Source organism: Topomyia yanbarensis, chromosome 2 (genome assembly GCF_030247195.1).
Source record: "Topomyia yanbarensis strain Yona2022 chromosome 2, ASM3024719v1, whole genome shotgun sequence".
Lineage (NCBI taxonomy): Eukaryota > Metazoa > Arthropoda > Insecta > Diptera > Culicidae > Topomyia > Topomyia yanbarensis.
In genome coordinates, this window is record NC_080671.1 from 398199076 (window position 1) to 398343254 (window position 144179).

A 144179-nucleotide genomic window follows, 5' to 3' on the forward strand; every position below is an offset into this window, starting at 1 on the left:
TCTATTTTGGGTTGGTTTGCCGTAGATGAGTTGCATGTTCTTCTGCGCAAGGTAGTCCATGATGTGATGTCTGATTACAATTATTGCACGTAGGAGTTTGCACCTCATAGGTGCATAGCGTAGTTTGTTTAATTGTAGTTTCGTGCGCCGTTAGGAGTACCAGGAAAGAAGTTTCTCCAAGTATCAGGTATGACGAAATCTACTTCTCCGTATTGCGATATGCATTTTGCATTTTGCTCAGGAGAGGTACGTGGTGATAGGTCATGTAACCTCACATCTATGCAATTCCAAGGTTGTCACTTTCAACCACGTGTTTTAAGTTGTTCTGCAATACGAAACGCTCGGCTTGAGCAACAGTGGAAATTCCACGAAGATCCGTCCGAATATAATTAAAATCCTGATCGACCATCTTGGAATTCTATGAAACTTTACACATTTCATCGGCATGGAAGACAAAACATTTTCCACAATCAATAATATTATTTTGACTCAAGAGCAATTTTTAAAAGTGCGTAAACATTTTTTAAAAGTGCGTAAACTTTTTCAGTGTATTTGGATCATGGAGAAGCATTCAATAAAAAAATTTCCTAACAACAACTTTTGGCATATTTTTATAATTCTTACTATTCGCAGTTAAAAATACAATTTTCTTTTTAAATATGTTTCTAAACGCAATTTTAAATCAAAATGCTAATAACAAAATTTTTCTGAAATGTAGTAGTTCTCCAGATATTTCAAATTTTGTTTTAACAACATAATTCTTTTGTTTTACTACGACCTTTTCAGAAGTTATTCGCGTTTCTCCATCAACAATCATAACATTTTCAAAAGGCCCAGAACATTTCCTCTAACTTTCTCTTTGACATCAAGGTGATATAGTAAACCATTTGAAAGCTATACGAAAACAATCAAAATACTATTCACCTATAGGGGCTTATGATTAAACTAAATAGTTCGATCATATTATCATATTAACTTATGACAAATTTCGCGCCAAATCGTATTCAGAGTTGGCAGCACCCTATCAGATTCTAATGAAACTTTCTGTACATGAAGACTTTGTCACAAAAAGCCACTTTGCATATTTTGTTTTTCCAAAAATAATCTAGACTGTCTTTTGAAAAGGGCCAAACTTTTTTACCATTTTTTCAAATGGCTATAGTCTAAAAATGACAAATCCTACAAAAAATGTTGTAGGAGTGGTTTTCACAAAATTAGTCAAATTTTCGAATAAAAATATTGAAAAAATTCTTCATTGACTCCTACACTGAAAAAAAATCGATTTTAAAAATTTAAAGTCGATTTACAAAAAAAAAAACATTTTTGATTTGGATGAAATTTTGTTCCAAGATAGATAATTATGTTCCCTACCTACCGTCAAAAATTCATGTTGGGCACTTTTGAGGAAAAAAAGTTATTTGTAAAAAACTTTTCCTTGTCCAAACTGATTTTTTTTCTTCGGTGTATTTTTATCGAAAACTAAATCAATGAAAGTCATAATCATCTCAGAATCCAATTAGACTCAGTTTCTAAGAAGCGCGCTTTATCTACCAAGAGCAGTGGTAATTTGAAATTTTAAACTCGATTATCTCGAAATGTCGTTTTACTAAAAATGCTTTTTCCGTGATCACGATTGCTGAAAAACTACTCAATCAATTTTCTTAATTTTTTCAATTGATCATAATTAATTCCTTTTTTATTCATAAACTTTTGTTTCATGGATAAGAATTTTTAATACAATTTGTAGAGCTTAAAACAGTGATTTATTACTAAAAACGTTCACGAATGCAGGCAAAAATATTATTTATTCAACTAATCGTTAAGGTACGAGGAATACTCATATACTAATGGAATTTTTTGAGTTTTAGGATTTTAGATGATCTATTGGTCTCCAATCGTGATCACCGAAAACCTCTTAAATAATAAAACGTTTCGGAGAAAAAGCCATAACTCCGCCAATTATCAATTTATTTTTATACACTTGTTTATTTTACTGAAAAATTTACTACCAAAATATTATAAGCTTTGATATAATGAAATCATTGCCTTATTCCTTTACGTAAATTCAAACTTTCTTAACATTATTATCACTATAAGGTATGTAACCCCTTAATCAAGAATCCCATTTAAAAGAGTTTATGTCGTTAAACAAATATTCCATTATTACTTTTTCATTTTCTTGTTTAGTGCGGAGGAAGAATCAAAGAAAGAAATAACCACCACAACATTATGTATTGAATTTTACATAATTATTTATTTATTTTTATATATTACATTGTCAGCAGTACTGTAACAACATTTTACATAAGCTGATTGATTTTTATGAAGATCTAACACTCGGTGTGGAAAAAAACTGCTTTTTTTTCGTTTTCAATTTTGGCCCAACCTTAACTCATACTTTGACTGGAATCTACACAATCTTGTAAAGTTTTTCTTATTTTTGTATTGTGCTGCTGCTCCATCAGACATAAAATAAATTTTAGAGAAGTTTGTCAATTGTTTCATAAAATTTATCAGTTTTGAGAGGAATAAACTGCAGTCTTCAAGTCTTTCAGTCTTCCAGTATTCATTCAAGTTTGTTATGAATATATACCAAATTCGTTACTGATACTTTTTGCATGTGTCAGGCAACTAGCAGCTGGGAAAATGGATTCTGAGATGATTATGACTATCATTGGTTTAGTTTTCGATAAAAATACACTGAAGAAAAAAAAATTCAGTTTGGACAAGGAAAAGTTTTATTCAAATAACTTTTTTTCCTCAAAAGTGCCCAACATGAATTTTTGACGGTAGGTAGGGAACATAGTTATCTATCTTGGAACAAAATTTCATCCAAATCAAAAATGTTTTTTTGTAAATCGACTTTAAATTTTTAAAATCGATTTTTTTCAGTGTAGGAGTCAATGAAATTTTTTTTCAATATTTTTATTCGAAAATTTGACTAATTTTGTGAAAAACACTCCTACAACATTTTTTGTAGGATTTGTCATTTTTAGACTATAGCCATTTGAAAAAATGGTAAAAAAGTTTGGCCCTTTTCAAGACAGTCTAGATCATTTTTGGAAAAACAAAATATGCAAAGTGGCTTTTTGTGAAAAAGTCTTCATGTACAGAAAGTTTCATTAGAATCTGAGAGGGTGCTGCCAACATTTGTTCGAGTTGGCGCGAAATTCGTCATCTTCTTTTCCAATGGAGTGCATGAACCAGCTCAACCGTTACCCAAACTATCCACCTGACCCGTACCAGGACTGACTTAAAGAATCCATTGCTATCTCGTGAACCGATTTCTGATTCATATTATACTAGTTATGGCTCACTATTCGCTCTCGTGAAGCGTTTGTTCCTGTATCAGCAACACAACACTCTGTTCCTGTATCAATAACGCAACACGGAACTACGATATATACCTGCCTGGGGTAACCAACCACCAACCAGAATGACATACAAAAAGTTGCAACAGTATCCGTATGCCAATAAATATCTGAAATATTGACCTTTTCACCGCCCCTGTGATTTTACATGCTAGAAACCACTACACAAAAACTGGCATGAATAATATCTCTCGCAAAGACCAAGCAATCAACGACAATGCCAATCAGTCAATATGTACCCCATTTCCTACTTATCCCTTTACTAACTAATGAGAGCAGAAGTAAGCCGCCCCATAAATTTACACTGAAGTTTTTTTTTATGCGGGGGATACGTACCGCATAAAAAAAATCCGCATAAAAAAAACCGCATAACTTTGAAAATCCGCATAAAAAAAACCGCATAACTTTGAAAATCCGCTTAAAAAAAACCGCGTAACTTTGAAAATCCGCATAAAATAAAACCGCATAACTTTGAAAATCCGCATAAAAAACTGCATAATTTTGAAAATCCGCATAAAAAAAACATAAGGTGTGAAATATTTTTCAATATTAAGAGCCATAGTACTCAAGGAAAAGCAAGGATTTGAAGTAAGAAAGTTTAGAAAAAAGCGTGGAGTAGGGTCATATGAGCAAGCTTAGAGTTTCCCGGCTACTTAGCTCTTTTTCTTCTGCAACGCAGGAGTCAGGATCTTTTGGCATTAAATGCGAATCATCTGAGTCTGCGGCATGTCCAGACAAGCGTAAAGTCACTTAATGACTTATGCTGTCGGAACCGTGACTCCTTGGAATCGCAAGACTGACCTCGGCACCTAACCGACCAGCATCGAGATAACGATTTCGAGAGAAATTTCAACGTCGGGAAATTTCTCCGTCGGAGTAGACTAGGCCCCCGCCGGGGACTAATTCGAATAGATCGGGAAGTAGCGCCGGCAGATGCTCGTCGGGGCGCCTGACAACTGGAAGTCACTCCACCCCGAATCGCAGGACCGACCTCTGCATCTGCCCGAGTAGTATCGGTTTCGGAAGATTTTCCACTGCCGGGGAACTTTTCGTCGAAGTAGGAAAGATCCACCGTCGGGGACTATTCCGAGTAGTCCGTAGCGAATCGCCGGCTTGAATCATCGGGGCGCCAGTGAACCGGACGCAATCCTCCACCGGGAATCACTGGACTAACCTCGGCATTCTGCCGGACTGCATCTAAGGAAGAATAACGTGTCCGTCAACGGTTGCAGGAGACATTCTTTCGTCGGGGAACTCTCCGCCGAGGTAGGCTAGCTCCACCGTCGGGAGCTACGCCGAGTAGCACCGAACGCGACAGACCCTGGTCGTTGGGGCACCAGTGAACCGGAAGCCACTCTCCAACCGGAATCGCCAGATCGACCACGGCATCCAACTGGTCAACGTAGAGAGGAAGGCATGTAGAATATCATGCCGTGCAGGACTGATATGGCGGTTACGAGACAAGCGAAATCTAGCACGACCAGCTAGACCTGGAATCAAATGAAGTGCATTAACACGCCTCCCCCCTAAGTAGTCATTTCAAATGGAATCCGGGGGATCAGGCAAATGTCGGACTTCTTGGTGGAGTTTAGAGGAATAGAGAGTTATCTTCTCTGTTCAGAGTCCCTCACTCTGGCACATGATGGACGAAATCGGTAGTATGGTCTAACTACTGAACGTGTGCCGGGTCGGCGTAAAAGCTTTATCACCAAGTAAAAAAAAATACACGCTCAGAGACTTTTTTTCCGATCTCGCCGAACTGAGTCGAATGGTATAAGAGATTCGGCTCTGCGGGCCTCGGTTAAAAAGTTGACATTCCGACCGATTGCATAAGTTTTATTATGAGAATGGTAAAAAGGTATTCAGTCATTTTCTGTTTTTATTTTCACTGCATCAAGAATACTTCTCATATCCTTAACCCAAAGACTAGTAATTTATAACCTAAAATAAAAATATGAACATTTTATGTCTTTTGTTTAAGCATGTGCATTCACGAGGATCTATCTTTCGATAAAAGTCGCTTCAGGTGATGCCCTAGAAATTAAAAGGAAGCTGCATAAAAAGAATCGCATAACTTTGAAAATCCGCATTAAAAAAACCGCATAACTTTGAAAATCCGCATAAAAAAAACCGCATAACTTTGAAAATCCGCATAAAAAAACCGCATAACTTTGAAAATCCGCATAAAAAAGTCGCATAAAAAAATCCGCATAAAAAAGACTTCAGTGTATTTAAAAAAGAGCAATCGGTCTCGTTAAGCTAATTAGAATTCAAAGCAGTTAACAAAATATATTTCTAGCCCTTTTATTCCAAACAACATATCTACAATGAGTGACTCTCTTTGTTTACTTTCTCTTCTGTTAATAATTCGGTCGCTTTAACATTTATCCCTCAACTCTTTGCACAATATGCTAGTCAAAACCACCGTCTTTCGATCTGTACTGTAAAATATGTGAAAAGTGCTATAGTGACGCCGTAAAAATCGAATGAGAAAGTAAACAAAGAGAGTCATTCATTGTGGATATGTCTTTTTGAAAAAACGCTCAAGATTTGATAAAAATTGACTAACCTTGTTTTACAGTCGTGCATGTTTTCGTATCAAAATCTTCGATTGATCATTGACAGTGTTTGCGATCGGCTTAAGGCACCAACCGGACACAACGCGCACATTCCCCGTGTAAACATAAGGACAGGGCATGTCACCATAAATAATAATTACATCAATAAATCCTCTATAATGTATTTGATGGACTATCATATTAAAGTGTTCACCGAAACTAACTGATTGTAGGTTGTATAATGTAGTTGGCTTATTGAGGACTGCACTGTGAGTGATGATTGATTAAACTTAAACCATCTATGTATGTAAGTAGGTATATAATGTTTAACCAGGTTTCGGATTATGTATATAATTTTCTTGTTTCATTCATTCACATATGGTCATATTTACTCAAGAACTCATTCCATAACATTTGTTTGCCTTTCGGTTATGAATCCTATCTAAAAGATGTCTCTTTTTTATAGTTTTTTTTGCAATTCTGTGAAAACTTTGATCAACTTCTCTAAAATGTTTTGGACCTACCAGTTTAATCTAGTATGTTCGCGAGTGCTGTTGACGATATCTGAGCACTTATTTTTCAGATTGGAAAAACCTGAAGACTCGTTTCTTTCTATATTATAGACTAGCATTGTATTTTTTAGATTCGCTACTTATATGAGTTTTGCAGAAAGATTGTGATGCATAACCAAATTGAGTTCCGCTAACGAGGTTTGTTGTTATTTTGATAACCAAAAACCATTTTAGTTGTTCTTACTATATACAAAAATAGGAATAGGGAAATTTTCAACGCATTTGGTACATCCAACCGCTGAACAGAACCAAAACGGACAACGTCCTACTCATAAGATTGTTGCGTACTCTCACAGGAAACTAATTTGATATATTTAATAAACATACTGGTTTGATTAATTTGAACAATTAAAACAAACATTGTGATGTATGGCTCTTACAAAACCACGACTGTATTTCTTTTCCGGATGTCTCATTTTACATTATTTAACACTATAATTATTCTTTATTGATAAATACATACACTGTGAATTTCATAACAATTCTTTCCTCGATTACATACAAACAGGTCGAGTCACTAGAATATGTTAGCATCAACTTAAACGCTCCCTACATCCACAGTACACAATTCCGTTTACGGTCAACAACTTTACTGTCGGTGCATTTGGTACTTACGCATACATCAGTCCATTCCTATGTTTCCAGAGTCGTTGCTGCGCGAATGATGCCAACTTTTAACACCAGGAAAAGAAAGGACTTTTGTTTTGGAAGCGCTGTTGGAATGAGAAAAACCTAGCCGAGCCAGGATTTACTTTTGATCTGCGATAAAATGGAAAGAGAAGAAATTAGGTTAAACTTATGAATAGGTAAATTGTTCCCTGTTCGGGTGATACTGAGGGGTGCCGTGTCATAACGCCCGAAAGGTGGTTCGACACAAAGTCCGGGAACTAAGGCATTTCATAACATAGCGTCGGGCAGCATATGAACTACGTCAAAATATCCCTGATCCCAAGGGAATGTGTCATAAGATCCCTAACATTATGATGCAGTACTATTTTTGGACATAATGACAAAAAAATTATATCGGACTTTAGACTAATTTTTTGTCTTAGAATCTTTTGACGCACACGGCATCATAATTTGGCGCCGACTTTTTTTTTGATAATGGGCGTTATGACGCCGTACCTGTGCTTTATAATATCTAACACAGTGAGTGCGTCATGTAGTTCAGGATATCTACTGCGACATGAGATCCGAAAACGAATAAGACACATATTTATTTTCGTATCTTCTGGTGTGTCACAATATCCCGGAGTTCTTTTACGTTACAATATTCGAAACTATAAGCGCATTACACTGTCCAGGATATCGACGATGACATATGATCTGAAAACCAAAGTGCGTCATAACGTCCGGGACATGTTGGACTCCTTCAAGGAGTCCAACATGCTTTCTGATATCGAAGTACGGCTTCGTAAGTTGGAAGAATTGTGGGAAAGCTTCAGTGATACCTTTGTTGAAACCCTATCGCACTATGACTACAATGCCGAAAGGTTTGCGTACGAGAAAGAGCGAATGGAATGCAGTGGCAACTATTACGAAGTCAAGACCTTCTTGATGGCCTAAGTCAGGGAGCTTCAGGAACCCCAGCAGTGGAGCAGTCTCTTCGAGTAGGAGATAGTTCGACGCATGGTACCCCAGATTACCTCCATCTTACACAAATGAAGCTTCAAACGTTTAAGAGAATTGTGACAAAATGGTTGAGCTTCTGGGAATTGTTAATTTCGCTTATACATTGGAAGTTAGACCTACCAGAGATGGAGAAGTTCCACTATTTGAAGAGTAGCCCAAAAAGCTGATCGACCCGCTTCAAATCACCAAAGTCAATTATCAGGTGGCATGAGAAATGCTGTTGAAGCGATACAACAAAAGCAAGCAGTTGAAGAAGCGGTAGGTGCAGTCGCTTTTCAATCAACTTACACTTTTCACGAAATGAGTCATTAATCACCACGTACTCGTCGAATACTTCGAAAAATATTCTCACTGCTAAACTGGATCCAGTTACTCGACGTGGATGGGAATAGGGTCCGCTTCAACGGAAAATGATACGCTAGCAGATTTGTCGGATTTTCTGCGGCGTGGAATCCAGGTTTTGGATTGCTTACCGTCGAGAGCGGTTGACACTATGGGTGTTCAACAGGCAGGGCAATCACTGAAGCCGAAACAGCAACTAGTGAAGACCGCAAGCGTCTGGGGGGCGCTGTGTATCGTGGTCAGCGGATGACCTACTGTACCAGTGTAGCGATTTTCAAGGGATGGCAGTGACAGACAGAGACGCACTGTTGAAGGTCCCTGCGCTCAGTCGGAATTGCTGACGTGAAGCACAGCAGGCAAGGGATTGTCAATCGAAATTCAAAGTCGAAATTGTAAAGGTCGTCACCACCCACATGTCTGCCTTAAGCCGGAGAGAAATACGGATGCGAAGTTTGCGGCAGCTGCTGTGAGCGGCAAACCATTAATTTCCAAGAAACCAACTACTTCTACTCCAACCCAAGTGGCTAACGTTGCTGCTACTGATGTCCTGGTGTCTAGTGCTACTTGAGGGCGACAAAGATAATTGGTTGAATCAGCGGGTAAAGATTTCTTGTGATTTTTAGCGTAGTGAACTTCGTGGTCGGCATCGAATCGTTCAACTTTTCCGATGTCGGTCGAAGAATTACCATTGGGGAAGGCCTAGCGATTCTTCATGAGTCTGTGTTCAGATAGGTTTAGGCGGCGGCGTTTCTGTTTCAACCCAAGTCTTGTCTCGCTTTTGCTCTCGTCAGAAGGTAGAGTCTGGTACAGCTCACTCACTGGAGGAGAAGCGTTGCGTGGATTTGTTTCTTCGTACGGTTCAAAGCAATCCAGGCGGTCGGTACATCGCGGCTTTACCCAAGAATGAAGACGTACTTTTACGGTTGAGTGAGTCAAGGAACTTCGCAAACCGACGACTTCAGGGAACGGAACGTAGGCTGGCAAGAGACGGGAAAGTAGTGAGGGTCACTACGGGATCAGTACGCTGCTTTCATGAAGCTAGCACATGAGCAAGATCGACGATGTTTCTGGGGAATCAGTCAAGCGGTGTTACCTACCGCACCACCCGGTGGTCCAAGAATTAAGCACTTACTGCCAAGGTTCGGGTGGTATTTGAGGCTTCTTGTAAGAAATCATCGGGAGTATCGCTCAACGATGTGTTGCTGGTTGGGCCAGTGATATAGGCGGATCTCCGATCAAGAATCGTACGGAGTCGGGCGTGATCATGCTCGTGTCCGACTTGGAGAAAATGTTTCGGCAGATCAATTTCAGCCTACAAGATCAACCACTCCGTTGTATTCTTAGGCGTGCCACGCCAACAGACAACCTTGACACTTTCGACCTGAACAGTTACGAAGTTACATGTGGTGCCAAACCAGCACCAATTTTGGCTACCAGGACGATTCAACAACTGGCTTTGAATAAGGAAGAACACTTTCCACTTGCTGCAAGGGCGGTCATCCACGACACGTATATTGGCTGATGTGATCATTGGCGCAGACGAAGTCGATACAGCACTAAAGCTACGACTTCAGCTGGACACCTCTGCGAACATCAACTCAAAGCAACTAATAGACAATACCTGCCGCGCCAGAAGATCGACCCGGCGACCATCAAACCCGATAGCTGAACAGTCTCAACACCAAATGCCCCCGTATATGTTACAACAAGAAGCGTCGGACAAATGAACGTTCGCGAACCCCGTGCCATACCTCCAGTGGTCACTGGAAGGGCAGTCCGCCGGTCCACACCAAACCCTACCAAGAGAAGAACCCTCAAATCACCCATCCGAAACTGTAAGAGGCCTGGCGTCGTCAGATGTCAACGACCCTCCGGCGGCAGCTTGTGCGAGGGATCCAGCATCCCCCTGGTAAATCATGATTCCTTCACACCTAACCATGAGTAGATGTACGCTCCCGAACCGTTTTCAGGTATCGATCCTCCAGCCAGCCCACAGGGCAAGGAACGCAGGAAAACCGACCCGTCCTTTTAAACATCGGCATAAAGCAAACAACGAATGACCGGCATGACACTAAAAGTCCGATTCCAAGTTCACCAAGTCAGATCACCGATTGCTTCTGGCATCCGATGGGACTCCGCCAATCCCACCTTCGCGGACCCTTTGCCACACCAACTACAATCACTGGAAGGGCAGTCCGTCAACCCCCTTTATCTCTACCAGCAAAAACATAGCGGCCCTAAACGTAACCTTCTTAGACCCGACGGCATATCGTACGGGCATATAGCGCCCACATCATCCGAAACTGCTAGCGGTAGTGTCTGGAAGAAATCCTTCTCCCCTACACTGGCACTATCCGGGGTAGTATCAACCGTAGACGACGAGCCTCCGGCGACTGATGGTCCAGGGGTCTCGGTTGGCTCCCGGCTAAGTCGAACCATATTACCTCCGAACCAAGACCAGATACTCGTCCCCCAGCTGCTTTCAGACAGCACACCACATGGTCCTGCCAGCGCTCACTTCGCACCATCATCAGATAGCGTTCACCCCAGTCACCCAGACGACCCTGGCTATACAGTATAATATAAATGCACTGGCAGTCAACCTCGGAGACCTGGAACATATGATCTCAGACTCCGACCCTAGCAGCCTGGCACGCTCTGGCTCAGCAACCGCTGTTTGGAAAACGACCAGAGGTACAAACCTATACTAAACAATTAGTATCGCAGCCAGTGCCGACATCGTCTCAACACCCGTACAGTTGATAACTGAATTAATTGTCTCGGCAAGAGAAACAACTATCCCCTAACATGCAGCGTCGTCTCGTTGTACATTCCTCAGGCTGTAACCGGTGTTAGAAATAAGATCGGAGGTCTGATATCCTAGATTAAGACCCTTTTAACAATAATAGGGGACCTGAATGCCAACCAAACCGCCTGGGGTGTCGCTCAAATGCGGTCGCAGGGTGAATGAGATCCTACTCGGCCATCGACCTCACGATTGTATCAAGGTCCATCGTCGGAAACTGCGGCTGGACCATAGCCAGGGATACTGCTAGAAGCGACCATTTCCCAATAGTAATATCCTTCCATCGGGCCCGCCTAACATCTCTACTACTCTCCAGCAGAACTCTCAAATCTCATCATCGGATCCGCCGAACCTAGCATCTCCTAAGTGAGTGACGCCCCACCCCACCGTGCGGTACACTGGTGGAGCCAAGACGTAGCGTTGGCAACCAGGGCACCCCGTGGAGCCCCACGCCTTCTAAAAAGAATCTCTTCTGATCACTCTCTGCTAGACGAACGCGCTGACAACTTTTAAAAAACCCGAAACCAAGCGAGACGAAACACCCAGGAATCAAAAGAGGTTAGCTAGGCCAAGTTCCTCGATACGATCGGGCCGGACTCCCCAACATCCGAGCTGTGGAGACGGCTAAACGCGCGAAGGCAGTACGGGTATACTCGAATTAGCCGCTCTCAACTCTCGCATTCTTTTTTGATCCATCGGAAGGGGGAAAACATCGACATCTTACGATCGGTTATCATTCCGAGAATCTTCGGTTCCTTCTTGAAGGGGGTCTGGGTGCCAGCGTAGCAGACCAGCTTGGTGTTGGCTTGGGGGTGTGTGCTGCAGAAGTGGTTTATGGCACACTTTGGTACCGCGATGTTAAATCCAGAGACAGTTCATTCGGATGAGGCAGAGTGTCAGCGAGGACAGACACTTGAGGGACTCTGTTGACCTTACGGAATACATCGAATGTCTCACCCGTAATATATACCCTGATTCCAGGGTCATTCAGGAATTTGCTGATAAAGTGCCCTAAGTTGCCCCTAAATCCTCTGACATCTCATCCGTGCAGTTGCCTGAAGCATCCCTCGCGCCAGACGCCTTGTAGGCCCTGATCGCGTACAAAATGGTAATATCGGCGTGGAGGTTTCTCTATAATTTCTCCAAGGGGACCAAGTGTGCGCCTGTTCCGAGCCCTTTGATGAAAGCAAACTGGCGGCGTACGAGGCGCTTACCCTCTTCGAGCAGCAGCATCTCCTGTTTACCATCCTCTCCGTTGTTTAGGATATGCACGAGAGTAGATCGGTCGGAAGTTACTTGGTGGTTGTGGTTTGTTTTCGGGATGGGAACGATGTTGGCTTTTCTCCACTCTTGGGAGAATATTCCACCTGCCCAAACCGCAATAAAGCTGTCGAGAAACGCTCCTTTGCCCTCGGGTGGTAGATAGTAGGGCAGCCGACCCGATTCGGTCCTACTGAACCACCGCGCCCGACACTGAGGGTAGCCGTGAGTTTTGCCGGCGAGATCGGTTTGTTGTATTTCTGATTGGAGTTGTGGGAAATGAGGGTTGATGATGCCTCCAGGGCGGCTCTGCGCTTCGCAAAGTCCAGGCGGAGCGCCTTGTCGGCCAAAAAGGACTCGAAGTGTGCTCCGATCAGTTGGACGATTTCTATGGGAGTAGCGATGGTCGCTTCGTAATTGCTCACATTACCCTAAATGCAATCGAACGATGGCTCCTAGAATGAACCAGGTACTGATACACAGTCACATTTTCCAGCTGTCAAGCCGTAACTGGACTGAACCGGTAAACATTCTAGCCCCCACTCTATCACAGAACCGTTCGTCTGGCGGCAGGACTTCTACCCAGCACTCCAGCAGAAGCGGCATGCGTGGAAACCGGGATTCTCCTCTGTCGCTGGTCTCAGTTATCCTGAGAAGGGCACTTGGAATCTCCGGATCCGAATGCCGATTGCTCGCTAAAGGCCGAATCCCTATTTTCGACTTTCGACGATGGACCTCTTCCTACCATTGCACGTCTCCACCGCCTGACCACTCGTGCCTGGAACGACTCCGGCCAAACTCGCGAAGGTTGGAGACCCCACAAGCTTGCAAACGAGCTATCCTAATCACACAAAAATATTCATCGACGGCTCGACTCTGAATGAGGTATAAGGAGCGGGGGTTAGCGGCATAGGAGGGGATCTCTCCCTCCGTCTACCCTCTCACTACTTACTGTTCTTGGCTGAGGCAGCTGCTATCGCAGTTGCCATGTACAAAGACCCAACGGACACAACGAGGGCCATCTTCTCCGACTCGTTAAGCGTTGTCCTTGTTCGGCAAGTCAAGACACCCTTGCGTGCAGGCTATAGAAAATCTTCGATAACTGTTAATCGCCATCTGCTGGGTTCCTGGGCATAACGATATCAGTGGCTATACGAACTAGGACCGCCTGCCCAACCGCAATTTAACGCTGCGTTGAGTTGCGGTTGGGTAACTCTGGGTAGGGTTTAGCGTTTACTGAATGGCGTCGAAGAAGTCAGCGTCCTTTGCGAACAAGATGAGTGCCTCCGCCACATCCAACCAGTGTGTTGGGAAGATTATCTGCTGCTCAAAGGGAATCCTCCTTCGGGGGAAGCCCATTTGGCATAAAGTCATTTAGCATAATCGATTAAAACAAAATTGAAGATAGATTGCCATTTGGCATAAGGACCATTTCGCATAATGCCCATTTGGCATAATAGACATTAAACCTTATTTCTCAGGTCTATTTGATTAACATGTAACCGAAATAATAGGATACAAAATTGGTAATTTTCTGGCATGCAGTTTCCCGAATTACCATTGCACGATATGGACTACAGTCGTGATTCACTGGTTAGTCAATTTTTGACTGGATCACTTTTTATTTGGAGCTCCGATAGTTGGATCTGAATTTCAAAATCTCATGTCAAATTCATTTTGCCAATCAAACTGACAATAATTAGAGATTTGACCAGATGCATTTTCGGTCCAACTACCGAATCAAATTCGTTGGTTGGACGACTGTCCACAAATTGCCTGAATTTTCCGGAAATACAATAAAACTACAGTCAACACTGAATTTGTCCTAAAAGACCTGCTAGGCAGTCAACTGCACTTTAGCTTTCTACTTTCTAACATGAAATTTGCTTGAATTTTATTCATTTTAAATGAAACTATGAATTTCTAAGAGTTTACATTATTCTGAATATTGTCAATTCTTCGAATGTTTTTGATTTCGATAATAACTTAAAGCGTCTGAGATTTTGTCTTCTTTTACATATATGTAGTAAATTGCTTTTAACTTTTAATTTTATTGCTTTGAGCTTTTTTCTTCTTGTGAATATGAACTAGTCGAGATTTTTTCCTCTTTTCAATTTAGACAGCAAACAAAAGTAAACGTCAGAAGAAAAACATTCGGAAAGCAAGATACTATATATCTCGAATTAGATTTCATATTGTATAAAAAATAGTTAGGTTAAAAAATTGTGGCAATCCAAATATTCGTAAATTGAATGGTTAATACAATGGTTCTTCTTCGCTCGTTCCCTCTAATTGATTTGACATGAGATCTGTAGTTTTAAAATAGCCTATCATTAGCAGATTACAATTACAGATTTTTTGTTGCATGACATTTCACAATTGACCAACATAGTTCTAAATGCAAATATTCTCAATGCACAAATTCCATACTTACTTTAGTTTTCTATGTAATCAATCTGACACAAAAATATTTTCCGTCTCACTGAAGTTTATTCCTTCTTTCAAACATGAGCAGTTCTTGGAATCGTACTTATTTCAGTGAATCAAAACGCCATAAACATTTGAACGGGTATTTTCATACTTTATGCCACATGGCTCTTATGCCAAACGGCCGTTATGCCAAACGACTTTTATGCCAAAAGACCATTATGCCAAACGACCGCAATAGCATTCAATATCCTGTACATTTTATGCCAAACAACCATTATGCCAAATGGCTATTATGCCAAATGATCTACTATCATTTTTTTCTTATGCCAAACGGGCATTATGCCAAACGACTTTATGCCAAACGACGTTATGCCAAATAGGTTAGCCCCTGGGCTACATATGTCGCCAATCGAGCGGATAAAGATCAAACTATTACGGAGGGCTGCTATTGGGGACACGTCCCAGGGGTTCAAAATTCGGTAGATCTCATCTCTAGAAGAATCAGTCTGGAAGATATTCTTCAAAACACCTACTGATGATAAGGTCCATGAGGGTAGGAGAAGGAGCTACACAAACGGCTTGTCCTGGACCAACCGGTAGACGATGAAAAGAGAAGGTGCACGGTAGTTGCTGGAACTATTTCCGTTGACGAGAAGTTAGACCAACAATATATAGGAAAATTTTCATCATTTGCCGCACTGCATACAGGTTGCAATGATGAATCTTCTAATGATGGTACAGCAAGGGATCGAAATTGAGCAGAGTTTCTTACCACGGAAGAATTGAGGCAGGCGAAGAACATCCGTCTGATCCGACGAGTGCAGAAGAAGTTCTTTTCCGATGAGTGGAAGGCGCTGTCCAAGGACTCTGCAGTTTCATCCTCATTACGTTGCTACAATCCATTTACTTCGAACGATCAGCTAAACAGACTAGGAGGACGATAGCAACATTTTCTTGAATCGGAGGACGCCAAGCAACCAATCGCTTTGCTCGCTCCTCATTAGTTTATTCGGCTGATTTTACGATACTTCCATGAGCGATTACTCTACGCTAGCCCGCAGTTATTATTAGGAGTAGTCAGGCTCAAGTTTTAACCATTAGAAGATTGAAGTGTAACAAGACCCATCGTGCATGAATGCCAACGATGCTTTCATTTAAAACCAATTTCCCTGAAGACCTGACTTTTAAAACTTTTGAAAAATAAATTAACAATTCTGCAAAAAATCATGAATACGCACAACACTTTTACATGTCATGTCAACGAGTTTTGGAGGATTCAAAACTTTTTTAGAGATTTACGTAGGTTTAACTGAAAGCTTGGCCAAGTCTACCCATGTTCCCTTAGGCGACCACTGACCAGTGAAGATTTGTGCGCAGCTAATGTTGATACTGCAAATCAGATAACACACATGAAGCTATTTCTGACACTGCAAGTCAGATAATCGACACATTCCCAACTGATTGACTACGGCCCAGCAATAAACTAGAACTTACCTTTCAACAATAACAGCGGGCATCTGTACCAGCTGCACCGGACTCTTGCCATCCTTCAAAGCTTGCGTCAGATTCAGAATCTGACCGCGCATCACAGACATTTGCCGCTCGAAAAGACCCCGGTCGAAGCCCTTGTCCTGCTTGAACAGCTCGAACAGCTCGTTGCACAGTTCCTCGACAAAGTTCAGATCGGATAGTGAAGGCAGTATAAGATCCTTGATGTCCTGACTGAAGGGAACCTTGGCCTGAGGAAGCCATGCCCAATGATATGGATAAGCACGCCACGAATCGGGATGCTTGAAGGGGAACGCCAGCCCGTTATCAATCGCTGCGATCCTTATCTCCGGCAGTTGTACCAGATTCCAATCAGTGTTTTCGTGCATTTCCAACCGACTGTTACTGCGTGGTATTCCATTCGGCGTACTACCATTACTGGGTGACACTATCGTGGGTTGTTCGTATTTGATAAGCCAATTATCATTGCCTCGGTCCGTGTTCCGAATGATGTAATCCAATACCACCAGTCGTTCGAACTGGAGTTGGAATTTCTGTGCCAACCGCGTCGGGAGTGGTTCTTGCTCAAACCTTCGCAACCAGTAATCGGCGTCTTTGTAACCGTCCACGAATAGTTGGAAGGAGCCGGTTTTTGGAGGCAGGCTCATCCGATTGAAACGGGCCGCCGGTATTCGTTCTTTGATCGTTTTCTTTATTCGTGCCTTTTGGCGGTCGAGGCGAGGGTAGTTGAACGTTTCCGACACTAACCGAACAACGCGAGTTTTCGGCACAATGTTTAGATTCAGCTTTTGATCTACTAAGCTCGCTCCTGCTTCAGACAAATAGCTGCAAATGGAAAAAGAAAGTTTATGAAATTGCTTGTGCTTGAGTTGGTTGATTCCAGTACATACCCTTGATTAGGTATAAGACACGCCCGCCCGAAGCAGCACGGACAGCACAGCTTGTGCATCCATTTCGTCCATTTTGGGTTCAGCCTTCCGTACGGTTCTTCATCCTTCGGTTTGAAAACAGCCACTACTTTCTGTAATCCGGTTGAAAGAATTATTTAAAACAATTATTTTTATTCCATTTCCAAACTATGTCAGCCTTTGGCAGTTGGAGAGTGTACGATTGATACCAAGGTCAGCTCTCTAATCACTTCAACAGAGCCGACTCCCCGTTTGTTCAACTTGCTATGCAAAGCGATATCCTGAAACCACATTCACACATCGGAACATCTGTAGCAAAACCGGTCCATCTATCAGGAACACCGAAATCGGTAAATTCACAATAGGTGGGTACGAAATTGTCTACTCGGTGATGCTTAGGGTGGAATTCAGTTTGTAGGCATTCGTTTAACATAGCAAATTGAATCGCAATCACGCATTGCTTGGTTTGTTATTCGCTCACTGTAGCAGGAAACAAACAAGACCAAAACAACAGGTCTTTTCCCGTTGAATAGAGCGTTTGAATGAGTTGTAAAATGATCGTGAATAAAACTTACGTTTGCGGGATTTTTGACAAAGTAGGAACCACTGCTTCCCTGGTAGATTCGCTCCGGATAGATACCGGCATCGATGGCGATCTCTGCTGAGTACACCAGGTCACTGAAATGGGGGTCATCTGGAAGAAAAACAAAACATATAACGTTGACTTGTTGAGCATTTTTGTATTAGAGGAATTACACAATTAGTATAAAAAGTTATTTTTTACAAATGTGTCACTGCACGTATTGATATGCTCCAGTTTTGATGAAACTTTAAGTTGAATATAAACTTTTTTTCGGAAGTTGTCCTACTGGAGCTGTAGAGCTAGGTTATCGAAATCTCTCAGTACAATTGCAAACGAGACGGTAAATCGTCGCTGTTGTGCTATCTTATGACAAGCGCCATTTTGCACATTTCGGGAAAAACGATTTTTAAAGTTTGAGATTGAATATCTTGAAACTTATAAATGGCATAAACAATTCAAAGAAGAAATTGATGCTTCTATCTATTCTGTATTAATCTCTCAAATATTACGAAGATCAGTTGACTATGTTGCGAGTTTTTACTATAAATGTAAACAAAAGTCGCACTCACACGTGTCATAGGTATTGATGACAAAATTTGTATGGCTTGTCATAATCGTGCATGGAAAATTCCATTTAAGGCAAAAAATTAAAAATTTCTCAGCACGTTTCTCACTATATCTCAGTAACCAAGCAGAATGTCAAAATTCTGTAAACGCCATTTTGTAGCGATTTCTTAGAAAGTGATGTGGCATATCTAACTCAGTTTACCCCAAAATGGCGTTTGTCATAAGATAGCACAACAGCGATGAAATGTCACTCACGAAAACACCACTTAAGGCCAAATGCAGCAGATTCTGAATGTGATATTCATGGTACAGTGCAGATATGTGAGGGCGTATTGACTTCACGATCGCGTGTATTATCGCAAAGGGTTCGAGCGTTTGTACGTTAACGTGTTCGATCGCGTGGGCATTCGTATGTCGCATGTGCTAGCGTGTATGTAACTTCAAATGTATAAATTCGATTTTATAACCACATTCGCATATTCGCATGTGTTCTTGGATGATCGCGCGTGGATATGAAAATAAAAATGGCAAGGACAGAACTACCTATAATCGCAAGTCTGTCTCATGTAGATAGGGAATCTCATAGAACATGGGATAGATTTGCTTCGTGAAACTTGTTTTAAATATCGACAATCGTGTGTAATATCAAGCAAAAAATCGCACAGGAGCTTTTCGATGTAAGAGTTGTTTGTGAAACCGTAAAAAATATGAAGGACTTTTTTTAATTCGACTTCCATCATATAATGTAACGTTAAATGGATCGTCCACCGAGCGAATTATTTATACTGGAGGTCCGTCCTTGTCCATTTTCTCGGGTGAGAAGTTTCTGAGCCATTCTTATGCTGAAGGATGTTTGTCCGATTTTTATGCCTGGTGTTTATATCGGATTATATAAAGCGATTTTTCCAAAGCATGTTTTATCCTTGCGACTTTTAATCATCAGTAGCTCAAAAATAAACGTGATTTTCAAATGAAATGAATTCATAGAAACGTTATTGGTTCATGATTTCTAGTATAATAGTTAAGCCTAACCATGCATGCCAGTAAAATAGTTCGCAAAATCATAAAATATTGTTCATATATTCGTGAACTAGTTCCGGAATCAGAATATTCACGACTGTCCCATTGTGCTCATGAAATAGTTCACAAAATCATAAAACATTATTCATGAACTCAATAAATTCTATAGAATGAAAGCATCAATTTTTCGGGAGAAAACTCGGTTAACCTTCCGGCAGTCGCGCTAGGGCACTGAGTGCACGCTGCTCTGAAAATCTAGCGAAATCGTCTAAAGGGGAACAAGCGGCTGCTCGTGCAATGGGCCATAAGCGCGACTTCCGGAAAGTTAAAACACGCACGGAAAAAATATTCCCAAAATCGTGAATAAAGTGCCCTGAAGTTTGGAACAATCACATTTTAACATTACGAAAGAAGGACCATGCACAAAAATTATGCGTTTTATCATTATGTTTTCAATTTCCCTTCACTTGCGCTTATATAACGCTTTTATTATTTGTTTTTGTTTTTTAAGCTTCAGTCATGGTTTCCGTAATGATATTACCAAATGGGTTTTCTGTACGAGAACTAGTTTACAACTTTATGAGCATTATTCATAAAACCAAAGGTTTAGGAACATTATTTAGAGTCCGTCCATGCAACGTGACCCGATGCATGATTTATTACATCTTGAACATGACCAAGTTTTTGGGGTTGTGAATTAGTTCATAAAATCAAAACATTTTCTCGTGAACCATTTCTAGAAACTAGTAAAATATAATGAATACTTCTATTCAGTTTTTGTGCTTATGAAATAGTTCATAAAATCTTGAGAACTTATTTATAGAAACGTGTACTGGCACATAATTCCTAGTATATTAATTACGCCTAACCATGCATGGCCGTGAAATAGTTTACAAAATCATAAAATATTGCTCATTCATGTATTCGTGAACTGGTTCAGGAATCACAATATTCCCGACAGACCAATCGTGCTCGTAAAATAGTTCATAAAGTATTATTCCTGGATTCGTGAGCTGGTTCATGATTCCTAGTAGGATCTTTCTTTGGTGCTTATGATATTTAGAAGATATCCCTCTAATCATTTTCATTCAACTCCGCACATGGTCATGAAATTTTCATTAGAACTTTTTCACAAAATTTAGGTATTTTCATGAAATATCATATGGTTTTTTTTCCCAATGATTGATGATGGTCCCACCTCTTAGCTCCACAAGTCCGATACGAAACTTGTGACTATAAATTACTAAAATGACTAATGCCCTGAAGTCATGAACAAACATGGCGTTACTCTGCCAGAAATCCGATAGTAAACTCATGAATGAAACATCACCGTACCGTGTTGGGAAATCACGAAAATCGTGACAAAACTCCAGAAATCATGAACATCGTTTAAATGTCGGTTCTTTTCGTCGATATACTTTATACAAATCAGTGCATCCCCTAGGAACAAGAGTTTTTTCGAGAGTTGTCCTACTGGAGCTGTAGAGCTAGGTTTTCGGAAGGGCTCCTTGTCAGAATCACACACTTTAATTGAATACGAAATACGCGATGGCGCCATTAAAACACTGCTTTAGGCCAATTGTAGCGGGCAGTGATTCTGAATGGGATATTTATTGCGGGCCTAGGGACTTCGCGATCACGTGTATCATCGCGAAGGGCTCGAGCATTTGTGCGTTAACGTGTTCGATCGTGTGTGCGTTTGTATGTCTCGTGTGCTAACGTGTATGTAACTTCGTGTGTACAAAATCCTATATTAAAACCGTTTGAGATTGTGAGTGTATATCAGAGAATAAGTAATTTGTGTTAGCATGGATCTAATTTAAAATATAGCAATAAAAGCACAAACTAAACCCACATTGTATATTATTTGATCATGACAGTGTCGCCAAGTTAAGTACTAAAATTGATCACAATGTAGATTAACTAAAAAGAAAATAATCGTATCCCAAGTTTCTGTGATATAATCACTGTTATACTGCTTTGGTGGAAAAGCCCCCGGACCACATCAAGGTACAGTATCATACCGAGGGACGTCCCCATATTAGGAACAAGAGTCATAACAAAAGCTAAACAGTTTCAGGGAATAACCGCTGTGACCTAACCAAACATGTAACGCCATTCATATTTTTTGCGCGAACTAGTTTTTTGGAAAACACATACGGTAGATGATCCCTTATTAATCTCATTAGTCAGGATATCACACTATTTCGATTGTAACTCAGCTTACAGTTATTAAATTGCGCCTAAATAGGTATCTGCATCCTTGCTTCGTTCCTAAGAAGCAGTAGCCTAAAAAATCTGGTTTGATAAATATAAAATACTCGCGTTTAAGCGAAATAAAAATTCGAGCACAACGCACCCTTATTCATCCTACCGTTTGACCTAATGCGTTGAATAGAGTTAGCAGACACTGCTCTAACTAGTGTATTCAAATGGGTGGAATGAACACAGGAGCTAAAATGAATTAGGGTACAGTTACCCCAGAGTTTCATGAATACGAGGTTTATTAGTCATAGTATCAGGATTTTGGTAATGGTTTTCGTATATTCTTCAGTTTATGAAAGTGATTTTTTGTTCATGAATATATGAAAATGTACCAACTGTAATAAAAAAAATACTTATATTTATCAGCACTCAACGCAAACATATACATAGTACACAGTGTCAAAAAGTATGTTCTTTTCTAAGCAGTTTAGATATTTGAAATCGGTTATAAAATGATAATAAAAGATTTGGATTGCTTCCACTTCCTTCTTATAACAGCCTCTGACGAAACGCATTAATTGTGAGTGGGTAGGGTAATGGGCCGATTTCGGCGCCCTAAGGAAGAGGACCATTATTTTTTCTCAAAATAACGTATCAGTTTCTGAAACACCTATATGATGGTTATTTAGCAGAAATGTCTCTATTAAATGTATCAGTATAAATGAAAATAAATTTTCTTTTCTGTACATCTATTCTTACCAAAAAGATCCAATTATAATAATTCTTAATGAATTAGTTGGAACCCTAAGCCCCGGCCATCATTTAGATCTGTTCTGTTCATAAGCCCAGTGCCTAAAGAAAATTTGATGGTCAAAAGTTCCAACTCCAAAGAAAGACTTTTTTACAACTAGAATATCCCAAAAAAATCTTTTTTACGCTTTTTTACCACTTCTTTTCTTTTTTCCTTTTCAGATCTTACTTTTTTGCTTTGACATCAGATCTCGACGGTTCATGCATTTTAAAATTATTTGGCATCTCAATAAAATTTTTGATCTCCGAATCTTTTTTCAAAAATATCTAAATCCTTGGCACTAAAAATTTTTCAAATTTGTTTTTAGCGGTTTTCATGTGTTTTGAAACTAGATGTTGATGTTTCATGCTATTTTTAGATATATTATGACGAAAAGAATTTTTTTCCCTTTGGATTTTTTCGAACATTAAAAAACCAATATTCGAATACTGCACCCCTTAATGATGTGCGATTGAGCTATAAAATGGCATAGATTCCTTTTTCCATTTAATAAGTATTTTATATAAGATAATATGTAATGTAATAAGTATTTTATATGCGAAAATTTAGGATGATTGTTTGTATTGATACGTTCCCTCCATACAAACTTTGGCTTTAAACTGTGAAGCCACGCTCAATTTTTTTTCCAAAAATTTCCTCACCAGAAGTTTTCTGGTACCTCAAAGTTTCGCCATTTTGTTTTTGTTTTGCTCCCCAATCCTGTGTGATATAGTGTTATCACCTCCTGGGTGTGCCAAATTTCGCCCTATCGAAAAACTATCTGGTAGCAACGCAATGGCTTTTATTACATTTGCGTCGATTCTTACTACGTATCCAGATCATGGATGACAACGCGTGATTTGTGAAACGAAACATTCTGCTTTTTTTAGCCGATCAAAGCAAACGTAAATATTACGCACATGAAAACACCTCATCAGCTGTTAGAAGAAGAGCGCCCAGTGTTGCACTCACGGTAAATAGTCGTGCAAAGGCTAATAATTGATAATGACTAGTTTCACATCAAACATTGCATTGTCTGGAGCCGCAATTTATGTCTATAAGAAAATAAAATCCCTGCAATATGCAATCAGTTAAGTAACTTGAAAAAATTGATAACTTATGCCTGAAAAAGCATTACAATATATTTTCAAGTTTATATTTTAGTTTGCACGCATTGGTGATTCTTTCCTGTGTACAGGATGCAAAAATTTTGTTTTGATTGTCATAATGTATCGCAAAAAAACATGGCGATAATGTGTAGCCAAATAGATATTGTCATTATGCCATATGCTTGGTTCGAAGCCAGAAGAACGAAACGAAATAGGGTCACAATAGGGTCTACTGCTACAATAAGCACATTATCCATTATCTTATGTTTAACAAAAGTGTCTAATCTTGCAGGTCAAAGGTTAGATGTGAAATAAGCACTCCTTCATGCTGGATGTCTTGTGAACGTTCGTTTGAAATAAGTATCATATATTATTTTACCAGTATGTGTATATCTGAATAATAACGAAAAGCATTAAGTCAATATTTTGGCCAGTTTGGTGTTAGCATTCGTGCGAGATACAAGCATCTCTAATCGTCCGCTCTTACTGAGTTAACAAATCATACACGTTCTTAAATAGTAGTAGTTTTCTTTTCTTTAGTAGTAGTGCGATTTCGTAAATCACCGAATTGAGAGTGCGGGATGGTATGGACGACTCGGGTGGCTGAGGGCCACCTAGGGCTTTCGGGTCAAGATTTGACGGCCTAACAGAGCAATCAGATTGTGATAGATACTTCATTAAAGGCTACAAAACGTCGACTAAGAAACAACAACAACGCTCAGCGACAAGGGACACTAACCGAGAAACGGAATATCTAAAACAAATTCGTTTGGATACAAAAGAAAATGGTGGACGATATACCTCATTTTATCTCGAACTGACGGACAAACAATGCCAAATCCCCCTTTTTTATTAAAAAGGCGATGGACGCGACAACACCACAAGTACAAATCAACAGAATCAGAGACGGAACATTACTGTTAAAAACTGTAGATCGCCAGCAAGCAGAGAAGCTCAAAAAGCAAGCCACGGAGCGGAGGCTCTATTGGAATCCGCGTCATTGAACACCCTACACTCAACACATCACGCGGAACAATTTATTGCCCAGATTTGAAAATGCTAACAGATCAGGAAATAGTGGAAGGCAGAAGCAAGAGTTACAGAAGCAAAACGAATCCAGCGCAAAACGAAAAATGGCGATTTCGAGGACATTCATCCTAACCTTTAATTTGAGCCATCTACCAACATCAATCGACGTAGGTTTTTACCCATGCCGCGTGCGACAGTGCCCGATCTATATCGACGAAACGGAGATCCAGCGCATTCGGGCCTTTGAGGAAGATCACAATGAGAGAGGCAAAACGAAATAGAAGAGCGCAAATACCATCTCCGGTCTTCAACAGAACACTTCCGAGCACAAGCTTTGCGGCTGTAACGCAAGAGGTAGCACGTACAAGGAACAGCACAGCGGATAGAGAAGCCCCCAGAGAAGCAATAAGCACGCAGCAACCTACCACCCCAAATACACACCAAATAACTAAGCAACAGCAGACATTAATACAACAAAGAGAGGCAGACCCAACAGGAGCACATCAAAGCACTAACTTACACGAGAGACCAAACTGAATGAAGAATTAGCTGAATGAATCCGGAGACCAGAACGAACGCTGTAGAGAGCATAATGGACGCGAAAAGTAGAACGACTGTATGAAGCTGCTGGAACATGAAAATCAGCATCGCTTCAACGAGCTCAATGGACCAAACTCAACAACGACAGGGGACGTCTTGCAAAAGAAAAACCAGCAAACAGATTACACAGGTATGAAGAAGACAATAACAACAAATACAATGAAGCAAGTAAGCAAGGATAATTTAGAAGGAAAACAAACACAAGAAAACGAAGATTTTAGTTTTATGCCTGAAACCATAAAACATCAATATTTGTAGAGGAAAAAGATGAAATATGAGTGAGATAGATTAGATAGGATGCTCTTGGATCCCTTTTTGTAAACTTATTTTATTTAAATGGATACTTGCATTATACAATGGAACTGCAATGGATTTTACCACCATTTCAATGAGTTGAAGATATTAATAAGTGATTTTAATCCATTTTTGATATGCATCCTAGGGACACATTTTGTGCATTCAAAAATGCCAACTTTGGAGAATTTTAGAATATTTCATAAATTAGATAACTTTCACCTACGTGCTTCTGGGAGAGTAGCGATATGTGTTCATGAGAATTTCCACGCTAAAGAGCTTGAATTACGCACAAATTTACAATCAGTAGCGGTAGAAATAAACTATCCTTTGAAATTCGCCATGTGCAACCTGTATCTCCCTCCTGGTGAAACAGTTGCCAAAACAGACCGACAATAACTTCTCTGTCAGTTGCCACCTCCTTTCATAATAACTACAGACAGTAATGCTCACAACTCGAGTTGGGGTTGCAGTAGTGATAATGCACGGGAGAATGATCGATGGATTATTATTCGAACAAGGTCTGAATACATACAATGACGGCTCAATGACTCACTACAGTCAGACATTTAACTCCTATTCTGCGATTGATTTGACTTTCGGTTCTCCATCACTACAAGCACAGTTCGACTGGAAAGTACACGACGATCTTTGCTCCAGTGACCACTTCCCTATCATTTTGAAACCATTTCATCAATCCTTAAACGTAGAGAGGCGCCCACGATGGATAACTACCTCGGCAGACTGGCTAAGCTTCCAAAATCTATTGACAAATAAAATCAATGATAACAGACCTACAGACATCTTGGAACAAGTCGAAGCCTTTTCTTATTCATTGGTCACTGCTGCATCCGAGACAATTCCTAAAACATCTATCAAACTGAAAAAGTTTAAACATCCTTGGTGGAACTCTGAGATCGAAGAGTGCAATAAAGAGAGGAAAAAAGCATTGCGCAGGTATATTCGACAAATGTCGAAAGAAACAGAAATGGTGTACAAAATGGCTAAGGCAAAAGCTAGGAGAACGATCCGTAAGCAGCAACACGAATCGTGGGAAAAGTCGCATTGAATACCTCAACGTAGGAAGTTTGGACTAAAGTAAAGAAACTATCTGGTAGAACCAAATCACAATTTATCACTTCACTTAAAATAGACGGATTGTTAACTTCATCATCAAAGCGGATAGCCGAACATCTAGGAAGATGTTTTGCATCAGTGTCCAGCACAGCTAATTACACACAACAGTTCACTACTTTCAAAAAAATTGCGGAAACTGAACCTATTCAGTTTAAAAAAGACCTGTGACCTGAATGCGCCGTTTCGTCTGATAGAACTTCAGACAGCTCTCGCTATCTGCAAAGGATCATCAACAGGCCCAGATGACGTACACCATATGCTCAAAAACCTTCCGATGGATGCATTGTATTACCTCTTGGAAATATTCAACGGAATTTGGACAAACCGAGTTTTTCCTGAGCAATGGAATGAATCCATTATTGTACCGATACAGAAACAAAATAAGAACCTCTTTGAACCATTAAATTATCGCCCAATCTCCCCAACCTGCTGCCCTTGTAAACTGATGGAAAAAATGGTAAATAAAAGACTCTCGTGGTAGCTTAGCTTAGCTTAGTTGACCGCCCGTGAGTTTCCCGTGATTAATCAAAGCCTGTTGAAATTTTATGTTGAACCAATTGTATGATACTTGGGAGTATTTCAACCTAAAGAGACTAAGATTATAGTATGATCAATATGCCCATGCAGGTCAATTTTGGGATGGGAAGGAATGTTAGTTCAACACTTGTGACTATTATGACCGAGAAATTCTCTGCATCATCCACAAGTGTCACAGGATAGGATTGGTGTTAGTAGGTAGGGAGATGAAACAGGATATATCTTGGTAGATATTGTGATTTAGCTAAGTACCCACGCGCTTTGTCTTTTCATTTCGACCTCCAGTAGAAATATGAATCCATTCAAATAGGCCTTTTAAAAATTATTCTTCTGTGGGGCGTAATGAAAGGATAAAGCCGCGTGGAATATGAGGTCTATTCATCTATAGACAATATGATTCTTATTAACACTTCAATAATCATTTTCAAAGTTTGCAGTACAAAGAAAGCGTACAAATGTATAAAAGATATCACAAATGAATGTGAAAAAATTCACTGCGAAATATTAATGACAAGTTGGTATCTCCACTCTTCCTATCAGACACGTTCCCATAATTAAGTTAAATACCAATTGCAAACGACATGTTTATTATGCGTAACAAATATAATAAACTCTACGACAGGGGATCCCTCGGTGATCCAGAAGAAGAATGGATGGGAGAAAAGCAATACTAGCAAATACCGACTACCATATGAGCGGTGCAAATCCGAACGAGTGACGTAGAGTACTGCGCTGGATGATTTTGAAAAAAGGACCAAGAGTGCGATTTTACGAAGTTTTAGCTTCCGATGGCCCTACATTTTCTGACAAAGTGAAGTTCTAGAATGTTGAGATTTTTATCACTGCTTAGGAAAGCAAAAGTATCATAAAGCTAGTGTCAGGTCTTTATGAGACCCCAAGAAGTCACTTTTAGAGTTATTCGTAAATGTAGATTTGTCGGTAGACGGTTCCAGATTTAATAAAAAAAACCTAATTTAACACATCTACAGATCGCTTGCAACATAAAAAACTTTTTGTGCAATTCGACAGCTCCGTCTTACGCCAATTCAATAAATTTCCTGCATGAAAGTTTCCTTTTTTTAAAAACGGTTTTTAAACCAAAGTTTTGGAAGTTAAACATTGGCGTGGGAATGCCGGTATATTAATGTATTCTGTTACTTAGTGTAGAATTAGATTTCGTCCTTTACGGCTAATATACAACCGCCAGAAGAAACTTAAAACGTTGGTACACAATCGAGAATGGCGAATCAGAAAAGGTGAGTATATGTCAGTGATTCACTAAATACAGAATGGAAAGAGGGTAATATCGAAAACCTTAAGGTCCGTCCAGGTTAAGTCTTCGGTACGGAGCAATACCTCGACCTAGGAACTCCTAGCATGTTGTAAGTCGCCTTTTAGCAGTTCCCAGAGGTTCTATTCTTGGCTGAAATAGTGCAAAAAGATTTCAGCCCGCCGGATACCACACGGCTTAGTAAATAAAAGACTCTCGTGGTATTTGTAAACTAATAATATGCTAGTCAATCAGGATTTCGAAAATACAGAAAAAACCATGGATAATCTATCATCACTTGAGTCGATTATCCAAAATACTTTCTCCAATAAAGAATGTGTTGTTGCCATTTTTTCGACCTAGAAAAAGCCTATGACATGACATGGCGGACGAACATTATTAAAATCTTATCCAGTGATGGGATACAATATGGCAATATGCTACATTTTATAAACATTTTCCTACGTCAACGTTTAAGGTAGTAGTAGGTAATACATTTCCATTTCTGTCCGAAGACAAGTGGCTCGGTCGACCCCATATTGACATTGGATGGGCATAAGATCGAAGTTGTAATCACTCGTAAGTTACTTGGACTTATTTTCGACAAAAAATTAAATTGGAACCAACATATAAAAACGTTGAAAAACAAAGCGTTGGGTACCATGCATTTAATCAGAACACTGGCGAATACCCACTGGGGTTCCGATAGTCGAACATTACTAATACTGTATAAAGTACTCGTGTTATCAAAAATATACTATGGGTCGTTTATTTACTGCACCGCACAAAAAATAACTCTTCAAAAATTAGATTCGGTCCACAATCATGGGATACGACTAGCAACATGAGCGCTGAGAACTAGTCCAGTAAATAGCCTAATGGTTGAATCAGGAATGATGCCACTAAAATACCGACGAGATATCCAAATGATGAGCTACGCTCCTAAAGCAGCTGGCTATACCACTACATCCATTATTTGACACCACGGCATCTGAAGTGGACGTGACCAGATATCGAAACCAATCACAACTTCCAAAATCGTTCGTTTATAGGAACATCGAATGTTTCGAGAAATATCAAATGGAGTATGAGATCGCCATGAAATGTTCTTATCATTTCAGACCACCATGGATTGATCAGCCTCTGAAAATTGACTGTTCCTTAGCAAAGCTACCCAAAAATTCCACAACAAGCATAATATACCAGAAAGGCTTCCTAGAAAGATTAGACCGATACAACACGTACTACATAATTTACACAGATAGATCGAAATCGGAAAACCATGTTGGATGAGCAGCACACGACCAAGGATACATATCGCAGAAGCATCTACCGTCCAAAACGTCTTCGTACGTAATGAGTACGGCAGACAAATCTTGATCATAAGCGTACCCGTTGGAGAACCCATTTTCTGATAACTTGTTAATCCAGCAAATTCAAGATAATACAAAAACTGCAAATGGAAAGGAATTTATATTTCTATGGGTCCCTAGCCATCGAGGAATACCAGGCAATGACGTAGCGGATGAACTAGCAAAAAGCGCAATCCATGAGCAAATGTATACTACGCAAACGACGACGTACGACCAAATCTCAATGATTAAAAAGGTGGTTTCAAATAATTGGCAAGCAGAATGGTGGAACTCAACTGATAATAAATTAAGGGAACTGAAAGACACAATAAAAGAATGGAAGTCTTCACATCGCCGTTCGAGAAGGGAATCGGTGGTTCTAACACGACTGAGAATCGGACACACAATTTTAACCCATGAATACATTTTCAAACGTGAAAACCCCCGAATATGTGAAGGATGCAATGAGCAGTTAACTGTAAAACATGTGGTAACTAATTGTCAAGAATATCAACATTTACGAAACAAATACAAAATTACTTTTCAAAGTTTAGGAGACAGACAGGTATCGGAAGTAAACAGTTTAATTAAATTTCTGAAAGAAGGAAATATTTTCACAAGGATATAAACTAAGTAGGTTAAATATTGATTGTTATTTGAAGTACATAGATGATAAGTAACAGGTGCTGATAGCCTTTATATGTGCTGATCACCCTTATATTGTAAATAAAATAAATATGTGCTAGAAATTATGATGAATTTATATTATTTATGGGTGGAAAAAAAAACAAAGTAGAGCCGAAACCTTTGAGAAATCGGTTCGAAATTCTGAATTATTTCTGTATGGATTACAACCCCATATAGAACAATCGGTTCCGAAATCGATTGAGTTGAAATTGGTAATAGAAGAAAAATTCATTCTATTCGTAATTGAACCTGACATAAAATTGTCAAAGCTCTAAAAATCGGACACGACTTGAATCCGCATTTTTTTAGTTTGGAGAACCCAATCCCGCCAATTTAAGATGCAAAAAAAATCCGAACATCGTGAATTTAACAACAAAATTGAACCCGACCGGAAACAGATCGGGTTCGTTTCGGGTCCGATTTCCAGATTTAAAAAATCCGCACCCAACCATTTCTAATAACCACGTGCTTTTATACGCTGCACTCTTCACTGCGTTATACTGGCGTTGTTCACGAGGCAGTGAAATAAAACTGTTGTGCGGAGAGCAGGAGTATAGGCAAACCATTGTCAACGGGATGATGAAATGTAGGAAAACATGAGACCTTTAGGCGTGCGATGAATTACTACTATACACACCGGACTCAGTTTCGGTAGTTTATCAGATCTGTTGTTCTTTCATTCTGAGTTGTTGACAAGTGAAATGGGAGCGAAAGCAAAGATCCGAGACATTATATAAATACTAGGACTTGCTCGAAACAATTATACTTTATGCCTTAGGTACATACCTAGAATTTCATTCTGCGGAAAACAGTCCTCATCGGATACCAAGGACTCTATGTTTGGATTGTCTTGTCCCCTGCAGCAATTTCCTATACGCATATCTTCCATCGGGTCATCCCCGATGGTGGCAAGGGGGTTCATCTGTATGGTATCATTGGAGTATACGTTGACAGTTTTCACTTGACTAGTCTGCCGTTTCGATTTGCCATCGTTGCATCCATCGCTTCCCACTATTGCGGGCGTTTGGTATGGCTTTACCCGATGATGAATTGGCGAGGGTGTAAACGAGATGCGAAGTAAGGATCCGTCGCTTTCGCCAGGCACCCACCCGTTGTTGACTGCAGCGGGGGTCGTTCGTTGCACATTGCTATCGTCTAGGATGAAAATGTTTAAATCTTCTTTTAGCTTTTCCATTCGTTTTGGGCGTACGTGGCACTAGCAATTACCGTCAGCCATGGATAATTACGTAGGAAATGGGTTAGTAAAGCCCAGAATTTGGAACGATGAACAGCAGTTATTTAAACAGAACACATTCGACGGAGCGTGACGGTCAGCTTGATCCTTGAACTTGATCGTCGATATAGACTGCAGCGTATGACTCAAACACCAATATGACTAATTTTTGCTCAGACTCAACCACACATATTTTTCTTTTTTGGTATACACATACAGCACACCGGTGGAGCGAAACAAAACCGACTAGGTGACTAGGTATCACATATGAGGAAAACAGCAGCGCAGTATCATATTGTTCATCAATATTTGCCAACACAGCCTGCAACTGCTTCTGACGGACCTGCAGGCCTACACGAACGGCTTACGATGGGAACTAACTAAAGCTATCGCACGAAAGTGAAAATTCTTACTGAACCGAGCGAGGTCGGCACGAACGTCGAAGAGCTCCGAAAAAGCTTTTGTTGTGCTGGCGAGCGGGCGAAAATTTTGACTTGCTCGGGTACACTTAGATTTTCACGAGTGATAGCAGTGTTTGTGGGTGGTAGTTGCGATGTACACGCTTAAATATGGGGTGAATGGAAAATGTACCACCGGCTGTTTCAGGCGACGATTGATGTACAGTTAAAACTAGTTATAGGCAATTAGTGTTTGTGTTGGGGAGTATGTAATGTTTGGCTAGATCGGGGTTGTACCATTTTTCAGAGCTCATTGTTTATATGCTATACAAAGGAAAAATAGCCCAATTTAAGAAAAAAGTTCAATCTGCAAATTTGGATTCAGCTCTCACCTCATCTTTCCATTTTTTTTTTTTGATAAATGGTTGCACTAGTTAGTCACTTTAGATAACTTTCGATCATCAACGAATAAAAATAAACACGCAACACGAAGTTCATCGATCCCATATAATCACTTGTTTCTTCTAAAGCAATACAACGCCAACTACCAGGCAAGGTAAACAAAAATCAATATAAAGATTTTGCCGCTCTTATATGCTATAGAAGCTGCCAATTCATCTGTGAAGTAAAACAAAAAAATAATTAACCCAGCACTACCGACTATCGCAAATGTCAAATCCTTAAATCGATAAATAACGAACCGAAATATCCTTTCTCACGAGGAACGCGTATTATTTCTGATTTATTGTGATACCTGTACTGTGCCAATGATATGTAAACGAATCATAATTACAACTATACATATAGATATCCCAATCTGGAGTACCGACAGCTAATCAAGCAAATGCACACTTTTTATCAGAACATACGGGAACCAAATTGCTTATGTGGACTATTTTGCATATATAAAGACAAACCATGGTGGAAGGGTGTGCCACGTGGAAGGCAAGACAAGTACCTTAGTACATGCCCTACTTTGAGTGCTGCTATCGCTGTAGGTGGTAGGAGAACGTGAGAATGTCTATACCGTATGACATGGTGTACCGTCTAGAGGAAGGATAAGTGAACATTATGGAAACACGATGGAAGACCTAATGAGATGGTGCTATTTATGGAAATAGCAATTGTGTTTGAAATCACACATAATTTATGTCGCCGCGTCATATTACTGTTATTAATGAAATTTTTAAAAAGGTGCTAAACAATGATTATGATTATTGCACCTGGCGTAAATTTAATGACGTCTAGTCCAATAGCACAACGAATAAGTAGAACTCGAATATCTGCACAAGGAGCTTTCTCGTAAATATAAGTCAATATGATATTTTAAGATTATAAAGTGGAACGAAAAGAATTGATCAATTAAGCCTCAAACGGATTTCGAAAATCCGAACTCCACATAATTAAGGCTTTTTACCTTTCATATACAATAAATACAACAGCGTTCCGTTTCGGCACGTTCCGTTTTTGGCAACATTGTTGTTGTACATAGTAATTCATTTTAAAATGGTGCAATACATATTTTGTTGTAATAAGGGATCATTAATAAATGACGTGACATTTTTAGGGGGAGGTGGTACGACAAATCATGACATGTTGTGACATATGGGGGAGGGGGAGTAAGCTAGAACGTTATGAACTATAGTCCCAAAGCCGTATTTAGGGGACTTACACAATATGACGTAGCTTTTATTTGGGGGATTTTCGACCCCTCCCTCCGCCTTCGTATCATTTTGTCATAAAATTCAAACCACCCCCTTGAAAATAACGTAGTATTTCCCAAATTCCACCCCTCCTTCACTACCGGAACGCAGCCGGGGAATGAAAAAATTAAATGTTTTAAAATTCTTTAAAATACATGTCCTTAGTTAATAAAAAACGGCTTTTATCAACATTTTCATGAGTTTTATTGTTTTGCGTTCCGCTCTTCAGCACATGACAGCCGTTGCGACCGTCATGCAGACGTTAAGTCCAACAAAGCAAACATTACTTATGATCGCATGAAACGACTGCAAACAATTGTCGTCCCGTTAGAGCAGAGGTTCTGATTCTGAGAGCTCTTAATGGTATCGAAACACCACCCGGGCCCCGTGGTGGTGGAGGAACGCTACGTGGGAAGCTGAGCTGCAAGCAACCGGGCGGGTCATAGGTGGTGGATAATGCTTAATCGCGATAGCAACTAGTTGTGATTCGCGACCCGAACCAGCAGCGGGGGCTGACTGCGGGTGTGGTAGGACGAGGTAGTGGACCCTATACGTCCTAGGCCTAAATACCACATGCCCTAAAGCAGCCCTGACAAGGCGAGCCAGTGCCGCCTTTAAATAAGCGCTTAGCCCAAATCCCTCTCCTCCCGTTATCCTTCCTTCCTTCCTTCCTTCTGCGGCTGTTCGCCCATCTAAATATGGAAGCTGTTCTTCAATGTCAGCTTCTTTCACCGAACAGCCTAGATAAGCCGTGTAGTGTCGGTAGTGGTTGTTTCAACCGGCTAAGAATTACACTACGGACTACCTGTTTCAGTGGTAAAAATCTACCAAACAGGGAACCCCAATTCCATAGTGTCATGCGACCCGTGCTATGGGTAAAATTGTTGAGGGGGTTTAAAACATTCTCAATGGCGAACGGAGCCTGGGAAGAGTCAGGCGAACTCCCCAGTATGCTGCATTACGCAGCGGAACGTTCACTCTACACACCGATTTTTTTCACCGATGATCCACTTAATTTTGCCGAATTTTTGTTGGCTGGGGGTTTGCAGAGACTCTCGGCTGATGGTAGTTCGGTGAAGTTTTGTTGAGTCTCGATTATCAAATTTCGATGTGTACAGATGAACCTGCCCAGAGGCCGTGTGGTATCCGGCCTAGAATTGAGCCACTGGAGTCCTGCTGCCATGTCGTAGGAGGCGACTGAAAGTAGGAGACCCTAAGTCAAGGTGTAGTTCCGTGCCGAGGACTTAATGACTGGAGGGTCTAAAATATGCCAGTCGCGCACGGAGCATTTTGGGTTTTGCCTTTACTGTGTTATGCGAATCTCTGACACAGTGGACCATTATTTTCTTCGCAAATCGTGGGAATCAAATGATCATGTCCCATTTAAACCTGATATGGCTCGCTAAATGCGTTAACATCCCAACTCGCTTGGTGTCCTCTAGTTGTTGTGCAATTTGTGTTGGAGATGAAATGTACAGTTCTCTAATCAACAATGGTTAGAATAGCACAAGTCAATCTCCAACATAAACGTACAGCAACTATGAATTTATCTCGACTCATGCAGGAAGGTAAAGCTTCCATAGCATTGGTTCAAGAACCGTATTTCCATAAAGGAAACTTCTATTTTGGAAAGTTACTTAACACTGCCTTCATTGCTTACAACAAGACAGGCATGACTAACCAACGTGAAATGCCTCGTGCTTGCATTCTTGCAAATAAGGCTATTGACGCGTGTCTCATATCGGAGCTCACAACTCGCGATATCTGTGTTGTCACAGTTACATTGACTGTCGGAAACGTAGACAAAAAATATATATATATTGTTCAGCATACCTACCGCATAACGAATCATCTCCTTCTGATGATTTCAAAAGCGTTGTATCATATTGTAGCAGAAATGGGCTTCCGCTCATTATCGGCAGTGATGCGAATGCTCATCACATCATTTGGGGCAGCTCAGACATCAATCTGAGAGGCTCTGAACTGATGGAGTACATAAGTAGTACAAATCTCCATATTCTGAATGTGGGAAACCGACCAACTTTTGCGAGGTCTAGGAGGGAGGAGGTGTTAGACATAACACTTTGCTCTGATAGAATTTTGCATGAACTGGGAAATTGGCAGGTTCCAAATGAAACTGAACCGTCTCTATCCGATCATAAATATATATTTTTCGAGCATTTTGATGTCACCTTCAATGTGGTGACATATCGTAATCCTAAATCTACAAACTGGGACCTCTTTTTGGAAAACTTGGCGACTAAATTTCATGGATATTTTCCAACAATTAGTCAATTAGACGACTTAGATGACGTCGTGGATACGACAAACTCATTCATATTAGCATCCTACGAAGAAGCTTGTCCACTTCGTACTGTTAAATCGACTAGGGGAACCCCTTGGTGGAGGGCTGAGCTTGATAGAATGAAGAAAGTTATGAGAAGAGCTTGGAACCGGCGTCAGCGTGATGACTCCAGGGCTTTCAGGTCAGCTCGTAGTGCATATAAGAAGTGTCTTAGATCTGCAGAACGGGCTGGCTGGCAAAGCCTATGCACTAATGTCTCTAGTCTGAACGAGGCTAGCAGATTAAATAAAATTCTCTCCAAATCGAATGATTTTCAGATGAACTCCTTGAAAACCAGAGATGGTGTTTATGTGACAGACGAAAAAGATGTTCTTAATTGTCTCTTCGACACACACTTTCCAGGTTGTATCGATTCGGAGTTGATCAATGTTCACAGATCTCATTCTGGTGATTCGGACTCGTGGGCGTTAGCACGCACATTGGTTTCCACTGAATCGGTCAAGTGGGCAGTTGACAGCTTTGCTCCATACAAATCACCCGGAAAAGATGGAATACTTTCCGTGCTACTGCAAAAGGGATTTGATATTCTTAAACATGTCTTGAAAAAGATTTTGCTTTCCAGTCTTGCTACCGGGTATATCCCGAAAGCATGGCGAGAAATAACTGTTAGATTTATTCCCAAAGGGGGGCGTTCAAGCTATGAAGAAGCCAAGAGTTTTAGGCCTATCAGCTTAAGTTCTTTTCTTCTGAAAGCTTTGGAACGGATAATCGATCATCACATCAGGAACGTTAGTTTAGTTGAATATCCACTGCACAAAATGCAACATGCATATCAGTGTGGGAAATCCACGATCACTCTGCTTCACGATGTTGTTTACAACATTGAGAAAGCCTTCTCGCTCAAGCAATCTAGCTTGGGTGTATTCCTAGATATTGAGGGTGCTTTTGACAATGTGTCCTTCCAGTCTATTCTGGAAGCGACGCGCGGTCATGGGATACCTGCATGTATCTCAGGTTGGATAAACGCAATGCTTAGTAACCGCATACTTTGCTCGTCACTGCGACAGGCTGAGATACGGAAGTTGAGTATATGCGGTTGTCCTCAGGGCGGCGTTCTGTCACCTTTGTTATGGAACTTAGTAGCTGACGGCTTGTTGAAGAAACTCAATGAGCTTGGATTTCCAACCTACGGGTTTGCTGACGATTACCAAATACTAATTACTGGATTTTGCATCGGAACAATCTTTGACTTGATGCAACAGGCATTAAGAGCTGTCGAACAGTGGTGTCGACAAGTTAAACTATCAGTTAACCCAAGCAAAACTTCAATGGTTCTTTTCACGAAGAAGCGAATGACAACCGGGGTTCGTCCCTTGCAGTTCTTTGATTCTGAGCTGCTGTGTGCAGATCAAGTCAAATACGTTGGAGTCATATTGGATTCCAAACTGAATTGGTCTGCTCACATTGAGTTCAGAGTCAAGAAAGCGTGCATGGCCTTCGGGCAGTGCAGACGAACTTTTGGAAAGACCTGGGGTCTCAAACCTAAATACATCTATTGGATTTACACGACAATTGTACGTCCAATACTGTCATACGGATGCCTTCTGTGGTGGCAGAGGGGAGAGGTGGTGACGGTCCAGTCAAAGCTAAACCATCTGCAAAGAATGGCGCTCATGGCGTTGACTGGTGCTTTCACCACGACTCCGACTGCTGCTCTTGAGGCACTTTTAAATATCAAACCATTACAGATACACTTAAAACAAGAAGCACTATCATGTGCATACAGACTGCAGGTTACTGGGCTTTGGAACAGTAATCATGTTGATCTTGCTACCAGTCATACACGATTGTGGTCACAAATGGTTACATGGGGTGAAGATATTCTTGCTCCCAGCGATATTACACTCACTTGTAGTTTTCCTTACAGGACATTCCATGTTAAGATTCCCTCTCGAGAGGAGTGGTTGTCTGGCTTTATGGAAAGACAATAACAAACGCAAGTAGTCTGTTACACTGACGGTTCTCTGATGGAGGGACGTGCTGGTGCTGGTGTCTACTGTCGTGAAATGAGATTGGAACAATCTCACTCACTAGGTAGATACTGTACTGTATTCCAAGCAGAAATCTTTGCGATTATGTGCGGGGTGCAATCGGCCCTTCAACTGAGTTTGTCCGGCAGAGTTATAAACTTCTGCTCCGATAGTCAGGCTGCAATCAAGGCCCTTAGCTCAGACAAATCCCGGTCCAAGCTAGTGATCGCGTGCCGAACCCAAATCGAAGAACTAAGCATTGTCAACACTATCTACCTTGTCTGGGTGCCCGGACATTGCGGTATTACTGGAAATGAATGGGCTGACGAATTGGCCAGGGCAGGTTCAGCGATTGACTTCGTTGGTCCTGAGCCCGCGCTGCCAATTTCGACAAATTGGATAAGGGAAAAAATACGGTCCTGGGCTTCGTCCGAGCAGCGCAATTATTGGAGAAATCTACAAACGTGTCGCCAAACAAAGGCGTTTCTAGAACAACCATGCCCAGTGGTTTCGAAAAATCTCTTACATTTTTCGAAGCTCCACTGCGGCATGCTGACCAGGGCTTTAACCGGCCACTGCAAACTCAATTATCACATGGCAACTATTCAGCGCGCTGAGTCTTTTTCATGTGATCTTTGTGAATCCGACTACGGAACTTCATATCATCTGATATGCAACTGCCAAGCGCTAGCGCAATTGCGATTACGAGTCTTCAGCCGTCCTTATATAGACGAAACCATGTTTGGTCGACTGAAACTCAGAGACATACTAACGTTTCTTATCCAATGTGGTAAAGAGCTTTAGGCTTATTCGCAGGCAAGTTGAACTACTTGTGAGTTTAACTTACCTGTTGTTTATTTTTTGTTTTGTGCTGTTATTTTTCCCACCCTTCCAAGTCTACTTCCCCACACCTCCTTGTCCTTTCCTTCCGCTCAGGAAATGATGAAAACACACGGCAAGGCACAAATCCCCGACTATGTACGGGGAACGTGCCATTTGAGCCAATATATTCTGATTCCTGATTCCACTACCGGAACGCAGCCGGGGAATGAAAAAATTAAATGCTTTAAAATTCTTTAAAATACATGTCCTTAGTTAATAAAAAACGGCTTTTATCAACATTTTCATGAGTTTTATTGTTTTGCGTTCCGCTCTTCAGCACATGACAGCCGTTGCGACCGCCATGCAGACGTTAAGTCCAACAAAGCAAACATTACTTATGATCGCATGAAACGACTGCAAACAATTGTCGTCCCGTTAGAGCAGAGGTTCTGATTCTGAGAGCTCTTAATGGTATCGAAACTTTGATTTAGCTTAGCACGCCAATGCAAGTGCAGCAACCAAATTACTAAATTTTGTTTGATTGATATAATTTAATTCAGCTACCAAACCAAGTCTATCAGTTAGCAAGATTAGCTAATGTAGCAAGTTGAATATTTTTTTTCGAGAGTTGTCCTACTGGAGCTCTAGAGCTAGGTGCTCGGAAGGGCTCCCCGTCAGAATCACACACTACAATTGCAGACGAGACAGGCAGTGGCGCCCATTAAAACACTGCTTTAGGCCAATTGCAGCGGGCCATGATTCTGAATGTGATATTCATTGTACGGTTCAGGTATGTGCGGGCGATCGCGTGTGTCATCGAGAAGGACTCGAACATTTGTACGTTAACGTGTTCGATCGCGTGTGCGTTTGTATGTCGCGTGTGCTAACGTGTATGTAACATCGCGTTAATAAATTCTAGTTTATAACCGTGTACCTTTCGCATATTCACGTGTGTTCTTGGATGATCACGCGCGGACCGTGAATCTAATACATTATTTTGGGTGTACGGCTCAGATGCTAAAAAAAATGAGATGTTTCATAGCACTAGAGTTCCCGGTCATATCGCCGTGAGTTCCCGGTCACGTCGTGTTGTCTTGTGGATATGACCCGATTAGAAAAAAATAACAAAATTATTACAGACTACTTTGTTATGATAACAAGTTGTGTTATAACTGGTCTCGTTAGCTGGTAAAATAGCAGAAAACGTAACAGAAATTCTTCTAGTATATATCAAAAATCTGACAACCTGTGATAGGCTTCTATCAGAATTATAACAAATTTTGTTAGGTTCTCACACGGCCAATATAGCTTGTATTACCTATTATATAGTATCAACAAATTTAGCGTGCAGGTCTAAAAATAGAATAGAATAGAAAAATATAGCATACATTAAGGCGCTTTTCGTTTGGAAGCAAAAAGTTTCATGCAGCAAATGCTTTTATATAGTTTGGTCAAATTGTACATACATGCTAGCTGATCGATATTATGAATATATGACACGCTGATTGTTATTTATGGATAAAGGCGATTTGAACCTGGGTATTCTGAGTTTTATGGGGACGTTTCCTGCTTGAACTAACCACGTTGTTTTCGACTGATGTTTAATGTTAGCATAATATTACACGCATCCGTCAAGGGCAAAACGATTCTAGATGCAGAAGATGTTTCCAGAACGCACACATTTAATTTTGCCAAAGCCTAAGGACTGTCTGTTCTCCTTTTGTCATGCGCTTTGTTTTCATACAGTTTTACTCACTATTACAGCTGCCTATATTACGATAGACTGAATAGCTTTATAATATTCTTTCTGATTAGGAAAGTGGGGCTATTTTTAGATTCTGAAAAGTGCGCTGCGGCGCTTCTCTTGTACGTTAACATACTTACCTTACCGTTCAGACTAGAGCCTTGTTGTCTCTTGCTGTATGCAGAAGCCGTCTCCACTCCACTCGGTCCATTGCTGCTTGTCGCCAGCCTCGCAGTCTTCGAAGGGTCCATATGTCGTCCTCTATTTGGTCGATCCACCGTGCTCGCTGTGCGCCCCGTCTTCTTGTTCCTGTAGGGTCGCCTTCACGAACCATCTTCACCGGGTCGTCGTACGACATTCTTACGACGTGTCCAGCCCACCGTCCTATTTTTGCGGTATGCGCGATGGATGGTTCTTCCAGCAGCTGATGCAACTCATGATTCATTCGCCTGCGCCACGTTCCCTCTTTCATCTGCACGCCACCATAGATGGTACGCAATACCTTTCGTTCGAAAACTCCAAGGGCGCGTTGGTCCTCCACGAGCATAGTCCAGGTCTCGTGGCCGTAGAGGATCATCGGTCTAATTAGCGTCTTGTAGATAATCAACTTCGCGCGGAGGCGAATTTTTTTTTTCGACCGGAGCGTTCTTCGGAGTCCAAAGTAGGCACGATTTCCCGCCAAGATCCGTCTCTGAATTTCTCTGCTGGTATCATTGTCGGCGGTTACCAGTGAGCCCAAATACACGAATTCGTCGACCATCTCGATTTCGTCACCGTCAATCCGAACTCGGGATGGGAGGTTCACAGAACCTCTTCCTCTCATGTATTTTGTCTTCGAAACGTTGATGGCAAGTCCAATCCTGCTGGCTCCAGCTTTCAATCTGATGTACGTTTCCGAAAGCGCCTCAAAGTTCCGTGCCATTATGTCAATGTTGTCGGCGAAGCCAAGAAGCTGGACGGACTTCCTGAAGATCGTGTCTATCCCCGCTCTTTTTATTACACCCTGTAACGCAACGTTGAACAGCAGGCACGATACATTATCACCTTGCCGTAACCCTCTTTGAGATTCAAAACGACTCGAGAGTGTTCCTGATACTCGAACAACGCACATCACCCGATATATCGTCGTTTTGACTAATCGTGTTAGCTTGTCCGAAAAACCGTACTCGTGCATTATCTGCCATAGCTGATCTCGATCGATTGCGTCATATGTCGATTCGAAATCGTACGTTAACATGTTTTACACGATTTCTAGAAATACTATCGATCCGATATTGTAACATTGAGCGGATATATCACGTACATTGTTTTACGTAGAATACGACAAATGTTACTTACGATTCCGAATAGACGCAAAAAAACGAATAGTTTTGAGGTTTGCATTTTGGGATTTCAAGTAAAGTCGTTTTAGGGTTCTGTTATTGGCAATTTTTATATGGGGAAGACTAAGCAAACCAGTAGAATTATGTATCTGGTATCTCACATCTAACAAACACCCAGAAATAGAAATCTTTCACAGTAGTTTAATCTATCAACTGCGAATATTATAACAGATAATCAAGAAATTCGGAAAATTGTTGAAGATTCTTCGATGTGACGAATCCTAGAATATTTAATGTTTTTCTAAAACACATTTTTTCTAAATTTAACCGTTTATAAGACAGTGGCAACTATATTACCCCCTTTTCGTTTCGTTCAAAACGCAGGAATATGAAATGAGAAGAGTTCCAATCGTATGAAATCTACTTGTTAGGAGTCTGGCAACTCTTCTTATTACTTTTTATTGAGATACAACAAAAAGTGTCAGATTGGTAGAGTTTCTTGGAAAATAAATAAATAAATGAATGCGACGATTTTCTTTTGATCAATACAATTAGCTCGATTTTGAACAAAATACTCTAGACCCTAAGATGGCGATGCAAATTTGTAAAAACAACTTGTTAGCGACAGCAACAGGGACTATGTCCGGTTTGTACGGCTCACCTGGAGGGTACGAAAGGCCAATGCTGGCGACAGCAACAGAGACAGCTCTGCTTAGTACGGGGCACTTGGCAAATGAGAAAAAAAGACTGGTTCGGCGCATAAACTATATTTGCTTCTATTTCGACCACGTGTACAATGTTTAATGAAAATTTTCTTACATTTTTCGGAAAACTCCTCCTGCGATCAAGTCTGCTATAAAGCAAAATCTTAGCTATAATCATAATTTTTTTTTGAATTCTCATGGCATACTAATTTCTAACACAACTATTTTTAATCCGAAAATTTGGTTTATGAGTGGTAAAAATTTCAAAGAAAAAATGAAATGAATAAATAAGCGTCTGTAATCTGTGGTCTCATTTTTCAACTTATCCTCAGAATTCAGAGGTTATTTACTATTAATCAAGTAAAACCCAGTAACCCACCTTAAGTTATTTTTAAATTTCTGATCCAGTTCGATATGTCTTTATATTTGCACCAATCTCGTTGGAAAAACATCAAACATTACAAAGACCGACGTTTTCTAATGGACGGTAGCAGTATATTTTCAAAACAGTTTTTATTGCAAAATAAATGTAAATATATTCTAAACTAAGTGAGAGAATCGTGTTTCTATTAATATAACATTCATTATTAGCCCCAAACTCTGGGCCTTATAAAGGGTTAATTTAATTTTAAGGAGGAAATTAATTAATATTGCGTTGCATTACAGTTTTAGTTGTTTCAAGCATTATTTAAAACACATATCTAAATTGTAACAGCGAACAATAATGACAGCTTGTACATGTGTATATTCTGAGATTTCCATTTGCCTCTGATTTTTTTCCCACTTGAAAGGTTTCAGATGTTTAGGCCATTTTGAAATATTGATAGCTTTATGCAGAATACTCCCAAATATTAATCTTTCAACAATTCGAACAGGTCGCCATAATACGTTTTTAAATTTTTGTACAAAATGAATCAAGTATCTTGATTATCACGAGAATTTGTCAGCTCGACAATTTTTTGAGAGGAACGAAGCACCATCACACACAGCGAAAACATCAGAACATATGTGCATTCAAAGCACTTGCGAGGGATTAAATAAAAAACTGCAATACTTTGGTAATTCATGAAAAACAATTTTTGATTGTTTAAGAAAAATCCGCATAAGTTGGAGAAATCGAACTGAAAATCCTCGAATATCCTCAAAATACATTACGAGAATCCTTGAAATCAATATATATATATATATATATATATATATATATATATATATATATATATATATATATATATATATATATATATATATATATATATATATATATATATATATATATATATATATATATATATATATATATATATATATATATATATATATATATATATATATATATATATATATATATATATATATATATATATATATATATATATATATATATATATATATATATATATATATATATATATATATATATATATATATATATATATATATATATATATATATATATATATATATCAGACAGTTTGTTATGCTCTGATAATTCGTTTTTGCAATATGCAAATTTATTATACAGGGTGTTTGGTTCATGGTTAAGAATCTCTCGGGGGGTGATAGACTGCCATATTTGGAGAAAAAAATTGTTCTACACATACCATCAAATCTCAACCGTTACAGAGTTATTGAACTTTTTGTGTAAAAAACTTATTTGTCTTAAAATACCTCTAACTTTAAAAGTATACTTTGTATTTTAAATGTTTAAGTTCCATTCGAAAGATGAGAAAATTTCGCATTGAGTGATGCCCTCACATGTTTCAGCTAATGAGTTTAAGTAGCATTTACAAAGTAATTTATTGAAAATTAAACAATTTTAAACGATTTTTCGTTCATTTCTTGAAAATCCTAATAGTTAACCTCATCATTTTAATAATGCAGATTGTTAGCCTTGATGAGCTGCTTAATTCGTTCTTTGACATGATACACTTACCTTTTCTTATTTTCATGATTTTGGGTTATTCAACTTGGATATTTTTATCTCATTTTCACTAATACCAGCTCTAATTGAAAAATTATGGCACTTATTGTACTTTTTTTCTTTTTATTCGAAAGCCAGGAAAATTTTACAGTGAAAAATGTATTAATACCTTTCAGTTAAGTTAATTTAGTATTGTTTTAAAAGTAAATTAGTTTAAAGTTAGTGCTATTATTAGCATTTTCGTTAATTTTCTTAAAATAGTAAATAATAAACATCACCATTATTATCATGGAAATAATGCATCTCAGCAAGTTCTACAGTTCTTTCTTTGACTCCATTCAATTATCCCTTTTGGTTTCGACGCAAAATCGTTTTTATCACATCATTTCATATGCAAAAATATCGATTTCGAACCCACTACATTTGTGGCGTGCTCTTGCTGCGTTAACTATTAAATAGCAGCAAAATAAAAAGAGATATAGACAAAATGTCAAATAAAAAGTTATAGAGAACATTAAGGGGCATCAAATGAACAATAGTAACGATAAATTTTGTTGATAAATAATTAGAATAATTAAAAAACTCTCCAAAAAACACAAATTTTGAGTTATTTCTTTAGTAAAAAATAATTTAGTACACTTAACTAAAAGATATTTGTACATACACTGATAGGACATTTTCTCAGCTTTCCAATGAAATCTTGTAAATAACGATATAAAGCATATTTTTTAGATTAGAGTCTTTTAAGCACTTGCAAGTCGGTTACAGGAAAAGTATAGTAATGAAATTACAAAGAAATGAGAAGAGATAGAAATATGACGTCCAAGAACAAATTATGAATCGTCCTAAAACCCAACTTTTGGATAATGGATATTGCTATAATCATACTTCATTATTTCGAGAAAATTAGCAAAAACCTCCTCAAGAACACTAACTTTTAACTACTTTACAGCTAAAACGTAATTAGAACTAATTACTTAAAATATATGAGAACACTATTCAATAGGAAATTTTCTCACCTTTCAAATTGAACTGAAATATTTAAAATACAAAGTATACTTTTAAAGTTAGAGGTATTTTAAGACAAATAAGTTTTTTACACAAAAAGTTCAATAACTCTGTAATGGTTGAGATTTGATGGTATGTGTAGAACAATTTTTTTCTTCAAATATAGCAGTCTATCACCCCCCGAGAGATTCTTAACCATGAACCAAACACCCTGTATATTCATTTGACTAAACCATAAAAAATAGTGTAAAAATGCTTTTTTATTTCAATTCGCGTTTCTTTATTTCAGCTGGAGTGCTTGATGCTTCGTGCATCTCCTTCGACATATTTTTTATAGGAAAACAATCTTTATAAAAGCTTTTTGATAACTTTACGATTCTAAAACTTTTTAAGAATAACGGTTTCAACATTGAAATCATACGACCCATATTCGAAGTTGTGTGTCGGACTAGGTGTCATCTCTTAATCAAACTGCAACCAAGTAGAGGGGTGCGCCGCGCCACGAGGGATTGCCCTTCCTATGATGATTCTCAGGGATAGACCGTTCCAACATCAAATTATGGTCTTGTCAAGTTTTGGTCTTGTCAAACTGCAAATGACGTGAAAACCCAAGATGATACCAGATAAGGTATAGGCATACGTAAAGCGAGAGTTTTATTTTTACAATTGGCAACATCTACATTGCGTAAATACTGCTTTACTTCCCATAAAAAAGAGGTTATCAAAATAGAAATTAATTAAAACAATGTTTTGAATATAGAAACTAGTGCTTTCAGCCTTTATGAGGTTCTCAAGGCATTTGCCAGCAATAATATTATTGTACACACATGCATACACCTTATGCAAATTATCTTGAATCTGTTTTGCGTTTGTCAAATCTGCCACTCTTCTTATTCTTATCCTGACAAGCTCTTCTTCCCTTTGGGGCAGACCCTCGCCGCGCCGCCGATTTCAGATAAAAATCGGCGGTGCGCCGGCGTCACGCCGATGTGCTTACTATTTTTACATGCAATCGCGGCGGCGGCCGCGGCGTGGCGCACACCTCTACAACCAAGTATGGTAAGTCAAATAAACACATTACTGATAAGTTCTTCCATCACTGGCATCAATACCTTGTCTATACTCAAAACCACGGAACTTTGCATATCCATGTGGAAAACGCAAATATTAGGAAATCAGAAAAACAAAATTCGCTTTAAAACTAACGAGGCATAAAAAGAGACTTCAGTGTTTTAGCAAATAGACAGTTATTTGTGTAATGTAACTATCATTAAAAGTTTACCGTTAGCGTTCAAAGATAATTGTGAAAGAATATATGACTTACTATTACATCATCGTTATACGCGTGGATTAGTTTCATATTAATAATCCAATGATATCTCCAGAAGATATAATCTTGATATAAGTTTGCTTGTCTTGCTGATTGGGATATCATAAAGATAACACAGTGAGAAATAAATATCAACTTGAGATATACATTTGATAACTTTCTGTTATGACGTTCTGATCGGGGAGCTTTTTTTGATTGGTCCTACTAAATATATGAACGTAAGTTATTAGGACAGAGGGTAATGGTTTCCGGACGTGATCACGCGAAAACGGACGTTTGTAGGTTCGCGTTTGAAACTTCGTAAGTGCTAAAACGTTCACCTTATTACCGGGGTGTTATCAAGTTTTCGCGATCGTAGATATGCGTTGTTAATCGCGAAGGGCTTAAGCGTTCGTATGTTAACGTATTTGTCACGTGCATGTGACTTTGCGTGTACAAAACTGGATTTTGTAGCCGTGTGGCCATTCCTATATTCGCGTGCGTTTTTGGATGCTCACGCGGACCTTTATGCTGATAGTTTTGGTGTACAATTCACATTCTGACAGGGAGTAGGTTACCCCATATCATTAGAGTCTCCGGTCATGTCGCCATGGAACGTGTTGTTCAGTGGATATGAGAGCTTTCTTTTTTTAATTGGTACAATTGAAGGCATGGAGCTAGTCTGCCGATACCAAGGATAGAAAGTTACGGAATTGACCGAATCATGATCGTGCGAGTTCAGGAGTTTTAAGGTTCACGCTTGAGACAGCGTTTGAAAATTTATAGGAGCTGAGACATTCACTTTATCACCGGGATGTTATCATGTTTACGAGATCGCGGGATCAAGTATTTGTATATTAACGTTTTTGTCACGTGTATGTGACTTCGCGTGTATAATTTCGATTTTAGAATCATGCTTAATTTTTAGTGTATGGTGCAGATGGTAGAAGAGAGTCCGTTTCTCCATATCACTAGAGTTCCCGCTATGGAACATGTTGTCTAGTGAATATGAGCGTATTTTTTATTGGTCCAACTGAAGGGATGGGTCTAGGCTACTAGGACCGGGGTTAGACTTCCAGACGTGACCGTTGCATGATCGCGCGAGTGTTGGGTTAATGCCTGAAACCGCGTTTGGAAGTTTCTATGTGCTACGTTTACTTAACTACCAGGGTGTTTTCGAATTGGCGAAATCACGGACGTAGGTATGTGTGGATTATTGCAATTGCATGGTCGTGTTTGTGTCCAAGTTTGTGTTATCGCAAAGGCCACGAGCAATTGTACTTATATGAGTATAGATAGCGTATAGTAGAGATATACTAATAAAAGAAATCATAACATGCCGAATAAAGAAAAAAAGATGCAAACAGCTTGATCAGAAGTGTATATAAATTGACCGGTACTATTTTGGTATACATCAGTAATGGAAAAGCAAACTAATAGATGTATAAATGAAACAGACTAATGAAGTAGAATAGAAAACACATGTAACATGCAATCAAATTCGTCTAAATGCAGCAAATGTTGTATATTTACCATTACGAAAATTACATTCTGTTAGACTTTCATCACGCTATGCTGGCCGGGAATTGATGATTCACGTAAATTCATTGCACCCTAATTTATCCAATCCGACCTACCCGAATGAATAAAACCCCAAATGCACAAATTGAACACCGTAAGTATTAGCCACTATTCTATCATACACGCTAGTTCTGCATCCATTCCCTAACCCAACTGTCACAAATACTCAGACGAACATATACACAGATAGACATACGACTAGCACATAACAATTGTACACTAGTACAAAAAACTACGATTATTACAAAACGACAACTAGTAGGTCTCTACTTATGTATTTATTAAATTAATTTAATTATTAAATTAAATTAATTTAATTAGTCAATGCACGATGACGACGTCGACCGATAAATGACTCCCACTGTGAGCCCCATCCACGAATACCGTCATTAAATTGTGGAACCATGTTTGCAAACACAGTACACAGCAAAAGTCAATCTACGTCGACCCGACAGTCGACCACGTCACCGCGCACAGACCAAAGCAGGTGCAGAGTATGAAGAAACATAGAAGTCGCATAAGCCCTTTCGGTCTCCTCGATGCACCACTATCGAGGCGTAATGCAATAGCCGTCTTAAAGCAATTGCCTGTCAGAGGTTCTGTAGCAATGATGCACGCAATATGCTTGATGATGTTTGCAATATCGTCAAACCCCTCAACCTTGGGGAGGGGGGAAAGGTGGGTACTGGGTCATTTTATCCCCAAAATCTTCTATTTTTTAACAATTTTTCTGCTTTTTGATGTAAATCATGCATATTTTGCAGTTTTTCTATGGTGGAAAAATCTCAGAAATCGAACGAACCTTTACGACCTTTGCCCGAATACGAGAAGGTTGGGTTATATAGCCTTTCGACATTCATATGAAATTTTATTTTTATATATTCGAGTCGAACTAGAGTGTTGGAAACACAAATAGTTTCATGAATACGAGGTTTTTTATTCATAATTTCAGGAACTTGATCACGCTTTTCGTAAATCGTTCAGGGCGCGAAAACGTCATCTTTTTTTCATGAAATTTTGAACGGATTTTTTCCGTGCGTAGGCGAGTTTGTCTGTGACGTCACCATTGACGATCGCATTCGTCGAGAGCTGATCTGTGCCTCCGTGCGACCATTGCAGCTCCTCGGATCTGATCTTGTGGACAGCTTTAGCTTGTGGTCCTTACTCATGGAAAAATTTTGCTGTCACGTTGTCGCGTCAGCTTGCCAGCGTCACTTACTGCACTAAGAAGCTTTTTTCCCGGAGTTTTCCGCCAGCAGCTAGGTCGGTGTACAAAGTGCAGGTAAATAAAAATAGTAGTGTAATACAGTTTTTTGGTTTAAGTGGCCGGTAGCATACGCTATGTACGCCGTTTAATATTATTAATCCAATCAATCTTTCGGAGTGGGCGGCGCCAATCTTGGTTGTCCGCAACGTAAGTGGTGCCATCAGAATCTGCGGAGATTATTCGACAGGCCTCAACTCTGCTGTGCAGCCACATCAGTACCAGCTCGACAAACTGCTGAAGGTAGATTCCTAGTTCGAATGAACCCACGAGTGCCAGCAGACATTTGAGCGTTTCAAACAACTAATCTTCTGCTCACACATTACGATCCGAAGCTTGAAATAATCGTAGCGGCCAATGCTTCTATCGAATTAGAGGCCGATATTTCTCATCGATTTCCCGACGGCACCATCAAGGTAGTCCACACGCTTCGAGAACACTCACCAAGGCCGAGCAGAATTGCAGCTTAGACTTACGGAAGTCGCGTACCTTCAGTATCATCATCTTCGCAACGCAGTGTTAATACCATTAAACACGTTAGCCCAAGCCGAATGTTTCATTTGGCAGAACAACTTAAAACACGTAGTTGAAAGTGAACGTGACCTCTTTTGAGCCAATTGCAAAATGCATATCGTAATACGGAGAAGTAGAATCCTTCCGGGTACACCAAACGGTGTTTTTGTAGTGAGGATGCGGGTCGAAAGGCCTGTTCCTTCCTATTTACAGCTTGAAGCTGACGATTACAAAACAGTCAGCTCTCTCGATTTGGACCGCCACTGGAAAATCATCTCTACAAATGCCATCACCTGAACTACAAACGGCTACCAAATTTGTGGCTCCTATTCAGGCCATAATGGCAGCTCTAAAAGCAGCGCCAAGTATCCCCAAATCAACAGCCCGCCCTGACAGCAAAGAAACTAACACCATTGATGGTGGATTTTTCCACTTGTGAATCGTAGGTGCGAGGAATGTAAAAGAAAGGTGCAAATGCACGGAATCCGATGGAGACATAAAAAAACGTCATCTATTTTTTGCATGTAAATATATAAAAGATCTATGACACCGTTAGCAATGAATCATATCAAATAAACGAATTATATTTAAAAAGTGAAGATAAGTGATAATTATATTAAAAAGTTTTGGAACATTATTAAGAAACTTGAGTAACAAATCATATTTTCAGTCTTCTTTCATTATTTTAAGTCGTTAAACTAGACCGTTCAATTTACTGAATCCATCATTTTCTAATCATTGCTTTAATTTCTTTTCTTTGTTTTTATTTAAATTATTATTCAGTCTATATATAATTTACTTGAATTAATAATTTCATTCGTTTCATTTTCCTTATTTACGAAATTGATGCTATTCCTTTTAGTTTATTCATTTTTACCTCTTTACACTTACTCTTAATTTCATTTATATCATCCAATTAATATATTCTATATATTTTGATATCTATACATATTCGGAAGCAAGCCAGGAGAAAGTTCTATTACTCTTATCTTTTCTTTGCATCCGGGTAATAGCCCGAAGTCAACAGCTTTTTTTCTCGCTTTAGGATGTAAGAAGCAAGAAGTAAATGTTGGATGGAACAAACCAAATATTTGCCTGTTGTCTGCATATGTTCTATTTCGCGATCAGTAGTAAAACGAGGGTAGCAACTCACCACGCTTCGCTCACAACAATTTACACATTCCATAATGCTTCACTCGGCTTCTGCGATAAGACGTCGAAGTCAGCCAACTTGTACGGATTCATGTGCTAACAAAAAGTCATCCATAACTGCTGCATGAATGAATAAATAAACAACCTAATTACCAACCGATCTATACCGTGGAAACCCACTATCTTTGGTCGAGCGAAAGAACAGCGGCTGAAAGCAAAAAACCACAAAAGCTTGAAGGTCACTTCCCGTTGTCTGTGTACTTTTTTATTCAAGACGCCTCTGTTGACGGGAGAACATTCGAATTGTATTTCCAGTGAAATAAAAAAAATGAAACTCAATCTGTAGTACGCAGATAACAAGTCACAACCCGCGAACTGTACGATGCATTCCATTAGACTGAACACTTCCATCCGAGTTCAATATTATGTATAGCACTGTCAGTCGCAATGAGTCATATTACGCATTTCGAATGACTAAATAAGTAGTTTCGATTTCACAGTCCATCATAAACATTCACTCACCTGGGAATTGGTTGTACGTAATCTCATGTTCTCGACCGCCCAGCAACGGCTGTGACTCGCGGTCAATTCCGGAATCCAGTGTAATGCCTTCAAAGTGCACTTCCGGAAGAATAAACACAGAACCCGCCTCCGCTTGTTCCTCCGCGGTGGAAGGGGTCGACAATGAAATCACACTGTGCTTTCCGATTTCCGATGACAGATCGATTTTTATTTCATGTTGTCTGGTCTTGCTTTTCTCTGCAGCGTTATTAGAACGAGATTGAGTTGGTGCAGCTCTTGCCGTTCCACCGAGCAAAACTCCGTTCGACAGTGACCTTTGTGAACTGATCTGATACGGTTGGGCAGAATTTACCCTATCTCGTTGCACAGCAGCAGCTGTTACTGGTGTCGTAGTGGCAGATGAATTTGGTTTCGTGTTGGTTTCTTCGAAATCCAAAATGACTAGCGGTTCGTCTGTCATCGGAATTTCGCTATTTGCTCCGGCAGATGTTGTCCCGTACCGGAAACACCATCTAATGCCCGAAAACTAAAGCTACGCACAACACTCAAACTAGATCCGCGTCCAGGGAACGTACAGTATTCACTAGCTCCGGTTAGAATCCATTATCAGCAGTAGAATGATTCTATTATCTGCTGGTAATTCGTATGTTCAGAGCTGACCTGATGTTCAATTTTTAAACAAGCTGGTCGCCGAAAATAATGCCCGTAAAATGTACTCGCAATTAGATATCGCACTGGGAAGAAGTTAAAGACGCACTTAAATTAATTTCACGAACAATAACACTCGCAGCGCAAAATAATGGCTGGTTTCCAACGCGATTGATATCGAACACCCGTTCAAAGATTTTTTCGCCTTTTCACGGATGACAGCTGGTGAAAAGTCAGTTCTCAATCTGTCAATTGACAGACTACGGAGGGGCCCATATTATTGGCTCGAATCAAAACTCGTCGAAATGTCAATTGACGATAGGTTCATCCGGAGTGTTCATTTGTGTTTACCTTTTGCTAGCGTTGCCAATTTTATTTTGTGTCCAGCACCCAATGTGGATACGCCACATCGCTTTTGCGCGTGCTGTCCGACTTCGCTACCGCTCAGTCGGACTTAAACTAGGGATAGCCCCTATGTTTGAGTAAGCCGGGCAAACGAGTGGATCACAGGTTCGCTTGCTTCCGACGGCGGGTCGGTGGCCACCTCGCCCGGGCCTCGGTTATGCGGCTAAGCCGCATCGAAATGGTACCCCTTAAACATTCTAACTTGAATCGGTTGTGTCACAGGAGCCGGAATACGAATTAGATCCAGCCAGCATTTCGGCTGAGTTAAACTGGGAAGTTTAGTAAAATTTAATCTGGAAATAATTTTTTTTTGGCAACGCTCCAGTACCCCGTTGATTTCACCACCTGGGCGCCAGGTTGACGATATGAAATGAACTTTGTTTACTTTCGACAAGTTTTGATTCGAGCCAACAACATCCAGCCACTACGGAGCAGCGTCAAAAACGAGGGGTCCCAAATATGTTTATTTTTTATTATTTTGAGTTTTAGCTTTAAGGTTGGACAGAGAAATGGTAAAATTCGCAAACGAAAAAAACAGTTTTTATCCACACCGTATGTCAGTTCTTCATAAAAATCAATCAGCAGTACTGCAACAACATTCTACATGATTTTTATGAAGATCTGACATACGGTGTGGAAAAAAAACTGCTTTTTTCGTTTGCGAATTTTGCGCATTCTCTGTCCAACCTTAGAGCATGTTCAGGAGAGTTTCAGTTCTAGATTTATAATTTTGACAGTTCTATAAAATAAAACGGAAAATTTTAAAACTGGAACTTTCTGTCCCCAGCAGGAGTTTTAGCGGTTGTTCTATTCAGTTTAAAATTCATGTCTCGCCATGCCTTCAGCGTTACTGCATTCAAATTTATTTTTCCCCAGTCTATCGGTTCTAAGTGTCCGCTGAAAACTTTGCATGTATTTAAAACACAGTTCTAAACGTGTTTTAAAATCAGCAACAAATAGAACGGCGTCGTATCACAATTTTAAATTTTGAAACAAAACTGGTCGAAATAATAAAACAAAATTTTATTTTAATCGAGCTTATTCCTTTAGTTATAATTGGTTAACATTTTTTTAATAAAAACAATTGATAAATGCATTTTTTTCTAGCAATAAGTAATAAATAAAATTAAATTATTACAAGCTTCCTGCAAAGTTACGATGGGACCCTTAAAAGGATTTTTTTCCGCTGGGTACTCGCCGTAGCTTCTTGTCAAATTTTGTGTTTTGTCGGTCTCGCATTGTTTTTTTTTGTTCTCAGCGTTTCCGCGATTCATTTGTTTTTTTGTGCTGACCTTTTTTTGTACGCTGAGAACTGATGTGTCCACTACCACGGGGCTCCGTTTGTGAGCTTTTTGGTGTGGTGGTAAGAGGCGGGCTGTTAAAAAAAACAAAAGAAAAATATACTGCTGAAAATGTTTTGTTTTGATTCCATCGAGCATTCTGTGTCAGAACGTGAATTTTGGGCAATTCATTTTTTTTCATAATGCATTTCAAACCATCCATTCCAAACCATGATTAAGTCAATATTAATTCTTCCGAGGGGCTAATGAGATTTTTGCAAACGAACTTATTTCGCTTATTAGTCCGCAGCCGATTTGAATTTCATGAAAAATATACATGAATCAACTTATTTACCCTTGGTAGAATCAATTTAAAATGTTTTCTGTGTTGAAATTATAACAAATTAAGAGAAATCAGCAAAACAAATGTCTATTTACATATCTTATAAGCCCTATTAAAAATTTGATATGGAAGTAATGTTGGAAATTCGAAATCATTCCGAGCTAACTAATGCCAATCTTTATCAATCCGTTCGCACCAAATTTTTGGATGAAAACTCAGCAAATGAAAGTGCTGAAAGCTCAGCAATTTAATTTCAACTATTTGACAGATTCTTTTTGCTGAAAATTCGGCGATTGGGTTGTCAGAATGACAGCACAGGGACCGAATTTTCAGTAATCTGGGCTGGATTACTGAAAAATTGGTGATTGTGCTGTCAATTTGACAATCAAATTGCAGAATTTTCAGCAAAAAGTATCTGTCAAATGGTTGAAATTAAATTGCTGAGTTTTCAGCACTTTCATTTGCTGAGTTTTCATCTTTGAATCTTTTCATTCAAAATTTTGGTGTGCTCACAATTTTAAATTATAAGCTCATTTCTTCAACAAATCACAGAGTGTCGTTTCCCTCGATCACACCCGTTTCTTTCTCGTAGAAGTTAATCTGGTATTTCAGTTCGGCGATAACCATTTGAATCCCTGGCACGGGACGCGAAGAATAGGTCAGTTTAGTTCAAAGTTCAGATATTGCACGATGTAAGCTCGATGTGTTCTCGAGAGCATGTCCAGAAGGCAACTATACACCGAAGGTTCGCTTCATATATTGCGCGATTCCCACCAAACTGCACTCCGCACTTTCAAAGTGCGAGGTATCAAACTGCTACGTAAAACTATGAGCTGTCAAAATACATGTATTTTAAGTGATAGAGATGGTTCTCTCATAGACAGACCAGTCGAACTAACCAGTCTATGAGAAGAATTCATTAGAAGAATGTTAAGTGCACAGCGCTGATCGAATCAAGTTTTTAGTGCCAAAAGCAATACACTCTTACGAGAACCACAGAAGTGAGAAAGCCAAACAAAACACTCGCGAAATTTTAGTGACATATGTCGACTGGATTCAGTAACTTACGTCGTTTTCATGAGCGCGTATGTGTGCTTTCCGTACAGCTTATCAATTTGACAGATGCGTCGCTTCGTTTGCAATATGGTCTATCCACTCGAATTATAAAAACTGTGAATTGGGAAGTTTCGTCGTTTTAGAAAAATAACTTAAAACACTTTAAATAATGCATTATCATATTTATCTTAAATTATTAGGAAATTCGCGATATTTGAATTCCCATGCAATAAAAACGCTTTACATTTTGCGACTTACGTCTATTTGACAAAGTATTCGGGAAATATGTAATTTGTATTTGATAAAATAAAATACTTGACAATCTGTAACTGTATTGGTGTGTTCAACGATTTGTTGTCCTCCACCTGTCATAATTTTTGATAGGTGGAGGAAAACAAATCGAAAAAAAAGCTTTTCAGTCGGATTATTTGCATGGTGGATCCAACCCATCCGGTATTGTAGTCTCTGGAATAAGTTTCACAGTGACACAGAGCATTTAAACACCATTATAAATACTTTAGGCAAACGATTTCAAACGTTTAAATTGACTGACAGTTTTACATATGACAGCTGGAAGAAAACAAACCCTCAAGTAGTGTTAGTGAAATCATTTGCATAGAGCTCTATAGAAACTGAAACAATCACATCCCCAGCAGAACGTTTTGTTTAGCCTCTTGGCAATTCTATTTCAACATATAGAGTTGGACAGCGACTGAAGGGGTAACAACTTGACAGCTCCTATACAAATCGCTGAAACCACTTGTTTTGGGTCTGGGGGTCTAAAATGCCGGATCAATCTTTATTCAAGAATAATTTCTAAAAAAAAGCGTAAACTTGTTCATTGTGAACATTTTCTCGTTCTCGTTTTATACTTTCGGTAATTCATTTTTGAAGACTTTTTGCGGGTTTGGGTTGTTTGTTATAAAAATAATGCATCTATATTCCGATGGATTATTTTTAAAAGATTCATGATTTTTTGGAATCATACTTAAACTAGTTATACTAGTTAGAGAGCCTTCATTTAGTCTTAAGAGATTAGGTAGTAATTTTTGTATTGCAATATAAATAACGCACACAATGATACTGGACTGTTTTTCTCCCTCTCCAATAAAAAACGAGCTATCATCACTTCTGAAATTCGTAGAAATCTTTCCACCGTCAATGTCGTATCGCCTATCAGTGGTGTCTTAGACGTCAAATAAGTCAATATATGGGTTGTTATAGCTATAAAGCCCCAAATAAAGAATTCCATACTAAATTTGCAAAAGGTCGAATAAGATTTGTAAACAAACTTTTATTTTGATGGTTTCTCTTAATTTACTATAATTTCAAAGCAGAAAACAGTTGAAATTACTTCTACGAAGGGTAAAAATTTATATTAACGCATATTTTTCATGAAATTCCACTCTGCAGCAGACTAATGAGCGAAACAAGTTTGTTTACAAAAAACACTGTCGCCTTTTTGACCAATTAATATTGAATTATGTTCGGCACTATGCACAATATTCAAGCATTCCACACGAAGTTTTGCATCTTGCGAGATGATTAGATACCATATCATTCAGAAAATGAACACATAGTAACCAAAGACAGTTTTTAATGATTTGATGCAAAATTATTGTTTTGATTTTCATGACAGTGTCCCTTTGTAGGGGGCTGGTTTTGTTTTATAATTTCGAGGAGTTTCGTTTAAAATTTGAAATTGTTATACGCCGCCGCTCTATTTGTTGCTGAATTAAAACACGTTTAGGACATATTCAGAAGTGTTTCAGTTATATAGATTCAGAGCATGTTCAGGAGTGTTTCAGTTTTAGATTCATAATTTTGACAGTTCTATTATATAAAACTGAAAATTTTAAAACTAGAACTTGCTGTCCCTAGCAGCAGTTTTAGCTGATGTTCTATTTAGTTTAAAATTCATGTCACGCCGTGCTTTCAGCGTCACTGCATTCAAATTTATTTTTCCTCAGTCTATCGGGTCTAAGTGTCTGTGCTGAAAACTTTGCACGTATTTTAAACACAGTTCTAAACGTGTTTTAAAATCAGCAACAAATAGAACGGCGTCGTATAACAGTTTTAAATTTTAAAAAACTTAAAACTGGAATTTGCTGTCCCCAGCAGCAGTTTTAGCGGGTGTTCCATTCAGTTTAAAATTCATGTCTCGCCATGCCTTCAACATTACTGCATTCAAATTTAATTTTTCCCAGTGTATCGTGTCTAAGTGTCTGTGCTGAATACTATTTATGTATTTAAAACACAGTTCTAAACGTGTTTTAAAATCATCAACTAATAGAACGGCGTCGTATAAGGGCATGTTCAGAAGCGTTTTATTTTGTATAGGAGTTTCAAAGTAGAATTGAAACTGAAACATTCACATCCCCAGCAGAGCGTTTTGTTTTATAATTTCGAACAGTTTTGTTTTAAAATTTAAAACTGTTAGAGCATGTTCAGGAGTGTTTTAGTGCTAGATTCATAATTTTGACAGTTCTATAAAATAAAACTGAAAATTTTAAAACTAGAACTCGCTGTCCCCAGCAGCAGTTTCAGCGGATGTTCTATTCAGTTTAAAATTCATGTCTCGCTATGCCTTCAGTGTTACTGCATTCAAATTCATTTTTCCCCAGTCTATCGGGTCTAAGCGTCTGTGCTGAAGTCTTTGCATGTATTTAAAACACAGTTCTAAACGTGTTTTAAAATCAGCAACAAATAAAACGGCGTCGTATAACAGTTTTAAATTTTAAAACAAAACTGTTCGAAGTTATAAAACAAAACGCACTGCTGGGGATGTGAATGTTTCAGTTCCAGTTCTACTTTGAGACTGCCATATAAAATAAAACGCTCCTAAACATGCTCTAAAACTGAAAATTTAAAAACTAGAACTTGCTGTGTCGAATCGATATGAATAATAAAAAAATAATTTTATTCTTCTGTGTCGATTTTGTTGGCTATTTGCGGTAAATCTGGGACTAAGAGAAACGAAAGCAATGGAATTGAAAGACGGATAGGTATTCTAGAGTGAATCAGTTATAAACTCAGAGCGGAAAACTAGGACTAGGCAGGCCCACATGGACATGATCGAAAGGAAATGTGAATAATCCTTTGCCTTCTGCTAAGCAGCAGTTGGGTATTGCACGTTGCACCCAAGTCTCCCGCATGGTCATTGACAGAACAAAACTCATCATCATGTTTTACCGCCGACGCCGGCCTATCCGTCTTCCAATTTCATTGCATTCGTTTCTCTTAGTCTCAAATTTGCCGAAAATAGCCAACAAAATCGATACAGTAGAACCTTGCGGCAATTAAACATAGTAACAATTTTATTCTTCATTTAATGGAGATTTTGTTGATACGTAATGTTATGTAATGATATGTAATGTCAACCAATGTAGCCAAATCCAAATTTGTATATCTGATTCTTGGTCTGAAAGTGCCTGAAAAATCTGCGCAAATACAGATTATTCTGTATTTTTGGTAACTCTGTACTATGGATTAACCCATTATGTCCTAGCGTATGAAATTTCATACGCAAAAACAACTCATTTCTGGATCATACTTGTTATACAATAAACCCGTTTTCAAACTTCTGGTCTTCTGTGAATGTTAACTAATACCCTATAGTTTATAATGTGTATGCTCAATAATCATTTTTATTAAATTCCATTGTGTTTTCGAATGTCAAAGTTGGATAAAATTTAAACCAAAATATGAACAATACATATTATTAATTTTCTCTTCTAAATCACTAATTCTTGTTTCGGATTGTGAACGAATGGCCATAAGAGATGTGAAAGATGTGGCTCAGTGCGACAAAATGGAAGAAATTGGTGAAACAATTGCGAACATTCATTTCATACGCTAGGCTGATCCGATATCTTTTTTCCCAAGGCAAAATTATTTCCTCTTTAGGACCAGGAGGAGATTTACAACTTTCTCGCTGATTTTAAAGTTGAATCAGTACATTCAAGGCTAACAAATGTTTAATACGTAGCAAATCATACCTGGTTCCACCCGGAATATTTTTTATGTAAATTCTCGTAAGAAAATGTTCTTTTTCTTAAAATAATTACTAAATTTGAGAAAGATGGTTTGATGCAATGAACCAATCATGAGACGAAATGGCACGAGAGAGGAGAGTAGTGTTAAAATCATTCAAAAAAGCTGCTAAATGAATGATCTCGCAAGGTTGAAGATATTATTCGATTTTATGCTGAGTATAAAGATTTTAGCCGAATTTTCTCTGTAATGATTTTTGATACCCTATCAGCCCAGCGTATGAAATTTCATACGTTAGTTTTTTTCGCAACAAAACCGTCCAAAGTGGTTATTTTATTTTTCCCATACTTAATTCGGCATAATATGAGAGCTGACGAAGTATTTTATAAATTACCAACAGTTTTAACATAGCTGGGTTATAATGGGTTAACTCGCATACAGCTGAACCAACGAACAAATGATCCCGTTTCTTGGCGGTGTGCAACACATTTTTATTTATTGGATTATAGAGGTTTTAACCTATGGGGCTATTTTACAACCCGTTAAGGGTCAGAGAAAAACTCTCTGAAAAAATCTCTAGTGCTGCTATGGGGATCGATCCCAGGTAATCGATTTACCACATACGCAGAACATGTTATCTGAGGAACACACAGCGGTTTGGCATTGATAAATGTTTTTGCAACAAAATGATAAGTAGACTTATCGTGTCTGGTTCATATACATTCTCGCATTATATATGTAGCAATAACCTCTCAAAAAGCTCATCTCGTCTGGCTTGTATTGTGTTGTCAACAGATTTCAGTTCCAAGTCATTAATCACAACCGGTGGCACAGTGTTTATCAGCATTTTGTTGTTGATCGTTTTTCTACTCCGAGATGCAGTGTGTTGATTGTTGGTTTGGTCCAATCTGGTTATTTCAAGTAAAAATAATGCAACTGCGAACAAAGCATTACCGAGGAAGCTCCGAAATCTATGGCGTTCACGTATTTAAAATATTGGCGCTGACATTTCTACACTTTTAGGCGGTATATATTAGATTTGTTCCAGAACGAGGGGAAACTGGAAGTGACACAGGTCACGAGTCTGTTTTCGCTTTATCTCTTTCAACTTCTTCTGATAGTAAACCGGAGTAGTTCTGGATCAAACCTATTAATTTTAGATTGTTTCTTGTTACAATATGAAATTTTTTTATCATTACGCAGTGAAGTTGCATCTCATGTACCATTTCGTGTGTTTTATAGAAAAAAGCTACTACAGTTAAGAGATATTTAGGAGCATTTTCGAAAGACTTCACACATTTATCGTCTGTTATCTGTGATACTCCTACCCATAAAAACGGTGAACCTCATCACCGCGGAAAATTCTCGTGTATCACGTTTAAATAAACTGCTTACAGCTGCTTTTAAGTTAAAATGCATTTGTTCAACTTAATTCAGATTGACAAATAGTTCTCGTTAACGAAGAAACATAGCACAACCGAGCTGTAAAATAAATTGAATCAATTTATCTGCTCTTGTTTACTACTGTGTCGCTAACTAGGCGTAATTGCATTTGAAATTTCCATACGTGTCTACCACACACCGCGTGAATCTGAACAAATAATGATTGCAGAGAGTAGAGTTTTGTAACTAGATTTGTTGTTGTTTATCGAGCACTCTCCTCCATTGAATGATCGGGATAATTTTGAATGACTGGGTCGAATCTGATCATTCATACAAAACATCCAACGTCTCGTTTCTTATTAGTTCCTCACAATGTTTCGTTCCCGCTACGCAACGGTTACGACAGCTATTTCAGCTTTAGCCACTACCTTCATAGTACATAATAATAAATTGGTCCGATCAAAGGGTAACCGACGATACTCGGTTGGCGACAATGCTAAAGAGATATTCATTTATCATCTGCGTTCTAGCACGCTGTTTCAAGTGTTGCCAGTATTACTGCCATATGATTGAAATGGTGTCAGCCAACTATCTGTCGCAGAAATCCAATACGTTGGTCATTTCTCGACAAACCTGTGATTAGGGCGGATAAGCCAGTCAAAATTCAATTTGAGTGGACAAACAAAAGAGATTATAACTACTAGAGGGAGCAAAGCGCTACAGTCTCCATGTATTCACGGACTGAAACATGGGGTCTCGCTCTAGCATATTGTATCTCATTACTTTGACATGTCTGTACACGGGGAAATATGTGTCAAACTAATGGGCCTAGCATATGTAAGAGCGAGATGATAAATTTTCAGTGTTAACAACGACATACCTCTAGTAGTTATAAACTCTTTTGGACAAACCGTCACTCCCTATAATCACAGATGTTGGTAGTAAACAAAAGAAGAAAGTTTCTTCTTTTGTGAACTGTGGTTGGCCACTAACGGGTTGTACATTTGTAAGTACCATTGGCGAAAAAACGTCATGGTGGTGCACTTTGTGTCGGTCGAAAACAGTCGAGTACTCATATACAAAATACTGGTGAGAGTTTCTAACGCAACGTGACCAGAAGGTGCAGCAAGTGCTGAAGCGGAAGACGAAGGGCAAGGTGATGAAATATTAACGTGCCTTGAGCCGGTAGGTCGATGTGACCGGCCAGATGATGAAAAAGGCACGACTCTGGACCGAACATTGACGATAGCCTCACCCGCACAATAAAGGTTGAAGCATTATATCAAACTACAGGGAACTCGTCAACCGTAAGTACCAGCAACATCTCAAAGTATACACCGACGGCTTCAGGGTGGTGATTCCGAGGCCACACACAGAACGTCAAGGGATCAGCCGACAGCTGGACCGACCGAGTAAGCCTGAAGGAGCAAGGGATACTCTCTTGACTCCGGGTGGAGCACACTAGAGTGTCCCACGTCCACAACATCTCCAGGGAACTAATACCGAATTGCGTACGTTGTAACACTCGAATCTTCGTCGAATACCAACTTCGGCAACTGCCGGGAGTTCGAGGACCTCTGGCGGCAATATGAACCTGGCGGAATCAATACGAGCTGCGCTCGCCAACGACCCGGTTCGAGAAGAGGTACTGCTCCGATTTCTAAAGGACGCTGGTGTGTACGGCCGTATTTAAGGCAACTCAACCAATTGTGGGCCCTCTGCCGCATCTTCACCGGGTGATGGAGAGTTTGCCCACGGCCCAGATCAGCCAACAGCAATCAACTCCACCATCAGTGAAAACTCAACCATCTGGGGTCTCTCTGCCAGAACCCCTACAGGGTGCTGCAGTGGCTCCTCACGACCCAGATCATCCAAAGTCGGAGCCTTCGAAGGTAACCAAACAAGAACACACCAAGACCGCACTATCAATGGGCCCTCTGCCACACTCTCCCGGGCTGCAGAGGTCACCCATGACCCAAAGGACCAACAGGCCGCCCGCAACCTAACTTCCCACCTGCACCAAATAGAATCAGCAATGGGCCCTCTGCCACACCCTCCCTCGCTCTGCTGGAGAGATTGCCCATGGCCTGACACAGCCACCAAACAGAAAGAGAGAACTACAACCAAGGCACAGGATGGGTCTCGGTCAAGTCCCGACGATGGACCTGACCTACTCCGACGGAGAATTCTCCAGCGAAGTGCCGAAACCGAGCCAACCAGCCAGGTGCCGAGTCAGTTCGGCGATTCCGGTGGAGCAGAGACTCCAATTGGTCGGTGCTCCAACGCCCCGGGACTGGTGGCGTCTCGTCGCGATCTACTCAGTCTAGTGTCCGGCACAGACTTTAACTTACGCTGATGGAGAGCTCCCCGGCAAAAGGAGTTCTCCCGATACCGATTCTTTTCGATTTTCGCTATATTTCTATCGGTCCAACCGGTGCTGTAGTCTGTCCGGCGATTCCGAATGGAGCGTGGCCTCCCGACGACTCGAACTCTGTCGTAGTCTACTAGACTAGAGCTCGGCGGTGAATCTAGCCTACTCCTGCGGAAAGTTTCCCGGTGGTGAATGCTCTCCCAGAATCGTTGGTCGCTGTTCATCACGCCATTTCCGCTGTAAGGAATCATCACTCTGTTGACAGCGTTCCACGTGTTTGCGTCGCTTGTCATTCTGTAGGCGACATTATCCGGGTTGATGTCCGGTTCTCCCGTTTCGTCTAGCTCTCTGCACGCCAGTTCGATCCTCTCGGATATTTGAAGATCACATACACCGGTGTTTCCTCTTCACTTTTCTTGCTATTGACGCACGCCGACATGTTTGGGATGAGCCGGTGGGTCCACCTTCCTTTCTCAGTATTGTTCCATTCCTGCTGCCAAGCTGCCATCAAATCGATTCTCACCATTTTCCTCGCGTTTCTGGTGTTTCTCCGGTTGTAGCACTCGATATCCTCCGCCAGGGGGATGCAGATGGGGATCATCCCGGCGATATCGCATACCGCCTCCAACGAAATTTTTCTGTACGCGCTCGTGACTCGTGTAACTATCAGCCGGAACGTCTTGTACAGCTTTTCGTGGTTCCAATTGGTTTTCAGCTCTGCAACCCAAGCCGGAATCCCATATCACAGTATCGATGAGAGAAGTTGCCGTCATCTGAACACTTCTGCAGCATCATCCTGAATATTTCCGGATATACCAGGATCACAGCTTTCAGCGCCACGTATTCTATCCGAATTGGGGGTAGGACGCCGTGTACTGCGTTGCTACAATCCTTCATGTTAAATCAGCCGTATTAACGTTCTCTGTCTCGCTGTCCGACCGAAGTGCCCCAATGAAGAGGTCTTCCACTTTCGCTCACCGGTCGTTCTTTTCCGCGCTGAAGCATGTTGGGGTAACGAATCATCTGGTGGTTGCTAAGGGTATATTTCCCTCACACTCTCTAGTCCATGTTTGCCGTCAGTGAAAACCTACAGAATGTGACGTCGATGATAGACTCTCTACCGTCTCTGCGAAATGTACTAACGGGAACTTTCATTGCAAAATCGCAGGTCTACTTTCCCTAGAGCGTCCTGCAGGATACATCCTCTTATGTTGATTACTATACTGCCCACTTCACAACCAAGGCATTCAAATAACCACTAATGACTTACGGCTTTCGGCCGATCAACTGCTCGATTAACTGTTCCAACATTAACCTGAACTGCACCACTATTCACCTTTGTAAATGCATAACACCGTTGAATTTAGCGCTCACGAAGCCTTTTGTTCACGAGTTTTCTGAAATTAACTCCGACCCTCGCTAGATCCATGAAATGACTCGACCTTTCATCCATTTAACTTCCGACATTCCTCTTGCTTTCCGCCATTCTCTCCATCTATATCGTTGTACAGATCCTGTGCGTACTTGAGCCATTTAGCTACCAACTCCACTCGGATATTACTCAGCGTTAAACCGTCTAGCTCCCGCTTCCGTGAGCTATTTAGCTTTCGTCTCAGTGATCCATTTAACTCCTGATATCATAAACCATTTAGCTGAGGTTTCCGTGAGCCATTTAGTTCCCTGCTTTGTCGAGACCTACTCGGATAGTCCGTTAGGCGTTAAACTCACCTTAATCCGACTGAGAGTTCCCCGGCAGCGGAATTTCTCCTGAAACTGACACCCGTTTCCTTGAGCCATTTAGCTCCCAGGGGGTGAAACAACCCTACTGCGGTTCCCGGTGGCGAAATTTGTTGTCTCGATACCGATGTCCGGTTCGTGAACCAATTTTCTCCCAGTTTTGGAACGAAACAAGTGAGCTATTTAATTCTCCGCTTCGTCGCGATCAACTCGATGTAATCCTCGGCGGTAGACCTAGCCCCCACAACGAGCCAACTGGTAGGGGCCGAGATCTGTCGTCAATTTTCTCTACAAGATAACTTTTGCAAAAAAAACTTAGAGAATTCCATTTAAAATATTAGGCATACCCGCTACTACGCTACTGATTTGGACAATTTCGTGGTGAAACCCGAGAAGAAACTCATCAATATGACGACCGGAGAGTTGAAGAATGTGCCAACATCTTTCTTTTCGAAAGCTATGGTCGAAGTTCCGTAAAGTAAAGTCACCGGACAGGGGGGGATCATTTTTGTGAAATCATGAATTATTACAGGAACTAATGAAATTTTGTTTTGTTTTGATATGTTTTATCGTTTGTATTCAAAAATTGTAAATATTTGTGTACTATGAGAATCTTTGCATCAATGCATTTTTTTATGATTTCATATGCATGATTGAATGTAATACATAGATATTGACAACTGCACATTAAATCACACAAGTGGTCCTTCAAGGTGCGATAAACAAGCCCAATAGCTAGGATCTTAAATCCATTCAATTTGTAATACAACATATATTTTGAAAATATATGTAAACTCTCTTTGGCAGGTGTGAAAAAGTCAAATGCCAACTCTGGAAACCCTGGCCGCAATCGCTAACTGCATCTCATATGATATAGTTCTGTATGCTGTAATGAACTTGATTCAAAGGGAACAATTTAAATTGTTCTGTCCGGGCCGTGTGTTTGGACTGTGATAGTCATCTGAAAAATCTGCTCCCAGATTTCAGTAGCACTACAGCCCGCGTTCAGGACGGTTGAAACTGAAAAACGCAGCGAACGGGGAGATACGCATTGCGGGAAGCAACCGAATGAAAATCGATATCATCAGGCTTGCTGCAGCGGCCCACGCATTTATGAGTCTTGCGTGAGCTTTTGCGAAAAATCGTTCGTCGGCAGAGTTGGATTCAGCACGTGCAGCCTCTGTGATTACAGGAAACATCGGAAACATCTGATTCATTCAGAGAGAGGAAGTGGTGTCGTTCGGCAGGTCTTTTGCACTCGCACGAACGAACTTTGTGCTACAGGAGTAATTTTCGTGAATCAGCCTCGTCTCGTCTGAACAGTTTGTGAATTTGATTGAAACTGTGCTGACCGAATAAGTGGAGAAGTAGAGAAGATTTTGAAAAAAAAGTTTTTGCCTTTGAAAGTCAGCCGCTCTTCAAAATGGGAGTGAATGATAGCGACAATGATGAGCTTACATCATCGACATCCAAGATGAATCTGCAAATGCTACAGAAAATTTTCGTGAAAACCGATCCTGATTTGATAATCGATTCGTATGAAGTAAGTGGGTGGTGAGAACTGCTGTTGTGCTTTCGAATGTTTTATAACCTAGTTGCAGTGTGAAATTTCGTGTTTACATGGGCCACCGAATAAAAGAGTTGAAAATTCTACCATTGCAAAACACTGGACCAACAATACATCACCTAAATTCAAATCGCATTGAAACGTGATAAATACTATTGATGCTCTCAACCTAGTCTGATTTAAGCAGAATCTAGTGCAAACAATCACATTTTCATATGTATCTCTGACCGGAAATGTTATCGATTCATTACCAGACTAGATGAGGCCTCTTCTGAGGTTCGATGATTTCAGCATGATACATTTTTATTACCAAACTAAACTTATTTATTATTGTTGGGAATAATCTTTTTTCGAATTTCATTCCTATTGTTTATTCGATTTGGATATTCGCTATTAAGGAAGGGATAATGATAATCAGGTAAAAAAGACTTTATATTCGTTTTTTCATATAACTAAGTTTATTTAGGCCCAAATGCGGTAGCTTAACGAGGCCAATAATTCATTTTTTTAAGGTACATCGCACGTGTTAGTGGGGGAAGAGAAAGCCGTATTTAGGGGCGGCTTGCTCCCCTCTTATGTTAGTAAAGGAAAAAGGTAGGAAGTGGGATACATATTGTAAAATTTTGTAAAATGGACATTCTCGTTGGCTGGTTGATGATTGTGGGGGATATGCACACTTTATTGTAGTGGTTTCCATCCTGTAATCGCAGGGGCGAGGGGAGGGTCGATATTTCGGATGATTATTGGCTCTCCGATGCTGTCATGTTGTTCTTGTGACGTGTGTCATGATTAGGGTGTCCCAAAATTAAAACATGTTAAAAAAGTCATCGAGCTCACTTCTGAAATGAAAGGTTAGGGCACAGATAACAGACGTTTAGGCTAGAACAAAATTTCTTCAAAAACCTGTGTAAACTTTCAAATTAATAAACGTTGAAAATCCGTGTTTAACTATTGCCATCTGCGTAACTGTTTGCTACACGTGTTTGACAGTTGCACTCTAACTGCATTGTACTGATCACTGCGCCATCTGCAAACGTTTGCCAAACGTGTTTCAGACGTCTGATTTATTCGGAATTTTAGTAGCGGGTATTTACACACGATTTAAATCGAGCCTAAACGTCTGTTATCTGTGGTTAGGGTATCAGGACCACTTTCTTCTTATGAGTGATGTTTTTTTTTTTATTTCGATTATAGAGGTTTTAACGTTAAGGTCATTCGCCTCTTCGGGTTAGAAAAATCTCTTATGAAAAATTTCTAACCCTATGTGCGGGGTCGGGACTCGAACCCAGGTGCGCTGCGTATAAGGCAATCGATTTACCAACTACTATACGCCCACCCCCTATGAGTGAATTTGCTAAAACCCTCCCTACTGGTGGCGAATTTTGATTGAAGAAAGTGTATAGCTACGGCTAGTGGGGTATGAGTTACCGTAAACCGGGGTGACTTTGATCACTGGGGTGACTTTGATCACTTGAAACATTTTTCGTAGATCGCTTATTAAACCAGAATAGTCTACCGAATCATTTTAATTTGAAATGATTTTTACTCTAAACTTATAAAATACTGATTTGTTATACTTTTTGAGTATATTGTTCGGTTTTTGGGTACAAAAACTACGAAAAACCGAAATTTGACTTTACCTTATTTTTACGAAGCTTCGTAAAGTGTTTATTTTTTATAAAACAAATAAATCTCCGATTTGAGCAAGAGTAATAAATTACAAGCGCGTTTTTATTTTCCTTTGGATTGGGATGTGTCAAATTTAGTTTTAGGACTTTGTTTATTTTAAACACATTTTTTGTGAAACTAGTTGGCAAATTATTTTAAGCTAAAATTCGAAACGTTTTTTATGGTTCAATATTCCAACGTGTTAAAATAGCTGAAACTTTTTGTACATTGATAAAGCACTGAAATAAAACAATTTTATCAGATTTAAAGGTTTCCAGAATCTTTTATTCTAGTTGGACACAAATTATACGAATTTTGGTTACTCGACTTTTACAGTACATTGAAATACTACCAATTAACATCTATTTAACAATGAGTATCTTTCCAGAATTAGTTTAAACAAATATTTGAATGAAAAATATTGACATCAATAACTTAATGTGGGTGAACATGTAAGTTATCAAAGTAACCCCGGAATACGAAAACGGACTTCAACTTGAAATCATTTTTGAAAAAATGGCTGTAAGCGGACAATTTTAGGTCAAACCATCCAATCATGTTCTCCATACATCAGTACATGGTTTAAAAATATTGAACTTGAAAAAAATGTGTTGCGCCTGAAAATCCGAAAATTGATCAATGTCACCCCGGTTTACGGTATTTAAGTTTTTGCTAGATAACCTTTTGACATTTTATGCTATTCATAAAAAATAACACTGTTCTACAAAATAAAACAATTGCAGTGTGCTTAGTCCGCATTTTGTTTTTCGTAAAATAGGAGGAAAATGATGGAAAATGGCGTTTTCTTCTTGTCTCTAGTACATCAGAATCAGTTTTTATGAGCATTTGACGATTTTTTATAATTTAGTATTATATTAACCACCTAGTGGGGTTGAAAATCATGAAAATTAAACAAATATGTCGAGTTAGTGGCAAGTTATGGCGTATATTTGTATGTATGCAGATTTTGTATATAAAGTTTCATTCCCATGTTAGGTACCTTAGAGTGAAGAAAAATTAAGAAGGGTGGGGTGAATGTTGAAAAACTGATCCTTACGTTACGATCACACATTTCCGAAATAGTCAATTTTGAAGGCTTTGTATTTTCGAAAAAGTTTTGCGACAGAATACAACGCATCTTCTAGTACAATAATTTTGGTGAACAAGCCTCCAAGAAGTAATTATAGAGAATAAACTTTTCTAAAAATAATTAGAGACTTGGCATCATTAGTAAAGTTATCATTATTTTTATAATTGATGGTACAAAAAATCATCAAATTCTCATTAATCCCGATCCTGACGAACTAAAGACAAACAGAAAACGCTGTTTTAAATCATTTTCCTTCTTTTTTCCAACAAACAATATGTGGTCTAAGCACATTTGAATTGTTTTATTTTTTGCAACATTATTATTTTTGATGAATTGCTAAAAATGTCGAAGGTTATATAACAAAAACTTATATAACTCAACCCTTATACCATGGCTATACACTTTCTTCAACAAACTTCCGCCCCTTTATTCGGCTCATCTTTTTGAAGTGCTCTCTATACTTTTAAAGATTTGTAGATACCCAGTTTTGAAGAAAAACTAATGAAAAAAACCAAAAATTACACTTTTAATGTTTACAAGTTTTAATGGCCCAGCCGCTCTTATACTTCAAAATTTGTACTAACTAACTAACCAAACTTCTCCACTTTGATCTCCAGAAAAGTAAAAAAATGCTGAAAAAATCTAAGACAGTTCAGAAGCACTTCAACAACCATGAATTTGAAATTTTACCCAAAATCGGCCCATTTTTCGAAAAATCTAAATTCGCCATCAGTAGGGAGCGTTTTAGCAAATTCACTCCGAAGAAGAAAGTGGTCCTGATACCCTAACCTTTCATTTAAGAAATGAGCCCGATGACTTTTTTTAACATGATGTCGTTTTGGACACCCTAATGTGTACGCCCCAGTCCCTGTTTAGATTGTTTTTATAAGACAATGAATCTTTACGTCCTTGTAAATGTCAACGACTGAACTTTCTTAATATTTTGATAGACCCAAATATGAATCATACTACAATCTTTGTTGTGGGAAATAACATTTACAATATTTAGAATTTACACCTACAAATTTATGTGTTGTTTTTGCTTGTGGCAAAAACTAACTCAGGTCTGGAAATCGCGTTGGGTCCTAACCTTAAGTATATTTCTGGTTCGCCAACATCACCTCTGTTTTATTTATTTATTTATTTATTTATTTATTTCAAGTCGTCAATCAGATGTAGACCGGTTTCTTACAATAATTATTAAACTAACTTAACACTAGTTGAAATTTTGGTTTACTTTAAACTGCTGCTTAAGTTTTGTTTTCGACATAGTGAAGTCAATGCTTTCGCAATGTTTGTTGTAAATATTCATCATTTGGTTTAAAGGGCCAAACTTGGCATAATTAGTGCGATGGCGAATTGTACAAAAGATGCTGCGGTTACGTAGTTGTCGAGAAGGAGCATAAAAATTTAGTTTCGATAAAAGTTCGATTGAATCAATACGATGTGATACAATGTCGTTTACAAATGATACCATAGAAAATTCACGACGATCTTTCAAGGTTTGAATGTCAATTAGCATGCACCGTGCTTCATAAGATGGCAAATGTAGTCCAGTCCAACCTAGTTTACGAAGAGCGAACATCAAAAACTGCTTTTGTACTGATTCTATCCGGTTTGCATGCGTTGCTGAAAAAGGCGACCAAACTATGCTACAATATTCTAGTGTTGAACGCACATAGGCTACATATAATGTTTTTATTGTGTAGGGATCTTGGAAATTATAGCTGAAGCGTTTAATAAAACCTAGTGTGCTGTTTGCTTTGTTAATTATTGTGTTATAATGATCTATGAATGTTATTTTAGAATCTATAATAACTCCTAGATCTCTTATTCTGTCACACTTTTCTACTTGTTGATTTCCCAATAAGATTCTATTGTTCTGTATATTATTCTTTCTACTCAATGTTATGGAATTACATTTTTTTACATTCAGTTTCAGCAGGCTTTTATTACACCATGTATAAAATATATTTACTTCGTTTTGAAATGTCTGAAAGTCTTCACCATTTCTTATTTCTAGAAACAGTTTCATATCATCAGCATATATAAGAACTTTTACATTTTTTAGAATGAAGGAAATGTCGTTAACAAATAAAATAAAGAATAGCGGGCCCAAATGAGACCCTTGAGGGACTCCTGATGTAACTTGAATTGGGATTGATTTTATCCCTTTAAATCTAACAGCTTGTTCACGATTTGTAAGATATGATTGTACCCATGTAAGAAGTCCTGGCTCAAACCCCATTTTTTCTAATTTAAAAAGTAGCATGGGTATGTCGATGCGATCAAATGCTTTGCTAAAATCTGTATAAAGAGCTTCAACGTGGTTTCCGTTATCCATTGCTGTTAATGTGTAGTTAATGAATTCGAGCAGGTTTGTACTTGTAGAACGCCCTTTGAAAAAACCATGTTGCACATGGGTAATTCTGTTCTTGATTTGGTGGAATAAATTTTCATTAACAATCGCCTCGAAAATCTTGGGAATGCACGAGATGATAGCTATTCCACGATAGTTACGCACATCGGATTTTTTACCATTTTTAAAAATTGGAACTAGGAAAGAGCTTTTCCATGTTTTTGGAAAACAACCTGATTCTAGAGACATGTTAAAAAGCCAAAATAAAGGAGCGGTTAGTTCTATTGACAAAGTTTTTAAAAACACCGGTGGAACGCCATCAGGTCCAGGGCTTTTAGAGCTATCCAAGTTTTTTAAGGCATCCATGATTGTATGTACTTTTATCTGTTTAATGTTAATATCTCTTGAAAGTTCTGGGAGGAATGAAAAGTATTCACGCTCTCGATCCTTCTCTGAAAATGTAGTGTAAACTTCCTGGAAGAATGTTGCAAAAAGATTGCAGATTTCCTCTGAGTTATCGCCTACCTTTCCATCAAGATGCATTTCTGTTGGGAAATAATCCGATTTTATTTTAGTTTTTACGTAATTAAAGAAGTTTTTTGGGCAAGTTTTTATATTGCGTTCTGTTCTTGCATTGTACTCTTCAAACGCGATATCAATGGCAAGGTTCAATTGATCGCATAGATTTAAATAGTTTGTTAAGTTATCTTCGCTGTTGTATTTTTTGTAGATTTTGTGTGCTTTCTGCTTACGATTTTTTAAATTTTTGATTTCTCTATTAAACCAGATGGGATGTTTTGAGTTATAGTGACGCCTTCTTCTTTTCAAAGGTATATCTTCGTGAATGACTTCAAATAATATTTTGTAGAAGATGTCTACGGCAGCTTCAACATTTTCTTCATTTCTTAAAATCATTTGCCAGTTTATTGCATTAATTTTTTGCCTCAAGCTTTCATAGTTAGCGGACTCGTAATCAAATACCTCCTCAAATTCACTATCACCAGGTCTGTCGTTAACATGCAAGAATATAGAAAACTCAATGGCTGTATGATATGCTTCATTCTTCCATAAGGGAGTAAGTGATTCCGTTACACAGAAGTCTTCGTCTATATTCGTCATTAATAAATCTAAATAGCAATGTCGCTGATTTCTTATGTGATTTATTTGATTAAGTCCTAAACTGGCAGATTTATCGCAAATGAACTGCAAAGTTTCATTTTCCCCTACAACAGGAAGTAGGATGCTCTCATTATCAGCATCTGGTATGAAATCAATACCGCGTTGATTGAAATCGCCATATATGTGAACTTTTACGTGCGGGGAAAGACTATTAATAATGCATTCAGCAGCATGATAAAACTTTTCGTAAGTCGTTTTTCGAGCAAAATTTGGAGGAAAATACACCGAAGCGAAAACGTGAGTTTCGTCTTTAACATGTACTTTCACCCACACATGCTCGAATTCTTTTGATTTTATAGTTTTGATAACTTCTGCATTTAGTTTTGCTGAAATCGCAATCAAAGCGCCCCCTCCTGACTTCTTACCAGATACATGACAATCACGGTCATCCCTAAATACATTGTAATTGCTCCCGAAAACTTCTTCACTTCTCACTGTTTCGTCCCAACTAGTCTCAGTTGCTAAAATTACGGAATAATGACAACCTAATATTTTGTTTTGAATCACATTCATCTTAGCTGCACTTTTCATGCGGTTAAAGTTTTGGCAATAGACCAAGATTTCTGTTCTTGACTGAGATTCTCTAGGAGAAGTGTTAGTTGAATGGGAATTAATTAGACCTAGCTCTACCTCTTCTAAATCTTGAATCGCAATATGATTTGTCAATTCATTATTATCTTGCTCTAATGAGCGCGTCGATAGCGGCAAAAACACTGACAGGCGCCAATTCCGGAGGGGTACATAGGTGTGGCAGCAGCTGTTCGATGTGAGGTGCTAGGTTGGTCGGTAGGGCACGGGTTTAAAACATCACCTCTCTGGAATGCAATGGTAGGTCTGAACGAAGTTGAAGGTGGCCTCGAAAAACGTTTCTTTGCCTCAGCCAGTAGCTCTCTATCCAACGGAAGATTGTCGATGTCGCGGCGTTTGTTATCGTGGTACGCAAATCTGCTGTGGTTGTAATTACATCCGTTATTTTTGTCGAAACTTGTGTGGTGCTTGTAACCGTGATTCTTGCGACGCTTAGTATTATTATTACTGTTACGGGTGGTGTCAAGTGCATTAGCAGGCCTCTGTTTATTCCGTTTCTTCTTTATTCTTGCTTTCTCCTCCGCTTTTTGTTGATTGAGACGACGCAATTTACGTGCGTCGTATTCGGACCAATCAGCCTTCCATACCTTAGAGTTGCCAAGGAAACGCCAGCCTGAGTTACTGGCTGCCTCGACGGACATCTCAGCCTCTAAACTAGGGGAGGAATCTGTTGCGGGTGAAGCAGCAGTCTTTTGTTCCAGTGAGTTTACTGCACTAGAAATTTGCTTTAACTCATCGATAATATCATCCGTGAATATTGGGTTTACATAACTCATATTCTGAGCCGAACAGTTGTTAGCCATGTCAGTTATCACGCTGCTGACCTTTTCAATTTCTGAACAAATTTGTTTCAACTCGCGTGTCATATCGGTGGTCAGTTCATTGACATAGGCTGCGATGTTGTTTTTCGTAGCTTTCATCGATATGTCGAATAATGATGTTAAGTGATTTTTTGTGGCAACGACATCAGTTTTGCCAGTTTTGTTGGAAGCAGCCAGCTCATTCCACAACTCCGAGGTTTTGGCTATGTGTGCAACCGCGTTATTATGATTAGCTGCAGTTGTTTTAATTTCGCCTTTCAACTCGTTTAAGAGCATTTCGATACATTCAAATCCATCTCGGACATTGAAGTTGCTAAATGTTGCGTGAACCTAACTCAATTTCATCAAATAACGCTTGTTTGAAATAACTATCCTGGTTTCGTTCCTAGTTTCTCAAACCAAAATGTCAATAGAAACAATTCCGAGACTTCAAGGAATCTAAGGATATACATTTTTGCCTTTCTCATATAAAGAAAGGCTATGCAATCACTGTAAAAATTGGCTTTGTAACCGAGGCCCGGAGGGCCGAGTGTCATACACCATTCGATTCAGTTCGTCGAGATCGGCAAATGTCTGTGTGTATGTATGTGTGTGTCATTTAAACTCACAATTTTCTCAGAGATGGCTGAACCGATTTTCGCAAACTTAGTTTCATCTGAAAGGTATAACGCTCCCATAAGCTGGTATTGAATTTTTAGTTGATCCGACTTCCGGTTCTGGAGTTACGGGTTGAAGAGTGCGGTCCCACAGCAAATTCCCATATAAACTGGTACCACCACGATGTTCAAATGATGTAAGACATATTAAAATTGATGTAACATTACTCTAGTTTGCGGGTCTAGATCACCAATGATCAATCAAAGCAGCTTTGACCACATTGGCCACCTATGACGGTTCATGACGCCCCCGGGGAACCCGCCAAGTTCCTAAGCTAATATCACACCCATTCCCCAACGAATTCTCTACCGATTTTTACAAACTTGATTTCAAATGAAAGATACAGTAATATCATTGACTGCTGCTGAATTTCATTCGGTTCTGACTCTTGCTTCCGGAGTTACAGGGGTGTTAGTAAGCATACACTGGAATTTCCCATATAAATCGGTACAATCGTAATACTTCAGAGGCTAAAAACTATTGAAATGGTTACCAAATTACTTCTAATCGCAGATCTAGTAAACTGATTGCCAATCAAACATTCTTTGAATATATTGTCCACTATCGACGATTCCGGAAGTCCGGAATTCCGGGCGTATTCTACATTTAAAGTCACATCGGTTCTTCGGTGACGACTGAACCGATTTTCTCAAACCAAGTCTCAAATGGAAGGCAAAATATGCAGTCGAGTATTGCGTCGCCGCCCCTTCCCCCTTGCCTTGCCCTTACACATCCCCCTTCATCACTCCCCTCCCCTTGGACCACCCTCACGCCCGCATTTCCTTCATCCACCCCGTATACCGAAATAAGATGAAGGATTTCTGACGCATCCTCTACTCCCACTCTACTAACCCCCCATTCCCTCCACTTTCAAACCCATTCCACCAACATTTCAAAATATAATCACATGAAGATAACATTGAACTCATGCTGATTAAGCTAATTAAATATTATTCTTTTGCCTTTCTCATATAGAAAGGTTATGCAATTGCTCCAAAAACCGACTTTCTAACCGAGGCCCGGAGGGCCCAGTCTCATATAACATTCGACTCAGTTCGCCGAGATCGCAAAATATCTGGTGGCGCGAAATATCACAGAGTGCGCGCCACTCAGAAAAACAAGCGAAAGCGTCCTTGAACACCAGCGCCTACTCGTTCAGTGAGCCATACGCGCGACTTCAAGAGGTCCAGACATACAGCTTTCAACAGGGTATAACTTCTGAACGGGTGATTATGGACAAACGGTTCTACCTTCGTTTTGTAGGTGAAACCCAGTCCAATTAGAATAATTGATAGTATAATTACAGTTTTTGCCGATAGGAAAGCTACACGGGTTCGAAAACAGGTTAAAATGAAATCAAAATCAGCCATAAGTCTTGACACAGCATTCACAGCTATTTTGTTTCTTCAAAAAAGTTGTGTGTTTTGTAATGATAAAAAATACCTTCGAACATTGTTAACGCGAAAAATCAGAAACAAAAAAGTTATGAGTAAAAATAAGAATTGTAGGATTTCATCATAGAAAATATCTTATAATTCAATAACTGTGAGTGACAGAGACAACATGTCTTCTGCAAAATTTATGAAAATACTCTCCTCTACAACTTTGTTGCAGACAGTCAAGCGCTATCTCTTTTGGTTCAAAAGCTAAATTTTCTATAGCCTACTATGATCAATTTTTTAAAACAACAATGTTGCCAAAATATGCACTTTTTACACACAAAAACATTGTAGAATATGTAAAATCGCTAATATGAACAGTTTTGACTCCAATGAATTAAGTACCTCTAAACGCTGTTTTGAGCCACTGTGGATTTATAAGTATATTATGACGAACACCTACATAACGAAGCAGTGGACGACAAGAGTATTGCAAGAATCAGCTTGGAGACGCGCGCAGTCTACGACAGCTTCCGGATCTACCTACGATTCATGAAAAATAGGACGATTGAACCGCTGGCAATGACCAACTGTCATGTGAGCTACTCAAACACAGAGTAGAGAAATTGGCTAGAGCACTCCACTGAGTGCTTTTGAAGATCTGGAAGGAGGAGATTTTACCGAAGTATAGGACGTAGGAAGTAGTATGTCCCATCTATAAAAATGGCGCAAGCGAAATTTTTGCAACTAATTACCGATCAATAACATTACTGAACTGCCCTTGTATACAAAGGTGACGTAAATACCATCGACTATATTTTTCAGGAAATCAATTTTTAAATCTTGCATGGTGCGGGTAAAAGCATGTTTTCGCCACTTTGCTTTTTGCATTTCAACAGGTTAATTTTTATTTTTATTTGAAGTCGTTTGCACTGAAAGATGCGAATTTTCGCAGTGAACTTAAAAATATGAATAAGTTAAATTTGACCAAAGTGGCGTTGAAGTCACTTTTGCATATTAGGATAGTAAACGTCATCTACAAGGTTTTCTCCCAAATTCTTTGTTGCCGCCTATAACCGTTAGTAAGGGAATTCGTAGTGCAATATGGCCTATAATGCACAAATACGGGCTGCATTCATATCTTCAACCAAGCTATTTGCCATAACATTCTTGAAAACTTTGCTGAAGACACTAAGTCTCAACAAAATTTGATTGGAATTAGTAATGCATCCAACTGGAAAAATTAATCAACAAAGTTATGCTGCTAAATACTAAACCTCCAAAAGCTGATGGTTTCCAAATAATGGAATCTTGGCGCCATTCAATTGGATTCCCAAATGTACATCATAAATAGCGAAAAACGTGAAAAAATTTCAATATTTTTTTATTACCAATCTTAGCTAGTGGTACATTATATAAGTGATAACCCAAAAAAATCAAATGTACATAAAAACCGATTCTGACATGGTAAAGACAAGCGTAAACCGCCATTTTTCATCAGTTTCTATGTAGGCGTTTTCATTGAGCTATTTTGCTTGATATTTACATGATTTATCAACTATAGGATCCTCACTAAAATATTAGTTACAAGTTTGTGAGAATGGGCACAATTTACAAAAGGTCCCCATAACGTTTAAAACATTAGGTTCTTAATGTAATGAACAGATAATAAACTTCCAAAGCTATTATTTGAATATTTAATAAACTAGTCAGCATCAAACTTTTTTTTCTTCGATTCAAATATTTTGGTTTGGAGGGGGTTTTAACCTCCAAAACCCCCCCTTGGCTACGCCGCTGGTTTATGAAGTACATAAGCGTCCTATGGAATCAAAATTGTACGGGTTTATAAGTAGTAACTTATGAAAATCTTAAGAATTTTATCTTCAGTGTCATTCATTCAAGTTTAAAGTATCGGTGTCGTGGTATACTGACAGTGTTGGAAGAAATATTTAATTTCTGCATTTGGATTGAACCATAAGTTTTAAAATCGTTATAACTATTTTTTGAAAACTTGTAGCTAGTTACCGTCTTCGAAAAAGTTGTTAACCAAGGTTTGAATTATCGTTTTATAAAGCAGGTTTTTCATATTCAGTGAAATAGCGATCTTTATTAACGTAAATGCAACATAATTAATTTCCCCAAATAAAATCCCATATAAACTTTTAAGGCAATGCGCAAACCCGAGAAGCAACCGAACTCTCCCAAACTTTGCACAGGCATTTGGGACCACAAAAGGAACTCAAAAAGTGCTGTGCTGAAAAATGTCATTTTGAGCCACTCTAATGACCATCATTTAAATCCAACGATTTGCAAAGAAACAAACGTCCACTGTGTCAGAGATTCGTGTAACACAGTAAGGGTAAGACCCACGACACTCCGTGTGCGACTGGCATGTTTTAGTCCTTACAGCCATTCAGTCCACGGCACGGAGAAACACCTTGACTTGAGGACTCCTGTTTACAGTCTCTTACGGCATGTAACAGGAATCCAGCGGATCAATTCTTGGTTGAGATACTTCAATCAGCCGGATGCCACGCGGCCTCTAGGCTGGTTTTGTCCGGAGAAAGATAATAGACTGTTATCAACCTCCTAGTGGACCACAGCCATAATGTCTTGTGCATACTCCTCTGAATTTTTCAACCTTAGATTCTTATTGTTGGGAATTTATAAACATACTTTAGTAAAAAAACATGAAATAAAAAAATAAAAAAAAATTATCCATTAGAAATGTACCTTTGCATAGTTTGGTTGTTCAGTATGATCGCCATATTGAACCTACAGGGTCCGGCACTCGATGTTTAACTTGAACTTCAGATCATTCGCGCAGTTATCGCACTCGCGTCAGTTGTAAATTAAATTGAAATTTTGATTCTAGTACCATCATACATTTCAATCTAATGAACGAGATCAGAGAACCTCATGCAATGTTCCAGAATAAAACGACTTCCGTAAGTCTAAGCTCCATTTTCATTTCATGTAAATATAAAGATAGTATTCTGAATACTTGAACCATAATTTCACGGATATTAAACCTTAGACCCAACAAAATGAATAAATGCTATTATATATCTAAAGCGATTTATGGTCCCAAAGCCGTATATCTGTAGACAAAAATATTTATGCCCAAATTATTAGTTTTGGATCAATAATGTCTTTGCGAAACATTCAACAGGCTTCAGATTAGAGTTGTTCATGTGGTTCGTTAGTTAATTAACTTTTTAGATAAAACATATCAATGTTCCATACAATTCTTTTAAACTACTCTACTGAATAATAACACGCAACTTCTATTTCTAATGATTTATTCAATCCAATAGCCTTTAATGCTTACCGCGTTACGTGCATGTGCATAACAACACTCAATATGGTAATCGATGTTCTTTCTTCCTTATTTTCCAGGAAGCAAAGGGCTCAGGAAGGGGAGACAACTACACGGCGGCCCTCTTCCGGCTGTCGCTGCGAGGACACCTTCGTGCCAACGATGGGAAGAAAAAGCTGCGCTGGGAAAGAACAGTGATTTGCAAACGACTTCCGGACTGCAGAATCAAACGTGAAGCGTTCAAAAGTGAGGCCTTATTCCGCAATGAGGTTGCTTTTTATAACACTATTATGCCCGAGATGATTGCATTTCAGAAACGCAAAAGCAATCACAACTCGGATATATTCCTGGCAGTGCCGCAGTGCTATTTGGCACAAGATGATTTGGTGATGTTGGAAGATTTGCGAGTTCGTCGCTTTACCATGCCAGATCGACAGGCCGGGCTTGGATTGGAACAAATGAAAGCAACGCTGGAGGAGCTGTCCAAGTTTCACGCAGTTAGTCTGGCCTATAAACTACAGTGTCCGAATGAGTTTGAAAGACTGACTGCAAAAATTTCCGAAGGAATCTTCTCCAAAGCCAACACCGATTGGTACAAACATTATTATGATATTTTGACGAAAAATGCGATTCAGATGGTGTCGCAAACGATCCCAGAAAAGGTGGAGTATTTGGTTAAGTTGGAGGGGTTTTTGGAAAACTGTTTTGCCAATATGGAGGAACTGGTGAGCAGAGAAAGCAAACTTGCCGTAATTTGTCATGGAGACTGCTGGACGAACAACATCCTGTACAAGTACGATGAAAATGGATCAATTAGCGAGGTTAGTTTGAATGCAGAAATTTTTTTTCGAAAATGTCTTAACATGAATTCATTTCATTACTTTTTCCCGTAGACTTGCTTCGTCGACTTCCAGTTGATCCGATACGGATCTCTTGCTTTGGACCTAGCTTACCTAATTTACTGCTGCACGGACGCATCATTGCGCAAGGCAAATCTCCAGAATTGGCTTCAGATCTATCATCAGCAGCTGGCAAAGTCTCTGAAGTTGCTCGGGTCATTGCAGGACCTCTGTACGGATGAAGCTGACCTATTGTGCCAGATTCAGGAGGAATTCAAAAACTGTGCCCGTTTCGGACTGGGCTCGGCCATGGATATGCTTCCGATTAGTACCTGTTCGTCGGAGGAAGCTCCCGATCTATATGTGAGTGGATCGGACACAGCAGCAACCCCACCGGAGTTGAATGTTCCGCCAAATGAACTTTGTCGGAGAAAAATGACTGATATTGTGCTGGAGCTAGTCGATGGCGGTATGCTTTAATTACCTAAGAGCGTGTTTTCAAAAATCTAGACATAAAGAGTCGAAAAAATCACAAAGAGAACATCGGAGACTCAATTTTTGATCGTTTGGGCTCGTTTTCAGCTGTCTAATCGGATCCAATTGAACAACAATTTAATTGCGCAGAGTCTACTAACAAAGACTCGACATCTATTTTTTGTTTACCATTTATCTATCAGCACACTAAGCCAGCCAAAAGTTGTTCGGTAATTTCTTTTGACGACTACAACAGTAAACAGGTACACAAATCATCTGTCAAATCGCCATTTTCAGAGGAAGCTACTGGCTGACCAGTATTTTTTGACGTTTGGATAGAACGGACTGCGGAGAGTTCGGTAACCGAATTGTTTTACTGAATTGTTTACCGAACGGTTTGCTGTTCAAAAATCCAGTAAAATTTTACTGTACCCAGTAATTTAAATTAAGTGTGAGTGTCATTCCAATCGAGCACGAAACCTGTCATGGCCCTTGTTCGAGAAGGGTTCCAAGAGATTTTCCTCGTATAGACTTTTCTACGGCTCATGTACGTCTACGCCACATGACACAAATACTACTTCACTAGCTGGTGGAACAAAGACGGCAAAAATAAATGAGATTGTTTTCAACCAATAAGCTGCATTGGTGTTCATGAGACCGGCCGACAAGAACTCAATTGAATGCTATTGATCAAATCCGAGGTGTACAGGTGTCAACATCTTTTTCCAAGTGTGTGTGCGGCTGTCACTTTTTCGAGCGAACAAGAAGATAATAAGGAGAACACAAAGGCACGTGCTTCCTTACTTCCCTCTGGTTGGTTAGTGATGTAAATATTTAACTTTCGCGGTCCTGGCCGCCATACTTATTTTCGCTATGTACTTGCTAACTTCGTTTCGATTGGCCGGTTTTGTTGATGTTATGTTTCGCGGTACCGGACGCCATGATTGATTTCACTATCAACACTATCAAATCCTTCTCGCAAGACAGATTTCGTGCCCGATTGGAAGGACAGATAAATGGTAAACAAGCGATTGAGATGGTGAAACTTTATTCAGACATAAAGCATCGTTAATCCTGAATGTCAGGGCATACGTTGCCAAAACTGCAGTTTTTCTTTCCGCTGTTCTCTTGCTCTGAGTTTTTCTATTATAGACATATATTACTGTTGGCTGAGAGAATACTCTTCGGAGGCATACTTTAATCTCATGTGATAGAACAATAAAATTGAATCTTAACCATAATTGTGTTTATTTTTTAATTTGTCGCGACACTCGTTATTTTTTCAATCAGATTGGAAAGGTTTCACAACATTTACTAAACATGTATTTTTCCGAACATCAGTCTTGATTTTTTTTTCTACCGGAACGATTTTGGAATGTTCATTTCTAACAATACTAATACTGAGGGTGAGTGTTGAGTTCTTATACATAAGGTCGGTTTGTGTGACGATATTGCACTGATTGAAAGATGCGGATTTTTTCATGGTTTGACTAATGTGTGAATAATGTTTGACGAAAGTGAATCAGGTTCTAACCATAACGCAATACGACTCTTTTTCTCTCTCTTTAGTTGTGGTGTGATACATATCACATTTGTCTTTGTTTGCGATGAAATGATTTTGTTGTCCTTACACGTCTCGAGTTCAACGCGCCGTCTTTGTTATTAGTTTCATCGGTTGTAGTGCTGACTGTTGCTTTAAAAATGTTTGGTGACGATAAATTTTATCAGTTTGTGGTTCAGGAAAGGCGTCGTCCTTGTAATAATAGTGTTTTGTATTATTGCAGCACGTAGGCAGTAGGATTAAGTAGACGATTTAACCGCATCCTCTCCAAAAAAAACGCGATTGGAAATACCTGGTAAGTAGTTTCTCTATTAACTATGGCTTTTGCGTTTCGACGTCGGCTCATCAGAATCCGACACTGACTTAGTGACAGGACTAAGCTTGCGTCGGATCCTTAATGGAGGGATTTTTTTTTGCCATAATTTTTCTTCACTACGGAGAACTATAGTTTCTCTATGTTTTCTCCGTAGTGGATTTTACTTCTCCGGCGTGAATCGTTTTATTACCATATCGCAATTACACACCAAAAAATAAAGAAATTTAAACGACCTGTAAATCTATACAATAAACAAGAAAGAAGACGGATATACCAGAGTCACTTGAAAACACAAAAAGTAACAAACATGTAACAGCGAAAATCAAAGCTCTAGCGACGACGACATGGACGCAAACACATATGAGGTAAATGGCAGACGATTAGCAACCGGCAGATGGTAATCCTGATCATTGCTCACCACCAAGAAAGAATATTAACGGGAGATTCTCATTCAAATGACCAAAAAGTGGGCCTATGGAAATCATAGAAGGAAAATGTTTTTGGATTGAAAATGATTATGTTATCGCCTTCATTTATAATTTTTTTTTTCAAGACGAGAATACAAAACGGCGCCCGTGGAGACGTTCTGTCTAAGGTAAGCTTGGCATGAAATTTCAAAACTGTGCACAGCCTGCTGCGTCAGGATCGATGTGAAACATAAAACTAATAATAAGGTTATGAAATAAACTAAATTTATTGAAGGAATTATCTGAGAACGGGATAAAAACTTCAAATTTGACGTAATGGTGCGATCTCAAACTTTGAGATCGATTTTTCAGCCCTTTGTCGACTTTAATGTTTCAATAAAAAGTAAATGCAACGAATTTGTAGCTTTTATAGATAAATTATATCACAATCACGTAAAATGGTTTTTTTTTTTCGAGAAGTCAAAAGATGAAGTCTTGAAATTGAACCGTTTTCAAATGAGATTGCACGCAGTTTTGAAAAATCATCGCGTTCAAAGTTTTGAGAACACTTTCGATTAATTATTCGTGGTATAATGTCACTATTTTGTATTAATTATATAGAATTGTGGGTTTTGAACATAGCTGATTACGAATCTGAAGTCAGTTTTTCGATATTAAAAAGGGCCATTCCTATATGGCGGACGCCCAGTAAAAAAATAAGCGGTATTTCAGCCAACATCGAAAAAATAGCTTTTGTGATTTATTAACACGAATTGGAGTTTATATGTATCAAAATATAAAAAAATTAAAAAATGGTGATTTCAATAAGGTGACTAAAAATTTTGACCAAAATTTTTCGTTTTTCGCCGTTTTCTGTGGTTATTTGAAAACTCACAATTAGTCATCGATTCCTCTACAGATAAAGCCGTGAAATACGTTCTCGAGACCTGTACACCAGTACAGCGTATCGGGAAGCAGTCTGGGAACGTGCATAATGTAATGAAAAGGTTTCTACCCAAAGCGCGCGTCTCGAGCCGAGAGTGTCCCATGGCGGCCAGAACGTCGCTTCGAACAATGACCTGTAGAAACTTTTTTGATGCGCGGATCGAAAAACCCGTTTAACACAATAGGGGAGCCTGGGTCTAGTTGGCGGAACCCCATTTTATCCGTTTCTATTAGACATAAAGCGCTGTCTCTCGTTGTGTACCTCAAGTAATGTGAAACGCATTATCCAATGTGTTTTTGTTGCGAAACATTGTGTTTTGTAGAAGCTGTGGGCGATATTGTATTTTTGTGCATACTTTGTAAATTTTCTTAATTTAAACATTGTGTTATTTAAGGTGGTTTTAAATCTATTCCCCGAATGATTATATTTTTCGATAGTGCGTGAAAAGAGCTTTTAGCATCCGTATAGATATTATAGCTATTCATACCCAAAATTAATTTTTTAAATCCTTTTTTATAAAATATGCGGTTGGGGTAAGTTGGCGGTAACGCACACGGGGCAAGTTGGCGGTACTTTTTATAGTGCAAAAATGGTCATCATATATTTTTATTTCTGGAATTCACTCTAAAAAGAAACTTTTTCTTGCGTCTCTCGTCAATGCAGAGGACAATTGTTTCATCCAATTGCCTGAAGAATTTCGAAAATTTGCTTTTGAATAGGGAGTACGCGTCGAAGTTAAAATGACGGGGTATTGAGACTGAAATATAATGAAAAGTGTCGAATACTATACAGTTTTATTGAAAAGACAATCGGTAAATTTCATATGGACCACTTATGTAATTGTATTTTCATTAGATTGCTTATTTTCTGGCAGTCCGCCAACTTACCCCATACATACCGCCAATTTACCCCGAGGCTGGGGTAAGTTGGCGGCTTTTCTGTGTCACATGTTGCCAACAGTCTACCCTTTCATGCAACGTGTTCTATTTTGCAAGATCTACCAAAATCAAAGCGGTAAAAAATGAAAACTGAAAACACCGCCAACTAGCCCCGGTCACCCCTACAGCAGACACTTTTACCTTTCACAAAATGCAATGAAAAGGTCAGGAAATAATATTCGAATATATATATATATATATATATATATATATATATATATATATATATATATATATATATATATATATATATATATATATATATATATATATATATATATATATATATATATATATATATATATATATATATATATATATATATATATATATATATATATATATATATATATATATATATATATATATATATATATATATATATATATATATATAACTTTGGAGAACGCAGCAATCATCGACTGCAGACGCAAGTAATTTTCGCTATCCGTGAAACATTTAGTTGTCATCGTCTTTCAATTTGGTTTTACACCAATCGACATAACCTCACAAAATGAGCCGGATGAACTTAGTTTGACAATTCTCGGTGGTTTGTTTACATAGGAGCTACGTGAGTTCCAATGTAACAGATGAGCACCCGTTGCACTCGAACTCACGCAACAGACAAAGTAAACAAAACACCGAGAATTGTCAAACATGAATTTCATTCATCATGAGTTCATTCGAGTCGTCATCTTGTAGAATTCAATTGTGAACTTTCGAAATTTTTTGGACCATTTGTGGCTGTCCCGATTAAAAACCTGCAATTCCAAGTTCATCCTACTACGATTCGCTTCGTAGCACGAAGTCAAGTGAAAGGTGCGTTCCGGTGATCAAATTGAGTTGCAGAGAAGGAAAGTGACGTGGCTACACTTCCGGAAGCGACGTGGAACGTGGAATAGAAAGGATCTTCGCATACTGGATACCGGTGAGACCGTTTCATCTACCTTTTCCAAATATTTCAAATATCATGGCAATATGGCCTGTATTAAGCACTAACAATTCCAGAGATTTGTGTGGTAGGAATTTATATAATCCTCAGCTCACATTTTACGCCTTTTGATATCACGTCATCTATGAAAACTGTTTCGGTTTCGAGCGTTTTTCTTAAGTAGATGATAGGAAATAAAAACGCTTGTCAGGACGTGGCCAGATGTGTTGAAATGAGCGGGTCTACGTCATTGTAGATCGTGGCGATGTCTGATATGGCAATGGATATGCTCAATTCTGCAACTCCATTTACGATTTGTGCAGGTGTCCGTGCTATGCTATGCTACGCTATTTATTTATTTTTTTAACTTTGAATTGTAAATTGAATCATATCTTTAAAATGTATATTATTTTCAAAAAGGCGTATTACCCTCGAGGTTAATGTCTTAATACTTAAATAACAAACTACAAAAATAACAAAACACAATTCAACATGGTGACTTCCGGTTGAGCATAATTCTTTATGAGCCTAATAATATGAGTATTTTTGAAAAGGGACAATTAGATAATGGAGATTGATGGGTGACGTCATTTTGAAATCCAAGATGGCTACTTCCGGTTGAGCAAAATTCTGTAAAACTCTAAAACGACTTCCGGTCGAGCAAGATTTTTTTTTGTTGATGGAAGTTTCAACCCAAGGGTCATACGCCTTTTTTCTCGTGTTAGACAAATCTCTCTAGAAAAATCTCTAACGCTATACGCGTGGTTGGGGAATCGAACCCTGGTGAGCTGCGTACAAGACAATCGAGTTACCAACTACGCTATCCCGAGCAAATTCTTATGGGTTCAAACACCATACAGCCCCATAAAAATACCATGAACATGGTCCGCGCCAAATTTTACAACCATTAAAACACCATGAAATGGTCTCAAAAACCCATAAATGCATCAGAATATGGTTTTTAAATGGGATCTTCCGGACCATGGTGGTGGTGTTTTCATAGGTTAAACACATTCCAAACACTATTAAAACACCATGCAGTGGGGATTATAATCAAGGGGGCATTATGGGTTTTTCGTTTGCTCGGGATGCCCGCCACCAGCATAATTTTTATAAGCCTAACGTAGCAGCCATATGCTATTATTGGAACGGATTTAATGAGTAGATGACAGAAATCGATGTTTGACGCCATTTAAAAACTCAAGATGACGACTTCCGGTTGACGATAATTATCTATAAATTTGGCAATTCGGGTTTTTTGGAACGGGTTTAACAAGTAGATGAAAGAAATCGATGAGTGGTATGATTTTTAAATCCAAAATGGTGACTTCCGGTTGTGTAAAATACTCGAGAACCTAATAATATGGATATTATTGAAACGGGATTGACATGGAGATGACGAAAATCGATGTTTGGTGCCTTTTCAAAATCTAAGATGGCGATTTTCGGTCGAGTATAATTCTCTATTAACCTAACAATATGGGTATTCTTGGGGCGGGCTTGGCTAGAGCCACTTTAAAATTGAAGATTGCAACTTATCGTTGAGAATAATCTCTAAAGCCCCAATAATTCTCTAAAACCCTGATAATGCGCAATTTTTCTGAATTGGAAGTTGCCATCTTGTATTTTGAAATCCACATCGTTGAGGGTCTAGATAATTTACCTAAGCCGGAAGTTGCCATCTTGGACTTTAAAATGTCCTAAGATATCGATTTCCGTCATCTAATCGTTAACCCCATTCCTAAAATACCCCTTTATTTATTAGTAGTAGTTAGTTAAGCATATATTAAAATGTGTGCAACTTCAACTTCATACACACAAACTTTTTTTTACGAACCATTTACATTGACACCATTTCATTTGTATACGAGAGATGCGTTGATATTAGATATCCTGTAAAAACCGTGGTATTTTTAACAATCATACAATAAATACGTCTTAAATAACTGGCCAATTGTGTAAAAATAACTATAAAAGTAACCAGGGTGAAAGCCAAAAATAATAAAATCGCTGATATGAAGAAATAGGAATAAAACGGATGCCGATTGTTATTCAATCACACATCAGTCAATTAATTTATTATATATTAACTTTTGCTTCTAATGGCTACGTTGGCACTAGGAACTTAATCTTGTAACCGGCAGAAATACCGTCAAGTCGCCAGTCACCGTGCGTGCTCCGTTCACCGTGCAGTTGCGAAGTTAATTTAATTATTTTTTTAAATAGGTCAAAACTACTAAATTTTTGCGTGTACACTACTAAATTATAATAAAAGAGTTGTCATTAAGTTAGACTTGCGATGACAAAACGTCTCTAGTTATGTTTTGACGTGTAGGATTGTTTACTTTCTAAGTCAATCAGCTCTCTGACAGCGTTTCAAGTAAAACTGTGGGTACAACGTTTGTAACGTTTTAGATTGAAAAATAAAATATCAGGTGACTTTTTTCTCAAAATCATCACGAAATTGAAAGTTGAGGTTTGTATTTTAGTTATACGCAACAAGTGTATTTGAACAATATGTTTCATTTGCATTTCAACCTAAACAAAAATGCACGGTGAATGGATCCTTCTGAAATCAATAGTCTCCATTCACCGTTTGTGAATTACATGAATAACTATTCCTTTAATTTAATACAGAATGAGCCAGAAGAAATTCCAGAAGCAACGCTATTCTGGGGATGATTTAGAGAAAGCACTCGATGCTGTCCGGCGTGGATTACCAGTGAGATTCGTTAGCCGGGAATTCCATATTCCAGCGCAGACTATTCGGGATAAAATAAACCGCAAATATACAGCTGGATCGAAACCTGGTGGATCATCGGTGTTATCGGCGGAAACCGAACGTGATATCGTGGAATGGATTGAGAATTCTGCTCGTTTGGGTCTTCCAATCACATTCAAAAGGCTCCGGATCAGTGTGGGACAGTATGTCCGGCTCACGAAGCTAAAAACTCCGTTCAAAAATGGAATTCCCGGAAAAAATGGATGTCTCTATTTGTCAAAAGACACCCTCAAATTTCAGTCAGGAAGTCCAATGTATTTGGAAAACACCGAGCAGCTGTAACTGAGTATCAGCTAAGGAACTGGTTCCAAGAAGTGCTTAACCAACTCACAGGCGAGGCAATGGAACATCTGTTGCAATTGCCGCAGCAAATTTTCAATTTGGATGAGTCTGCTTTCCAATTAGTTGTGCGAAACAAAAAATACTTGGCTCCAAAGAATATTAAGCATGTCCAGTCCGTATTTGGAAACAGTGATAAAGAAAACTATACAGTTCTGTTTGCTGGAAATGCCACTGGAATGCTACTTCCTCCATTAATTTTATTTCCGTACAAGAGTCGACTCCCTGGAGAAATTGCTCGGAGTGCTCCTGAAGACTATGGTATTGGGATAACTGAAAGTGGTTGGATGAACGGAGATGCTTTCCATGATTATTTGAGGAACATTTTTCTTCCCTGGTTAAAAAAGAACAACAATCCGTTTCCTGTTCTCTTGTTTGTTGACGGGCATAAGAGTCATGTGACTTTAATGAGCACTGATTTCTGTCGTCGCAACCAAATCATATTGATAGCTTTGTATCCAAATTCCACGCATCTAACTCAGCCACTTGACGTTAGCTTTTTCGGACCATTAAAGAAACACTGGGAAAACACGATCTTCGAAGAACGCAGTCGGCGTGGAGTTCAGGCAATCCACAAGGCAGAAATATGTTCAATTATGAAGCAAGCCTTGGAAGCCTTCACGGGCAAGAACTCAGCGATTAGGAATGGATTTCGAAAAAGTGGAATTTATCCTTGGAATCCAGATGCGGTGGACTATAAATCGCTTCCTTCCGATGTCGGCCATGTTACTATTCCTATAAACACGGGCAATGTTCAATTTGATCGCCTGGAATCTGAGGAAGTTAAACTTTTGGGAGCACTTGAGGACCGCTTGACCATTAAGCAGATGGCTGAGTTCCAGAAGGCTGAGAATGAAGTGATCTGGAGAGGAAATGTGGCGGATACAAACTTATTTTACTTGTGGCGAGGAATGAAACGCGATTGTTCCCTTACAGTACCTGTTCCTCTTCCCAATATTCATGCCAGTAGTGATTCTGTAGCAGACCAAACAAGTAAATTCTGTCAATTGTGAAGTTTGAATATTCTCGTAAGTTAATAATTACATTTTGTAGCAGATGCAGAATATACGACCGAGAATGTGCTTCCAGAATCAGCCCAGCTTGAATGCGATGGATCATTGCCGGTTTCGAATGATGAAGATGCGTTCACAATGTCTTTTTCCAGGGTATCTTCTGTACTTCCGTACAAAGCAAAGAAAAAGCGAGAAATTCTTCATCCGCCTTCAGTTGCCACCAGCAAAGTGTTCGTTGAGTTCATGGAAGCAAAAGAACGTGAAAAGAAAGCACTACAAGAAGCGAAAAATCTAAAGCGAAAGGAGCGAGAGCAGAAACGAGCTATCAAGGAAATGGAATTAGCGACCAAAAGACAAGAAAGAGAAGAGAAAAGAAAAACTAAGATTAATTCAAAACCACGAAATCGACGGAACTAGTTCCCTGTAACCACAAATCCTCTCAGTTCATCGTTTTTTTCAAACTTTCTAAATAAAGTTAAATCATACTTTTAAATGCACGGTAAATGGATCCCTTCATGCACGGTTAATGGTGACATATAACGGTGACTGGTGACTATGACATGTTCCAAAAAAATGTCCCTAACTCCTTATTCTCGAATGTAGTTATAAGTTTTATATAATTTTTAAATTGTGACGTATCTTGAAGATATTTTTACGGTGACTATGAGAGAGGTTATCAATTTGATAAAAAACAGGGCTTGAAGTCATGCCAAATTCGCTTAAAGGCACGGTGACTGGTGACTTGACGGTATGCGACCATCACTCTATAATTGCCAATTAATAATGGGCGTATACACGACGCGATGAAACTGCAGAGACATAAACAGGCATTTGGGGAGGGCGACTAAAATGTGGCGACTAGTTGCATCTTTATGTTAGTAAGTTACCTAACATCCTTCTACTACTACTAAAAATCTTTTTGATCGGGATTCGAACAAATGACTGCATGTTTTATATCACCAGTCAATGACAATTACTTCAGTAAATGCAAAACACATATAATTATTGATATTGGAATGGTTCAATCTCACTCAAGGAACCCCGTTAATGTGATGTTTAGGCTTGAAAACCATTTTTATAAAAAATCCTAGCAAGTTACTGTTTTCGACAAAGTTGTTAACTGCGTTCTAGACAAATTTTTCACGGAATTTGTTATTCATTTGGAATCAGGAATCAGAAGAAGCAACCAGCTCAAATGGCACGTTCCCCGTGTTGAGCAAGCAAGTTACTGTTTTCGACAAAGTTAACTGCGTTCTAGACAAATTTTTCACGGAATTTGTTTTTCATTTGGAATCAGGAATCAGAAGAAGCAACCGGCTCAAATGGCACGTTCCCCGTGTTGATCGGAGATTTGTGCGTTACCTTGATTTGTCTTTTCATCATTTGGTTTATAAATTCTTTGTTGGGTGATGTTAATTGTTGTGGTCTAATTGAATCGTCTTTCTTTCGAGAAAAACAATTATCGCCGCAAAATTGACACCAGCGGGTGTGCGAAGAAGTGTTCTCCAAGGTAATATACTTTACTGTAGTGATAAAACGCACCTGCAATCTCGGCCGGTCTGTCACAACAGAAGCAAACCAATGATCAGTGGTTTCGTTGGCCCATCGCGGGGCGAAGCAAAACAGAGCGTGGATCACCGATAGTCAGATATGACTACTGTCCTGTGCAGTACGTGTGCCTTGGGGATATCATCAGCGAGTGACTGTTTCGGCGGCTGCGATCACATCTTGCATGAAAAATGTGTCGATCTGAATACCGCCACTGCAAGTGCCCTTGAAAGCAATACACAATGCGCCACGATATGTGTGTTTTGATTGACGTTGTTAAAGCCAGTGTGGGCCACATCGCATCAATTAGGACAAGAAAAGCTCTCGTCATGCCTGTAGGTGATCTGCCGGTGCACATGGAAGTAGGCCAACTTCGGTCGGGTAAACGTTGGTTTTTGACTGTTCCACCTGGCAGTGATAATCTTGGAAATGAGAATACGCCCAAAAGCGCACTCTTACGTAACTTTGTTAAAACACACTCAGTTGAGTCTAATAGCACATTGAACGATGACTTCGTATGGGTAAAAATGCTCTAAAAATGACAGGTAATCGAGCTTGTTTACATGCATAAAATAGCATGGTGTTAAAAATTAAAGTGTCATGGTGTTAAAAATTAAAGTCAAAGTAAACAAGCTTTCCGAATTGTCAGAAAAGTAAGGTCAAACAGTTTCATGCAATGTTCTATGCAATTATGAAGCGAGAGGGAACGGCTGTTATTAGACCCAATGTGGTATATACATGTATGGCGAAGATGGAACTTTGGTATTCGTATGATGAATCTGACATGAGTGGTGTGAGTGATCACAGAATAAATCGACTTGCTTTCGTCATACCGTTTTTTCCGCTCCCATTGAATCGTGTGAACGCTTTGACGTCGACCCGTCGTGCTTCTGGATAGTTTACATATTTTGATTGCCAACACTACCAAACCGCGTGTTCTGCCACACCTATGTATGCCGCATTGATCGAGTACCAAGTCGCGACTGACACAAAGCAGGAAATCAAAGACTTGCTGTTTTTTGGGTGTCAAAGAAGTGTTTTACCGACATAAGGGAGAAGCCACGGTCTGATATGATTCCCGTGAATCAGCCTTAAGATTACTCAGTATAGTGAAAGCAAATCTGTCTGAGAAGTTCAACGGATACGTTCAGAAAGTTCTAAAGCCCAGAGTAAAAGTTGCTGATTTTACTAATGACATCACTGCGGATAACTTCGTGGAAAACTGGTTTAGCAATGTCCGCGATTATCGAAACTTGTGCCAAAACGTTCGAAAAATTTATGCAACTAAAACGTGTCCAATTAGATTGAATGCGATGCAAAGTTTCTGAATGTGTAAACGTGCTCCGCTGCTATCGGTGCACCGACGCCCATATGTTTGGCACGGATCTTGGATGTTATGGCAGGTATATGTCCTTCCGAAGCTACGCGGGATACTGCGCACCCTGAATTTGGTTTACAATTGCAGTTTGCCAACAGATGTAATCAGGTCGATTCCGTCACTGACACCCATTTGCCTACCACGGAAATTGAGGGACACGACAGCGACATTTTCCCATCAGATGAGAACGCTCTAAATAAGTTAGACCAATTCGAAGAACATGGAACTCCTGCACCCGCTTGGTCAGGTAAATACAATGAATGTATAAGTTCTTTCGAAACAGGGGCATACAGATGCTGACTTTGTTGAAAACCCACCCCAATTACAAGCGTTTGCTTCCACCATCGCCCCAGGAACTTGCCCCGTTCAATCGTCTGGAGGCTACTTGCAGGGATATCGTAAAATCTACTATCAGAACGTGAGAGGACTACGCTCAAAAATTGATGAGCTCGTCGCTGCTTCAGATGTCAGTCATGATGTTATTGTTCTGACTTTTTTTTATTAAAGACTAATAGTGAGTCATGTATATTGTAACAACATTTAATTAGCAAGGACTAGATGGTGTGAAGTATTTTCAATATTAGAAGCCATAGTACTTAAGGAAAGGCAATGTGAAGGAAGAATGTTTAGAAAAGCGTGGAATAGGCTCATCGTTTTTCGCCAATTTAACCCTTTGTCTTCTACCGCAAGAGTCAGGATCTTTTGGCATTTTTTTCTTATCGAATGCCAATCACCAGAGACTACGGCATGCCCGGACAAGTGTAACTTAGGACTGTATGCTGTCAAAACCTGACAAAAAGTCACTGGAAGCTTCTACGCTAAGCATTTTGCGACGATAAAACTCTTGAATGAGTTAGTTTTCGTCCCTCACAAATTGCATGCCGGAGCGTTTTTATTTGATCGGCTATTGTGTTTGCCTCAGCAGCAATGTCATATAATTATTTGTGTAGATTGAACATGGTATCAACACCTTTTCACTCCAAGCTGCTGAGCTACTAAGCTTGCTGATATGACCCTAGTCCATTCTTTTCTAAACTTTCTTCCTTCACATCCTTGCTCTTCTTTGAGCACTATGGCTCTTTATATTGTAAATACTTCACAGTTCCTTGCTAATTTAATGTCGGTACAACATAAAAAAGACAAAAATGACTCACTCTTAGTCGTTAATAAAAAAAAATGGAAAAATAATGGGCAATGCTAGGGATTCATCAGCAGCATTCACATCCTGCTTGTGAATATCTTAAATACAACAGCTTTTCATTCGAATTTATATGTCAGTAAACAGACGCGTGCAAGGAACTGAACTTGATATTGAATCGTTAATAAAGTGAATTAACAAGGATAAACTATTGTGAGAAATGCTTCTCGGCCGTTGAAACAGGTGACTTTTCGAGGAGATGTTTGGAGTTCCTATTGTTAATCTCAGTTGTTATGGTTCTACAAAAAATCCTCAGTGCTATCTCAACCAGCTGTAATAACTAAGACCCATGTTTCACTATCGTCCTTTTTTTCTCATGCGCTTCTTATCCGCCGCTCATCAACGATCGACATTCCGGCGTAGCCTTCACGTTCCGTCGCCTCACACAATCATGCAATATCATCACGTGAGATAAAAATCCTACTGATCTAAACGTCTACAGTCGGTCCTCAAAACCGCTACAATTCCTATCAATAATACTTCACTTTTAAATCACATTTGAATCATTGAAAGATCCACGCTTGGGCCTCACATTTTCCCCGAAGTGGTTCAATGTCTCAGCGGAATCTTCATGTACTCCTCCAGCTAGGTTTTCTCGTCGATACCGAGTGCTTCGAAAGGCTTCAGATACGGCAATGGCCGCTGTGGCCAAGTTTTCCTTTTCTTAAGACCCTCGCCAATATGCTCCAAATTTTTCAATTCTGCCAGTATCGGGTAAATCCGTTGTTCGATGAACTCACCCGAAGTCCACTGCACAAAAAAACGGAAGTTATTGTTAGTGGACGGACAGTTTGGAATTTAGTATAGCTGTAAAAAACCATACTCACATGATCGTATACATCAGCCAATGTGGAGGCAGCATTCCGCGCTAAATTGGTTATTGAATTAAGCAGTCGGTAATCCTCCCCAAGCAGATCGTCAACCCGTGTGCCAGAAGTAAAGTTATGCCGTACGTTGTAGTCCGTCAACCAGCCACGCTTTTGCTTGACATCGTCAATATACTCCTTCGCTTCCGTCATCAGCGTCATCAGTCGAAGGACGAAGCGATAGATAACGCTACCGGGGAACATGCACCGCGAAAAGGTGGAAAGCATCGAATCTTTGTGCAGTTCAACCCACGCGTGTCGATCGCTGGTAGGTTCCGGACAAGTTAAACTACTCAGAACCGGATTGGTTTTGGCGTTGACATCGAAGTAACCTCGGGAAGCGGTCGACAAACAGATGGCCAACGAAGGAAGTGCGGTGGGAAGAAGTTCACAGAGGATCGCAAAGTGGTCGTATCGCTGCCAGCCCGTCAACGCCAGCCCCTGCAGGCCATGGGTAAAACGTGCGCCTTCTCCTTGCATAACCGCCAACCAGCGGAGAGTGTTTTCCAGATGGCGTCGTATCGGGGGCAGTAGTAATGCTTCACCATGAGCTCCTTTGAAGGCAGAAGCGGCCCATGCGGTGTTGAAAATGGAGGAATATTTTTCCCATGTGGACGATTGAATAAACTTGTAAATGTCCTCGGCATACACCCAAATCATTGGTTCGACTAACTTTCCGATACCGGAAGATTGAAGGGTCTCCAGAGACATGTGACGTAGCATGTCGTCCCAGATTATGATCTTTAGGTGGGGCCATTTTTTGTTGATAATCGTGGCTACGTTGTAGACGTGATCTAGAAATAGTTGATCTTTGAGACGATTTTTGCAGCGCTGACACTGTGCGATTTGGTAGACTTCATCGCAGCCGATGTGTATGTGCGTCAATTTGGGTGTCAATTTTTCGATGTCGTCCTTGTGCAGCAGATTGATGTTTTGCGATGGTGTGTGATATTCAACTATCTGATCAAGCATTTCTTCTAGAAATATCATAGAAGAGTTTTGGCTCGGACAAAGTGCCTGTGGAGCATCGTCCAGCTCTCTGAGGTGTTGGAATTCCTGTAGTTTCAATACGAATTCTAAATGGCCAAACGTTTGTACTAAAGGGATGACGGTAAGTCCTAGGGCGAAAGCCGTCTTCAGTATTTCCAATATTTCATCTTTGTTGTAGGCATTTTTCGCAGCGATCGAGGATAGTGCTCCACTGTACGGAAACATATCTTCATACTCCAGAAGAATTCCTGTCGCTCCTAAAGTTTTCATTATCGGCATCAATCTTTTCAGATAGGATATCTTAGGAGGGGCTCCCTTTAAATCCAAGTGAACTAACCGCTGTAACGGAGGTGGATGACCGCCTGGGCCGATGCCAGCAATCACCGGAACGCCCATCTTTTTAAGCTCATGTTCGTAATGATTCTGTTTTTCGGCTGCGATTCTCAACTCCTCGGATGATTTTCGCTTCACAATATCCTGCTTGGAAATGCGAGGTTTTTCTTCACGATCCTGCATGATGGCTTCCCATTCGTTGTAGAATCTACCTGCAATTGAAAAAATGGTTATTAGAGTCGCGTAAATACATTTAATAGATGTTCCATTTAAGATTTAGTCGCTTCCGTTTAATTAGTATAGTGCCTCCTGCCGAAAAATTTTATGTGATTGCGCTCAAATTGAAGTTTTGTTCGCGATATCTGGCCGAAAAGTTCGACTTACATCAGAAAAGCTGACAAACATTTTTTTATGTTTTATCCCCTATATCTAAATGAAAATCCGCGTTTCCGCGTCTTATTTTCTCATAGAGAAATGACCTACCTTTAACGGTCTAATTTCTAATGGATTTCATATTTACCCTTATTCCTCATCGAGAAGCTACTGGTTGGCTTGACAAACTTCACCCCGGCGGCAACAACCGATTGGCCATCGTCACTCGCAACGTCCTCATAGAATCCCAACCGCTGTAGTAGACTTTCGTGATGGCTACTAGCACTGCCAGCGCCACCCATCATAAGCTCCTTGACGGATACGATTTTGCCACCGTCCGTCACGTGTGTCGTGTACAGGAATCCCCAGAACCACAGGGCCACCAGGAAGAGCAGCGAGGTGGTAAGTAGAAGTAGCTTCTTGCGCCAGAAAAGCATCAGTATCCGGGAGTGCATGGTTAATACGGGGCACCTGCAACGGTAGGAAGAAAAGGAAAATCGTGTACAAGTGTAAGTGGTACATATATACGTAGATGCTAGAGAGCGGGGGTAGTAAGCGGGGGGTATGGTGACCCGAAGCACGTAGGAATGCCGACAATAAATACCTAAGTGCTTTTCAATATTCACGTTTCTTCATAAGGCAAAAAGTTTTCTTCCGTGCCGATGCGGTCGGGTAAATGATTATATGTGCATCAAGAATGAGAAATTGCATCATGCCTTTTTGTATGAGGGGTGGAGATTTATACGAATGTTATTACACTTTTTGGGCGTTTTAATATATTTTTAAACGTATTTTTATCACAACATGGTTTGTAATAATAATTTCCTTTATTGTTGTTTTCGTCTTTATTATGCTATCGTTACTGTTGATGATGGTGAGAATCTCATTATTGTTTTCGTTTGTTTTTTTTTGTTCTGCGCATTTAGGCGTTACTAGTTGTAACTACAAAAGCACTGAGTATACTCGTTAGTGAATTAATATTCTTTACAGATTGGGCAACAGTGTGCGAATTAACAGGAAATGTTGGAGTTTGTGTGCTGATTTTTGATGTGGCAGTTGAAATCTTTCATAGGGACATTCGCGCAAGGTTTTTCACATCGTGTAGTTTGATGAAAATATTGACATGTGGTAGATTGATTGTATTAGGTGCACAGCGTGGTTTGAGCACAGGAGTACCATGGTTCAGGGTCGCGAACGGGAAGTTATACTTTGTCTGTACTTCAGATATACCCTGTAGGGGACCATTCATAAATTACGTAACGCATTTATGGGGGGAGGGGGTACGAGAAGTTGTGATATGTTGCCACATATGGGAGAGGGGGAGTAAGAAATATGGTTTGTCGGTGATATTTCGTGTTCTCGATGTAGATAAACTCGGTGATCTCTACTTTCACACTTTACGTTTATTAGACTAAGCGGTACTGACGCGGTTTGGATCTGACTCACAAAATTACTGGCGGACTGACGGACACAATATAATATGTACTTATCTAAATGTATTTAAGGGACGGACGAACAGTATAAACAGTATTGACGGAATAACTTATAAACGTAAAAACGTATCTGATCTGGCGTGAGCTGGGCTTTTATAGTCCTGTACCCTTTGATGACCGTAGATTGGTTCAACCGGAAACCCTTTTCTGCCCCGGAAACATATATTGACTTGGCAATACTGCCAACAGAAGCGTAAATTATGCTTACTACAACTACACAAAATGAATCTAATCTAAATGGTATACAGATTGCACGTATGCTATGTGTACAGTGAAACCCTATTAATCTGACGATGATAGATTAGAAATAGGCGCAAACAATCGTTACGTAACATGCTTTTACTGAGCAAAAAACATTTCGAAGAATTTGTTACGTAACAGGGGGGATGAAGAAATTTGTGATAATTTGTTACATGGGAGTCAAATTCGGGCAATTTTCGCGTTACGTATTTTATGATTGGTCCCTAGACTGGCTATAAAGAAAGCATTAAATTTGGTAAAAAACCTTAGTATAAATGTGCACTTAGAACTGGTTCGATTAGCATGTTCTCCATTAGACCTCTCCACATTTTGAAAAAGTTTTGAAACATACATGGGTCAGCTCAAATTTTTGTTCTAGGTGTGAATTTAAGAACTTTCGCCAAAAATGGCTTAATTTGGGCATGATTTAGAGATGTCTCCAATCAAAAATCGTGTTTTTGCTATGTTTCCATAGGAAGATCACTAATACTCTGATTTGATAGGCCCTACACGTCCACATATCATCAAAGGTTGTTCCTTACACATATCTTAACATGTTTTAACAGGTGAACATAGCTCTAATCGCAGTAGAAAATTTGTTAACTGGATTTTCATATAGAAAAGTATATCAAAAACAAGGAAAATTAATAGTATTTTTTCTTGGTTTTGGAATTCTTCTCTATATAAAAGTCCTGTTAACAAATTTTCTATTGCGATTAGAGCTATGTTCACCTGTTAAAACATGTTAAGATATGTGTAACGAACAACCTTTGATGATATGTGGGCATGTAGGGCCTATTAAATCAGAGAGTAAGTGATGTTACTATGGAAACATAGCAAACACACGATTTTTGATTGGAGACACCTCTAAATCATGTCCAAATGAGGCCATTTTTGGCGAAAGTTCTTAAATTCACACCTAGAATAAAAATTTCGGCTGACCCATGTATATTTCAAAACTTTTTCAAAATGTGGAGAGGTCTATTCTCCATGTTACTCGGAGATTTTTGCCTTCTCATGTCATCTCGTCATCTTCCTGGTTAGAAGCGAAAGCAAGGTGCAGGAAAATGGTAAGAAAATACAAAAAACAACACAAAACAGTTAACAATCTGGATTTTTTACTCCCAAACTAATATTGCCGCCTACTAATGATGGGATTTTCAAAAACAATTAATAACTTTCTGATACAATAGTTTTCAAATTTGTACAATCCGGTTTATTGATTTACTTTATTTAAAAATGGTTTCCTTCTTTGCATATTATTCGGTTTTCCAGTTCATGTATGTTTTCAGTTTCTTCCTTTTAATAATCTGGCTATTCTTTCAGATGTATTCCAAATTATTTTTTTGACACAATGTATTTTTTTCTATTAATTTATAACTTTTTAACATCGCTTTATTTTTCATTTTAATCATTTTGTTCTGCTCAGTTTGTTCTTCTTTTTATTCATTTTATTTAATTTTCATTTTCATTTGCTTCATTTGATTCATTGTATGTAAGTTTTCTTCAAAAACAAAATAATGTGTGAGCTGACCTCATAGTGAAATTTTTTCTAGAGTGCATGTATTTATCCCTTGGATTAGACGTTGCGGTCAACCGTGAGGTAGATGTTGGAGGGTATATCAATTCATAGATCATCAAATAATCCACTTAGTAGTGAGATAAAACATTTCTCATATAATTATGCTCGTAGCACCACTGAGAGCAACTGCATTTTTGATTCATTTGATTCATTTGATTCATTTGATTCATTTGATTTATTTGATTCATTTGATTCATTGGATTCATTTGATTCATTTGAGTCTTTTGATTCTTTTGATTCATTTGATTCATATGATTCATTTGATTCATTTGATTCATTTGATTCATTTGATTCATTTGATTCATTTGATTCATTTGATTCATTTGATTCATTTGATTCATTTGATTCATTTGATTCATTTGATTCATTTGATTCATTTGATTCATTTGATTCATTTGATTCATTTGATTCATTTGATTCATTTGATTCATTTGATTCATTTGATTCATTTGAATCATTTGATTCATTTGATTCATTTGATTCATTTGATTCATTTGATTCATTTGATTCATTTGATTCATTTGATTCATTTGATTCATTTGATTCATTTGATTCATTTGATTCATTTGATTTATTTGATTCATTTGATTCATTTGACTCATTTGATTCATTTGATTCATTTGATTCATTTGATTCATTTGATTCATTTGATTCATTTGATTCATTTGATTCATTTGATTCATTTGATTCATTTGATTCATTTGATTTGTTTGATTCATTTTCTTCATTTCTTTAACCCTAGAACGTTGCACTTGCGTTTTCCACCGTAGAACGTTGCACTGGGGTACAAACGTACCCCACGCGTTTGATCGCAATTTTCGCAGGTAGAAATGCAAACAATAGAAATGTGTAATACATAATTTTCTTCGTTTTTTAATTTCGTAACAGCTGTGTAACTGAAAGTACGGAATTTATTGAATCAGTGATACATAAATTGGATTGAACAAAAAAGAAATAGTGAAAAAGTTACGGTTTTGACATTTTTCACAAAAATTACTATAACTTTGCGAATTTTCAACCGATTTGAAAAATATCAAAGGATTTTTAAAGTTGAAAGAATGGTCTAGAAATGGTTTAAAATGGAATTTTGATATTTTTGTTAAAAAGTTTAAAAATCGGGTTTTGGAAAATATCACGAAATGGGGTGGAAATTGAAATGAAAAAAAACTTCTGACCAGTAATACGTTGGTAACACGCAACGTTACTGTTACAGCAGTTACTCTGCACATATTATACTTGCAGGCCATTTTTTGGAAAAACTATAAAAAATAAACAATAAAACAATAAAAATCAGCAAAAATTAGAACGATTTTTTTCTACTTCAAAATTAAATTAAATTAATTGAATAAATGATTAAAAACGATTATATAATACTAATTGTTACTTAAGTAGTAAAACAACCATGATTTAAACTGGTATTATCACGAGTCACATTTTCTTTGACAGCACGAAACCTGCCGAAACGATAACGGCAACCGTACACTGGGGCACAAATGTACTCCACGCCATCTTTGACACCTGTTTCCACGAAGGCTATAAGCAAACTTGCTATACCACCTTTTCCTACTCTTACTAGGAACTCTAAATTGAATTGTGGTTAGGTTCCCAGGTCGATAAATGCCAAATTCTCGCCTTCACATGGCTCTAAAGAAGGCGTGGGTACATTAGTACCCCAGTGCGACATGCTAACTGCAAACTTATGATTTTTTGTCGGTTCCGACAGCATGAAGTAACAAGTTACTTTATGCTTGTCCGGACATGCCGTAGACTCAGGTGATTCGCATTTCTAATGCCAAAAGATCCTGACTCCTGCGGTAGCAGACAAAGAGTTAAGTCGTCAGTAAACTCTAAGCTTACTCATATGACCCTTTCCACGCTTTTCTTAACTTGCTTCCTTCAACTTCTTGCTCTCCCTTGAGTACTATGGCTTCTAATATTGAAAAATATACTTCACCTTCCAGTCCCTTGCTAATTAAATACCATAACAACAGTTAATGAATTATCCAACAATGATATATCGTCGCTGTTGTGCTATCTTATGACAAGCGCCATTTAGCACATTTCGAGAAAAACGATTTTTAAAGTTTGAGATTGAATATCTTGAGACTTGTAAATGCTATAAACAATCCAAAGAAGACAATTGATGCTTCTATCTATTCTGCATTAATCTCTCAAATATTACGAAGATCGGTTGACTATGTTGCGAGTTTTTACTATGAATGTAAACAAAAGTCGCACTCACACGTGTCATAGGCGTGTATTGATGACAAAAATTGTATGACGTGTCATAATCGTGCATAGAAAATTTTCCATAGAAAAAAATCATCAATTTTTAATTTTTATTCATATCTTTGCGATCATATGGTCTATGAACAATCGGTGAAATGCATTTTGAAGGAAATGAGTCAGGGAATCTAGAAAAAAATGTTATTTTTGGTTACAGTGTTGCCAAACATCCTTTATTTCCAATTTAAAACTAAAACTGTGTTTTTCTCACAACTCTTGTAATTTTCTTTTGAAAATGTTTATGCCATTGTGTTCTTCAGACATTTTCACACATAAAAACATCTAAAACTTCAATATATTTTGAGCAAATCCTTAGATACAGTGATTTGAAGCAAAAAACTCACAATTTCTCATCATGTTTCTCGCATTATCTAAGTAACCAAGTAGAATTTCAAAATTCTGAAATCGCCACTTTGTGGAGATTTTTCAAACAAGTAATGTGGCATATCTAACTCAGTTTACCCCAAAATGGCGTTTGTCATAAGATAGCACAACAGCGACGATATGTGAGAAATGTTTCATCTCACTGCTCGGTGGATTAAGTTAGTTTTTATTCGCTACATTTGCTACATATTTTTTTTTGTAGTTTGCTGCAGCTTTTGAATTGGACCTCTGATTTAATGATAACCGGTAATGTTCCGGATTTTCAAAGCCCTATATCTCCAACCATAGTTGCGTGCGGTGAACAAATTTGATTGTGTTTTGAGTGCCGGAGTTTTTCGCAACTTTTGGTGCAATATTTTTCGTATTTTTGCTGCGGCTTCCGATTTGGGCCTCTATTTTGATGAAAACCAATAATGTTCCGGATTTTCAGATCCCTATATCTCCAGCCACAGTTGCGCGCGGTGAACAAATTTGGTTGTGTTTTATTGATGTTTTCCGCAACTTTTTGTATTTTTGCAGCGCCTTCTAAATTGAGCGTCTGATTCGATGATAAACCCGTAATGTTCCGGTTTTGCAAAGCCCTATATCCATATAAAACAAAAATCAAATAAATTTAAACATGTAAAAAAATGCATCCAATATATTGCATTCAAAACATGTTCCCATTTTTCTTCTGACCAAAAGTTTCGTATTGCTCGAACGCCGACTGATTCCGCGTTGGCCTCGTAGGAATTCAACCGAAAAACCACTTTTTACACCACTAGCAAGCAAACCATCCCGCAAACAACGAATAAACGCAGCAGGCATATAGGCAATGATCATCTTGCGGTGTACGATGTCCCGACAAATTCACATACTTTGGCAAATTCTTGAAGACACATTCATTGCATTGCGGCAAAGTGGCGGAATTTCCAAATGGCATCAGATTTTATGGTATACACGGAAAGCCGTTCGGAGTAAAAAAATAACAAACTCAGTTGTTGTTTTGGATGTAAGAAAATTCGTGAAAGTAAAACGATTTTTTTCGTCTATTTTGCGTTATATTTTGGCAGAATTTGCAGAACCAAACTCGATCCAAACATTTCTAACGGCTTTCTTATTGAACTGCAGAGCATGGCGTTGATATATGGTTATTTTCTTAGTGGCTTAGCCAGAAATTTGATTTGGGCGAAGAGGTTGCTCGGTTGGTGTGATTCGTCGAATTAATCAGAAAATGCACAAAATCCTACAAACCCGAAGAGTGAGTCCAGAACTGCTCTTTAGTTTACCAAAGACACCTTCTCTTATATGTTTACCGATGGCGGTGAGACGGCTGTCAGCTGCGAGCAGAACTAATGCACATTTTTATATTTAGAAAAATTAGCTCATTTGATGAAAAATAATTTAATTTAAATTTAAATTTAAATAAATAATTTAAATAATTATGCCTTCAGTTTTGTAATGTCGTGACTATGATAAAGTTCAGTTTAATCTCAGAATCTAAATACTGTACCCAATTTTATTAAATATTCTACTAAATAATGAAAGTGCAAATGAAAATAACAAATATTTTTACTATGAAAAGAAATGTTTTCATATACTGTCTGCCATTGTATTAATTGAATCGTTTTTTGCAAAATTTACTATCAAAATTGTCAGTCATGTTCGAATGTGTTTTTCAGATATCTGTAACAAACATACTCACTGTATTGGAGCGTTCCCAACCAGCAAATCAACAAGCTCGACCCACTTCAAATGTTTAATCTTATTTAATCCAAATCCTGTTCCGCCTCTAATTAACTCAGTTAGTGACTTCCGATTTTTCGTTATCCTCTCCACAGCCGAGATTCACTTTTTATACAGTTTCGTCGTTTCAGTATAGCTGTACATGCATATTCCGCAGCTTTTTGACTGTAATTTATAGCAGTCCACTTAATAGCACTTCTGCTTTTGGCACTTCACACGCTAAACCCACTACATCTTCTTTACCATCACACGGATTTAGGTCTGCACACAGGTTAATTGGCCCTGGACTGCTGCAAGATCGAATCCAAAAGTTGTCAATCATAGCAAAATATTTTCACACACAAAAAAAATCCCTTTGCAGCATCCCAAACATTGATGGGGAGGTACAAACACCAAACAACCGATTTCCAAACCAGCAGGAATCAGTCTGATGTTGCGTCTGCTGTCAGCAGAAGAGTTTCCGCCCGAGAACGAAGCTTCGTTTACTCTCGGAAAATTGCATTCATATTATGCTCTTTAACGCGACAATCCGCCAAAGCCAGACAGGCAGAGAGCCGCGGTGTGGCAGACAGGAACGAGAACCTGTCGTCCTGGCCGTGCCAGGTTTCATTCTCGCGTGTGAAGAAACGTGACTGCGAGGGGTCGTTGAACGTGTGGATGGAGTTTCTTAAAGTGATAAACAAAGCGAAATCATCGTTTTTTGGTAATTTAGGCTAATTTCGCGGTTAGGTTATACTTTACTGATGTAGGGTGGTTCTTAAAATAATTTTTTTTTGTTTTTTTATTGGCTCACTAAAAAAAACTAGACCATTAAATATAATGGTATAATTATAAATATTGTTCGGGAATGAGGGAAGATAGCAAATAATACTCAATTCTAGAAAAAATGATTTATGCATCAAACGGCATAAATCTAAGCAGAAAGAGAATCAAAGACTGCCTAAATGGTCAGTCGCTGGAACATAAGGGCGATTTTTCTCAAGTTTCTGGACGTAATACTCCGGTGAATTGGGAATTTGGAAATCTTTGAAAGATAGTTAACAACACTTATAATAAAATGTCTTTGTTATAATGCTACACGTTAAAGCTGCTGGTGTGAAATAAACGTGGAAACTTAGTCATTTTTATCGTACAGGAAATTGTATCGCAACCTTTTATCCTATAGTGCGAAAAAAGGGGTGAAAAGCGTTTCTCACTTTCATCCTTTTAACGAAAATAATTCTTCTCAAACATAATCAACATGGGACCCCTCGATTCTTTTGTTTTCATTTTCCGCGAATCATTTTCTCGAGAAAGAGAAAAAAACCTCTCCGGAGTTAGGAGCAGTGATGCCACAAGTACAGATTTATCTAGAAAGGTACAGATTTTCGAAGCATTTTTGGTACAGATTCTGTACGGTACAGATTATAGACTTTTGTAAAAAAGTACAGATTGGTACAGATTTTTTTACATGATATTAGAATGCGAGAGGCGAGAAACCTGGTTCCAGCAAATCAAAGGGTTGATGTCTAAGTGAAAGCCGAGCGAATCTTTTCGGAGTGCATACATTTACTCTGAGATGCTCCAATTGAATTCCTGCAAGCAGGTTTCTCGCATCCTGTTGATATTACCAGCCCCATCTCAACTTCTCGCTGCCACTGATTTTCCCGAATGAAAAATATTTTTAAGAAAAAAATAAATTTCAAGCAACCTTGTCATTATTTGGGTACAGAATCCGGTACAGATTTTTCTATAGAAGAGTACAGAAGATTTTTCAACTCCCGGTACAGATTTAATTGTTGGCAACACTGTTAGGAGGATTCTGTTAACAACCGGTAAACAATAAAAGCGTCGGTCGAGCAATCGAGACGCCGACTGTTAACTACAATCTCGGATGCGAGGGAGAGGAAAATCGATTCTATGCGGTTGCGCAGACTCGTATTCTGTTTTCCGAAAGCTTTCCCAGTTTTTTTAATAGTTCTACATGCAGCGCGCACAAGAGCTGGAATTGGGGGTACGGAAAACGAGCACATGTATCTGCAAAAAACAGTACAGCAAGGTTTGTTCCCTTGTTAATGGTTTAGGATACCGTAACTGCTCTGGCATGATGACCACACTCTTGCTTTAAGTGGAGATAAAAAGGTGGTCACATTTTACTTTAGTGCGTGCGACTGTTAATTTTCTCATTTGAATGTTCATAGAAAAAGTATATAGGGAAGCCCGGCGCTAGTTGCTAGTGTTTTCAATTTAACATATTACTTTTTTATTTTTTTATTTAGATCGTGAGTATAGAACCGTATTTAAAAAAAGTAGAATATTGAACAGAGCAATATTGCAACAGCCATTCGATAACTAACTTAAAACAAAACGATTCGGCAAATGCGAAGCATTCGTCTAGACAACCTGTCAAGTCTGCCAAAGAAAACATACATATTATAAATTTTAAATTTTTTTTAAAATCTTCGATGTTGAGTTAGGTTTCGAAATGAATACCCAGTCGAAAACATATCACACTATTTTTTGACAACTCAGGATATCACAAATTTTCAATAATTCTTTCAAGAGTCATTCAAAAGATGCTTTCTAATTTCTGGGTTGTCTTGGCCAAAACTAGTTCAAATCTCGATTTTATGTCTAGAAGGATACGAACGCAATATCAATTTGGTGTGTGAATTTAATATCTAAAAATTTTAACTTCCCCTTAAGAAACATCCGAAGGATTCCATGAGAAAGCGGCCGACCATAAAACACGACCATTGCCGATTCGAGTAAAACTTTGCAGTTGTGTTCGGTCTATGAACTCCACGATTTGAACATGTTGATAAAAGGGCGTAAATTTTTTTGCATGGATAACTTTTGAAAAAATTGGTTCGTTTGCAGTTAGGTAAATCGAGGGTAGAACACGGTCCTTCATGGGGATCGAGTCCAGAGTCGGATCAGCATTAATTAGGAATGGTACAGCTGAACCTACTACCACCGAGTCTGGTGATGCGCTTCGAACGTCCGTGGAGGCCTGCCAAGATTTTACCGGGACGGAGGCAGTCGCACCGTTGGCCTACTCGCCGCAATCCACCGCTTTGAGCGAGACGGCTCTTCATGGGATTGACCGCCCGTATCGAATGACTGTTTTTTGACCCGACGGAGGCAAGCTAAGAGTCATCGTCACGATCCTAAGATGTGATGTAAAGTCGAGTGCAGCCATGTCGATGATGAGTACGTTGCATTATTTGCGATGATGGCGAGAAGAGAGTTGACAGAATTAGCGGAGATTGGGATCAGATCAAAGTGGAAAATAGTAGAGGAATAAAGAAAAGGAGGAGTGATTAGAGGAAGAGTGTAGGAGCTAACAGCATGACTTGAGGCGTGTGAAACCGTGCCACAATAAATTTATGCATGAGGAAATTTTGTGGATCTTTATTGTTTATCTCGAGATAATCTACATGCAAACGAAAAACTACCTAAAATAGAGTTCTTTTGACTCAATCTCGGGTTATCATGGAGGAAGGTAAAATTAGGTAAACCGTGGTGAAGGTAGTTTCCATCTAACCACGGCAAAAATCACAACTTATTGATAGGTTTTTTATACTCAACTTTGAATTCAATATACTAAAATTTAAGTTGAATTTACCTAGTTTTGAGTATACTCAAAACAACTCAAAAGTGCCTCACTTCACGGAAGACCTCGACTGAGTCGAATCTCTCGTTTTGTTTTTGACAACAAGTGCGAAAGCGAATCACAACTCAAAAGTAAGTTAAAAGAATTTATTCTTTGGGTTGTTTTAGTTTTGCGTGTAGCATTTCGTCGAGTCGTTGCTATATGGGAAACATTGGAGTACGACCGAAACAAAAACAAACGTCAAAAAGTTTTCCCACTCGCACTGATGCAAATTAGATGGTCGCGTAATTTAACGCACATGGTGCATGGCTGAAAAATCGCAATGTGGATTTAAGAAAAGATTCGCAATATTGGTATGAGAAGATATAAATCTAAAATCAGCAGCGTGGCGCTGCGTCGCACACCTCTTATAATCGGCTCTTTTATTTTAATGCAAGATTCATCATCTATTGTGGATGTCTAAACCAGAAGAAAGGTCTATATTGGATAAATCGAACGATAAGTATAAACCCATTGAATAACCTTTCAAATGAGATCAAGGAGACCCTAATCAGAATCTTTATTAAAAAAATGATTTGGAAAATAGTGTTTTTTACACAGTTGTTTTGTGAATTCATGATCTATTTCACCTTTGAACTATTGCGAAAATTGAATTTTCATCCTCAAGGCTTTATATTTAGAGAAAATTCTATTTAACCTGAAATGCTGCTGTTCATCTCTGTTTGCCTGCAAACAGCATTTCATTGATGCATTTCATGTGAATCTACGACAGGTTTTCAGTGGTGATCTTACGCGATTTCTTTTTTGTCGGTTCTCATGGTAAAGAGGGATAAGTCTGTCTTTGCCGTGAGACATGTTGGTAGACTTGAGCGATTAGTAATAACATTGCCTAAGCTCGATTCTTGCGAGCAGAAGACAAAACATTAAAATTTTAAGCCTGTTTCTAATGTCTCTGACACTTCTAGTTTTCCCTATTTGTATATTTCACATCCTTGCTCTCACTTGACTACCTCGGTTCTAAAATTTCATAGTTTTCCCTACTCAGTAATCTCTAGCTAATTGAATGTCGTTAAAAAGTACGTATGTCAAGTGTCTGTATCCCTAACTTATTTATGCCTAATGGGGTATAACCCTCAAATTTTGAAGTTTAATTCGCTTTGAGTGCATTTCCACCCAAAACTAGGTACCGTAAAACGGGGTATCTTTGAATACCGGGGTAAGTTTGATCAAATGAGATTTTTTTTTCATTATCGATACGATATGATTCCCTCTAATAAAATTATCGAAACAAAATACGATCCATATTCTAAACATGTTCAGCATCTATCGGCAACGATTATTTCCACGAATTCCACGAAGATCTGTCCGAAAATGTTTAAAATCATGACCGACCATCGTAGATTCCTTTGAAATTTTACACGTTTGATCGGCATGGAAGACTAAATATTATACACAATCAGTAAGATTATTTCGACTCAAGAGCAATTTTTTAAAAGGGCATTTCTACGTGCATTAATTTCAACATTTTTTTGTTAAATTACTGTATTTTATACAGCAACGAGAACGAGTTTTAGGGAATAAATATTTATGCATGAAAAAAATATACACTGAAAAAAATATTGTGTCATTTTCCACAAAAACAAAAGTTCGTGTTCAAAATTTATATTGCAAAAAAAACCCATTTTTTCTAATTTTTATATTTTTTATATTTTGTTAACAAAAATCTAAAAGAAAAAGAAACATTTTGAATATAATTGTATGATGGAGAACTTATCGGTAAAAAAGTTTTTCTAACAATAACTTTATGAATGTTTTAAAATTTCATACTAATTGACTTACAAAACTGTTATTTTATTATTGAGTATATTTCTAAGTATCATTTGAAATTAAAATGCATTTAACAAAAATCTTCCAAAATGCTATAGTTTTCGAGATATTTGGAATTTTGTTCCAGCGAAACAGTTAATTCGTGTGATTGTGCCATTTTTAAAAGCTTATTCGCGTTACCCCATCATAAAATGTCAAAAATCTAATATTTATCGTTTTAAAGACGTAAAAGAAACCTTTTCAGTGCTTTTGTATCATGGAGAAGCTTTCAATAAAAAAGTTTTTCTAACAACAACTTTTGACATATTTTTATAATTCATACTATTTGCAGTCAAAAATATAATTTTCTTTATGAATATGATTCCAAACGCTATTTTAAATCAAAATGCTCATAACAGAAATTTTCTGAAATGTAGTAGTTTTCGAGATATTTTAAATTGTTTTAACGACACAATTCTTTTGTTTTATTACGAACTTTTCAGAAGTTATTCGCGTTTCTCCATCAACAACAATAAGTTTTTCAAAGGGCTCATAACATTTCCTGTAACTTTCTCTTTAACATCAAGGTGGTATTGTAAATCGATTGAAAGCTATAAAAAAACAATCAAAATATTATTCAACCATAGGGTCTTTTGATTAAACTAAATAGTTCGATCATATTTTGGTTGTTTTCATGTAGCTTTCAAATGGGTTATAACATCGCCTTGATATCAAAAGAGAAGTTACATTAAATGTTATGGGCGTTTTGAAAAACCTATTGTTGTTAATGGTGAAACGCGAATAACATCTGAAAAGGTAGTAATAAAATAAAAGAATTGTTGTTAAAACAAAATTTAAAATATCTCGAGAACTACTACATTTCAGAAATTTTTTGTTATGAGCATTTTGATTTAAAATAGCGTTTGGAATCATATTCATAAAGAAAATTGTATTTTTGACTGCAAATAGTATGAATTATAAAAATATGTCAAAAGTTGTTGTTAGGAAAACTTTTTTATTGAAATCTTCTCCATGATACAAATACACTGAAAAAGTTTCTTTTACGTCTTTAAAACGATAAACATTAGATTTTTGACATTTTATGATGCGGAAACGCGAATAAGTTTTAAAAAATGGCATAATCACACGAATTAACTGTTTCGCTGGAACAAAATTCCAAATATCTCGAAAACTATCGCATTTTGGAAGATTTTTGTTAAATGCATGTTGATTTAAAATGATACTTAGAATTATATTCAGTATTAAAATTACAGTTTTGTATGTCAATTAGTATGAAATTTAAAAACATGTATAAAGTTATTGTTAGAAAAACTTTTTTACCGATAAGTTCTCCATCATACAATTATATTTAAAATATTCTTTTTCTCTTTAAGTTTTTGTTGACAAAATATAAAAAAATTGAAAAAATGTTTTTTTTGCAATTCAAATTTTGAACACAAATTTTTGTTTTGGTGAAAAATGACACAACATTTTTTTCAGCGCATATTTTTTTTTCGTGCATCAATATTCATTCCCTAAAACTCGTTCTCAGAAAGTTTTGCTGTTTAAAATACAGCAATTTAACAAAAAAATGTTGAAATTAATGCACGTAGAAATCTTTACGCCCTTTTAAAAAATCGCTCTTGTATCAAATTATTGGAATTGTCCAAAAAATCGTGGAGATTTATAAACCGAACACAACTTTAAAGTTTCGTTCGAATCGACGATGGTCATATTTTGTGGTCGGCCGGTTTCTCATGGAATCCCTCTTTTATGAACACAAATTCAAATTGAAAATGATACAACTCTCATGCAACGTTTTAATCTGTTCAAACAATCCCTTGTATATTGATGAAATCAATCAACTTCAACTGAACTGATTGCTGTTTCAGAAACCATTAATATTTTTGTCCAATAAGTAATTTTTGAAATCCTAGATTTTTGTTGTTAAGTTTTCAAATTTGACCATATGCCTGAAAGAGTTCGATAAACGGCAATTCTATCTTTCTAGGCAATTTTGTTCTCACTCGAGACGTCACAATATCGGGCAATGAAATTGCCTGCAGATATGCAATTAACGCAATATTTGGAGCGTTACTTCTCATTCCGATCAGAGTTACAAATATTCAAATTCATTGAATGAAAATTGATCATATTCAGCCGCATTCATTTTCAATATTCAGTGACGCAGCTGAAAACGTCAAACGAACAAACCGCCCATTCATCCATGCAGATTTTCATTCGTCTCCGATTATTACACGAAGCGACCGTGCAGCAACGAGTCAAACGCATCAAAGTAGACCTTGTCACAATGTAAGCGATGATGATTGTTGTTTCATATGCTTTACCGGCATTTGAAAACATTTTCCTAGATTATTAGTGAAATGAATATATTGTACGATATTCAACTGAATGAATAAGGATGGATATTTGAATGAATATTTTTTCTATTCACCACGAGTCGCATCAGGTTCATTTTCAGCCATCAAAAAAGAGCTTCGAATATTTTTAACTCTGATTCCGATACACATATTTTGCTGATCATAGTTGGGAAGTAGCAGCACTGTCGAATCGCTCGGAAGTGATTTTGTGTCCGTTTAGATCAACACGCTGCACAGTGGCTGGAGGCTGGCCAAAACCTCAAAAATTTATTTTTTAAATATTGATATTTTATATTTTTCCTTGATCTCTCATGTATTGAATGAAGTATATTCCAAATTTTTTGATCATTGGATAAGAACACGATTTTTAACATGAGTTTAAACGTAGCAAAGTCCGGACTATTTAATGATGTTCATTTCCGAAACCACCATTGATCTGTTCACTTAAAATGCATGTTGCTCTTTTAATTTTGGTCCGATTTTAGCAAAACTAGTTTCATTGTGTAGAGGAACGAAAGAACTTGGTTAGTGAATAAAATCCATTTGGTAAATTTGCTTGGAACTATGACTTTTTCGTTTAAATATTTTTGAGGTGGTCAGATCAAAAATACTTTTTTCACTAATGTATTCTGTACAAATTTCGGAATCATTTCGGAACGGTCACATTCTATGGGAAATAACCTCTACTTTTCGAATATCATGGTCTCGTTCTGCGCCTAGGTGCGCAAAAAGGTTTAAGGAGATTTTGAAGCTTTGTTGCTGATATGGAGGCGCATGGTGTTTTGTGTAAAATATTTAGACAATCTACAGTAAACCAACGCATTATACAATGGATTTGAAATAGGGTTCTTCATTTTTTATGGTATTGCTGACATTGGTGAACAGTAACGGAAAAGCTATCATGAAAACGGGATCATAGTTATAGGAAAGGTTCAATGACACTGTATGGAAAAATGCATTTAATATTTTACGACTTTTGACATCAAAAATGAGCTCAGCGCCTCAAAATTATCTTAAATTGTGATATTCAGCCAAATTAGGTAACATTTGAGGTTTTGTCCGACTTTTGTTTGAAGACCCGCCACTGTGCGCTGGTGAGATTGTTTTGTGTTGTTCTTCAGTGTTTATATATTTTGCCTTATTGTAAATAGATGCCAGAATCAAAAATAATATTTTTCATTCTAGATTTCGAATATATTGTACATATCCAATTGATACGTGGATGTATTCGCGCGAGGCTTATTTTATATAAAGGCGGCTTCAGAAGGTGCGTGTATAAGCAGGCGTTCTTGAAATGGATCGTTGGATGTACAGTAGTGCTATCGCCTTTTATCTACAGGGCTAAATATGTGTGCATATATGGATAATACAAAATTTATCAGTAAATAGATGCAGACAAGTTTCTTCCATAAAGCGCTGCCACATATTTTGCTGATCAAAGTTATCCCGAAAACAAGGAATGAACTTTACACCAAAATAATTTTTTTATAGTAAAACATAATAAAATACCCAATAATTTTAACATTCTAACAATCTATGGGTACTGACACTTGTTTGAAAAATGCAAACAGTTTACCCTACTTGAATTAAAGATACTCGAAAAACTTTTAAAAAAGTGATCAATGTTCCCCCATTTTACGGTAACAGTCGGTATCCGGAAATTAGTCGTATTTTTGTTGAAATCCACAGTTGGCTTTGGCATAACTCAGAGCGAACGATCCTATATCCAATTATCCAATTGAGTGTCATCTCACACAAATTATTGAAGCCCTGGGTCAATAAAGAATGACGCTATGCAATATTGGAATTTCGAAACAAAGTGAATGGAAAACTATCAAATCGCAGTCATTCGGTCAGTTCGCCATTGTTCCAATCAAATGGATTTTTTTTCTGTATCTATATATAACAAAATTCTGAATGATGGCAACGGAGAATGTAGGAAAGTAGGATGTTCCGAAAGAGTTGTCGCTCAAACATCCATATTTGCCGAGAAAAATCAATTAGTGCGGTTGAAGCAGGAGCTCGTTTCGAACACAATCGAGCATTGTTAAATTTATATTTGCTTGAAGGAATGCGGCTTCGTAGCTTCAGTCCCCAACAAAACACGGTGGCAATCGACATCGACAGTGCAATAAAAAGTGCAAGGACTCTTTTGTGTTGTACTTTGAGTGGATTTTCCGCGAAGTAGTGAAGTATGTAAAATGCCTTTAGAATGCTTCAATGAAGTCGCATTACATGCACGCCAACCACAAGTTACTCACGTTATACATTTTTTACCGAATGAATGAAAAATATATTATGGATCGTAATAAGTGATTAATTGATCAGATATCGACAATATATTAAATAAACAGTTCGAACTGACTCACTGTAATTTTCATCTTTCCATCCAGTGATGCAAATCGATAACTATATTAGAACTTGGTATCCTTTCTGATTTAGCTGTCAACACAACCGAAAGATAATTACGCTTATCACTGATAACAGATTTATTCTGAGTTTGTATACATCTCAATCAGTGTGTAGACGGTAAGCCAACACTATCGGTTATAATGAATATCGATTCAATTTTCCAACCGAGCCACAACTGTACCGTGCCAGAGGCTGATGTAGTGTGATATCGCGCTAATGACTCACCTGGAAGTCATTTATTATTCGGTCGCTTTTCCCACCATGGTGAAATTTGCATGCATCGATGGGTTCAACTGTTTGTCTATCCATAATCCCGATTGGATTGATTCTGAGGCGATTCTCGCACAAACTTTAGGCACTTTGCTTTCGTATCGGTGATGGATTCGCTCTTGGTGCTATCCGGTGTTAGACCGACCGAGGATAACTTGAAATGGTTGGACTGTAAAACGATAAAATTCAATTTTAAACTGAGGTTATAGTAACTAGTCAGTGCGAACCTACCCATCGCTCGAGGTCACAGAATTGCACCGTATAACATGCCTGTCCTGTGTGCAAAATAGAATGGAATTTCCTAAGCTGGAGTCCCCGCCGAGATGTGAACAGTACCGGAACAGACCGATTGACGAAATACTCCGGTTGGTCGTTTGAACTGATTGTGTTGATAATGTCATCATTTCGATTAGTCATTATTGGAGGTATCACTCTTAAACGATCTGTTTTCGAGGCAAATAACACGTTGCTACTGTCATGGTATTGTTCCGAACATTACGCTAACCACTGCTGCGGCTGGCTGGACTACGACTAATGACGTGTACGTAATTACTCTTGTTCACCTACTGAGGACAGAGGTGTGCTAATGGAAATTGAATCAGTAATTTTTTTGAGGAATGAATTTTGATATTTAATAAAAGGTAAAACGTTCTCGGTAATGGGATGTTTTGTTTTACCGTTCACGACTGGTATATGTACTTATTCAGTCAACAATTGCAAATTGTACCCTAAAATACTATAGATACATACGACGATGACGCTAATCTACATATAAACTAACCCGTTCTGTATGAAATGTTCAGAAATAGTATTCACAATAACGAAGGTGACGCGCGGTGTCCAGTGCAAAGTCTGGGCGAAAGTGAATGCGCCTAAATGTAGAACACGGCAAAGTGTGTCAGACGGTGGAATGACGTGATGGTGAGTTTCAGTTGTTTTTTACACCGCACACCACCGCATAGTTTGGAAAGGCGACGAAACTTTTTCGTCTGCGCCAGAGAAATAATTTACCATTGAGGCATGCCCTAGTCTGGTGCTACCAAGATAAGGCGCTGGTTTCTGGTCATCATTTCGAGTCAGTAAGGATTCCAGTGGCAGTTGTACTGGTCCGAGAGCAGCACCATAAGTTCAATGGACTTTTTGTGGAACTCTACGGCACTGCATCAGTAGTATTTCAAAGAGTTTCACATTAGATGCTCCAAAAGGAATATAATTTGGGTCGCGAAGACCGACTGGTTAGTTAGGGTTAGTAATCCTCTAGGGCAATGGTTTTCAATCGAGGGTGAATTAGACTAATGAAGGGGTGAATCTTGCGGGGTAAATTTTAACTTGTTATCCTAACATTTCTGTCAGAAACCTTTACATATTGGTTCAGTGAGTCAAGAATAAAAATGCTGGCTGAGAGCAATATATACCAAACGGGTATATGATAAGGATCAATATTCGGAAAGGGGTACATGGAACGAAAAAGTTTGAAAACCACTGCTCTAGGGAGAGATATGCGGAAAGAAATGTGTTCCCAAAAAGAGATAGATTGGTAAGACTTTGACAGTTTCGCGGGTGTCTCCGTATATCTCTCCCTAGATGATAACCAAGAAGTGAATCAACTAGTAGTGAGAGCTTCACACGGAAACCCTATAGATCTCTTTTTTAATGATTTTTTGACATTAAAAATGTCTTACTCCACTATCTGGGGCTAGGTGTCATTCTAAAATCTAAACTATCTCCCATGTAACGAAATTATGTAAGGTTTGCACGCTTATAACTCCGATATTACTAGATGGATTTTAACCATTCATACATCAACCGATTCAGAAACACCTAACTTAAATATTGGTAATAATTTAATATCTCCCCAATAAAAGAAGACTTTTAAAAATTGGTAAAATTAAAAGGTTCACGAAAAATGGGAAAATTACCATTCGTGAGGCAGATTTCTCAGACACAGTCGTCATTAGAGGGTAGGTTAGTGGCTCAATCACACACGAAAAGTCATAAATAGAAGCAACGCATGTACGTTTAAATCAGTTGTTGCTCTTATCCCATACGAGCAACATCTTCTCCGGGCGATGCAATAAGCGTCATCGATTTTCGGCAACGTTGGCATTCGCACACACTCGCACCTAAGTGACTAAACCATATACGGTTAGTTTATAAATAGAGGTGACGCGTACCCGTTTGAATCAGTTTTTGTTCTTATGTTGAACGGATAAGATCATGGCTGCAGCGTCTAGGCACTACACTAAGCGGTAGACGCTATGCATTTTCGGAAGCGGTGGCCGTGTGCGGATTTTTCGGATACCAGCACGGTGTCACAGAATGATTTGCAAATTGGGTGGGCGGGGTGGTTTGGATTTAATTCAATACGGTGTGTGCTGCTTAAGAGTGTTGCGTTTGAAAAAAATATATTTATTTTTATACATGCGTGTGCGTTGTAACTTGTTAATCCATGTTTACGGCGCTTTGTAGCTGCGTAGGGTAAAGAGCCTATTGGTTTTCATGTTTCATATTTCGGTTATATGGTTTTTATGAGTAAGGCATCTGACAACGTGCTTCTGTAGTTATTGCACTGTTCAGCAGCGTAGTATTTTATATAGGAGAGTACACTCAGGTTTTTTTACGCGGATTTTGAAATTTACGCGGTTTTCATTAACGCGTTTTTTTAAATTTACGCGGTTTTCATTTACACGGCCTGTATCCCCTGCGTGAAAAATCTGAGTGTAATTGCATCGGAAACAATCACATTCCCAGCAGAACTTTTTGTTTTCTAATTTCAAACACTTTTGTTTCGTACTGCACACAACGGAAAATTTTAAAACAGAACTTACCGTCCCAACAGCAGTTTAAGCGGGTGTTCTTTTTCGATTCAAATTCAAGCCATGTCTTAAGCGTTACTGGACTTAAAATTGTTTTCCCAGTTTATCCAGTCAGAATATCTGTCCTACCCTATGTATTTAAAACACAGTTCTAATTGCGTTTTAAAGTATACAACAAATAGAAGTGTTGGGTATACTAATTTAAATTTTAAAATAAATCTGTTTTAAATTATGAAACAAACCGCTGTACTGAAGATATAATTATGTCGGTCCTATTACCACATAAAACACCGATATAACATAAAACGCTGCAGAATTGGTTTAATAATACAATGTTTACACTACAGAGTTATAACACGTTTTAATAATTAGCAACAAGAAAAATGTCACCAAGATAGCATAAAAACCCGTTTTAACTGGTAGTGCGAACGTTGTATAACAATGTAATTTATCAAATAATTTCATTTGTTCAACCACTAATCGATCAAGAAATACTTAACCTTAAGATTGTTTACTTAAGTTCATTAGTACATTATTGAAAATTTAAATGGAAAATGAAATTTCATATTTCATGGAGAATCTGTATATTTCCGTTGGCGGGCGTGGGCTTCCTCATCACAGCTCTCAATATGGAACTTTTCTTTTGAATATATTTTCTGGACAGACCAGCCTATTTTTACTAGATGGATCAGCCAAATAATGCCAATCACCTAGTGAGATACTTGATTAATTAATAGATTACCGTTAAAAGACCTTCAATAAATTATGTTTTGATGGGGAGGGTATATAGCAAATTGTAACATATGAAAACAGGCGAGTGAACAAGAACGTGAGTCGATATGTGTGATAGATAAAATTCATTTGCACGCTCTTGAAAAAAGCTACATTTTTAATGTCACCGTGGTCGTGTCCTGTACACAACCCTTTAATATTTTAAACTTGAAAAATGCAAGAATGTTGAGTATTTTTTCACCTTTGCAAGAATGGTGGGACTCAAAATGTGTGTTTGGGCAACACTGTTTTGTATATTTTTGCTTGAGTTCCTGGCAACGCGGCAAATAAAGTGGTGAGTCGCGGTACAAAGTTCATTGATTATGTAAACAAACTAAAGTGAACCTCTCGGTGGAGAACATTGCATGATAATGTTTAACCTCAATTTTTTGACAGTTCAGAGAAATTGTTTACATGGTCTTGAAATTTTTGTTGATTCGATCATAGTATGAGAAACTTGGTTTGGTTCGCTGCCAAATATTAACACTTTCCAAACAAGGTCGCTCAGCTGTAATTTTTTATTTGATGTCGGCATCATACATTATTCCGTTAAATTTAACATTTTTACTTTTCTTGTACATGATTCATTGAAAAAGTATGGAATTTCTAGCCAAACATTTGAAAAAGGCCTACTGCCAAATGCAAACAAATCGAATTTTCATGTTCTCTATTAAAATCCTGGGACAAAACCTGTGGATAGATGTTTTCTTTTTCAATTTTTCTGTTCATTTGATCTCTTGTCTTGCATAGCCACTCTTTCTTCCTCACATATTTTAAATGGACTGGCTACATTTGACAGTTCCCCTGACTGCATTTGACGGTTCCCTTTGGCTGCATTTGACAGCTCCCCCTGGCTGCAATTGACATTAGGTTTTTTCGTATCCACACGTCACGTCCCAGTTAAAAACTATCTATCTGGCCATGTGCATAAACATAACGCAACATTGGATTATGAAGAATTTTGATAATGATTTTAAACAAATTATAAAAGGGCCCGGCTGATATAAAAGTCCTAACTAGCAATACGCTTATTATAAAATGATTATAAAGGATTATTGTAACTGATTCCAAAAGGATTATAAAGGCAGTGAAATACGTACTCAATGAATTAAGGGGAGTGTCTGATGTAAACAATTTGCGCAATCAAACTAAACAAAACAGTATTAAATTTTTAAATAGAATTATAATGAATTCGACCAAAACTTCTTTTGCCTTTATCTCAAGGTTTACGTTTGGCAGTTAGACCCTTTTCAAATGTTTCAAATGTTTGGGTAGAATTTAGATTATTTTATCGTTGTTGCGATCAATTTCATTTGGTTTGTTTTGTTCACAATGTTAGTCGCAGAGCTTTTTGGTGATCTATGGCAATTGATGACCTTTACACCCCATACTAGGTCCGCTCCTGTTGCAGCTGTTTCGCTCCGTCCGGCACCGAGTCAATCGATGTCCAGCCTGCGCCGCACTTGTCTGTCGCTATGCCAATGGCAGGGACTTGGATTGAAGGCTAAAATCTCAGCTACGGCTGGTGGTGTTGCTGCAATCGGTTTGCCTTCGGCCACGTTGGACATTCGGCTAACGGGAATATTCAGCGATTCCGATTCGGAGGAAGCAGCGCCAGTAGCAGACTGCTTCGGTTCAACAATACGCTCCGGTATCGGACGAAGCTAACACTCCGGCAGGGCGAAGGTTTCAATGAGGGGCTCAGGCGTAAGTAGCATAGTCCTTGCACTTACTGCTAGTCGAGTGAACAATTCCGACGAAACCACTGCCGCTCTCGCCAAGTTTGATCACCGTGATAAGTGCGACGTCAGCGAGTGCCAGGACTGACTTGCCGAGAGCTACAAGATTAAATAGCAGGGCGTTTTTAAAGTGACCGTAGTATAACGTAGAGGCTTTAGGCAGATGATTTATTCAACAGAATAAGATAGCAAAATTACCCAAAACATAAGAGCTGGCTGCCGAAGCGAATCCACACACATCATCACCTACAGAGGCAAGCAATATTGGAACGCAGCGAAATTCCTCACAATGAATTGATCTCGTTAGATGAAATTCCAGGAAGTACAATTTTCATAGCATAATTTAATCGACCGAAATTGTAGTCCTCAGTCGAGAGAGAGAGAGAGAGAGAGAGAGAGAGAGAGAGAGAGACTGATAGAGTAGCAGCAGCTAGGAATTTTCTTTCGAAAGCTAGCAGCGGTTTCGCGTATCCTGCGCTAAGTAGAGAGCGTTAAGACAAATCTCCGAAGCATGTCAAGTGCTATCAGATGAGAAAAAACGTCGCATCTATGACCAGTACGACAAGGACGGTCTGCTGACCAACGGTTCCGTCCGGTACCACCATAACACGGCACCGGCGACACATATATTCACAACATACTAATTACTTATCCTTCAGAAAAAGTAAATAAATTGACTATGAAATTTATCATTCGCTGCCTAGTTATTTCGTGCCAATTTGAACAAGACAGCAGTTGCAGATAGCTTTATTGCGGTGCCAAAATGATGGCAACTCGGGATATAATATAAATTTACATATAATTTCTCCTCCCTGATATTCTACCAGAATATATAATGTTCTGCATTATTATCACTCCAATCAAATCCTTCTTACTCCTTATCGTCAGCACAGAGAACAGACATAGAAGCTAAAACAAACTTTCCCTAAAACCTGTGTAAACATTGCTGGGCGATCGAAGCGCCGACCAGTGGCAAGTTTCTACTTGTTGTTGTCATTTCAAAGCGACGGTTTTATTTCTTACACAAGTTGAAAACTTTACTTGTATGTCAGTTCTCAGTGTCATCAGTGCCGAGCGCAATTTTGCATTTTCCGGCTAAATCAACGACAATGCGATAGTCGACGAAACTTTTACTGTAATGGAATTTGAACACGAATAATAAATGATTGTTCCATTCGAAAGCGATAACCTTGTTGTCCTCATGTTTGCAGCTATCATACGCTGGTAGGCATTCTGACCAATGGAAACGTTCTTCGATATGGGCATTGAACGACCAAAATCATTTCAACAACTTATCATCGACCGAATTCGTTACCTATAAAATTCAGGTAAACTTCACCACCTAAAAATGAATAATCAATCGGATCATCTTGTTAGGAATTAACCCACGAGCAAACAAACAAATGTGTCCAAATCCTTATCCATCATCCAGAAAGCAATCATTTTATAGCCCAATGCTTGATCTTTCGATTCAGCATATGCCACCGGGTTTTACATCCAGCGCCGATTGATCAATGTATGAGCCAGGTTACCATTGTTCCAATCCTCGTCCCTCTTGAGTTGATATTCTTTCAAAGAGCATCGAAAGTATTCGAGTAATGTAAATTTTAAAAGTCCGTGTAAACAAGTCTTAGGTAAACAAGCACAGCGAACTGTCAGAAAAGTGAGGTTATACATTTTCATGCAATGCTCTATATTTTTGACAGGTATATGAAATGATTTTCAGCATCACTGATGCCAGGTCTATTTAAACAATAGCCTGCAGTAAAAATGTAAAAGTCTGCAGATTGCTACAAAAATCTTCAATAAATGCGACGTAGAAATGTAGTATGTATATAATTTAAATGATCAAAAATGTTGAAGGCTGGTGTATAAATTGGCTGGCATAGGCTTTGTTCTGCTAAATATTTGTAATCTGCAAAAGATCTGCAGTGAAAATGCAAAATCTACAGATTTACTAATATATATGCAGATCTGGCATCCTTTTAGTATTCCCCACAGGAAATTCATCCAAATGGTGTAAAAATATGGGGAAACAAGGCAAGATAGGTATTCAGAATATGGGGTTAAATGAGCAGCTTGCACTATTTTTGATTTTTTCAATAGTTAGAGGTACCAAATCATCGCGGCAATAGGAAGTAACGAATTGGGGATAAAAAAGGAAGCATCGTATCATATAAAATTTTTTGACGAGAAAGGTCTATTGAAGTGAGCATTAAAAATTGGTAAAAATTGAACAGCTTCTAGCACTGCGAGGGAAACAACTATCTTTATGAAAAATATCTTTTCGTGTTTCTTGATCCTACCGTTTTCAAGGAAAAATAGTTTTGAAACCCTACATGCACTATAAAAAAGTTGGGCATGAAAGGGTTAAGCTTCAATGTTTAGTTTTAATCTTTATCAATCTTTAGTTGTTTCAACCTAGACCCATTGCTCTCCATGTAGTACGACGAGAAGCCTTACAAAGAGTCAACTGAGAAACCTGACCGAGACCGAGAAGCAGCCTGCCACCACGATCATTTAATCGATTAGCGGACACACAAATTAAAGCGAAATGGGAAACGAAATATTGTAGAATTTAGCACGCAAGAAATGATATAATAGAGCTGTAAACACACACAGAGGGAGGCTAAAGACGCAAAGACATGTAGAAAAAATTATCAGCTACAATAGCAGCTCAATTATACTTCCATCATCTACACATATCTTTAAAAGTAATATCGATCTCTTTCGTGGCATGGCCATCACTCTCGGCTGGCAGAGTGTTCACCAACGCTTCAGACAGAACCATGGCATCGGCATTCCTTCAGCAGGTGACTATGAATAATAACATTTTTGCCGGTTGAATTTAGTAAAGAAATTATGTGATTTTTATTGTTTGATAACGTTTTCCACTCTTTTCATTGGTAGTGACAGCGCAGTGTATGAATTCTTCAATCTAGAAACAAGGTACACGGATATTAAGTTATTTTACATCTCCAGTGTTGTAAATCTTCGAAAGACAAACTCGCAATATAGTATATTACCGTGCTAAAGTGACGCTATATACAACATATAGAGAGTGCTGCATCCAGCCCAGTGAATGCCGTTTGTTGCCTTTGAGCTGCCATCAAACGCCAGTAGCGCTAGCTACTTAAGGTCTGTTCACATGAACAGTACATTATCGTTTGAAAATGACAATATTGCTAAAAACCGCCATCTTTCAGAATCATCGTTGGGGAACTTCTAGATAATTTTTTAGAAAAATAATTTGCTCTACAATAGGGCTTCAAATATGCATATTTCTCATTCTAGAGTTAAACACCTTGACTTTTCGAACATTGTTTTTTTGAAACATCTTGCTGTGTTATTCATTAATGTTTTTCCCATTGCGGCTTTTTCTTGCTTGCTGTCCAACCTTCGCGGTATATAAGACCTGCTCAGGTCTGCTGCAAATATTGTCAGCTGTTGAGACACAAACCGAACCGGAAATGTCGACCATAATGATTTACACCTCTACAACTACCTTTGTATGGTTTCTTACCCTTTTTGGTGCTACTCGTTCTTATATATCTGCTTGCTGGTGCTGAGAGTTGCTTGGCGGCGGTATTTCTCCCGATGCCGATGTCCTTTTTCGCGAACCATTTAGCTACCAGCCACTCCAACGGAAAGATCAGCGTCGGTAAAAATTTTCCAGACTGCGATATCCAGATTTCCTCCAACTTCGTGTACTTAGCTCCCGCTGATCGACTTTGCTGTGTAGCTAATCTATTCACAACTGTTGTTGATATTGAAACTTGTCCAAACTTAAACCAATCCAGAGAAGCCGACCAACTTGACTTACAGCCCTTTCCAGCCACCCTCAAAAAGGTTCTTTCTTGGTTTCTTCAACGACTTGTTTCTATAGCGACCGAACTCAAATGACATTTTACGTGTCAACACGACTCGCAGTATATTTTTTCCTGAACAGGAAGCCAAAACATTTTCAATAGTAATTCAAAACCCTTATTGGAGGGGTTTGAACCCCTAGAACCTTCCCCTTGCGCACGGGCCTGTCACAAGTTATAGATGTTTAAAAACGTTGTTGTTTATAAACAACATGGGCATGAATGGCATGCAACTTTTTAAAATGATGATAGATTTTGGAAACAAATTTTAATTTGATTGATTCCTTATAATTTGCTATTATTTCAGCGGAACAAACTTGTGCAATTGCTTCTAGGAAGAACAATCATGTGGATTAAAGTTTATTTTTCATGAAACTCCACTCTGCAGTGACATAATTTTGTTTCCAATTATCTCTTTAGTCTCGTTGAAGAATTAATATTGAAATTTATCCTGATCAGGGTACTCAGCAATTTTCAAAATTTTTAAACTTTCCTGGCTATGACGGTTTTGACCTCCTCTCCTTCTTCAGTAATGGGCTACATTCATCTTTCCTTGAAAAATTCCGAATTAAAAAAACACCTGTCATTTCAAGTGAAATGAAAACACAAAAGATATAGGACATAATAAATAAATAAAGTAATAATGCACATCTGATAAGCATAACGGGTTCTATGTTCATATTAATTGAAGCGCCTAAAATAGTTTAGATTATCTGGATTACACATACAGAAATCGTGCAGCGAGGAGTGAAAATTATCACAAACTTATCGTCGGATCTGGCTAAAACCTATCAAACCTCCGAATGGGCCTGTTAATAGCCGAACGACACAAGTTGTCAAACATTTCAGATACTTTCCCACACTCGGAGACCATAATCGTATGTCGTCGTCGCTAGGGTCGGCGCAACAGCAGCGGGCGAGGTGCGGGTTTGCACAGTGAACCGTTGGTCGTTTCTTGCTAGTTGTCTCATAATTTATTCATCTATTAGCACACACTTATTAATTAGCTCACACATGAAAGCTTAGCCGGGAGAGGAAATAACTGCCTCGATAGAGAAGATGCGGAATCATACGGGTTGCCACAAACTCGCAGAGACGACGACGAGCGCGACCAAGCAACGGACGAACTGAAATTCCAAACGGCAGAGGCAACAAAAAAATTGACCACACCAAAATGCCGCCGCCGCCTCTCAATGACTCGCTACTACATGGTAACTGTTGTTCGCCCTCGAACTCGCGACACTTCCGCAGTCCGATTGGATTCTCGGTGAAATCGACGATGCGATTTCAGGGTTATTTTTTAGATCATAAAATGTGCTCATTTGTGACTTCTTTAAAGTGTGGTACAGAGGAGGGCGCATGTGACATTTGAGTGTCGTGTTACCTTGTCTAGTAACTCTGTTCAAAGGCTAATAGATGAAAAGTGATCGCAGCATAAGCGAACCGCTTCTCAGTTACAGTTGTCATGGTATCTGAGAATACAACCCTGATGTTTTTGGATCCACTCACTATGGGGCACAATTTGTTGTTGTTTTTTTATCTGCGCACATGATGGACGAATAGTTAAGATGATAGAACCCGTTCCTTCGGCTGAGTAACGGAGTGTGAAGCTTTTTCGGATGTGCGTAAAAGTGTCTGAAATGTACTAAACAAAATAAAAAAGTCACTCGCCCACTTTGTTTGTTTTTCTTGCCGCGGGTAAAGCAACCGATCGTATCCAATGGCTACCGTAAATGGGGGGAAACGAATGTACAACGACACCATGTACAGTTATTGGGTATATTTTTTCTGGTTCATTGAGTATCGCTCTTTGGCTTTCTTTGTGTCTCTGAGGGCCTCGGTTATTTTTAAGCAACAGATCAACAGGAAAAAACTACCATGATATTTCGGTCAGTGAGAAATAATGATAAATAATCGAAATGTTTGATGAGCAAACACGTTAAGATCAATGAACACAATTATATCTTGATCGCACCATATTTTCAACAATTGCACTCCTCTGGATTCTAAATTTTTAAGGTAAAACATGTTTGTGTTAAACCATAAAATTTGGAGCAAAAATGATTGGGAGCTACACTGACCAATAGGGTTAGTCAACTTTTAAAGTGGGTGTCATCGATATTTAATAGAAATCAATGCACAGATATCAAAAGTCTCTATATTTCTATCATAACTTATGTAAGGTATGAGCACAGTAAAAGGACAACCCTAATAAACATCTTATAATCCAAGAACCTAACGACCTGTTCAGGGTATCATCCATACAATATGTGGAATCGTTGGACTATATGGGTTAAAGTTTGTGTACAATTTTATTTATTAGGCAAGGCGGTGTAATTAATCATAATCATTCTTTTTGTCTTTATACACTTGTTACTAGTAGTACAGTTAATGGAAGTTCATCAGGAATCATAATATATTGGTTCTATTAGCACGTTCTCCATGTTGTGCTGGGAATTGTTGCTTGCCATGTCGTCCACTTTCTTGGTGGGAAGAAAAAAGGAAGGTGAAATTAAAAGGTGTGGAAATGGAAATTGATAACACAATACAATTACAACTCACAACAATAAACAGTCTGGCTTCTTTTTCTCAAATGAATAATGCACCCTACGGATAAACCATATAGTTCTTTACCACACTGCACAGTGGTCCAGAATGCGAATTTAGCAGAAATTTTAACTTTTTGCTAAAATTATATGACTTAGCCTTACAACATGTTTGGCAAAGTTGCTGTACTTTGCAAGGCCCTTCTTTTTGTTTAAACCGATGCTAGAGTGGTTCTAAATTTATCAATATTTAAAATAGAACTTTTTAACGGTTTGAGATAGAGCTTTACTGTCTTCGATGAAGTTGTAGAGCAATACATTTTAGACAAATTTGCTGAAGCTGCAAGCTCTAGCTTTTATATTTTCCATTGCACGAGGAATTTAGATGTAAGCTTTAGGGTGTTCCTTAAAAAACAGTTTTATTTCTATAACTTTTGAAGTTTTTATTTTACTCTAAAGTACCTTTTGGATAACTTGAAGATTATTTTAGGACGCATAATTTTCTTTAAAACACCAACCAACTTAACTTTTTTCGTTTTAAAGTTATAAGAACTTTTATATAAAAAATATTACTTTTTCCAATAGAATTATCTTCGATTCGGGCACTGAACATTAAATACTGTTGCTTTCATATGAAATAGTATAGATAGTATAGATCACCAAAAAATGGCAAATACGATATTTTTTATATCTTGCAATATTTATTAAAAAAACCTGTTTTAATTCACCTAGCGGTGCAATTGTGCCTTTCTCATTTCTCTAAACTATGGCACGGAGGCTTTTTATGTTCAACATAATTGTGGAAATGTCCATTACATTCTTAGTACACTTTGCACTTATACACAATGGCATGCCAGCCACGAACTTGATGAGCTACGTGTCGACGGTGAAACACTTGAAACCAAAAAATATCATACTCCATTAGCCTAATCAGCATTAGATCAATGTTATCTGCTTGCTAACTCATTTTGTCATGCGGGAGTGGGTATGTGAGGAGGGCGAAAATCCCATGAACGAACGACTCCCCAGCTTAAATTGGTATGCTTTGTGATATAGTGGTGGTTTAAAGATGATGGGGTTGAAAGGGAGGGGTATGAGGGCTGGATGGGGTGGTGGTCTGAGGGGTAATTTAAGGAGATTTTTAAAGGAGGGGAGTGAACAGGAGAGGGGGGTGTAACCCCTCTCCGTAAACCATCAACTACGCCCCTGTTAAAATCCAGAAACCTTATGCGAGTCGAAAAAAAAATTTGGCCGGGATTAGGTTGACGTTTTTCATTGTATATTTTTATTAAAAAGTATACACAACTTTCTAACGAGCGAAGCTAGAGGTTCAATATATTAAGACAAATTGTTCTCCTTCAAAATATCTGAAAGTATTTCTAAAGCGATCTTATTGAAAAATCAAAACTGCAAAACTTATACAAAGAAAACCATTTTTTAAGAAACACCCCAAATGTTTTTGGTAAATTTCTTGTAAAATGTAAATGTAAAGCATCCTACGAAGAAGCTTGTCCACTTCGTACTGTTAAATCGACTAGGGGAACCCCTTGGTGGAGGGCTGAGCTTGATAGAATGAAGAAAGTTATGAGAAGAGCTTGGAACCGGCGTCAGCGTGATGACTCCAGGGCTTTCAGGTCAGCTCGTAGTGCATATAAGAAATGTCTTAGATCTGCAGAACGGGCTGGCTGGCAAAGCCTATGCACTAATGTCTCTAGTCTGAACGAGGCTAGCAGATTAAATAAAATTCTCTCCAAATCGAATGATTTTCAGATGAACTCCTTGAAAACCAGAGATGGTGTTTATGTGACAGACGAAAAAGATGTTCTTAATTGTCTCTTCGACACACACTTTCCAGGTTGTATCGATCCGGAGTTGATCAATGTTCACAGATCTCATTCTGGTGATTCGGACTCGTGGGCGCTAGCACGCACATTGGTTTCCACTGAATCGGTCAAGTGGGCAGTTGACAGCTTTGCTCCATACAAATCACCCGGAAAAGATGGGATACTTCCCGTGCTACTGCAAAAGGGATTTGATATTCTTAAACATGTCTTGAAAAAGATTTTGCTTTCCAGTCTTGCTACCGGGTATATCCCGAAAGCATGGCGAGAAATAACTGTTAGATTTATTCCCAAAGGGGGGCGCTCAAGCTATGAAGAAGCCAAGAGTTTTAGGCCTATCAGCTTAAGTTCTTTTCTTCTGAAAGCTTTGGAACGGATAATCGATCATCACATCAGGAACGTTAGTTTAGTTGAATATCCTCTGCACAAAATGCAACATGCATATCAGTGTGGGAAATCCACGATCACTCTGCTTCACGATGTTGTTTACAACATTGAGAAAGCCTTCTCGCTCAAGCAATCTAGCTTGGGTGTATTCCTAGATATTGAGGGTGCTTTTGACAATGTGTCCTTCCAGTCTATTCTGGAAGCGACGCGCGGTCATGGGATACCTGCATGTATCTCAGGTTGGATAAACGCAATGCTTAGTAACCGCATACTTTGCTCGTCACTGCGACAGGCTGAGATACGGAAGTTGAGTATTTGCGGTTGTCCTCAGGGCGGCGTTCTGTCACCTTTGTTATGGAACTTAGTAGCTGACGGCTTGTTGAAGAAACTCAATGAGCTTGGATTTCCAACCTACGGGTTTGCTGACGATTACCAAATACTAATTACTGGATTTTGCATCGGAACAATCTTTGACTTGATGCAACAGGCATTAAGAGCTGTCGAACAGTGGTGTCGACAAGTTAAACTATCAGTTAACCCAAGCAAAACTTCAATGGTTCTTTTCACGAAGAAGCGAATGACAACCGGGGTTCGTCCCTTGCAGTTCTTTGATTCTGAGCTGCTGTGTGCAGATCAAGTCAAATACGTTGGAGTCATATTGGATTCCAAACTGAATTGGTCTGCTCACATTGAGTTCAGAGTCAAGAAAGCGTGCATGGCCTTCGGGCAGTGCAGACGAACTTTTGGAAAGACCTGGGGTCTCAAACCTAAATACATCTATTGGATTTACACGACAATTGTACGTCCAATACTGTCATACGGATGCCTTGTGTGGTGGCAGAGGGGAGAGGTGGTGACAGTCCAGTCAAAGCTAAACCATCTGCAAAGAATGGCGCTCATGGCGTTGACTGGTGCTTTCACCACGACTCCGACTGCTGCTCTTGAGGCACTTCTAAATATCAAACCATTACACATACACTTAAAACAAGAAGCACTATCATGTGCATACAGACTGCAGGTTACTGGGCTTTGGAACAGTAATCATGTTGATCTTGCTACCAGTCATACACGATTGTGGTCACAAATGGTTACATGGGGTGAAGATATTCTTGCTCCCAGCGATATTACACTCACTTGTAGTTTTCCTTACAGGACATTCCATGTTAAGATTCCCTCTCGAGAGGAGTGGTTGTCTGGCTTTATGGAAAGACAACAACAAACGCAAGTGGTTTGTTACACTGACGGTTCTCTGATGGAGGGACGTGCTGGTGCTGGTGTCTACTGTCGTGAAATGAGACTGGAACAATCTCACTCACTAGGTAGATACTGTACTGTATTCCAAGCAGAAATCTTTGCGATTATGTGCGGGGTGCAATCGGCCCTTCAACTGAGTTTGTCCGGCAGAGTTATAAACTTCTGCTCCGATAGTCAGGCTGCAATCAAGGCCCTTAGCTCAGACAAATCCCGGTCCAAGCTAGTGATCGCGTGCCGAACCCAAATCGAAGAACTAAGCATTGTCAACACTATCTACCTTGTCTGGGTGCCCGGACATTGCGGTATTACTGGAAATGAATGGGCTGACGAATTGGCCAGGGCAGGTTCAGCGATTGACTTCATTGGTCCTGAGCCCGCGCTGCCAATTTCGACAAGTTGGATAAGGGAAAAAATACGGTCCTGGGCTTCGTCCGAGCACCGCAATTATTGGAGAAATCTACAAACGTGTCGCCAAACAAAGGCGTTTCTAGAACAACCATGCCCAGTGGTTTCGAAAAATCTCTTACATTTTTCGAAGCTCCACTGCGGCATGCTGACCAGGGCTTTAACCGGCCACTGCAAACTCAATTATCACATGGCAACTATTCAGCGCGCTGAGTCTTTTTCATGTGATCTTTGTGAATCCGACTACGGAACTTCATATCATCTGATATGCAACTGCCCAGCGCTAGCGCAATTGCGATTACGAGTCTTCAGCCGTCCTTATATAGACGAAACCATGTTTGGTCGACTGAAACTCAGAGACATACTAAAGTTTCTTATCCAATGTGGTAAAGAGCTTTAGGCTTATTCGCAGGCAAGTTGAACTACTTGTGAGTTTAATTTACCTGTTGTTTATTTTTTGTTTTGTGCTGTTTTTCCCACCCTTCCAAGTCTACTTCCCCACACCTCCTTGTCCTTTCCTTCCGCTCAGGAAATGATGAAAACACACGGCAAGGCACAAATCCCCGACTATGTACGGGGAACGTGCCATTTGAGCCAATATATTCTGATTCCTGATTCCTGATGAGGGCTGGATGGGGTGGTGGTCTGAGGGGTAATTTAAGGAGATTTTTAAAGGAGGGGAGTGAACAGGAGAGGGGGGTGTAACCCCTCTCCGTAAACCATCAACTACGCCCCTGTTAAAATCCAGAAACCTTATGCGAGTCGAAAAAAAAATTTGGCCGGGATTAGGTTGACGTTTTTCATTGTATATTTTTATTAAAAAGTATACACAACTTTCTAACGAGCGAAGCTAGAGGTTCAATATATTAAGACAAATTGTTCTCCTTCAAAATATCTGAAAGTATTTCTAAAGCGATCTTATTGAAAAATCAAAACTGCAAAACTTATACAAAGAAAACCATTTTTTAAGAAACACCCCAAATGTTTTTGGTAAATTTCTTGTAAAATGAAAAGTACACGACATAGAGCTTCGGTGTCTTCGACAAAGTTTTTAAAATTTCATTCTCTTCAATTTTCTAGACGACAGCGAAACTCTATCTCGAACCAATAAAAATTTAATTTTCTGATTATAAAAAGTTTTGAACCACCCTACCCACTATTTAAAATAATAGAAAAGTATTGTAAAGTGCAATATTTTATTATGAAAACGAAACTACATTTTTTATATTGTTCACCGTGAAAGTAATTTAAACATATTACAAAGAGTCAATTCATGAAAAACCAAATTTTTAATATAACTTTTTCAGTTTTCATTATTTCCAACCTATCCTTCAGACGTTTTTCAGAGTTTTTGAAGACGAAGATTTTCTTCTAATGCATCAAAACTCTAGCTTTTATTGTTCAGAAGATATAAGCACTTAATATTTCAAAAATAGATTTTTTTAAATCAATTTCATGAAATTTTAAAAAATATCGTGTTCGCCATTTTTTGCTCAATTATAACTCTAATCATGACCTTAGGGACCATTCATAAATTACGTAACGCTTTTAGGGGGGGAGGGGGTACAACAAGTTGTGACATAGGGGGGAGGGGGAGTTAACTAGATCGTTACGTAACATATTTTCACCGAAGAAAAAAAAATTTCTAGGAATTTGTTACGTAACAGGGGAGGGGGGGATGAAGAAATTTGTGACAATTTGTTACATGGGGGGAGGGGGGAGTCAATTTTGGGCAATTTTTGCGTTACGTAATTTATGAATGGTCCCTTATTTATAGTTCAAAAAGAATTATCTTTTATTTGCCCCAAATGAGTGATATTGTTATTCCAAACAATCCTATTTTTGGCGAAAAAGTGCTCATAACTTTTCAACGGAAATAGCTAGATATATGGTGCCATGAAACAAATTATTCGCCTTGAAACAATCTCAAAGTTGTCTGAAGACTACTTAAGTTTTAAATGAATACAGCAAAAGTTATTGGAATAAAACTGTATTTCGAAGAAACACCCTAAGCTCCGACTTTAAATTTATTGTAAAATAAAAAGTATGACAGATAGAGCTTACATGTCTTAAGCAAACTTTTCCGAAGTTTGTCGTTCTACAACTTTGCTGAAGGTCGTTTGGCTCTAGCTAGAATGATTAAAAAGTTATTTTTTTGATTTTGGTAAAATTAGAACAACCCTAACTGTTGTTTTAAAAAAGAGGGGGCTCATAAACTACGAAAACTTCTTCAAAGACTTAATAAGGCTAAGTTGTTTAGTTTTAGTAAAATCTCAATAGCAGGAAATTTGCATTCTGGACCACTGTGCACTGGGATGGGAACAATGTATTATCTTTGAGTTTTAGCTCCCCATACATAGGTTCACCTATGTATGGAAGAAAACCAAAAATCCGAGTAATTGCATTAATGCAGGCCAGTTATATATCGAACGATATGAAGTTCTGCATTCGTATACACAAAGATCCCACGAATAGTACTCAGCTAGCTCAATAACAGTCATGTGATGATTGAGTTCGCATTGTCAAGTCAGTGTCCTGATTGAATTACTGCAATACTGTTTGAAAAAATAAAAATAATAATTTTATATATTCGGACTCACATCCGGAAGAAAGGATTTTGTTTGAACGCAAGTTTGCAGGCTACGCCTATTGTTGGCATGTTCGGATGCAACCCAAGAGCGAGTGTTGTGCTTTATTCAACTTATCGACAGTGAACTGGTTCTGGACCAACGAAGTCAGTAACAGCCCAAGCAAACGTAAAGTCCATAATACTCCCATACTCATGGGGTAGGACATGGGTGTTTGAACTGGGTTTAGCCCATGAAAACACCACCGTCATGGTCCGGTAGATCCCATATAAAACCATACGTTGGTATGTTTATGGGTTATTAAGACAATTTTATGGTGTTTTAATGATTGTGAAAATTGGCACGTATGGTCTTTCCAAGGGGCTATGTGGTGTTTGAACTCATGAGTATTTAATCGGGAGCGCCCGCTCCAGCCAATTCATCCGCTCATTCATTTCCAGTAATACCGGAATGACCAGGTACCCAGGGCATTTGAAGTTCACCGATTTGTGGTCGACATGCGATTATTAATTTCAATCTCAAATCTGCCGAACGAAGTGCTTTAAAGGCAGCCTGACTGTCAAAGGAAAAAAAATGTCACAGCAAATTCCCTGTTGACACGCCGTTTGCGTGTCAAACAGAATCGAAAAAATTTCTGATTGGAATACAATATAGTATTTACCAAGCGAATGAGGTTGGTTTATTTCACGACAACAGACACCAGCACCGGCTCAGTCCTCCATCAAAAAATCATCAGTATAACAAATTACGTATTGTTCAAGTTGTCGCTCCATATAGCCAGACAGTCATTTCTCGTGAGGAGGAATTCTCACATTGAACGTTTTAAACGAAAAACTACGGTCACTGGAAGCAAGCATATACCCATCTCAAGTAACCATTTGAGGCCACAGTCTTGTGTGGCTAGTTGCACGATCTATTGGGTTACTGTTCCAGAGTCCAATAACCTTAAGACGGTATGCACAAGAATGCGCTTTTTGTTTCAGAAACTCATATAGTGGTTTTATGTTCAAGATTGCCTCTAGAGCAGCAGTAGGTGTAGTCGAGAGCGCACCAGTCATCGCGATTAGGATCATCCTCTGAAGATGGTTCAGCTTTGATTGGATTGTCATTACTTCTCCCTTCTGCCACCAAACAAGGCACCCGTAAGCCAGTATTTGTCTAACAAATGTTGTGTAGATCCACTGAATATATTTAGGTTTGAGTCCCCAAGATTTGTCGAAAGCCCGCTTACATTGGCCGCAGGTCGTGCAAGCTTTCTTGGTTCTGAAATCGATGTGAGCTGTCCAATTAAGCTTTGAGTCAAGAATTACCCCCACCTACTTAATTTGCTCAGCGACAATGATTTCAGAATTAAAGAAATGCAATGGACGAGTTCCGGTTGTAATCCTTCGTTGTGTAAAAGCACGATTGATATTTTATTTGAATTGACCGATAGTCCATCATGAAGACACCATTGCTCAACAACACATAAGGCTTGCTGCATCAAATAAAAATGTGTTCATGCAAATACCGGTATTATTTATATGATAAACATCTGGAAAACCACATGTCGGAAGCTCATTAAGTTTCCACAACAATCCATCGACGAGCTGCTTTCAAAATAGATTCGAAAGACACGTTGTCAAAAGTACGGTCAATATAAAAAAACTCCAGCTATTGATTGGTTGTGGTGAAAAGGAGAAAGGAAACGCGGCCACCTCTGGGAATGAATTCAACAATTACTTCCCGCCAAGCTAATGGAATATATTGCATAATTACATGTAAGAATTTTTTTTTCGAAATTTTCTAGAACTGTTCATATCCTCTTTGAAGTAGAACTGGAATGATTTTTTACGGAGCGAATCTTTCGATGGCCCATTCGATCGATTCGGTTATCACAATTCTACGAGTAAATACCCAAAAATCAGAACCTGGATAGAGCTCAGAGGCAGTTGTCGATGGTGGCTTCGTATTGCCTGGAAAGTTTGTATCAAAAAGACAGTTGAATACTACGTCTTCGTCAAACGAGCATTCACCATTAGCAATTCTAATCGAACTGCCATGAAAGTTTTTCGATTACGAAAGTAACTTATTTAATCTGCTAGCCTACTAGTTTCTCTAGAAGCATGCATTGCTCGAAGCGGACAAGCCTATTGGTATGCTGCTAGTATGAGTGAGTTTACTTAGAATCACGACTCATCCAAGTTACTTGGAGATTCAATCGTTGGAAATCACCCATGAAACCTACTCTCCAAGCCCTTTTCGTAGAGATTCCAGTTCGTTCGAGATGTTTCAATGATCAAGGATGATGTAATTGTGATCACATAACGACGGTTCGAGCTCGTTGAATACGAGCCAGTTTGCCAACGCATGCGCAATACTGTCAGAGCAGTGAGTTACATCTAACACCTCTTCTTTATCAGTGGTGGCAGTATGTGGTGGGCATTTGCATCACCGCCGAGAATGAGGTGCCTATTTTTGCCACAGTATGATACAACCCTTTTGAAATCATCAGAAGGTGACGGTTAATTATGCAGACGTATTTCTTGTTTATGTTATCAACGGTCGTATTGACCGTGACAGCACAAATATCGCGAGTTGTGTGGGAGGATAGAAGGGTGAGAGTTGGTGAGGGACAAAAAACGTATTCAAGAGTTTTAACATCGCAAAGGCGTAGAGTGGAGGTTTTCCGTGACTGTTGGTTCCAACAGCATGAAGTACAAAGCTACTATACGCTCGTCCGAACATACCGCAGACTCAGGTGATTCGCATTTTTCTAATGCCAAAAGATGCTGACTCCTGCGGTAGCAGACAAAAGGTTAAGTCGCTGGGAAACTGTTTTTTTACACTGGAGAATGCAATTTACGCACTGACCCAGTAACACGTGCATTAGTAGATGCCAAACTACCACACGGAGTGCACTGGAGTGTCGGGTTCCACCATGACATGGTAATACCGACTAAACTCCATTGGGCTCCGCCATTGTTCTCCCCAGGAACTGCCTCTCGGTATTACTTCTGGGGGGGTGGCTGTACTTGATGTACTCACTCTCTCTCTCGCTTCATACATTCTGTATGAGGCTTACTTGGGTGCTCACTCTACCACTCTATTACGCCCTGTCGCTCCCCCTGGCATCCCTTGTGGGACATTTTTCTTAGGCCCCACTTCTGACATACCATGGGAGGCTTACTTGGGTGCTCACCGTTTTCGTACCTTGTGAGACTTACTTTGGTGCTCACCCCTAACATACCGTGTGAGGCTGACTTTGATGCTCACACTTCACTCCTCTGCCACGCCACGAGGCATCGATAGCTAAGTCCCAACATACTACGCCACGACCTTCCCATCTTGGCATGAGGCAATCCACATATACGCCTATACACTCGCTCTTCTGCCTTGCTTCGAGGTGGCTGGGTTTAGCCCTTACGCGGTTGCCAGTCGCTGCGCCAAACCTGCCTCAGCATGAGCAGACCATTCACTCACTTTTTCGCGCTCAGCCCTTTTCGCTCCAACTAACCAATCACTAGTTAGTCGTGCCCGTCGTCTGTTGCTCGGTGCGTAGATTCTCTGTAGCCTGCAGGCAATCTGGATAGTTGCAGTCGAGACTGCGTTCCACTTCTCCACCGATTGACACATCCGCTGAATAAGGGTATCAGGGGTTGTGTCCCAGCCACAGACGTCAAGCATTGCTCTCCTTTCGACATCGAAGGGAGGACATACGAACAGTATGTGCTCGGCAGTTTCGTCAACACCTGTGCAGTCAGGGCAGACGGGGACCTCCGCGTGCCCGAACCAGTGGAGGTACTGTTGGAAGCAGGCATGGCCTGACAGAAATTGTGTCAGATGGAAGTGAACTTCCCCATGGGGTCTTCCCACCCAGCTCGATATGTTAGGTATCAGCCGGTAGGTCCACCTACCTTTGGAGGAGTTATCCTACTCACGCTGCCATCTGGCGACCGAAGCCACCCTGATGCGCTCGCAGCCTCCTCTATTGCCACGCAACTCAAAGCACTCCTCATCTTCCCGGATGACCAGCCCGACTGGCATCATGCTCGCTATCACGCAGGATTCATTGTGTGATACCATGCGGTAAGCAGATATCGCTCTGAGGCACATCACGCGGTAGGTGCTCTCCAGTTTCTACAGATAACTGGTTACCCTCAGTGCTCTTAACCATGACGGGCCGCCGCACCTGAGGATAGATACGGCAAGCCCTGCTAGTAGCCTACGTCTACTGGCGCACACCTTTGAGCTGTTGGACATCATCCTCGATAATGCCGCAACAGCAGCCGAGGCTCTCTTGCACGTATAGTCGACATGGCTGCCGAAGGTCAGCTTGTCGTCAATGATGACTCCGAGAGACTTCAGACTCCGCTGTGAAAAGATTGCGACTTCTTCCACATGGATAACTGCATGTTGTGCCGACTTACGGTTGTTGAAGATAACTACCTCCGTCTTATGCTGAGCGAGCTCCAGGCTTCTCACGCTCATCAATTCCGCCACCATGTTGATCGCGTGTTCTGCGGTTAGTTCTACTTCAGGGATTGACTCTCCATAGACCTGCAAGGTTACGTCGTCGGCAAAGCCCCAGGAGGGAACTTTAGTCTCAGAACCCCGTGCATGAGGTTCCATAATACCGGGCCTCGGATCGAGCCCTGCGGGACTCCGGCGGTAATAGGAACCCTTTTCTGACCGGTATTGGTCTCGTATAGCAGTGCGCGGTTCTGTAAGTAACTTTCCAGGATCCGGTACAGGCCCACCGGTAGGCTAAGCCGGTGTAACGAGAGCGCGATGGCATCCCAGCTTGCGCTGTTGAATGCATTCTTCACGTCAAGTGTCACTAATGCACAGTATCGGATGCCTCACCTATCTCGTTAGATCGCTATCTCGGTAGTCTTTATCACTGAGTTGATAGCGTCCACCGTGGACTTACCCTTCCGAAAGCCAAACTGGCTGCTTGACAGGCCGTCCGTTCCTTCGTACGGGATTAGCCTGTTGAGGATGATCCTCTCAAGCAATTTGCCAGTAGTGTCGATCAGACAGATTGGTCTGTACGCCGATAGATCGCCTGGCGGCTTCCCGGGCTTCGGCAACAGCACCAATTTCTGCGTTTTCCATCTATTGGGGAAGCGGCACTCGTCAAGGCATCTCTGCATAGCTAGCCTGAACATGTTCGGGTTCGTTATGATCGCTACCTTGAGAGCGCTGTTTGGAACTCCATCCGGCCCTGGAGCTTTGTTCATTGCTAGGGAATTATCCACTGCGAGTAGTTCTTCATTCGTCACCGGAGCCACCCTTTCGGCCGCGCCCACACTGTCTCGTGATGCAGGTGGCCAGGGGCTTGTGGCTCGAGACGGGAAGAGTACTTCGATAATCGTCGCCACCGGTCCGGAGACCGTTCTGGGGGTGGGGAGTCCCCTTTGGTCTTGGCCATCACGATTCTGGCGTCACCCCACGGATTCTCGTTGGCACTCTCACACAGGTTGTCGAAACACGCTCTCTTGCTGCTTTTAATGGCCTTGTTAAGGGCCAATTTCGCAGCTCGAAACACTTCACGGCGGTTCTCTCTTGCATCCACGGTGCGGGCTCTTTGCATCCTACGTCTAGCTCTGAGGCAGGTTGATCGTAGAGCTGCAATCTCGGCACAGTATACCGGGCAGGGTTTTCCTCGGTATAGTGGCGTCGCACGCGTGATAGGACGGCTACCAGCGCATCCCCGCTTAGACTGTCGGTGTTGGCCTCCAGTCCCAGGGCCGCGGTGAAAGCTTCGATGTCGAAGTGATCGGACTTCCAGCCGCGTACCTGACAGGGATCTCCCGCCCTCGGATGCTGCACACCATAGTTGATCCTAAAGCGAATTGCTAAATGATCGCTATGGGTGTAGCCCTCGTCTACCCTCCATTCCAGACCCGGGCTGGCAAATGTTACGTCAATCCATGCCTCCATCCCATTTCTACGGAATGTGCTAGCGAAGCCATTATTGGCTAACACAGCGTCCTTTCGCAAGCGCCTCCAGTAGCGCTTCGCCCCTGCTATTTAAAAAACGATGCCCCACTCTACTGCCCAAGCGTTAAAGTCTCCCGCTATGACTACCGGTTTCCGACCCACTAGGTCGGACGAGAGACTGTCGATCATCTGGTTGAACTGTTCTATGGGCCACCTTGGTGGAGCGTAGCAGCTACATTAGAGCACACCATTGATCTTGGCAATCGCAACACCCTCGGCGGAGGAGTGTATTACCTCTTTAACCGGGAACCGTCCCGTTGTACAGATTGCCGCCATCCCAGACCCGTCCGACACCTAATTGCCGTTGCCGGCAGGGATATTGTACGGGTCGGATAGGAGGGCGGCATCTGTCCTCGACTCCGTGATCGACTGCCACAACAGCTGTTGGGCAGCTGCGCAGTGGTTAAGATTTAGCTGTGTGACGTTCACGGCTTCTTCTTATTTGCCTCATCGAAGGGATACGAAGGTCCACCCATAGCATGGTTACAGGCTTGCTTCTTAGCGGTGCAGATAAGCTATTTATGCGCCTTAGTGCAGCCCCGCTCTTTATGCCCCTCCTTACCGCAGCGACGACATAGTTTGCTCCTGTCTGTACCCTTGCATTCGTACAACTTATGGCCGGACTCAAGGCACCGATAGCACCTATCCACTGAAGGCGGCTGGGGTATACTAACTGGACATAGAGTTTCAGAACATATCAGTGTCAGTGTGTTCACAGTAATGTGTATGGCAAAAATGTAGCTGTACTTGTATTTATTTTATCCTTGCTCTCACTTGAGTACTATGGCTCTAAAACTTCCCTACTTAGTAACCAATACATTTCCTTTGTAAGAAATGTAAAACCATGAATTTTCCTCGAAAATAAAATAAGTGTTGTTTGAAACGCGTTTCAATCCCAATAATTTATCAAATGTAGGTAAGTAAGAAAGTTCTTATATCACCGTCAGTGTAATTGAATCGTATATTCCCTACAATTTCGCCTCTATTAAAAAAAATATGTCTACGTCAAAATACAATAAACCCTCGCCTCACAAACGTAGAAGCTGTGCACACTGCAATTATCTCATTTGACCTAACGGCACGATCGAACATCATTCCATTCGGGAGAAACCGGACGATACAAGCATAAAGGGACACACTGCTGCGCTGGGGATGGACCGTCACAAAAACTAGGTGAAACGTGTGCCCCACGATTGCCAACAACACAGCAGTAAACAAGCTATAGAAATGAGAGGCATTTTCTGTGAAGTCCAACCCGAAGAGCCGTTATAATTGTATGATGACATGGTTTTCATTTCGTTCGATATCACCTGCCGTTCCCGACGCGACAGTAGTGTCTTGTTCCCTCTGGACACGTCAATCTAGAATGAAAAATTAGGGTTCCATTTACGAACCCCTGCATATGTATCTGGACTAAAGTGTTCCGAAGCAAAATATAAATCGAGAAAGATGTGCAAATTAATCTTCACAGCGTCGAACCAGTTATTTCGCAGTGATTTATATTGCAATCGAACGTTTCATCTTTCCGATAAGGTCAGAGCAAAGTTTCCCTACCCAACCCGGGGAGCTCTATTCCGGTGCAGGGACAATCGTAGGCGGGGATTTTATAATTTGCGTTCGAGCGTAATCATTCTTTCCAATTTCAGTTGTCTACATCATAACAACGGCTAATGATGACCGTCCCGTGACCGTGGCCTTTCTCTCTGCCAATCTTTCGCAACCTGTTTGAGAAACGTGCGCCAATTTCGGGTTTGAATCTGGCGATTTCATATTTGACAGGGAAGCCACATAAGTTTTCAGGTCCCATCAGTGCTGATTTTGCTCTGGCATCAGCATATAAAAGATACCTCAATTTGGCCAGACGGGCCATTTAGATGTTCGCTGACCTCGCCCAAGCTTTCTCTTTAGGGCAAATGGGAGTTTACGTCATAAATCTTGAAAGGAGTTTTGCAAGCTCATCACGTGGGATCAGCGAGAACGAAGCATTAGTGGAGTAGCTCCCTGTTTAACAGCGTAATTTGTCTATTTGTATTCAAAGTAATCTCGGAGGAAATATAACCTGAAGATATGTTCCTGTTTCAAGTAATATTAGTATAAAAACGAAATTAGTCACAGCGGTCAAATTCATTATTAGGTTAGATTATATTTTATTTTTCTAGGTTTATCTATCCGAAACTTCATCGTTAGTTTTGATGTGAAATGTATTTTAACAATCTGACTAATAATCTATAATAAACTCAATTAAACAAAAAATAAATAGCGCAAATAATTTATTTTTATGGGTTATGAAGTAAATGCCAAAACTTTATTTAAGATTTTTTGGTGGTATCCACCGGGGAAACAGATCGAAATGGTGAGTTAAACCAAAACAATTATGTAGAAAAAATCACCCCAGCATTCCAAGGGTTGCGGTTCGTATCCTACCTCTGGAGTGATTTTTCACATAATTGTTTTCGTCTAACTCACTATTTCGATCCGTTTCCCCGTTAAATACCATCAGAAAGTAATAAATAGATGTTAAATAGAATAAATATTGGATATTTTCGCTATCAAAAATTACATTATCTAATGAGAAAAAATGCGTTGGTAACAGGCCGACAACCAACTTTCGCTAATAAGCGTTATTTAGAAATATTTACTGGATTAGCCAAGGGTACCTCACTCTTCTCTTTAACTAGAAAAAATAAAACCGCAAGAACTTTGATGTTTATCAAATTAATTTAGCTAAATATGCTGAACGCATTAGCTCTACATTCCTCCCGAAGCAGACTTTTCAATCTTTAAATCCCAACAATTTCGATCATTAAGCGTAAATTCTTACTCATTAAACCAGCTAAACCAACTTAAATTTGACCGCGATCCCCCGAGAGCGCGACAGAAGCATCCCGGGGCGGCCACGCGAGCTGCAAGTACCGCTATCACGCGCGAAACTCCTGTGCCCTATCGAGCGAGCCCACCACGAAACAGACTGTACCTACTGCGCCCGAAGCAATAATTCTGATTGCGCGCTCTGGAAAAGCAGGTCCCGAACCGAAGAAAACCGTTCACCGTTGCCATTTGCCATTTGGAAACTTACATAAGTAGAACTTATTTTATCGTGCCCTCCATTTGGACTGGGATGCAATTACCGACTCTTCAAATGCAGTCCTTAAGATGTGTGGTGAACGGCAGACAGCTCCTCCAACAGTACTAAAACCCAACAACCGCCCAACAATTGGTTCTTGATTATGAGAGGGCTTTTTCCCGTGTATTTTTTTTTTTCTCGAGCCGGATAATTCAATAACTCTTTTACTCTACTGTGAATAGCCGCAATCGGTGCTGCTGTTGTTGTCGGTTCCACCACTGGTGCCGCGCCGCGGCCGCTAGGTTGAACATTGCTTTGAACTTGATCCCCGGCTAGCAACTTGTCGGAACCGAGTTTAAAGTGCTTGAAACAGAAAAAATCACTCCATCTAAAGGCCTCTGCTCCGACATACTTTATGCCTTGCTTTACATAGGGATCGAGCCCGGGAGAGTGATCAAGTGATCGGGGCCAACCGAGCCATAATCGTTTGCATCATCGGGCACCGACGGAGAAATAGTTGCGCTGCATGCCGACTGCAAAGATTGCACACACTCTGCTAGCTAAGCTATGTATGTAGGTACTACTGGCACTTGCGTGCGGTATAAGTTTGGTCTAAAGCTGGAGTAGGTATCTGTTTAAAATTCCCTGTCCATCTAAAGAACTAATCATTCGTGAGTTCGAGGGTATGTTTCATCGTGTAACTTATTAGCTGAGAAGCTCTTGTTTTTTTTGTTGGATTACCCTGTTAATGCAATTTGCTGTAGCATCTTTTCGAGGAACGTATTCCGCTCGTTCACATGTAGTTAAAAACTGCATTTATTTAGATTGAAAAGGTGAAATACATCCAGCAGAATGTGAGGAACTAGCCAAGACGGCATATTTCAACTAGCAGTGCAAAATTTAAAAAAAGAAAAGGTATGGTGAGTAATGTAAAAAACACCACCGCAAGGAAGTATAGAACACACTTATAGTATTATTAAATTAGCGATTAACAATGTAATGATTACGGTAAGACTATTTATACGTAATTCTTTGTAGCATATAGTTGTAAGCTTGTTAATTACGAACTGGAAACTAACTTTATCGCACAGTCTGACTCATCATATATGAATCGACTAATCAGGAATCTTGGTTATATAATATTGGCTCAAATGCCACCTTCCCCGTATGTAGTCGGGGATTTGTGACTTGCCGTGTCTTTTCATCATTTCCTGAGCAGAATGAAAGGAGAAGGTTGAGGGAGCAAGTAGAATTTCAGGTGGGAAAATAACAGCACAAAAACAAACAGCAGATAAATTAAACTCACAAGTAGTTAAAATCACCTGCGAGTAAGCCTAAAGCTCTTCACCGTACCGGATAATGAACTTTGGTATGTATCTGTGTTTCAGTCGTTCAAACACAGTTTCGTCTATGTAAGGACGGCCAAAAACTTGAAATCGTATCTGGGCCACTGTTGGGCTGCTGCATATCAGATGATGTGAGGTTAGTCGGATTCACAAAGATCACATGAAAATGACTCAGCGCGCTGAATAAATAGTTGCCATGTGATAATTGAATTTGCATAGGATA

At 39.2% G+C, this 144179-nt stretch overlaps 4 protein-coding genes across 7 annotated transcripts; 1 reads left to right on the forward strand and 3 right to left on the reverse strand.

The window, feature by feature from the left end:
- Positions 1 to 6095: 6095 nt before the first annotated feature.
- On the reverse strand, positions 6096 to 52956 carry LOC131684871 (phosphatidylinositol 4-kinase type 2-alpha). 4 transcript variants are annotated; one of them, XM_058968109.1, is made up of 6 exons: positions 31796 to 32210; positions 31355 to 31723; positions 17964 to 18082; positions 17371 to 17501; positions 16466 to 17305; positions 6096 to 7260 (listed from the first exon to the last, which is right to left on the reverse strand). In XM_058968109.1, the coding sequence occupies exons 1-6, from the start codon at positions 31803 to 31805 to the stop codon at positions 7176 to 7178; spliced, it is 1554 nt and encodes a 517-aa protein (XP_058824092.1). In that variant the 5' UTR covers positions 31806 to 32210; the 3' UTR covers positions 6096 to 7175. The 4 variants fall into 4 exon arrangements, with proteins under 4 accessions (XP_058824092.1, XP_058824093.1, XP_058824090.1 ...); XM_058968110.1 differs by having other exon boundaries at positions 31779 to 32208; XM_058968107.1 differs by lacking the exons at positions 31355 to 31723; positions 31796 to 32210 and adding an exon at positions 52101 to 52956.
- Positions 52957 to 66257: 13301 nt separating this feature from the next.
- LOC131684872 (uncharacterized) lies at positions 66258 to 82497 on the forward strand. The gene is made up of 3 exons (XM_058968111.1): positions 66258 to 66859; positions 80024 to 80764; positions 80837 to 82497. The coding sequence occupies exons 1-3, from the start codon at positions 66740 to 66742 to the stop codon at positions 81260 to 81262; spliced, it is 1287 nt and encodes a 428-aa protein (XP_058824094.1). The 5' UTR covers positions 66258 to 66739; the 3' UTR covers positions 81263 to 82497.
- A 3330-nt stretch (positions 82498 to 85827) lies between these two features.
- On the reverse strand, positions 85828 to 105320 carry LOC131684873 (hexosaminidase D). Its single transcript, XM_058968112.1, has 4 exons — positions 104844 to 105320; positions 97323 to 97645; positions 95441 to 97014; positions 85828 to 95363 (listed from the first exon to the last, which is right to left on the reverse strand). Exons 2-4 carry the CDS (start codon positions 97627 to 97629, stop codon positions 95199 to 95201), a joined length of 2046 nt encoding a protein of 681 aa, XP_058824095.1. The 5' UTR covers positions 97630 to 97645; positions 104844 to 105320; the 3' UTR covers positions 85828 to 95198.
- A 10019-nt stretch (positions 105321 to 115339) lies between these two features.
- On the reverse strand, positions 115340 to 115856 carry LOC131682046 (uncharacterized). Its single transcript, XM_058963219.1, has 2 exons — positions 115580 to 115856; positions 115340 to 115517 (listed from the first exon to the last, which is right to left on the reverse strand). The coding sequence occupies exons 1-2, from the start codon at positions 115763 to 115765 to the stop codon at positions 115380 to 115382; spliced, it is 324 nt and encodes a 107-aa protein (XP_058819202.1). The 5' UTR covers positions 115766 to 115856; the 3' UTR covers positions 115340 to 115379.
- Between the last annotated feature and the right edge of the window lie 28323 nt (positions 115857 to 144179).

What these genes read in the sequence shown, in the direction of transcription:
- LOC131684871 (XM_058968107.1), bottom strand. Translation starts at nt 52,560, where the DNA reads ATGACAGACGAACCGCTAGTCATTTTGGATTTCGAAGAAACCAACACG. An exon ending in TACGTACAACCAATTCCCAG is followed by an intron (nt 18,083 to 52,100) that starts GTGAGTGAATGT and finishes TTTTTCTTCCAG; the next exon opens with ATGACCCCCATTTCAGTGAC. An exon ending in TGTCTTATACCTAATCAAGG is followed by an intron (nt 17,306 to 17,370) that starts GTATGTACTGGA and finishes TTCCATTTGCAG; the next exon opens with CTATTTGTCTGAAGCAGGAG.
- LOC131684873 (XM_058968112.1), bottom strand. Translation starts at nt 97,629, where the DNA reads ATGCACTCCCGGATACTGATGCTTTTCTGGCGCAAGAAGCTACTTCTA. An exon ending in CTTCTCGATGAGGAATAAGG is followed by an intron (nt 97,015 to 97,322) that starts GTAAATATGAAA and finishes TTTCAATTGCAG; the next exon opens with GTAGATTCTACAACGAATGG. An exon ending in TGGCTGATGTATACGATCAT is followed by an intron (nt 95,364 to 95,440) that starts GTGAGTATGGTT and finishes TTTTTTGTGCAG; the next exon opens with TGGACTTCGGGTGAGTTCAT.
- LOC131682046 (XM_058963219.1), bottom strand. Translation starts at nt 115,765, where the DNA reads ATGACTAATCGAAATGATGACATTATCAACACAATCAGTTCAAACGAC. An exon ending in TCTGTGACCTCGAGCGATGG is followed by an intron (nt 115,518 to 115,579) that starts GTAGGTTCGCAC and finishes ATCGTTTTACAG; the next exon opens with TCCAACCATTTCAAGTTATC.
- LOC131684872 (XM_058968111.1), top strand. Translation starts at nt 66,740, where the DNA reads ATGGGAGTGAATGATAGCGACAATGATGAGCTTACATCATCGACATCC. An exon ending in TGATAATCGATTCGTATGAA is followed by an intron (nt 66,860 to 80,023) that starts GTAAGTGGGTGG and finishes CTTATTTTCCAG; the next exon opens with GAAGCAAAGGGCTCAGGAAG. An exon ending in AAAATGGATCAATTAGCGAG is followed by an intron (nt 80,765 to 80,836) that starts GTTAGTTTGAAT and finishes TTTTTCCCGTAG; the next exon opens with ACTTGCTTCGTCGACTTCCA.